The sequence below is a fragment of the Pecten maximus genome, chromosome 7, assembly GCF_902652985.1.
Source record: "Pecten maximus chromosome 7, xPecMax1.1, whole genome shotgun sequence".
Classification (NCBI taxonomy): domain Eukaryota; kingdom Metazoa; phylum Mollusca; class Bivalvia; order Pectinida; family Pectinidae; genus Pecten; species Pecten maximus.
The window spans coordinates 3,442,708-3,579,354 of record NC_047021.1 but is presented as its reverse complement, the minus strand read 5'-3'; the positions used below and the strand labels follow the sequence as shown (position 1 = coordinate 3,579,354).

At 36.5% G+C, this 136,647-nt stretch overlaps 10 protein-coding genes and 1 non-coding gene across 13 annotated transcripts; 3 read left to right on the top strand and 8 right to left on the bottom strand.

Moving 5' to 3' along the window:
* Window positions 1-2,771: 2,771 nt before the first annotated feature.
* On the bottom strand, window positions 2,772-4,329 carry LOC117331363 (caveolin-1-like). Its single transcript, XM_033890049.1, has 2 exons — window positions 4,219-4,329; window positions 2,772-3,515 (listed from the first exon to the last, which is right to left on the bottom strand). The coding sequence occupies exons 1-2, from the start codon at window positions 4,285-4,287 to the stop codon at window positions 3,183-3,185; spliced, it is 402 nt and encodes a 133-aa protein (XP_033745940.1). The 5' UTR covers window positions 4,288-4,329; the 3' UTR covers window positions 2,772-3,182.
* Window positions 4,330-5,949: 1,620 nt separating this feature from the next.
* On the bottom strand, window positions 5,950-7,091 carry LOC117331361 (caveolin-1-like). Its single transcript, XM_033890048.1, has 2 exons — window positions 7,013-7,091; window positions 5,950-6,571 (listed from the first exon to the last, which is right to left on the bottom strand). Exons 1-2 carry the CDS (start codon window positions 7,073-7,075, stop codon window positions 6,239-6,241), a joined length of 396 nt encoding a protein of 131 aa, XP_033745939.1. The 5' UTR covers window positions 7,076-7,091; the 3' UTR covers window positions 5,950-6,238.
* Window positions 7,092-10,538: 3,447 nt separating this feature from the next.
* On the bottom strand, window positions 10,539-11,629 carry LOC117331360 (caveolin-1-like). Its single transcript, XM_033890047.1, has 2 exons — window positions 11,537-11,629; window positions 10,539-11,093 (listed from the first exon to the last, which is right to left on the bottom strand). Exons 1-2 carry the CDS (start codon window positions 11,597-11,599, stop codon window positions 10,761-10,763), a joined length of 396 nt encoding a protein of 131 aa, XP_033745938.1. The 5' UTR covers window positions 11,600-11,629; the 3' UTR covers window positions 10,539-10,760.
* A 2,214-nt stretch (window positions 11,630-13,843) lies between these two features.
* On the bottom strand, window positions 13,844-15,107 carry LOC117331359 (caveolin-1-like). The gene is made up of 2 exons (XM_033890046.1): window positions 14,984-15,107; window positions 13,844-14,458 (listed from the first exon to the last, which is right to left on the bottom strand). The coding sequence occupies exons 1-2, from the start codon at window positions 15,050-15,052 to the stop codon at window positions 14,126-14,128; spliced, it is 402 nt and encodes a 133-aa protein (XP_033745937.1). The 5' UTR covers window positions 15,053-15,107; the 3' UTR covers window positions 13,844-14,125.
* Window positions 15,108-33,989: 18,882 nt separating this feature from the next.
* LOC117331358 (caveolin-1-like) lies at window positions 33,990-35,220 on the bottom strand. Its single transcript, XM_033890045.1, has 2 exons — window positions 35,059-35,220; window positions 33,990-34,624 (listed from the first exon to the last, which is right to left on the bottom strand). Exons 1-2 carry the CDS (start codon window positions 35,128-35,130, stop codon window positions 34,289-34,291), a joined length of 408 nt encoding a protein of 135 aa, XP_033745936.1. The 5' UTR covers window positions 35,131-35,220; the 3' UTR covers window positions 33,990-34,288.
* Window positions 35,221-58,465: 23,245 nt separating this feature from the next.
* Window positions 58,466-62,924, top strand: LOC117331357 (protein FAM185A-like). The gene is made up of 7 exons (XM_033890044.1): window positions 58,466-59,043; window positions 59,416-59,516; window positions 59,788-59,880; window positions 60,922-61,102; window positions 61,279-61,374; window positions 61,687-61,821; window positions 62,647-62,924. Exons 1-7 carry the CDS (start codon window positions 58,569-58,571, stop codon window positions 62,757-62,759), a joined length of 1,194 nt encoding a protein of 397 aa, XP_033745935.1. The 5' UTR covers window positions 58,466-58,568; the 3' UTR covers window positions 62,760-62,924.
* Window positions 62,925-63,194: 270 nt separating this feature from the next.
* Window positions 63,195-67,350, bottom strand: LOC117331356 (protein UXT homolog). Its single transcript, XM_033890043.1, has 5 exons — window positions 67,235-67,350; window positions 65,335-65,416; window positions 65,066-65,139; window positions 64,177-64,348; window positions 63,195-63,663 (listed from the first exon to the last, which is right to left on the bottom strand). The coding sequence occupies exons 1-5, from the start codon at window positions 67,306-67,308 to the stop codon at window positions 63,598-63,600; spliced, it is 468 nt and encodes a 155-aa protein (XP_033745934.1). The 5' UTR covers window positions 67,309-67,350; the 3' UTR covers window positions 63,195-63,597.
* Window positions 66,329-66,400, top strand: Trnas-aga. The gene has a single exon. It is a non-coding gene; the product is annotated as a tRNA-Ser (tRNA).
* A 144-nt stretch (window positions 67,351-67,494) lies between the features above and the next one.
* Window positions 67,495-80,334, top strand: LOC117331354 (ER membrane protein complex subunit 3-like). Its single transcript, XM_033890039.1, has 7 exons — window positions 67,495-67,676; window positions 72,977-73,034; window positions 73,239-73,332; window positions 76,405-76,509; window positions 76,968-77,049; window positions 77,895-77,974; window positions 78,529-80,334. Exons 1-7 carry the CDS (start codon window positions 67,528-67,530, stop codon window positions 78,729-78,731), a joined length of 771 nt encoding a protein of 256 aa, XP_033745930.1. The 5' UTR covers window positions 67,495-67,527; the 3' UTR covers window positions 78,732-80,334.
* A 1,019-nt stretch (window positions 80,335-81,353) lies between these two features.
* LOC117331355 lies at window positions 81,354-84,783 on the bottom strand. Of its 2 annotated transcripts, none has more exons than XM_033890040.1 (2): window positions 84,696-84,783; window positions 81,354-82,320 (listed from the first exon to the last, which is right to left on the bottom strand). In XM_033890040.1, exon 2 carries the CDS (start codon window positions 82,287-82,289, stop codon window positions 81,642-81,644), a length of 648 nt encoding a protein of 215 aa, XP_033745931.1. In that variant the 5' UTR covers window positions 82,290-82,320; window positions 84,696-84,783; the 3' UTR covers window positions 81,354-81,641. The 2 variants fall into 2 exon arrangements, with proteins under 2 accessions (XP_033745931.1, XP_033745933.1); XM_033890042.1 differs by having other exon boundaries at window positions 84,677-84,768.
* A 10,998-nt stretch (window positions 84,784-95,781) lies between these two features.
* Window positions 95,782-131,114, bottom strand: LOC117331353 (isoleucine--tRNA ligase, cytoplasmic-like). Of its 2 annotated transcripts, none has more exons than XM_033890038.1 (31): window positions 130,965-131,114; window positions 129,171-129,331; window positions 128,532-128,688; window positions 128,035-128,154; window positions 126,471-126,605; window positions 125,285-125,369; window positions 124,458-124,586; window positions 123,919-124,006; window positions 123,554-123,614; window positions 122,970-123,068; window positions 122,520-122,642; window positions 121,777-121,868; window positions 121,490-121,588; window positions 120,916-121,042; window positions 120,627-120,700; window positions 119,965-120,159; window positions 119,721-119,807; window positions 119,502-119,585; window positions 118,999-119,143; window positions 112,030-112,150; window positions 111,781-111,872; window positions 110,657-110,734; window positions 109,996-110,117; window positions 109,539-109,641; window positions 105,404-105,487; window positions 104,189-104,479; window positions 102,008-102,103; window positions 99,187-99,354; window positions 98,769-99,011; window positions 97,288-97,551; window positions 95,782-96,844 (listed from the first exon to the last, which is right to left on the bottom strand). In XM_033890038.1, the coding sequence occupies exons 2-31, from the start codon at window positions 129,299-129,301 to the stop codon at window positions 96,707-96,709; spliced, it is 3,831 nt and encodes a 1,276-aa protein (XP_033745929.1). In that variant the 5' UTR covers window positions 129,302-129,331; window positions 130,965-131,114; the 3' UTR covers window positions 95,782-96,706. The 2 variants fall into 2 exon arrangements, with proteins under 2 accessions (XP_033745929.1, XP_033745928.1); XM_033890037.1 differs by lacking the exon at window positions 102,008-102,103 and adding an exon at window positions 99,922-100,017.
* Between the last annotated feature and the right edge of the window lie 5,533 nt (window positions 131,115-136,647).

Sequence of the window (136,647 nt, the reverse complement as noted above, 5' to 3'; positions counted from 1 at the left end):
TATTGTATGTGTGTTGTCAGAGGATTGCAAATCCTGTACATATTGTATGTGTGTTGTCAGGGGATTATAAATCCTGCACATATTGTATGTGTGTTGTCAGAGGATTGTAAATCCTGTACATATTGTATGTGTGTTGTCAGAGGATTGCAAATCCTGTACATATTGTATGTGTGTTGTCAGAATAAATTGTCTTGCTGTGTCACAACTTTCCTATTTTGAATACACAGAGTTATTTACTATTCATTTAAGAATATCTTGCCTTTTTGTACAGATATTCAGCTGCTGCTGTATTAAATAACACATTGCAGATAAAAGTTTCAGTTATCGTAGGGTAATAACATGTGTATGCCGTTAATGAACGTATATTGTTTCGACACCGTTTTATGATGTATGTGTCTTCATGCGAAGACGTTGAGCACGAGGTAGGGCGTTCCATTCTTGTCTTCACTCTATCATTCTCATCATTATAACAACTTAATAACTGAATTTCTAAATAGAGTTTGATCAAGCTTCATGAATTCCTCCATTTTCTGTGCCAAGGTCAAGGTCACAATTGATAGAAAATTTATGTTATCCCTTTATTCCAAAAAATACAGGCAACCGCCATGGTTGGTAGTACTTTAATCTATAATGTCCGAATGTCCCGAATGTCAACCCAAGTTAGCCGCACAAATCATAAGCCCCTATAATATCAACATTTTCAATGTTTTTAACCCGATAACGATGGCACGTGCCATCACTTCATCTTTTCCCGTCATTTTCCACGCAATACTGGATATACATATGAGAAATGCGTTTTGATTTGCTGCAAAAATCCTGGCGGATGGTAAGCGTTGAGAAAATCTGAACATTACTACTTACTGGCCACCGCCAGCTTTAATCAGACTGCTTCGTTTTTAAACAAATTTGTTCCAATTGCACATAGCAGTTAAGTATTAAAATACCTCGATAAAATTCGTGCTTTTTGTTCTTAAGTATATATCAATATTTCCGTTGTTATTTATAAAAATGTTTGTCAATTTCAAACTGATTTTGATTAAACTCACATGTCGGTCAGGTAGGAGACTGTGTTTCTCGAATCAGTTAGTGTTGGCCTACGGGGACATTTGTATCGCTTGTTATGGTTTATACCGTAAATGTTCGTATTTTAGCGCACTGCAGTTTTAGCACAAAACTGCATTTAAACAGATTAACGAGTCGGCATGTGGACAATTCTTGCCTAAGAAAACAGTACATGGAAACTACTATTAGCAAAAGAGTGATTAAGAGGAATGCTGTCAGCTAAAATATATACGTTTACATTGGAGCCTTCTCTTTATCATACAATGTTTATATGCACGTGTTGCATCTTTAATCATAATAAATTCTTGATGCATGAAGATCTGTGTAACGCATGTTCAGTAAATCTATTTTTGTCGCTCCCTCATACTGCCAAGGTTAGCGCGCTCCTCTGTTTAGATTTGTATCAATTATTGTATACAGCGAAATTAGTTACCTGACAACATTAAGTTAGTAAATGTATCTAATTTGATTCTCGAATCCAATGGTAACAATCTTTCTATCGATGGCACATTCACCCTGTTCATGGTCCTATTAACATTTATTGTTGGTAATTCTATTGTATTAAAATATAAAGCTGATTCAGAAACCTAATATCGTGTGTATTTAACTTAACGGTAGGTGTCATTTTTAAATCAGATGTCTTAAAAATGAATGTGTATACTTCGGTAAATCGCGTGAGTTTTAATAATGAGGACAAACTATTTAACAAAAGAAATAAAAAAGGCGCAGAGTCTTCAAGTTGGGTCTTTCACATTTACAAATTTGAGTAATACATTTTACCATTCTATCATCACAAAAGAATTCAAATAGTATTTTCTATAAGTATTCATATGTTCCTTTAACTGAAACTATTTCCATTTCCGTAGTTTCAATTATAATTAAAAACGATTTTAACTTTACCGGAACAGTTTATGACACGAGTCCTTCACCTCTACGGCGGTATATACACAAGTGTTACAATCCCGCTGTTTATATCACTGGATATTCTGGCTCTCAAATTGAGCTTTTGACATGAACACCAAATAGATATATAGATGGACATTAATCGTAATATCCATCAAAACGATGCATACAAGAGAAAATGGGAGACAACAAAAATATTACATTATATAATACCATATAAATCCTTGAAAAAGACAAATTTAAATGATCAGGTGTTTGTATTTTACATCATTTACGACGTTCATCATATAAAACGCTTATAGTTCCATGTTCTCAAAATAAGAATCAGACGGATGAGGGTGAGGTGGCAACCAAGCCACCAGATATTCTAAAACATTCAGAGTATATACATGTATATACCAATGATGTATACCAGCCAAACTTCATAGCGTACTAAGTCATCACTTCCACATGGAAATAAAATGGCAAATTTGATGTTCTTTAAACTCATACTTTTTTGTTATATGAACCCTAGAATAAAGATAGCAATACAATGTTTTTTAAACGATAGGGACCTACCAGGAGGCACTATTAACCATTTATTATGTAGACCAATCCAAAATGTTGTACAGGTAACACACCGGTAACAAATGTTGAGTATGTTAGTTAGAGGAAACGTCGTTTGTTGTAGTCATATTGTGCATAATTTTTCGTGTTATTAAAGCGCTTAAGATATCAAGTAAAATATCCTTGATACAAATATCATACTCTACTCTACTCTATAAGGAACCGAAAAGTATTTTGTTTTAATAAAGATGATACTGCACTTTCTTGTTTTCATAAATTTTTATTGAGAAAATATACAGTTGCATTCTTTTTTTAATGTAGTACAAAATGATGCAATACAAAATTGACCAATATATGTATTTATATTAGAGATTTAACCGTAGAATAATTGGTGCCGACAGTCACGTGGATCCTACAGAATATGATATTTCATGTCATAGAGGAATGATCAGATATCCTTGCTTGCCTCAGGTGGTGTTGAAATGATGCACAATAAAACCAATCAATGAATAATTAAACGTTAGATCACTGGATCAGACCCTTTCTAATCTGTCTGATGTTGTGGGCCGTATTGGCATTGCAATCATTTAATAGCAAATTTAGTAAGATATCTTCATTATTTAATATCAATCTATATAATTGCTTTGATTGTTCAGCATCTTATCATGGAATCATTTCTTACTAATTGTAATGTTACTGAAGCATAATCCCATCGTCTCACAGAGAGGAGCCAGACAGCACTGGATACATGATCCGAGGAAACGTTGACAAATTCCGAGCATGATGGAATGGACTTTGAGAGCAGGTGTACAGCACCATACCATCTCGAACGTGATCATGGCGAACTCACATCCCCAGTACAGCGCAATACAAATCCCACACAGGGTACTCATGAGCTTGTAGCAACAGTTCTTCCCACAGGTGAAGCATTTGTAACTGTTGCTCCAGACACAGTCGATACTGTGTGTGCCGTCCGGTTCTGCCAACACATCCTCAAAAGCAACCTGTAGAAATAATGGAACCATTTAAGCCTAAGAGTTTGACGATACTTCACTTCAAGTAATGATGCTGTATAACTCGTCTACGGTTTTAAATTTGAATCGTAAAGCGGGAAACATTTTACCGAATTTGAGTTCGCTCTGACCACAAATTTATATTTGAGAGTTGGATATTTGTTTATGTCGGATTCGTAGCTTATGTTTTAAACAGCCTCATTTTCGAGAATATTAATAACAACATATAAAAATCAAAATAAATGAATGAAACATAAATATACTATCCGTTATGACGGTCTCAGCCCGAAAATTAGGCATACAATGAATATTGGTAATTTATTGAATAAATATAAACATAAAAAATAATATATTTTTAATATATCTATATATTATAATAATAAGATAAACGAAATACTGTTTGACAGAGCTCTTATCGTATAAAGAGGTTCCCTCATATAAGGTAGTGGTTTTATAATATAACTCTTGGTATCAGCAAACCCTTTTTATTCAGTGGGTATAAGAACACGTGAATAATATCACTTTTTCACTTTAATTTCTTACTCGTGAAAAGGCGTTTTGGCTAATTTGGAAACATGCATAAGTCTAGATATTTTTTATTATTGATTTATTATTTTGAATATAACGAACTTGATTTGTAAAAAAAAAAAAAAAAAAAAGAAAAGAAAAGTTGTAATAAGCAATAAAAACGTACCTGTGTTGTGGAATTAAGGGAATTGGGATCCCTGTTCAGAAGATCTACCTCTTGCTGTTGTTCCGCCATGCTGGTAGTCCAAGTGAGTGTCCCTCTCTAATAAATGTTTTTTTAATTTATAGTGAGTGGTTAATTACCTGACAACCTTTGGAGGTGTTTGATTTTTGGTGTCAGATGGTAACGTTTCTTCGATTGGTCAAATACTTGGCGTATCTTGTTACCTTGAATATTTAAAGGTACCTTTCAGCTACACTCATTTCGTTACGATATACCCAAATATAGAAAACAAAAATGACCGAATAGCAAATCATTGAACTCTGAAACCTAAAACCTATCTTCTATACAGGTAGTAGAAGTAGGGTGTTTTATTACATCAAGGCGCCACATATTAGAAACCGTTATAATAGTCTGTTAAGTGTTTTATGCTCTAGCTGTTTTGAATACCCTTATATGTAATCATTTCAATATATACTTTCTGTTGATATTACTATTGCGTTAAAGTACAAAGCTGAAAATATAACCATGTATGCCTTTAACTAAACAATGGGTGTCGAAAGCGACACATTCTATCTCAACAATCACAGCTATCTAATATGTAAACGCCTGAAAAAAACACAACCTTTGTTACCCAGTGACACATAATGATACCATGGACAGATTTTACCTTTCAATCTGCATACATTTTCTCTCCTGACAAGTCAAAAATTGAAGAGAGATTGATAAAGTAGCTAGAACCTTTCCAGTACAATCCGAAATCGATATGGTCTATCATAATTTGGGAAATCGACATTGTCTATCATAATTTGGGACACAAATCTCGGGCAAGTTTGCATCGCTTAGTGATTTCACAATATAGCTATTAACAACGTTCGGGACACAAGGATATGACGCAACCAATTTCTATGTAAATTTATATCTGTATGTTACACGTGCGTGGGCCCTTGGTTTGGAAGTGTTCATGTGTCTTGAGCCAGTGTTATTCTTCTGTGAGTGGGGGAAGGTTGTATTATTTCTATGTGTAGTTATTGACGTATTATCTGGTTTATGGGTGCCCTTTTCTCTGACACATAAAAAACGATAAGTGATCGCCACATGTTGGGACTTCAAATTGATATTGACCTCAATCATTATAGCTTTGATTTGACATCAAACTGGTGAAATAAAACATTTTATATCTCCACGCGGCGGTGTAATAATGACATACTTTTACAAAGATGTCTGCCTTAAGTGGATGATGTACAGTTACAAAGGGCGATATACATACTTGTATATATATTTCCGTCTCTCGAGCAGCTTGGAGGCGGAAGTGTGCAGAAGTTTGCATCTATATTTATTTAAATATGTACTTTTTTCGTTGATGATCCACGCTGGTACGACTTTCCCCAACCACTGGAATCCCGAATCTGTCATTAAAGATCCCATCTGATTGAACAAAACAATTTTACTTTTTGATTTTTCCAAATGTTGTTTTAAGATACTACAGGATTCTTTCTCGACATCATATTTCTAGTGAAACAGCAATGCATTGCTCCGTCTGAACTCAGTTTGTCAAAACATTCCCGAACAGCAAATCTTAATAACACCACACCCAATCATATGAGAGTAATAATGGCGATAAAAATGTGCAGTGTTACAATGTATCAGGCGGATGTATGAATGGCGAGAGAATCTTTTTTTTTCAATAAAATTATGTGGATTCGTAAACGGAGAACATTTAACACATTATTTAAATGAAAATAATTTATTACAAAATATAGAATTAAATTGTTCGGTATTAACAGATAATACAATACAAACTTGAGAAATAAATGTACTATATTACAGATTTCACGTTAGAAGTTTTGTTCCCGACAGTCATGTGCGTCCTCAAGAGTATGATTTCTCAGGACATCTCAAAGAATCAGAACATATCATTGAAGCTGTCTGATTTAGAGTGTCGTATCAGTATTACTTACTTTCATAAAGTCTACCAGTAAACCACTTCAATATACAATGTGGCATTTCAGCAACTATTGTGGAATCATTTTTTATTTATAGTAATGTTACTTAAACACAACCCGATAGTTTCACAGAGAGGAGCCAGACAACACTGGATGCATGATCCGAAGAAACGTTGACAAATTCCGAGCATGATGGAATGGACTTTGAGAGCAGGTGTACAGCACCATACCATCTCGAACGTGATCATGGCGAACTCACATCCCCAGTACAGCGCAATACAAATCCCACACAGGGTACTCATGAACTTGTAGCAACAGTTCTTCCCACAGGTGAAGCATTTGTAACTGTTGCTCCAGACACAGTCGATGCTATGGGCGCCCTCTGGTTCTCCCAAAACATCTTCAAATAGAACCTATTGGGAAATCGTCAAGAAAAGTTGTGAGCCAAGAAACCCTTATTGTGAACTTAAACATCTACACGTTGGAACTTATATAACATTTCTCTTGATTCATTACATTTTAAGATAATCTATATCCTATTTTGAAATGTCTTTGGCGATTCCCCATTTAGAACGTAAACAATATTTCCTGCTACCGCTTACGAAACAATTGGTATTGCGACCCTTGCACTTTTGACTATAGTTCTGTTATTCTATATTTTGCTCGTATTTTTGCCTCATTTAATACATTTTCAGAATTAGTACTTTGTGTCGGTATCATGTGTTATTTAAACAAATATATTTGTTATTCAATATATTTCATATAGAGAACATAACAAAACAGCATCATCAATAAAATATAATTAAGATAAAATTCATATACATTAAGCATTATCAAGCTACAACAAAATATACCTGTACATCGCCATTGAGGGAATTGGGATCCCTGGCACCAAGATCGACTGGGGAGTCGTCCATTGTTCTATGTAGTGTCGTCACATCCACACAGAAAACGAAGTACTGTACGGTAGAATCGTATTTATATGGCCATAATGTGTGTTGACCTTTTACTTGACAACGGACTCTGAATACGTGAGTCGAAAGGGGAGGGTCTTTGTCATTGGAATCTATGGGAAACACCTCTATGTTGTGCCATGGTATTTTGATCGACTGTATGTTTGACATAAATGCCTCTCCATATGGATTTTAATGATTGTTTGATGAAGACACTGCACTCATCTCAGTGAATTTATTTAAAGGCTTCAAAAGATTTGCTGCGCTGCCTTCTGATGTCCGCAGATTCAGTTTTACTATTGAAACAAAAATATAAAAAAAAAACTGCTCATATTATTAAATTTCCTAGGCTATTGTACATATTAAGTGACAGGGCTGCATTTTTAAATGTTGTTTATTGTTTTATGATGAAGTGACCGGTAGGTGTTGAGAGGAGAATTTAGTTTCCGGATCAGTAAGTCATTCATATGATAGCACATTTAATACGACTATATTGAGGAGCGTGTTGATATTTTAAAATATCGATTATATTTTACAATAGACATTATAAGGTCTTATATCGATGATAGAGGGTTTATCAGTTAGATTTTATATTGTACCTTATATTATAATGTAGTTCCTTATGTAATGTAGGTCAGGGTTCAACATTAGCATCTACATTAAGGAGATGCAGTTTTAACTTTTACTTTGAAAGGTATGAAATATTTAAGTAAAACAGATGTTACGACTCGATTGTCAATTGATTTTCAATTTTTCTGTGAGGCTGAATATATTGAAAAGCTTTTACCTTTGAGAGTCCTTTATTTTCTCAAATACATTATATTTATGGTGTTTGGTCTTTTGAAGAAAACAAAAAGCATCCTTATTTACCATATCGACCGGATTTACCAAGAAAAACTGAAAGTGAGGACACATCAGATTCTTTAACATCCGCCGCTTTCCTCTGTCGTAACCAGTAGGGATAGCTTACAGCTATCCTGTATGATGGGCGGAAAGATTTCAATATCCCTGTTTCCAATGTTTCATTTCTAGATAATAACATTCCGGCTTTCTCTAACTACGATATGTATTCAAGTACTTGGTCCTATCATCACGATAACCGCAACATATACCGACTACTGACGGGTACTGATGTGGCTGTTGGTTCCGCTCTCAACAATATGCTCTCGTCATGTTGAGAGCGGATTTGACATAGATTTTTTTCTTTTTCTGGCGGGTGACGTCTATGAACCGGAAGTCGCCTCCCCTCCTTAATACCAGGTATTATTCTCTCGTATTGGTCTCCAATCCAATCAATAGCTTTGATCGTACGTTATCCTTGGTGTACGATTATCTTTTCATGTTGAATTCTATCTGGTTTTATGTGTGAGGCAGTTCTGTAACAGTATATTTTATGTACTTGTCAGTCGTTTCTGTAACATTATATTTGATGTACTCGTCAGTAAAGCTCTGTGTTAGTACCTTTGATGTACTTGACAGTCGGCTCTGTATCAGTATATTTGATGTAGTTGTCAGTCGGTTCTGTATAAGTATATTTGATGTACTTGTCGGTCGGCTCTGTGTCAGTATATTTGATGTACGTGACAGTCGGCTCTTTATCAGTATGTTTGATATACTTGTCAGTCGGCCCTGTATCAGTATATTTGATGTACGTGACAGTCGACTCTGTATCAGTATATTTGATATACTTGTCAGTCGGCTCTATATCAGTTTACTTAATATACTTGTCGGACGGCCCTGTATCAGTATATTTGATATACTTGTCGGACGGCCCTGTGTCAGTATATGTGATGTACTTGTCAGTCGGCTCAGTATCAGTATATTTGATATACTTGTCGGACGGCCCTGTGTCAGTATATTTGATATACTTGTCAGTCGGCCCTGTATCAGTATATTTGATATACTTGTCGGTCGGCTCTGTATCAGTATATGTGATATACTTGTCAGTCGGCTCTGTATCAGTATATTTGATATACTTGTCGGACGGCTCTATATCAGTATATGTGATATACTTGTCGGACGGCCCTGTATCAGTATATTTGATACTCTTGTCGGACGGCCCTGTGTCAGTATATTTGATATACTTGTCAGTCGGCTCTGTATCAGTATATTTGATATACTTGTCGGACGGCTCTATATCAGTATATGTGATATACTTGTCGGACGGCCCTGTATCAGTATATTTGATATACTTGTCGGACGGCCCTGTATCAGTATATTTGATATACTTGTCAGTCGGCTCAGTATCAGTATATTTGATATACTTGTCGGACGGCCCTGTATCAGTATATTTGATATACTTGTCAGTCGGCTCAGTATCAGTATATTTGATATACTTGTCGGACGGCCCTGTGTCAGTATATTTGATATACTTGTCAGTCGACTCTGTTTACGTATATTTGATATACTTGTCAGTCGACTCTGTACTCTGTATCAGTATATTTGATATACTTGTCAGTCGGCTCTGTATCAGTTTACTTGATATACTTGTCGGAGGGCTCTGTATCAGTATATTTGATATACTTGTCGGACGGCCCTGTATCAGTACATTTCATATACTTGGTAGTCGACTCTGTGTCAGTATATTTGATATACTTGTCGGTCGGCTCTGTGTCAGTATATTTGATATACTTATCAGTCGGCTCTATATCAGTATATTTGATATACTTGTCGGTCGGCCCTGTATCAGTATATTTGATATACTTGTCGGTCGGCTCTGTGTCAGTATATTTGATATACTTGTCGGTCGGCTCTGTGTCAGTATATTTGATATACTTGTCGGTCGGCTCTGTGTCAGTATATTTGATGTACTTGGTAGTCGGCTCTGTGTCAGTATATTTGATATAATTGTCAGTCGGCTCTGTATCAGTATATTAGATATACTTGTCAGTTGGCTCTGTGTCAGTATATTTGATATACTTGTCAGTGGACTCTGTATCAGTATATTTAAGGTACTTTAGAATATTTTGTCAGGCGGTTTTGTGTCGATATATTGATAATGAATTTATCTTCAATTATGTAGACATTTTTATACTATTCATAGGCCGATAGTTGAGACTGCTGCCCAAGCTGGAGTTGAGTTGAAGAGGAAAAATACGGTTAACTCCATATAAAACGAAGTAGGTCTTTATTCCCAATGATGATATATTTTATGTCACAAACTAATGTCGTGACACGGAGTACTTTTGTATGATTATCTGACTGAAGAGTCTTTAATATTTTAACTTTTTATGTCAAAACTTAGTAAATGGCTCATCATCTAATCTATAGGGTTCCATATATAATACTATTCTTGAACAATACGGATACCCTCCCTCGGTCACCATGACAGCGCCAATAACAACATTGACGAATGATACTGGACGTTTGGAGCATGTTTCTTTACTTTGTTTCCATTTGATATTAGTTAACAACATACACAAACATGTTAAATAAATATTTTATTGTAAAAGAAATACATCAATGACAAGTAGAACATTAAACATTTGAGATGATAATCCACTCGATATTTAATGAAATAACAAGTGTATGTAAAATATCACTGACTCACTTCAAGGAAACCCAGCCAAAACTGGCTAGTATCACAGTTGTTGAGGGATGGCACAAAAATTGATTGATTTGTCTATCGAAAGTTTTGATAATCGTTTTATCATTTCTTAGTAATTGTAATGTTCCCGAAGCATAATCCCATCGTCTCACAGAGAGGAGCCAGACAACACTGGATACATGATCCGAAGAAACGTTGACAAATTCCGAGCATGATGGAATGGACTTTGAGAGCAGGTGTACAGCACCATACCATCTCGAACGTGATCATGGCGAACTCACATCCCCAGTACAGTGCAATACAAATCCCACACAAGGTACTCATGAACTTGTAGCAACAGTTCTTCCCACAGGTGAAGCATTTGTAACTGTTGGTCCAGACACAGTCGATGCTATGGGCTCCCTCTGGTTCTCCCAAAACATCTTCAAATAGAACCTATTGGGAAATCGTCAAGAAAAGTTGTGAGCCAAGAAACCCTTATTGTGAACTTAAACATCTACACGTTGGAACTTATATATAACATTTCTCTTGATTCATTACATTTTAAGATAATCTATATCCGATTTTGAAATGTCTTTGGCGATTCCCCATTTAGAACGTAAACAATATTTCCTGCTACCGCTTACGAAACAATTGGTATTGCGACCCTTGTACTTTTGTCTATAGTTCTGTTATTCTATATTTTGCTCGTATTTTTGCCTCATTTAATACATTTTCAGAATTAGTATTTTGTGTCGGTATCATGTGTTATTTAAACACATATATTGGTTATTCAATATATTTCATATAGAGAACATAACAAAACAGCATCATCAATAAAATATAATTAAGATAAAATTCATATACATTAAGCATTATCAAGCTACAACAAAATATACCTGTACATCGCCATTGAGGGAATTGGGATCCCTGGCACCAAGATCGACTGGGGAATCGTCCATTGTTCTATGTAGTGTCGTCACATCCACACAGAAAACGAAGTACTGTACGGTAGAATCGTATTTATATGGCCATAATGTGTGTTGACCTTTTACTTGACAACGGACTCTGAATACGTGAGTCGAAAGGGGAGGGTCTTACTTTGTCATTGGAATCTATGGGAAACACCTCTATGTTGTGCCATGGTATTTTGATCGAATTTATGTTTGACATAAATGCCTCTCCATATTGATTTTAATCGTTGTTTGATGAAGACACTGCAATCATCTCAGTGACTTTATTTAAAGGTTTCAAAAGATTTGCTGCACTGCCTTCTGATGTCCGCAGATTCAGTTTTACTATTGAAAGATATAAATAAATTTATAAAAACTGCGCATATAATTAAATTGCCTAGGCCATTGTACATATTAGGTGACAGGGCTGCATTTTAGATGTTGTTTATTGTTTTATGATAAAGTGACCGGTAGGTGTTGAGAGGAGAATTTAGTTTCCGGATCAGTAAGCCATTCATATGATAGTGTCATTTAATACGACTATATTGAGGAGCGTGCTGATATTTGAAAGTATTGATTACCTTTTACAATAGACACTATAAGGTCTTATATCGATGCTAGAGGGTTTATCAGTTGGGTTGTATATTGTACCTTATATTACAATGTAGTTCCTTATGTAATGTAGGTCAGGGTTCAACATTAGTATCTACATTAAGGAGATGCAGTTTTAACTTTTACTTTGAAATATATGAAATATTTAAGTAAAACAGATGTTACGACTCGATTGTCAATTGATTTTTAATGTGAGGCTGAATATATTGAAAAGCTTTTACCTTTGAGAGTCCTTTATTTTCTCAAATACATTATATTTATGGTGTTTGGTCTTTTGAAGAAAAACAATCATCCTTATTGACCATATCGACCGGATTTACCAAGAAAAACTGAAAGTGAGGACACATCAGATTCTGTAACATGCGCCGCTTACCTCTGCCATTGCTTACAACGTAACCAGCACGGATAGTTAATCTGTATGCTAAGCGAAATGATTTCAATATCCCTATTACCAATGTTCATTTCTAGATAGTAATATTCCTGCTTTCTCTACCTACGATATGTATTCAAGAAATTGGTCTTATCATCACGATAACCGTAACAGCTACCGACTACTGACGGGTACTGATGTGGCTGTTGGTTCCGCTCTCAACAATATGCTCCTTATGTTGAAAGCGGATTTGACATAGATTTTTCTTTTTCTGGCGGGTGACGTCTATGAACCGGAAGTCGCCTACCCTTCGTAATACCAGGTATTGGTCTCCAATTCAATCAATAGCTTTGATCGTACGTTATCCTCGGTGTACGATTATCTTTTCATGTTGAATTCTATCTGGTTTTATGTGTGAGGCGGTTCTGTATCAGTATATTTGATGTACTTGTCGGACGGCCCTGTATCAGTATATTTGATGCACATTGTACTTGTCAGTCGGCTTTGCATTAGTATATTTGATGTACGTGGCGGTTGCCTCTCTATCAGTATATTTGATGTACTCGTCAGACGGCCCGGTGTCAGTATATTTGATATACTTGTCAGTCGGCTTTGTATCAGTATATTTCATGTACATTGTACTTGTCAGTCGGCTTTGCATAAGTATATTTGATGTACGTGGCGGTTGGCTCTGTATCAGTATATTTGATATACTTGTCAGTCGGCTCTGTATCAGTATATTTGATATACTTGTCGGACGGCCCTGTGTCAGTATATTTGATATACTTGTCGGTCGGCTCTGTATCAGTATATTTGATATACTTGTCGGTCGGCCCTGTGTCAGTTTATTGGAGGTACTTTAGAATATTTTGTCAGGCGGTTTTGTGTCGATATATTGATAATGAATGTATCTTCAATGATGTAGACATTTTTATACTATTCATAGGCCGATAGTTGAGACTGCTACCCAAGCTGGTGTTGAGTTTAAGAAGAAAAATACGGTTAACTCCATATAACACGAAGTAGGTCTTTATTCCCAATGATGATATATTTTATGTCACAAACTAATGTCGTGACACGGAGTACTTTTGTATGATTATCTGACTGAAGAGTCTTTAATATTTTAACTTTTTATGTCAAAACTTAGTAAATGGTTCATCATCTAATCTATAGGGTTCCATATATAATACTATTCTTGAACAATACTGATACCCTCCCTCGGTCACCATGACAGCGCCAATAACAACATTGACGAATGATACTGGACGTTTGGAGCATGTTTCTTTACTTTGTTTCCATTTGATATTAGTTAACAACATACACAAACATGTTAAATAAATATTTTATTGTAAAAGAAATACATCAATGACAAGTAGAACATTAAACATTTGAGATGATAATCCACTCGATATCTTAATGAAATAGCAAGTGTATGTAAAATATCACTGACTCACTTCAAGGAAACCCAGCCAAAACTGGCTAGTATCACAGTTGTTGAGGGATGGCACAAAAATTGATTGATTTGTCTATCGAAAGTTTTGATAATCGTTTTATCATTTCTTAGTAATTGTAATGTTCCCGAAGCATAATCCCATCGTCTCACAGAGAGGAGCCAGACAACACTGGATGCATGATCCGAAGAAACGTTGACAAATTCCGAGCATGATGGAATGAACTTTGAGAGCAGGTGTACAGCACCATACCATCTCGAACGTGATCATGGCGAACTCACATCCCCAGTACAGTGCAATACAAATTCCACACAGGGTACTCATGAACTTGTAGCAACAGTTCTTCCCACAGGTGAAGCATTTGTAACTGTTGGTCCAGACACAGTCGATGCTATGGGCGCCCTCTGGTTCTCCCAACACATCCTCAAAGGCAACCTGTCAATTTAAAAGTACCGAGTATTAAAAAACCGGACGACAAATAATAAAAATAGGTAAAAACGATCATATAGCATGTTTGGTATCGTACTTATTCGTATCCGAGTTAAAAAGACATATCACACAGTATATGTTGTTTACTTATTGTAATATAAGTTCATATTCACCAGTAGTTTAGTATTCTATTCAATATTATATTATGTTCCATTGAATATGATTTTGAATTTTCCCAGTTACTAAGGATATAATGAAAATGTAATTAACTAAGCGGAGTTATTCCTAAGACTATACAAGTCAAGTGTATCTATGTATAGCAGTAAGCTGTTGTTTTATAAGAAACTGTAATCGAATCGAAAAATACATTCAAGTAGAGAAAAATATTTCTACCCTTCATGCTTTCCAGGCTATATATGGTGCTTTTAACCATATATAACGCAATTTAACAATTGTTCGCTAAGAAAAATACATAGAATCACATATATTTGTTCTTACAATGTTACTATAGTGATAAAATAATAAAAGTACCTGAATGGTGCTGTTGAGAGAGTTGGGGTCCCTGTTATTCAAGTCCACTTCCATGGCCTGTTCTGTCATTTTGACTGTTTGACTGTGGAGAAACTGAGGTGAATTACACAAGACCTTTCTATTGAGTGGTGGCCAATACTGTGGTTTCGAATTTATACCTCTCAGTTTTTTGTCGATTGATAATTGCTTGACGACTGTCACTGACGAAAGGGGTGGTTCTTTTTTGTTAAACGTCCGGCGTCATTGGCAACGACCTAACGAAAACTCTCTGTAGAAATACCGTCAGCTTTTGTCTCCTATGGAAGTATGTATTTAACTGGAGCATTGAGCTTTGTTAATCTGTATGAATGGAAATGTTAAAACCCTTCTATTTACGACAACAAACCGTGGTATTGATTTCCCCATTACAACTGTAGACTTATGTTTTGTGAGAAAGAAAATCTATAAATGCTACTTTATAACTTAAAAGTATTAAAATGCCATGATAGTTATTAGTTCAAAAGGTCAGCTTGGACACTAGGTTTAATTCATGAACATGGACATGCAATATGAACTGAGGTTAACTTGTGTACTTGGTGTAATACGGTAACTGGGGTTTATTTTGTGTACATAGTATAATATGGATACTGGAGTGAATTTGTGTTCATGGCGTAATATGTTAACTGTGGTTAATCTATGTACATTGTATATAGTTTAATATGTGTAATACGGTAAGTGTGGTACATGGTATACATTGGTAATCTAGGTTAAAGTTTTTGAATCAATTTCACTACATCTGTGACAGATATCGAATACTGACGAAACAGTTAACAGCACAAGGTTGGATGAGGACCATAGAAAGCTTTATGGTCCAAATCATGATTTGATTGGCAAATTTTCTATTTCATTTTCCGATATGAAGTCAGACGGGCTTGTTGCGTATTGAAATGTCTAGCGGAGTCCTTGTCACCAACATAACTCTTGAGATTGTGACTATACCTGGGTTTGACCTAGCTTTTGTATGGGATGTCGATGAAGCAGAATTCGATTTCACTTGAGGTACACCTGGTCTGGTCGTATTATTGTACTTAATTGTTTAATCGATTCGTTTGTTTCTAACTATATCTTCTGGTACGTCTTCGCTTAAAACCAAACCTCGATCGCCTTTAACACTTTCGTCCTCAGTTGGTCAGTTGTTCATAACCATCATTTCTTCTGAGTTCCAGAGTCAGTGGCATATTACCGATATTCTAAATAGACGTTTTACCACCTTTATTTTGAATCCGATTCTTCTGGCACTTCACTCACCTGTTATATTCCTGACGCAGGGACACAATGGGTTAGGTATCGTTTGCAATGACTTGTTCTTATCTTCAGAAGAAACATAATTGGTAATGATCATCTAATGATAATCTAATGAACATGAATCTTCATTATTTTAGTACATTGGTATTAGATAAGATGGTGTAGTAAAATAGCTATACATTATGTAAGTAAATTCTGGTTAATTTGTGTACATGGTTTACTATGGTCACTGGGTTATTTTGCACACATAGTATAACATGGACCTGTGGTTAATTTGTGTACATGGTGTTATGTGGTAAATAGGGTTAATTTGTGTATATGGTTTATGTGGTCAATTTGTTTACATGGTATGCTATGGTACTGCGATTGATTTGTGTACATGCTGTAATATGGCCACTGCGGTTAATTTATATACATGGTATACTATGGTACTACAGTTAATTTGTGAATATGATGTATTGGGGTTAATTTGTGTACATGAGTAATATGGTAACTGAAACGTTGTGTAGATTGAACATGGTGTAATATGGTAACTGGTTAATTATGTACATGTTGTAATATGGTAACTGTGGTTAATTGTGTAAATGTTGTAATATGGTAACTGGTTAATTGTGTACATGTTGTAATATGGTAACTTTGGTTTATTGTGTACATGTTGTAATATGGTAACTTTGGTTAATTGTGTACATGTTGTAATATGGTAACTTTGGTTAATTGTGTACATGTTGTAATATGGTAACTGTGGTTAATTGTGTACATGTTGTAATATGGTAACTGTGGTTAATTGTGTACATGTTGTAATATGGTAACTGTGGTTAATTGTGTACATGTTGTAATATGGTAACTGTGGTTAATTGTGTACATGTTGTAATATGGTAACTTTGGTTTATTGTGTACATATTGTAATATGGTAACTGGTTAATTATGTACATGTTGTAATATAGTAACTTTGGTTAATTATGTACATGTTGTAATAAGGTAACTGGTTAATTGTGTACATGTTGTAATAAGGTAACTGGTTAATTGTGTACATGTTGTAATATGGTAACTGGTTAATTGTGTACATGTTGTAATAAGGTAACTGGTTAATTGTGCACATGTTGTAATATGGCAACTGTGGAGATGCATGGTACAATGAGGTCATCATGGCATGTTGAAACAATAACAAACATGTCACAAATCGAGCATTTGACGTGACTGAATCCGTTCGACTAAGCGTTTAATAAAGACATACAACTTCGCCATTATAATGACCATGTAATCTCAATTATTTACGTTACCATATGATAAAGAATTTCATCAGCAAATATAAGACTCATATTTATGTGGTAATAAATCTGACCTTATTGATAGCTCCCGACTAATTCTTTACAAACCCGACCTATCGGTTACAGTATAGAGCAACGGTACTAGAAGTGCATTTCTTTAAAAAAAAGTATACGGAGCTCGCTCATGCCAAATCTACACGTTAACTAACAAAAGCGCTTTTTAAATGTTTAAAAGGCTGATCTGACAGATAAGGTATGTCTGGTATTCCGATCAGGAATATTTTCATAAGGTCAGTGCATCAGCTATATATTTGATATTCAACCTTTTAAAAAATAGCTGAAAAGAAACATATGATTATATATTTTCAATAAAGTAGTTTTAAACAATTAAATATCACGCCATGTCAGGTGAATCAAACTATTGAAGCATTATCACCATACGTTTTACATCTTCCTTATTTAAGTACATGTATTATCACCATACGTTTAACATCTTCCTTATTGAAGTATTATCACCAAACGTTTTACATCTTCCTTATTGAAGTATTATCACCAAACGTTTTACATCTTCCTTATTGAAGAATTATCACCATACGTTTTACATCTTCCTTATTGAAGTATTATCACCATACGTTTTACATCTTCCTTATTGAAGTATTATCACCATACGTTTTACATCTTCCTTATTTAAGTACATGTATTATCACCATACGTTATACATCTTCCTTATTGAAGTATTATCACCATACGTTATACATCTTCCTTATTGAGGTATTATCACCATACGTTTTACATCTTCCTTATTGAAGTATTATCACCATACGTTTTACATCTTCCTTATTGAAGTATTATCACTATACGTTTTACACCTTCCTTATTGAAGTATTATCACCATACGTTTTACATCTTCCTTATTGAAGTATTATCACCATACTTTTTTTTACCTCTTCCTTATTGAAGTATTATCACCATACTTTTACATCTTCCTTATTGAAGTATTATCACCATACGTTTTACATCTTCCTTATTGAGGTATTATCACTATACGTTTTACATCTTCCTTATTGAAGTATTATCACCATACGTTTTACATCTTCCTTATTGAAGTATTATCACCATACGTTTTACATCTTCCTTATTGAGGTATTATCACTATACGTTTTACATCTTCCGTATTGAAGTATTATCACCATACGTTTTACATCTTATTAATTGAAGTTATATCACCATACGTTTCACATCTTCCTTATTGAAGTATTATCACCATACGTTTTACATCTTCCTTATTGAAGTATTATCACCATACGTTTTACATCTTCCTTATTTAAGTACATGTATTATCACCATACGTTATACATCTTCCTTATTGAAGTTTTATCACCATACGTTTTACATCTTCCTTATTGAAGTATTATCACCATACGTTTTACATCTTCCTTATTGAAGTATTATCACCATACGTTTTACATCTTCCTTATTGAAGTATTATCACCATACGTTTTACATCTTCCTTATTGAGGTATTATCACTATACGTTTTACATCTTCCTTATTGAAGTATTATCACCATACGTTTTACATCTTATTAATTGAAGTAATATCAACATACGTTTCACATCTTCCTTATTGAAGTATTATCACCATACGTTTTACATCTTCCTTATTGAAGTATTATCACCATACGTTTTACATCTTCCTTATTTAAGTACATGTATTATCACCATACGTTTTACATCTTCCTTATTGAAGTATTATCGCCATACGTTTTACATCTTCCTTATTGAAGTATTATCACCATGCGTTTTAAATCTTTTGATAAAGTAACTAAAGTTAAAACTTCGTAAAATATTTAATGACGTTTGTTGTGAGATAACTCAAGGTGACTTTGAAAAAAAAAGATTGTGGTCTTCTATATTCTTTTATTTAAAATGAAATGGAATCCATGGGATTTATCCTGAAATATAAAACATCAAAAATCGTGTTTCATGCTGTAGGGAAGGCATTCAGGTTTGCTATGAATGTTATTATATGGCACCACAATTAGACAAGCAAAGGTTTGAAGTGATGTTTAGGATGTAGTTGCTACTACATGTATATGTCAATACCTTATATTGAAGTGTTTTTTCAATTATTCATTAATGATAGAAAACAAGCGGGACTTGATCAATTACTTCGAATGTCAGCATTATCTTTGTTCGTGTATAGAGCTGTTCTGTCTTTTTTCAATACGAAACTCTTTGTATCAACTTACAACGTTTTCAACTGTACGATAATCCTAGTGTTGATTACTAATTTCTAGAGAGTAACATCCCTGCCTCCCCTACCCATTGTGTCAAATTGATTCGATAAGAGCACGTTATGTTATGCATATCACAAAAAGTTGTTGAAAAATGCAGACAACGGGAAATCATTTTGGTCGACATCGTAATCTGATTAGAATTGTATACGTGCTTGATATGTGTATTGATATGGTGAGTGGTTCTGTCGTCAACATCCTATTTCTGATTTACACCATGCATGTCGTAGATGAAGCAGAAGACGCTTGTCCTTCCTGAACACATTGTCCTACTCTGCTAGTAAGTTTTCGAAATTCTCGCTATCAATGTATATAGATTATATTTTTTGATATTTTGTCCACAATGTATTTGAAACGATTTCTTTGTGTGAAATTCTCTGGTGAGAAGAGGCAAATAAATATAAATATATATATGTAACAGTGGTCCATACAATGTCCTAAGATCTACATCTGTTTAAACTAAACATCTACTTTGGGGAAATATATTTCCCCTGGGTAGACTGTGTCTCTAAAGTGTGCCATTATCATTTGATCTTGTCATATCATACAGGTATTGGCATAAAACACGACTCTTGCTACTTATATATTCCCTTTAAGCAATCAGCATGCATTTGAAGTGACAAAGATATTATAAGTGTTGCCTAATTTGTCAAACGATGTTTAGTTTAACAGTCTTCGAGTTCGTTCTATGTAACTAGTGTAACTATATTTGTTATTATTGAAAAAACTTGAACGACAATCTATAGGTGCTTGGAGTATTTAGACAGTAAACCCCTTTCTCTGGAATGATCATTTCATCATTTGAGTATTTAGTCAGTAAACCAATTATCTGATAGGATCACTACACCATTTGAGTATTGAGACAGTAAACCAATTATTTGGTAGGATCACTTGATTATTTGAGTATTTAGTCAGTAAACAACTTGTCTGGTAGGATCACTTGAGTATATAGACAGTAAACCAATTGTTTGGTAGGATCACTTCACCATTTGAGTTTTTAGACAGTAAACCATTTGTCTGGTATGATCACTAGACCATTTGAGTATTTACACAGTAAACCACTCGTCTGGTATGATCACTAGACCATTTGAGTATTTATACAGTAAACCACTTGTCTGGTAAGATCACTAGACCTTTTGAGTATTTACACAGTAAACCACTTGTCTGGTATGATCACTAGACCTTTTGAGTATATAGACAGTAAACCACTTGTCTGGTATGATCACTAGACCATTTGAGTATTTACACAGTAAACCACTTGTCTGGTATGATCACTAGACCTTTTGAGTATTTACACAGTAAACCACTTGTCTGGTATGATCACTAGACCTTTTGAGTATTTACACAGTAAACCACTTGTCTGGTATGATCACTAGACCTTTTAAGTATTTACACAGTAAACCACTTGTCTGGTATGATCACTAGACCTTTTGAGTATTTCAACAGTAAACCACTTGTCTGGTATGATCACTAGACCTTTTGAGTATTTACACAGTAAACCACTTGTCTGGTAAGATCACTAGACCTTTTGAGTATTTACACAGTAAACCACTTGTCTGGTATGATCACTAGACCTTTTGAGTATTTACACAGTAACCACTTGTCTGGTATGATCACTAGACCTTTTGAGTATTTACACAGTAAACCCACTTGTCTGGTATGATCACTAGACCTTTTGAGTATTTACACAGTAAACCACTTGTCTGGTAAGATCACTAGACCTTTTGAGTATTTACACAGTAAACCACTTGTCTGGTATGATCACTAGACCTTTTGAGTATTTACACAGTAAACCACTTGTCTGGTATGATCACTAGACCTTTTGAGTATTTACACAGTAAACCACTTGTCTGGTATGATCACTAGACCTTTTGAGTATTTACACAGTAAACCACTTGTCTGGTATGATCACTAGACCTTTTGAGTATTTACACAGTAAACCACTTGTCTGGTATGATCACTAGACCTTTTGAGTATTTACACAGTAAACCACTTGTCTGGTATGATCACTAGACCTTTTGAGTATTTACACAGTAAACCACTTGTCTGGTATGATCACTAGACCTTTTGAGTATTTACACAGTAAACCACTTGTCTGGTAAGATCACTAGACCTTTTGAGTATTTACACAGTAAACCACTTGTCTGGTATGATCACTAGACGATTTGAGTATTTACACAGTAAACCACTTGTCTGGTATGATCACTAGACCATTTGAGTATTTACACAGTAAATCACTTGTCTGGTATGATCACTAGACCTTTTGAGTATTTACACAGTAAACCACTTGTCTGGTATGATCACTAGACCTTTTGAGTATTTGCACAGTAAACCACTTGTCTGGTATGCTCACTAGACCTTTTGAGTATTTACACAGTAAACCACTTGTCTGGTATGATCACTAGACCTTTTGGGTATTTACACAGTAAACCACTTGTCTGGTATGATCACTAGACCTTTTGAGTATTTACACAGTAAACCACTTGTCTGGTATGATCACTAGACCTTTTGAGTATTTACACAGTAAACCACTTGTCTGGTATGATCACTAGACCTTTTGAGTATTTACACAGTAAACCACTTGTCTGGTATGATCACTAGACCTTTTGAGTATTTCAACAGTAAACCCACTTGTCTGGTATGATCACTAGACCTTTTGAATATTTACACAGTAAACCACTTGTCTGGTAAGATCACTAGACCTTTTGAGTATTTACACAGTAAACCACTTGTCTGGTATGATCACTAGACGATTTGAGTATTTACACAGTAAACCACTTGTCTGGTATGATCACTAGACCATTTGAGTATTTACACAGTAAATCACTTGTCTGGTATGATCACTAGACCTTTTGAGTATTTACACAGTAAACCACTTGTCTGGTATGATCACTAGACCTTTTGAGTATTTGCACAGTAAACCACTTGTCTGGTATGCTCACTAGACCTTTTGAGTATTTACACAGTAAACCACTTGTCTGGTATGATCACTAGACCTTTTGGGTATTTACACAGTAAACCACTTGTCTGGTATGATCACTAGACCTTTTGAGTATTTACACAGTAAACCACCTGTCTGGTATGATCACTAGACCTTTTGAGTATTTACACAGTAAACCACTTGTCTGGTATGATCACTAGACCTTTTGAGTATTTACACAGTAAACCACTTGTCTGGTATGATCACTAGACCATTTGAGTATTTACACAGTAAACCACTTGTCTGGTATGATCACTAGACCTTTTGAGTATTTACACAGTACTAAATGTGTCATGATGATTTAACATTAAACTGTCTTCTTTGGAACGTGAGTACCTTGTAATTCTAACAGGATTTCAGATAAACTGGAATAATGCGCTAACGTATCAATCTGTAACAATGCTATCAAATTTCAAACTCTTTTTTGCTATCAAATGGAACCTGTTCTTGTGAGTAGATGTGACGTTCCTGGCACAAATAAATAGTTCGTGATAATAAGCACAAAATCATCAGTAACAGTTTTATCAATATATCCCATCTTTTTTAATACATTTCTTGTTGCAAGATACACTGATTAATCTTATTTTAAAGTCCGGAAGCGAACATTTCGTGACTTAAAAATTACACTTGATATAGTGACGTCATGCAAAACGACGTCATGACAATTGTTCTTCACATCACTACATTAGTGGGAATTGAAAACTTTCTATTTTGTGCTTTACGTTTATTTAGTGAAAATGCAGATTTGGAATAAAAATGTGTACTTGAATTGTGCGTATAAGGTAAAACTTATATCTATAAATGCCATTTCCGATATTGAATATGAATTCTATCTCACTGTAATTTAGCATTGTTTATATAATATTCGTATCCCTATCTCGGGCTTTATGCTTTTATTTAACACATAACAGTTGGTCTCACATGTGTTCCCTCCGGCATTCACATTTTCTTCATTGTTATATTAGTGAAGCATAATCCAAATGTTTCACAGATCGGAGCTAAGCAGCAGCTAATGCATGTCCCGAAGAAGCGCTGAAGAATCCCCATGATCAGTTGGTAGGCTTTGAGACCCGGTGTACAAAACCATACTATTTCAAATGTGATAATGGCGAACTCACAACCCCAGGCAAGAGCGATACAGAGGCCGCACAGAGTGGTGACAAACTTGTAACAACAGTTCTTGGAGCAGGTGAAGCACGTGTGGGCGACAGTCCATACACAATCGATGCTATGAGTTCCGTCCGGCTCTCCTAACACGTCATGAAATGCTACCTGTTCAACGCAGACGAATTTACAATATGAACATCTTTTTAATATAGAGTTTATGAAACTAATACCCCGGAAATTATACCTTACATGGCTTCATAAATATGTGAACAAAACTGTCATATAAGATTACGACAATTATCTTTCTTTAGTTACGTCACAATGCATATGGATCCAAGTAAGTAAGGTGTAATTATTAAAACAATGATAACTAAGGTAGCACAAGTGTTAAACGTACCTTTAAAACTTAATTAAGGAATAAATACAACTTATGTAATAGATACAGCTTTTATAGTAAATAATTATTTAAAACTTTTAATCCATTTAAATTTGCTTTGTTCTGTCTGTTCACCGTCAAAAAAGGTTATATTGATAGAAATGTAAGCCAGACCCATATTACTCCTTACCCTTAAGTAAAAATGTTAGCATTACATAAACGTTACAATACTACGTTTAACAACGTAATGTGAATAGAAATTAAGCAATCAATTATAATCAACATTCTCGTTAAATTATTCACATAGTGGTCATAATACCTCAACAAAAGAGGATTTGGGAGTTCAGAAATAAAGCCTAAAATGATAGTAAAAAAATCCTACTTTTTCCAAATTATGAGAAAAGAAAAAAACAAACACTACATTACATATCAAAAACTCACCTGAACGTTTCCATGAAGAGAGTTGGGGTCTCTTGAATTCAAATCGATTTCTGCATATTGTTCAGTCATATTTATATAGGTAAGACAACCTCCTTCATTAACGCAGTAATGAAGATTTGCAGACGTTTACAGGCATTAAATAGTGGACGAGGTACCCAATCATGTAGGTAATTCTGTAAATAGCTGTCAGGGTAAAGTTTGACAACCGTTGAACAATGTGATCTACCATCTATTGTTAGGCAAGCTCTTTGTCTTTTGGTATCAAAACTATTCGCTTCATTCCGTGCATTATCCTTCTCTAACACTGTATACTAAAGCATTCAAAATATTCAATTTTAGGTCAGATACCAACTCTATGAAATCTTCCCGACTGTAAACTGCTACCTGTTGCGGCCAGTCAGTTATGAAATACTTCACTGACTTGACATATTTATCAGAGGAGGAACTAATCTGTACGTCTCCATGAAGGTAATTCGGATCCCTTGATGTGAGGTCAATTCTTCCATCAGTCATATCTTTCAGAACACGTAGACTTTATAAACGTGTTGTAGTAAACTTTTCCAAGCAGACTCAACTTAGGTACATAGACGGCTTAGCAACTGGCAATTCTTATAGTCAATACACAGGTATACATATATGTGTTTATGTATTGTAGACAATGCACAGGTACATATAGATGTCTTAATGTATTATAGACAATACACAGGTACACATACATGTGTATAGACATTACACAGGTACATATAGATGTGTTTATGTATTATAGACATTACACAGGTACATATAGATGTCGTCATGTATTATAGACAATACACAGGTACACATACATGTGTATAGACATTACACAGGTACATATAGATGTGTTTATGTATTATAGACATTACACAGGTACACACATATCTGTTTATATATTATAGACAATACACATAGATGTGTTTATGTATTATAGACAATGCACAGGTACATATAGATGTATTTATGTATTATAGACAATACACAGGTACACATAGATGTGTTTATGCATTATAGACAATACACAGGTACATATAGATGTGTTTATGCATTATAGACAATACACAGGTACACATACATGTGTATAGACATTACACAGGTACACACAGACGTCTTTATGTATTATAGACAATACACAGGTACACATAGATGTGTTTATGTATTATAGACAATACACAGGTACATATTGATGTGTTTATATATTATAGAAAATACACAGGTACACATAGATGTGTATAGACAATACACAGGTACACATAGATGTGTTTATATATTATAGATAATACACAGGTACACATAGATGTGTTTATGTATTATAGACAATACACAGGTACATATTGATGTGTTTATATATTATAGACAATACACGGGTACACATAGATGTGTTTATATATTATAGACAATACACAGGTACACACAGATGTGTTTATATATTATAGACAATACACAGGTACACATAGGTGTGTTTATATATCATAGACAAGCCCGCTTTATTACCAGATTGATCTAGAATACAACAACGTTTATTGTAACGCAATCCTGCATGCCCGCTCCTTGTTTTAGTGTCAATAAGAGTCACCGTTCATTCAATGTGTCAGGTATGTAGGTCTATTGTTTTAAACTACTATGTTCCTTTTATGGGCATTGTCGTACCCTTTAAATACCATCCACTTGACCACGTGATTAGATGTGATCAATTCAGTCAACACTACAAAACTCCCGTCTAAATAGCACAACCAGTCATGTAGTACTGTATAGTTGCTTTTATTCACGGGGGATTTAATTTCGCTATATTCGCGGTCAAGGTAATGTCCGCGAAATTAAATACCCGTGAATATTGTTCATCTTGTGATGAGTGACCACTATGACAATGAATAATAAACAATCTTTATTTAAAGCATATTGTTAAGCAGAACATGTACATCGTAAGTATACATGTAGTTTCTACTGTTTCACGATATCATATTAGAGTCGCATAAAATGTGTTCATCGTAAGTATAATTTCTACTATTTCCCTATATAATTCATTTTTGTAAGAAATTGAAAATGCGCGAAATTTTCTCCCCGCGAAATAGTCCTGAACAGAAAAACGCGAAATTTTCACCCCGCAAAATCTCCCGTGTAACACAAATAATGGTATATAAACCTCTATATAAAGGCCACATTCATACAGAGCCTACTATGTTTTCTTGATTAGTCTTTAGAAAGGTTTTACAGTTTATAATGATAAAATTTCAGACATATATAATCTATCCGTAGCACATCATCGTTTTATATCATCCGATCTTTTGAAAGCTCATGCTTACTTCAACATGTTTGGTAACATACCATCCTTCAGAATAAATTTTACCCAACGGCAATTCGGTCTCTCTTGCAACGGTAGCCGGCGGGGTAATCATCAAATTTGCCCTTCATGTATGCCAGGTTATATCTAAATAATAAGTCTGCTCTAGATGTGATGTTAATTTGGAAACAATCCGCTTATATTGAAGATGTGGTACTTTGTTTTGAGTCCAGATTAGGACCTGGTGTATTGAGGATGTGGTACTTTTTAGTCCGGATAAGGGCGTGGTGTATTGAGGATGTGGTACCTTTTAGTCCGGATAATGGCGTGGTGTATTGAGGATGTAGTACTATTAGTCCGGATAAGGCCCTGATAACGGTTTCACTAAAACTAATGAAAAGCTGCCTAGCGACAGTATTTCTAGTCGCTATACAGGATCAAGATTTCACAGACAAATGTAAATATGAAAGGAAGTCGAGCTCATTCTGCTTTGTCTTTATTTCGACAACTGTACATTGCATGTATACTATTTAACATGAAATTACTGGAAAATCTCCTACCAACCATTTTAGCTATACCTATACGTGGGAGAACTTAAGGTCATTATTATGTGAAAGGTTTGTTTCATTTCACTAGCTCCAATGGACATTGAAAAAGATATAGAAGAAATATGTCAAATATGTTAAAACTTCCCAAAATACAACAACATAATAAATATATACAACAGCGTAAACCCGATCGCCGATAATATCCATATTCTTCATTGCAATATTAATAACGCATAACTATCTAGTGACATTTCAGTTGGTTCCATATGATAATCTCTCCGGTAACACAAACAGCGTCATATCTGTTAAAATGTGTTCACACATGACAATCATGTTCATAATTTCTTCATTGTTATATTAGTGAAGCATAATCCAAATGTTTCACAGATCGGAGCTAAGCAGCAGCTAATACATGTCCCGAAGAAGCGCTGAAGAACCCCCATGATCAGTTGGTAGGCTTTGAGACCCGGTGTACAGAACCATACTATTTCAAATGTGATAATGGCGAACTCACAACCCCAGGCAAGAGCGATACAGAGGCCGCACAGAGTGGTGACAAACTTGTAACAACAGTTCTTGGAGCAGGTGAAGCACGTGTGGGCAAGAGTCCATACACAGTCGACGCTATGGGTTCCGTCCGGCTCTCCTAACACGTCATGAAATGCTACCTGATAACAGACACGTAAACATTGTACAACTTGTTATATTCATTTATATTTGCTTTGTTCTGTCTGTTCACCGTCAAAAAGGTTATATTGATAGAAATGTAATCCGCACCCATGTTAACCCTAACCCTTAAGTAGAAATAATAGCAATAACATAAAAGTTACAATACAACGCTTAAAATATTATGTGAATAGAAATTAATTAATCACTTATAATCAATATTCTCGTAGAATCATTCACATAGTGGTCATAATACCCACAACAAATGAGGATTTGGGAGTTCACAAATATAGCCTTAAAATGATGATAAAAAAAGCCTACTGGTATCATACTCTGGAAAAAAACAAAAACAAACAGTGCATTGCATATCAAAAGCTCACCTGAACGTTTCCATGAAGAGAGTTGGGATCTCTTGAATTCAAATCGAATTCTGCATATTGTTCAGTCATATTTATATAGGTAAGACAACCTCTTACATCAACGCAGTAATGAAGATTTGCAGACGTTTACAGGCATTAAATAGTGGACGACGTACCCAATCATGTAGGTATTTCTGTAAATAGCTGTCAGGGTAAAGATTTGATAAACTTCGAACAATGTGATCTACCATCTATTGTTAGGCAAGCTCTTTGTCTTTTGGTATCAAACCTAATCGCTCCATTCCGTGTATTCTCTGACATGGTGAATACCTTATATGTTCCAGTAAAGACAATATCTAAATAACATTTCTTAATCGTCCTATCAGATGTTACTTTGACATTGTCTTAGATGTTAATGATTAAGCCAACGAAACATTAAACAATGGTGTCATTATCGTGGATCTGACGTAGAATAATGCGTACATAGGCATGTCTTCTGGTAAGTAATTCAACGATGCGGAACACTGCAAAAAGTTTTAAACTTTTAAGTATTGCCTTATACTTAAAACTTATCCGAGATGATAATATGGATTGTTCATTAAATAAAACTTTCCTCTAAGTGGAACGTAGTTTGTTCGGAACCAATGTCCGTTCTACGTCATACTGCCCCTGACAACGAAACTGTGTGGTTTAACCTAACATATGTGTGGAGACATTAAGTATACGTCCAGAAGTATTGAGTATATCCGGAAGTACTGTGTATATCCGGAAGTACTGTGTATATCCGGAAGTACTGTGTACGTCCGGAAGTCATACTATCATGGCTTAATGACAAACTAATTGCATTGCAATGTATATACGTATACCTTGGAAATACAAAACAACAAATTTTACCGTCATAATAACGCAACGATAATTCCAACTCAAAATCAATAAACCAAGTGCAAGATATGAACAAAATTGAAGATTTTCACGAAGAAACCTAAAAAGGTAATAGGAGAGTAAGGCTTAAATATGTTCCGACAGAATAGCGTCTTCTGCTTCATCGACGACGCCCGCCATACTTATCTAGATCAAAATCGGGTTAGGCCATATTCAAGAAATGAAAGCCATCAGCTTTATCAACAAGCATGGAACACGTCTGACTTAGTATCACATAAGGAAATACAATGTTTCCGAATGAGATCATGAAGTCGTCAATAAACTTTCCTATTGTTTTCATCAACCTGCCACTCTTGAAACCTTGTATGGTTAATTTCTAAGTGAGTTTTCGAAATCCGCCACGGAAATCGCGATAATGGCAGCAAACCCAATGCAATATTGAATCAACAGGGTTATGTAAACACCACAGGTAGGAGTAGACTATTTCTCGTCTTACTCATTTTTTGGCGTATTCTGGCGGAATTTATAATATCTTAATGATTAAAATTCCTATTCCAATTAATAGAAGGAATCTCGTAGCTTATCATTAGGAATATAAAGCGAAGATCGCCGGTTACAACGTGTCCTACTGGACCGTAGACTGTAGAACAGGAACACGTGGATTTATTACCTGTCATTATTAGCATTTCGTTCTATGCTTGGTGTTTTTATTTAAGGAATAATTCTTGTTTGTTATCGCTTATTGGAATCATAAACAGCATTTTTTACAGATATTTCAATATGACGCACGCTATGTTGAAATATCTGTAAAAAAAAACCCACAAAAAACAAAAAACAAAAAACCGCAGTTTACACACCCGTTAGCGATAAAAAGCAATAACTATTCCTTATATTTACATTTTAATCTGATTAATAAGCTACGAGATTCCTTCCATGAATTGGAATAAGAATTTTAATCATTATGTTTTTCTGCGTTATACGAATAGACGTGAAAGCCGGACAATTAATGGAATCGCTAAACAGATGATTCCAATGTGGCCGGAAAGATTGTCAAATACAGAAAGAAACAAAATATAGTTACACAGTAATATTGTTGTTGATGTTTTTATTCGATTCCTGTAAAATATTTCAAACATTTCATTTTTTTATTGTTATGTTTTAGTTGGTACAACCACATTCCATTATATTTTACTAGAAAAAAAGTAAAAACAGAAACGAAAATAGTCATTGCGCATTCAAATTACCGCTATCTTCACTTACAACTAGCAGGGACAGCTTACAACTAAGCCGCATGATAAGCATGATAATTTCAGATTCCCTATTGTTAATATATCCATTTCTGTATAGTAACATCCCTCCCTTCCGTACCTTTAGTGCTTAATGACCGGATTTTGGAAATGCAGACTTGATTTATCCCGCAAAAATTGCGAAACAATTTATCACAATAAATTGGTTTTTCAACTTCCAAAGCATCAAGTAACGAATTACAGCTGTTTATAACATAATTTATACCACACGTATAACCAACTGTAAGCGCGTTCTGAATGACTGACATGGTGAAATTTGACCAGGAAGGTAGCTGCACGCGGTTGCGGAAATGATAACATAATTGAAGTATTATGGTATTTTACTACAGGTCGTACCCTTATAACCAAACTCTCTCGCTAAAGCTCGTTGTTTGTGTACACTTTGAAAAATAACTCGAATACCATATACAACGACCACAACGTTTTGTAATCTCTATATATTAAGTTTTATTTGAGTATTTTATACGGTTGAGTCCCGCATCCTCCAGAAACACACATGTGCATGGCCACGATCACGCTGAGCAGTCGGAACACCTCGGATGTCATTCTATGACAACACATCCAAGGAGTTCTGAGCGCACGCCGAGGTAGTGACTAATAATCTACACAATTCCTTTCTTTACGGAAATAAATAAATCCGGATTATTATTGTTATGTATATAAATTTCTATATCATTTATTTGATAAAAAAAAAAAATAAAAAGAATGAAAATATCCATAAAACGATGAGAAAGAATGTATGAATGACTAGCGAAATATTGGAAAAAAAATCATGAGAAAAAGGAAAATATGATGATTGTAAGGATGACGAGTGAAAGACTGAACAAACTAAGTAGAACAATATGAATGAATGAGTGAGTGAAAGCCCTCCTGCGAGAGGACACCTATTGTATTGTATATATTATGTGTAATATGAATAAAATGTGTTTTTATCAAAAAAAAAAAAAAAAAAAGTTTTATTTGAGTCAATTACTTGTTCCCGTTATAATGATTTCTGAAGATATCGACAATTTATACGGAAAACAAACCAGAACGGGATTTGTGAGATGCGGGTTGATGTAAACCATTTACCTTTATTGTCGACACCATGATTCCATTGGGACATTTTATATTTCCATGTACGACATATAAAGCCAGGCGAGCTCGAGGTGTGTTGATATACCAAATGGTTCAGCTGTCGCCACTCTAGCTCTTAATTTAGAATAAAACACTTCCCCTCCCGGAACACTTGGTCCTGTTCCTCTTGTGCTCTTTCAATAATCTCTTTGCAGCTGTATGTTTTATTAGTAGTTTACTTTGTTTGATCGATTTGGAGTAGAATTACTTTGTTCGAATGTCGAAACTCTCTGTTGTGTTTAGGTATGGTAACATATTACAATACTTCCCAATGTCGGATTTATCTGTTACTTTTTTTTTTAGATATGGTAACAGTCGCTCCGATTGCAATAAATCCCAATGTAGGTACTAGCTGTTATTTGTTTAGATATCGTAACGGTCGTTCCGATTAAAATGAGTATATATTATTGTATTATTTCTGATATTTCACTGGCATTTTAACGATTAAATACAATAAGTTTTTAATATTAAACTCATTGCAAATAATGTTGAAAAATAATTAATACCTAAAAGCAAACTCATTTAAATGGATGACATTCAAAAGATTGTTATGTATACCATAGTTGCTATGATCGAACCTATATCCGGCTGGTTGCTACAAACAAATCTATTTCCGGTTGGTTACTATTAACAAGTCTGTCAACACATCTTAATAAATCTTGCTAACTTGGTAATGAAAATGTTTTCAAACAAACAATCCTATGTTTAGAGCAGTAAGCCATTTTACATGAATATATATATATATGTTACTGTAAGCAGACATAGGTATCAGGTTAAGAATACTTTTATGACAATGTACTCCCTAACATCCATGTCAAACACATACAATGTGTTATACCTATTAACGCAGTCTGATTACAATCCTCTTTTCGTTTACAATGTGCTTCGTCTCGTCCTACGTGCTAAACAAAGTCACAAACACTGTTAAAACGAAGGTTGTCATAGCTGTTATGCTTAAACAACTTGATTATCCATGAAATTTGTTGTACTCTGAACAAAATCATAACAAGCATAAAATTTATAAAGTAAAAAAAAATGTATATTATGCATACAATTGTAAATAAAAACTTTAATATCACAGTTTAGGATAAGGTTATCGTCTCTTGAGCTTTGAAATTTTGGTAATGTCCTCCTTTTAACGTTAGTTGATAAGGAAAGTATCCAATTTTAGGAACATTTTTAACCACGTTATATAAAAATCCATTTGGAGAAAGTTAGTTTTGAATGCCAAGATTAAAGCAGGAACGTTGTTGGTCAAAACTGTCATATTCCGACGTTACACTGGTAATAGGTTCACTCTATGGACACCGAATCAAGACTTGTTGGTAACTGCTATTCGGCTGAAACAAAGACCACAGGTCTCGCATATCGGCGCCACGAAGCATTGGATGATGGTTGCGAAGAACTTCTGCCAACATCGGTACTATCTGCTATTTTGTAGATATGGTAACACTCGTTCCGATTAAAATGAGTATATATCATTGTATTATTTCTGATATTTCACTGGCATTTTAACGATTGAAATACAATAAGTTTTAATAACAAACTTATTGCATAGAACAAATAATGTTGAAAAACGATTAATACTAAAAGCAAACTCATTTAATTGGATAATATTCAAAAGATTATGTATACCATAGTTGCTATGAACGAAGCTATATCCGGCTGGTTGCTACAAACAAATCTATTTCCGGTTGGTTACTATCAACAAGTCTATCAACACATCTTAATATATCTTGCTAACTTGGCAATGCAAATGTTTTCAAACAAACAATCCTATGTTTAGAGCAGTAAGCCATTTTGCACGAATAAATATATATATTACTATAAGCAGACATACGTATCAGGTTAAGAATATTTTTATGACAATATACTCCCTAACATCCATGTCAAACACATACAATATGTTATACCTATTAACGCAATCCTCTTTTCGTTTACTATGTGCTTCGTCTCGTCCTACGTGCTAAACAAAGTCACAAACACTGTTAAAACGAAGGTTGTCATAACTGTTATGCTTAAACAACTTGATTATCCATGAGTTGTTGTACTCTGAACAAATTCATAACAAACATCAAATCTATAAAGTAAAAAATTTATTTGAATTTTATGTACATTACAATTGTAAATAAAAACTTTAATATCACAGATTAGAATAAGGTTATCGTCTCTTGAGCTTTGACATTTTGGTAATGCCCTCCTTTTAACGTTAGTTGATAAGGAAAGTATCCAATTTTGGGAACAATTTTAACCACGTTATGTAAAAATCCATTCGGAGAAATTTCGTTTTGAATGCAAAGATTAAAGCAGGAAAGTTGCCAGTCAAAACTGTCATATTCCACAGTTACACTGGTAAAAGGTTCACACTATGGACACCAAATCAAGAATTGTTGGTAACTGTTATTCGACTGAAACAAAGACCACAGGTCTCGCATATCGGCGCCAGGAAGCATTGGATGATGGTACCGAAGAACTTCTGGCAACATCCGCAGTAGATGGCGAAGATTCTCAGAGATGGAGTTATGCACCAGATCTGATCGAAAGCAATCAAAGCAAACTCACAACCCCAGTAAAGAGCGATGCAAATTCCGCAAAGAAAGGTCATAAACTTGTAGCAGCAGTTTTTTCCACAGGTGAAACACCAATGGCTATTCTTCCACACGCAGTCAGCGCTATGGGCACCATCTGGTTCTCCGATAACATCGTCAAAGGCAACCTAATTCCATAAAGAATAGAAAACTAATGATTCATGTTGATGTATTCTTTTAACCAACTTTATCCCTCGCCGTCGACCAAAGTTTTAAGTTTACGACAAATAACAAGTATTGGATGTGAAGTTGGCTAAAGTATTATTAACAGCACTTTGATCGAAAAGCGTTCGGGATCGCATCTCTATGACGAAGATATTTCATGAAAAATAATAAAAATAGTAATATTCCTTTGTAAACCACTTTAAATATAAAAAGTCACAAGCAAATCCGTGATTAAACATTTATTTGAACCGTTATTTCTTTTAAAATGCGTACGAATGGACTACACCGGAAGGATTGAAATATTGGTATAGATGTATCAGATAAAATCAGATAAAACATACTGTAAATAGAAATTTGCGATCTTCGCTTTTTCACTATGGATATAATTGTCTCTTACCTTAACATGGTCGTTAAGATTATTGGGATCCCTATTAACCATATCGCAATATTCTTCCGCTTCCTGTGCCATTCTGCAACTTGCCTGTTGGTCGTTTTACTTGTGAGTGATGCACACAGGCAGATCTCTAGTCGCAACTGGTCGGTATGCTGTCCCGGCCTTATATATGACAAACACAAAGCATAACCAGGGAGACGAACTGTACACAAACAAGATTATTGATGTTCTCTTCATTTCCCATTAACTGTTATCTTGAAAGGATTTTTAATGACATTCAAAATGGGATAGATTTGGAGTTTCCCCTACAAAAGCGATCCACATGAAAGCATATGTAAATGAGAAGGATGTCTTAGCCAGACTCGGAAAAGTAATCTCCCGGGCAATCATGCATGCCTCCCAACGGGATTCCATATAAAAAACGTTGGCTTATTATGTTTGTTATATGTATCCATTGAATCCGTCAATGAAACCCGACGGATTCACGCCGAGGAAATCTGTATGAGGAACTTCATATAGGCTAATTAACTCTGGATTGACTTTTATTTTTGACCAATAGCAATCCTTGATTGTATTTTATGTGGTCGAATAGTTCATTTCTACCTTTTGCATCCAGATACAACATAAAGATAGATGATTCTGTATTGAAGTAACCGGAATAATATTCAAGAAATACCTACGACACCGAAAATGCATGTGTGACATCAGCTTTTGATACCAGTGTCTGCTGGAAACATAAAGGTGTGCTCGATACGGACTCGTAATAAGGGTAAAGTGACCGGTGGATGACTGCGTGGCTTGTATATAAATGGAATATCGATATCATTAATGACATAGTATTATAGATAAAAAACTGATGTTGTTCCTGTCCTCGTGTTTCATCAGAAAGGATATACCCAGCAGCAATACAAGTCATGTGACAAGGGCAGTGCAAGTGGGTTTCTCAAAGATATTTTGAGTTATTCAATTGATCACATTTGATTCATAAACGTACATTGTAGAAACTCCACTATAGAATACATTGCTAAAACGTAGAAATTATTATAGATTATTTCAAACTATCGAGAATATACATCATATATAAACTCAGTTAGCTTTATTCAATTCCACATGTGTTATGATGTGTAATACCTTTTTACTGACATCAATGTTCATCAGAATCTATCCGCTTTTGATCTCAGTCAGGATTTACGCGAGATGTCGATTTTATTAAACCTTTTTTCTCATACACGTACGTATACTTCTTTAAGGTTTACACGTATCGACTAATCAATGGAGTAACAAACATTTACCCTAGGTCTACCGGGCTTTGTACCACGCGTAACAACCTTCTGTATCTTATGGTGGCATATTTCTGCCATCGTGTTATTTTAGGTCGCGTTACGGTAACACGACTTGTCGAGATAATTATGTCGACAAGTCGTGTTATTAAAACGGCAAGTCGTGTTATTATGACGACCTGTCGCGATAATTTATCACGACCGGTCAAGTTAGGTTATCGCGGATCTCGACCTAAAATGTGCTTTTGCCCAGATATGCCATCTACTTATGTTGTCGAGATAGGTTATAAATGGACACCCAGCCGTCTCGGGCTTAAGATATTTTAAATATAACCGACACAAACAAATTTGTGTGATTGATTTGCAGATACTCCGTATATATTTTAATGGTTAAAATAGCTTTGAATTGATACTGATGACTTTCAGGTGTTTTCAAAACTATTAACAAGTTATTGATTTCCACAGGCATTTAACTATATATATATATATATATATATATAGGTTGGTATGCAACATTTGATCATTGATAACATTCCTTTGTAGAACACATTATATGGTTCATTTTTGGGTTTAAATTCTGTTTCTTCAGATTTTGATTGGAATTAAAATTTTATTGAACATTAACTTTTGTTTTAATTTTATTCCCATGTGTTTTGTAATTTCTTTCCATACCTTTTAGATTTGCTTTAAAAAAAATGAAATCATACAGGTCACCATTTTGGATAAATAATCAGACTGTGAATATATTATTGAGGTACTGTACAGTAAGGAAATAAAATTGATGGATAATTTAGTTATGATTGAATACGTTTTAGAATTTTTAATATTTATTAAACATAATGTGTGCTCTGTCCAATGTTGTTTTTGACAATATTCAGATCTGAAGTATTATTATTAATACTTTTAAACCAAATAATTGAGCTGATATACCCATGTCTCAGTGTAAAGCCCGAGACGTTCCGAAACGGTTGGGTGTCCATTTATAACCTAACTCGACAACGTAAGTAGATGGCATATCTGGGCAAAAGCACATTTTAGGTCGAGATCCGCGATAACCTAACTTGACCGGTCGTGATAAATTATCGCGACAGGTCGTCATAATAACACGACTTGCCGTGTTAGTAACACGACTTGTCCACGTAATTATCTCGACAAGTCGTGTTACCGTAACGCGACCTAAAATAACACGATGGCAGAAATATGCCACCATAGTATCTCATAAACGGTGGCTTCTGGTGTGAATCTTTGGTTAATTTAACGTTATAGGTACAAATACATAATGACGACTTATTAAGAAGGTTAATCTATTTTTCATCTCATTTTACTTATTTTGCAGGTTGTTCAGGCTTTTTTAAAGTATGTATTCATATGTCTGTTCTCACTAAAATCAAGGTGGTATTTAAACTGATACAACATAAACATATCGAAACATGCCTAGCAATTCATGAATATCATTCGGGAATATTTAACACGTAGCATGTGTCCAGTTATCTCTGCACGTAGAGGATCTTATCAGATGCTGAATATAAACCTATAACATGTGTCAAGTTTTATTCCACACATGTCGACACCCTACTCAATCATTCGATATATAATCTAATAAGTGCAGTTTACATTGATTTTATGCAGGAATCATTACATATATATATTTCATGTTACCGAAACCGGGGGAAAAATCGAAATAAGCAATGTAAGTTGATATTACGAATTCCTTATATTAAAAAGCCGATTTGATTTTTTTTAAGAAATACGATCAACACTACTAACATTTGCCAGCTTTCGATAAAATACACGAGTATGTGACAAATATAACAGTGTAATAAAGGTGAGATAGTTTAAATTATTGCAAGTATAATAAATGAGAGTTTATGCGGCGTAGACTGAATATTGATCTATTGATCACCGAGGCGATCATAACACCTTAAGTAATATAATTCACTGGTAGGACAAAATACACTAGTACCAGTATTTTATCATGTGCTTCGCACTCGTGGTCTGTTACATCGAACAAGAAACCATTGAATTTTCTATTTATTTCATTAATATATATATATATATATATATGCGTCGAAAAGGCATGGAATAGTAGCATAATATATGAAGTCGTGTCCTTATGACGATACGCTTGACAACAAAAAAAGTGCAATTTTGAATGGCTGCTCAACGCGATTGCAGTTTTTTCTGTCCTTGCCTGGTATGGTTTACCTGTATAATTGATGTCAAATGAATACTTCATTAAACATTACTATGTATATCGCGAAGTTGCAGCTAAATAACACATGATTCTACCCTCGCTTCAACAGAAAAATCAGTTTCAATGCGGAGAATAGAAAGCATCGTTCGGATTGGTCAAAACAAAAAATTATGTCATCACTAGCGATAATGTAAGCATTTAGGATATATTTTTTATCGGCTTGCTAATTTCTTATATTTCACTGTTAAAAATGCAATAAGTTTGTATAGTTCACTGTGATTTCTTCTTATTATTATTGTTCATTACCGCTTACTCCACCAAAAATGAAACATAATCAAGACTGTTATTCATAAAGTAACCAGGAGTAGTAATATTTGTCCAGAAAAAAAAGATTTCTAATAAGAAAACGTCGGAGTCATTATAATGTCATATTTTATTAAGTCCATTTTTTGTAGTTTTATCCAAATAAAGTCGACACCGTGAAAAGGAGGCGTGGAAATAAAAAGCGAATTTTCAGAGTAGAACAATTTCAACTTAATTTCGATCTTATACCTTCGACATCCAGCAATAGACACCCCATTACTACACCGTGGTATCGGATAGTGGCCCCATTACACCGTGGTATCGGATAGTGGCCCCATTACTACACCGTGGTATCGGATAGTGGCCCCATTACTACACCGTGGTATCGGATAGTGGCCCCATTACTACACCGTGGTATCGGATAGTGGCCCCATTACTACACAGTGGTATCGGATAGTGGCCCCATTACTACACCGTGGTATCGGATAGTGGCCCCATTACTACACAGTGGTATCGGATAGTGGCCCCATTACTACACCGTGGTATCGGATAGTCGCCCCATTACTACACCGTGGTATCGGATAGTGGCCCCATTACTACACCGTGGTATCGGATAGTGGCCCCATTACTACACCGTGGTATCGGATAGTCGCCCCATTACTACACCGTGGTATCGGATAGTGGCCCCATTACTACACCGTGGTATCGGATAGTGGCCCCATTACTACACCGTGGTATCGGATAGTGGCCCCATTACTACACCGTGGTATCGGATAGTCGCCCCATTACTACACCGTGGTATCGGATAGTGGCCCCCATTACTACACCGTGGTATCGGATAGTCGCCCCATTACTACACCGTGGTATCGGATAGTCGGCCCCATTACTACACCGTGGTATCGGATAGTGGCCCCATCTACTACACGTGGTATCGGATAGTGGCCCATTACTACACCGTGGTATCGGATAGTGGCCCCATTACTACACCGTGGTATCGGATAGTCGCCCCATTACTACACCGTGGTATCGGATAGTCGCCCCATTACTACACCGTGGTATCGGATAGTGGCCCCATTACTACACCGTGGTATCGGATAGTCGCCCCCATTACTACACCGTGGTATCGGATAGTCGCCCCATTACTACACCGTGGTATCGGATAGTCGCCCCATTACTACACCGTGGTAGCGGATAGTGGCCCCATTACTACACCGTGGTATCGGACAGTGGCCCCATTACTACACCGTGGTATCGGATAGTGGTCCCATTACTACACCGTGTATCGGATAGTCGCCCCATTACTACACCGTGGTATCGGATAGTGGCCCCATTACTACACCGTGGTATCGGATAGTGGCCCCATTACTACACCGTGGTATCGGATAGTGGCCCCATTACTACACCGTGGTATCGGATAGTGGCCCCATTACTACACCGTGGTATCGGATAGTCGCCCCATTACTACACCGTGGTATCGGATAGTGGCCCCATTACTACACCGTGGGATCGGATAGTGGCCCCTTATACTACACCGTGGTATCGGATAGTGGCCCCATTACTACACCGTGGTATCGGATAGTGGCCCCATTACTACACCGTGGTATCGGATAGTGGCCCCATTACTACACCGTGGTATCGGATAGTGGCCCCATTACTCACCCGTGGTATCGGATAGTGGCCCCATTACTACACCGTGGTATCGGATAGTGGCCCCATTACTACACCGTGGTATCGGATAGTGGCCCCATTACTACACCGTGGTATCGGATAGTGGCCCCATTACTACACCGTGGTATCGGATAGTGGCCCCATTACTACACCGTGGTATCGGAATATGTTGTGGCAACATATACGTATAATTAAATAAATCAGTCTATACGTGGACATTTAAATACCTTGAATATAACAAGTCAACAAACAGTAACAGTTAAGAATTTGTTGACAAGGGAAGTAAATGTTTAATTAATAAAAACGTACATGGTACTTTAACACGCTAGGTGTATGTTGTTAAAACACAATCTACCTGGAGTCAGGGATTGAAGTTAAGGACTTAAAGGCAAACGTAAGTTAATTACGTGTGTGTGTGCGTCAAGGTATGCCGAGAAGTAATTTCAAATATTTAGTTTAAACAGATTATGATATACATCATGCTATTTCACTGTTTCTGTCACATGGAATCAAATAAATAACACATCCATAATTAGTATTCAGTTAAGATAATATTTCCTCTGATTTATAATCTTAAATGAGGGACTCGTCATCAGTTAAATGTCCACGGATAAAATATTTCTCTACACATCCATATATACTTTATAATATTGTATCAATCATATCCTTGTCTTACTACCAGTAAATCATCATAGCATTGTCTTACTACCTGTAAATCATCATACCCTTGTCTAACTGCTATAGCTGGTATGTACTTCTAGGTCTCATCAGTGATACTAGGGACATCATACAGCTGATATGAACTTCTAGGTCTCGTCAGTGATATTAGGGATATTATACAGCTGGTATGTTCTTCTAGGTCTATTCAGTGATGCTAGGGACATCATACAGCTGGTATGTACTTCTAGGTCTCGACAGTGATACTAGGGACATCATACAGCTGATATGTACTTCTAGGTCTCGTCAGTGATGCTAGGGATATCATACAGCTGATATGTATTTCTAGGTCTCATCAGTGATACTAGGGACATCATACAGCTGGTATGTACTTCTAGGTCTATTCAGTGATACTAGGGACATCATACAGCTGATATGTACTTCTAGGTCTCATCAGTGATGCTAGGGACATCATACAGCTGATATGTACTTCTAGGTCTCATCAGTGATACTAGGGACATAATACAGCTGATATGAACTTCTAGGTCTCGTCAGTGACATTAGGGACATCATACAGCTGATATGAACTTGTAGGTCTCGTCAGTGATATAAGGGACATTATACAGCTGATATGTACTTCTAGGTCTCGTCAGTGATACTACAGCTGGTATGTACGTCTAGGTCTCGACAGTGATACTAGGGACATCATACAGCTGATATGTACTTCTAGGTCTCGTCAGTGATGCTAGGGTCATCATACAGCTAGTATGTACTTCTAGGTGTCGTAAGTGATGCTAGGGTCATCATACAGCTAGTATGTACTTCTAGGTCTCGTCAGTGATGCTAGGGTCATCATACAGCTAGTATGTACTTCTAGGTCTCGTCAGTGATGCTAGGGTCATCATACAGCTGATATGTACTTCTAGGTCTCGTAAGTGATACTACAGCTGGTATGTACTTCTAGGTCTCGTCAGTGATGCTAGGGTCATCATACAGCTAGTATGTACTTCTAGGTGTCGTAAGTGATCATTGGTCCTGAAGTAGTGATACCTAGGAGGGGACTGATAAAAGTTAAAGAAGTTCGAATGAAAGTGAAAATCTTGACGAGGACCAAGGATTCAAATTTAAAAGAACATTAAGTACGTGTGTATATTCTGTGTCGCTATCCTCACCATTCTTCGTTCAAATTTACATTGTAGAACTACCATATTTTAAATACAGCCTTTTACATGATTTCAATATTCAAACCAATTTTTCGAACAATGGATATCAGATTTAGAATATGATGTTATCTAACTCTTAATCATTTAGGATGCAGCATGCCGAGCATTATGAATATACATTATAATTTCATGAAAATCGTTTTCAGAATTGCTCCGGATCAAAATTTCCCATCTGTAGATAAACATTTCTAAACTATATTTATGTTATCTATCAATGTATAGGTATGAAGTACACTTTAAACCTCGTCTACTAAATTACCACATACATTGTGTTTGTATATCAGTAGGTCTAGCTTAGCAACCAGGGACTACTGTCTTGCCCAGTAGTACTGTAAAACCTTATGAATATGGCATGGTAAAGAACGCCGTTATAATGGAATATTATCAGTATCTGTACATTATTAGGTATAGCTCTTGCATGAACAATCCAAATATTGCGAATTGAAGGAAAAAACTAACTGAACATAAAATGAAATTCCGTGATATGGGTATAGTAACCAGTTAACCTCCTGATTGACTCCGCCAATATCTAGGTTTCGTCTCACCGACTTTGGTCAATGTTCTATCGGCGTTGATAGGGCATTATGACTACAATATATCTATGACAGATATGCCCGATATCATAGGCAAAGCTTCGTGGTTTTGTTTTACAAGGTCACGGTCATATAATTACGTAGAACATTTGCCGATTACAAGCTGACTCTCCTACCACACAACGATAATGGAATATGTATTGATATTGAATTTCTACCGTCAAGACGACCATCAAAATAAACAAACCGAATTTAGTTCAAGGTAAATGAGTTTGTTAAGATCAACTGATGCATACTCCTCATGAATAGTTCTGAGCAACATACATAATACACGCTGTTTTATATCGATCTAAAGTCCTTTTTCTGAATGCCATGTGACAGAGTTTATTGTGTGGTGAAAGGGAAAGAAGTAGTGGTTAGCTAGCAAAACACACTCTACCCATAGGTAAGGCAATAATTGATAATGTAGGGCATGCTACCATAACGTTCACAAATTCATCAGCAAGACGATATAGCTAGCATTTATAGACAGTGCAATCGGTTATAATTGCTGGCTAGTGTTTAAAGACAAGACGACCGTTTGCGATTGCTAATTAGCATTTATTGATAGGAGGTCCGGTTATGATTGCTAATTAGCTTTAACAAACAATGCTACTAATGATAAAGTCACTGGAGGTAATATAGTACAACTAGTGACAAATAATAGTTTCACTGGAGGTAATATAATACAACTAGTGACAAATAATAAAGTCACTGGTGGTAATATAATACAACTAGTGACACATAATAAAGTCACTGGAGGTAATATAGTACAACTAGTGACAAATAATAAAGTCACTGGAGGTAATATAGTACAACTAGTGACAAATAATAAAGTTACTGGAGGTAATATAATACAACTAGTGACAAATAATAAAGTCACTGGAGGTAATATAGTACAACTAGTGACAAATAATAAAGTCACTGGAGGTAATATAGTACAACTAGTGACAAATAATAAAGTCACTGGATGTAATATAGTACAACTAGTGACAAATAATAAAGTCACTGGAGGTAATATAGTACAACTAGTGACAAATAATAAAGTCACTGGAGGTAATATAATACAACTAGTGACAAATAATAAAGTCACTGGAGGTAATATAGTACAACTAGTGACAAATAATAAAGTTACTGGAGGTAATATAATACAACTAGTGACAAATAATAAAGTCATTGGAGGTAATATAGTACAACTAGTGACAAATAATAAAGTCACTGGAGGTAATATAGTACAACTAGTGACAAATAATAAAGTCACTGGAGGTAATACAATACAACTAGTGACAAATAATAAAGTCATTGTAGGTAATATAGTACAACTAGTGACAAATAATACAGTCATTGGAGGTAATATAATACAACAACGAGTGACAAATAATACAGTCATTGGAGGTAATATAGTACAACTAGTGACAAATAATAAAGTCACTGGAGGTAATATAATACAACTAGTGACAAATAATAAAGTCACTGGAGGTAATATGGTACAACTAGTGACAAATAGTAAAGTCACTGGAGGTAATATACTTAGTAGTACATAATAAAGTCACTGGAGATAATATAGTACAACTAGTGACAAATAGTAAAGTCATTGGAGGTAATAAAGTACATAATAAAGTCACTGGAGGTAATATGGTACAACTAGTGACAAATAATAAAGTCACTGGAGGTAATAAGGTACAACTAGTGACAAATAGTAAAGTCATTGGAGGTAATAAAGTACATAATAAAGTCACTGGAGGTAATATAGTACAACTAGTGACAAGTCACTGTAGATACTATATTAGTATTTAAATAATCCATAGTGTCAATTCAACATAGATATGATACATACCGGGTAGTGAAAGATGTAGAATTTGGATCAGAACCAAGGTTTTGTTAAGGACTTGTCGATATTCTTCATTCTGACATGATATTTTTCTCTTTATTTCCAGCCTCTTATCTGGGACTACGGTCCATACACATTTGATCCTATAGTAAACCTAAACATTGGATGGAACAGGAAAAATTATGGTATACTGACTATTGTCTCTTAACTTAAGTAGTTTCACATTCTAACAGCTCGGGGTTAGACACATTTGAGTGTGTTTATAAAATCATCGGCAAAAAAAGAAAAATCAACTGAAAGTAACCTTAACACGCGACATGTAGCGGATAGAAGTAGTGTCTAGGAGAGTGTCAGTACAGGATAATATGTAACAGTCACTATTGTAGCACCACATTCTCCATTATAGCTTTTGTCGTATCGCCTTCTGGGTTCTGATTCCGCCATGGTGCTATCTAACTTTTGAAAAAGTATTTTTATTTCATAAACACTGGCCGAATTAATTGATTATGCAAATTATCATTTAACGAACAAACACTATATACTTAAAGTAATTTAAATAGCTATCACATATAATTAAAATTCATCACGAAACGAACCGGAACGGTTATTAATTTAACGTTTAACATTTCACGTTGGCTACACATTGGATGATATAGTTAAAGCTATTTATACTTTTTGCTGTTGACGAATATTACAGAAAGACTAATCATAATGTTCTATTTTAACTCTGGTTCACTATGGTACCCGGAAAACAAACGAGAAGTTAGAGTGGAGGGCTATTGATCGCCGCACCTATTAAATCTGGGGCGGGTAATTAACTTTGAAATATTCTATACCTACGGCAGTATGAATAACCGTTTTATCAAGACGTCGTCGTTCACGCGTAGTTAATGAGAACCGGGGTATATTGACATATCCCTAAGTTAAAGGTTTTCCCACTAGGTCACGTGTGATTGGGACAGGTTGCATCAGGTTTCTTAAAAAAAACTTTTAACAGGTAAACATGAAATATACAATAATCTAAATTAAAAGAATAGAGATATAATCGGTGAATGTATCTTAACATGAATTCATAGCATTACGTAGAAATGATGCAATGATATTAGTAAAAGCTGTTCCGCAACTATGATAACATGCATGTGCCCAGGATTGTAATCTGATTACTACTAAATAGTATATATAGTAAAATAAAGACAATGAATACAAATATAGTTACAAAATTACACCTTGTTGGTGAAAACTTTTTATACCAAATAACACTTAGATAGGACTGTCAAGCCGCTCAAGATACTGAACAATAACACTCAGATCACAGTGTCAAGTCGGTCAAGATACTGGCCAATAGCACTCAGATTGGAGTGTCAAGCCGCTCAAGATACTGACCAATAACACTCAGATCGGAGTGTCAAGTCGGTCAAGATACTGACCAATAACACTCAGATCGGAGTGTCAAGCCGCTCAAGATACTGACCAATAACACTCAGATCGGAGTGTCCAGTCGGTCAAGACACTGACCAATAACACTCAGATCGGAGTGTCAAGCCGCTCAAGACACTGACCAATAGCACTCAGATCGGAGTATCAAGCCGCTCAAGACACTGACCAATAACACTATGGTAGGAGTGTCAAGCCGCTCAAGTTGGTAACTAAGAACTACAAAACACTCGATCGTTTCCTCTTATTCACCGTTACTATACTTAGTAATGATCCGCTCGAGATGAATATGATAATATTATGTATGTTTATTACACTTAAAATCGAACACAACAATATTTCATTATACGCTGAAGATTCCCTATGTCTAAAAATACTATTGGCAGCTACAGTTGTTTTGTTTGTAAAGAACAAACAACCTGCAAGACATTTTGTTAATCAAATAGTTATATAGACAAAACGAGGCATACCTATCAACGGCCGCATTGTGTGAGGTACTCATTTACATAACAATACAGAACAATTACTCGTAACGATCGTAAATATAATGCTAATGTCCGTATGTATCTTCCTCTACATCTGATATAAAGTTAGTGAGATATTATATCTTTTGTAATATATTGTACACAATATATAGATCTTATAAAAAGATAAAAAGTATTTAGAAACCTTTTCTGTATAGGATATCTTATCTTTTATATAACATATCTATTATAATATTGTGTGATTTGGCTAATTACTGGATCAGCATTGCTCTGGACGAATAAATATCTACATGGCTTGTCCTTGTAGAACGTATATAGTGTATAAAAAAATCGGAATATTTGATAATATTTTAGTCAAAATGACAATACATTCCATTGATCGTGTGACAAGCATTTATTAGGATTGAAGTCTATGGTAACAAAAAGTGCTATATATGTGACATTTATATACATATTTTATCGCGTATGAAAACGACAGAAAATGATAATACATTGTGTATATCATTATTTATTTCAGATTCATAAAAAAGATATAAGAGGGTTGTATAGAAAGAAATGTATGAACAATGACTGAAATGTTTCATTAAAATAGAATCAGTAACGTCATCTTAAAAATATCAATAATAAAGCCTGGATCTTTTATGGTATTTAACAATTGAAATGGTTCTTTGTTTTAAAAGATATTGATAATCATAAAGAAATGTTACCAAATGCTAAAATGGCAGTCCACCCCAGAATTTATCAATGAAAGCACCAGTCCCCTCCCAGCACACCAAATATTACAGAGATCCTTTACATATACAGTAGAACTGCTAACCGTTCGGTAAATTGTATATTATGATGTTTTTCCCTGTAAAAGTATGTTTTATGTGTATATGTAAAACATGTGTACATATATACACGTATATATATCTCATAACCTCTTTAACTTGCTGAAAATATTTTAATGTAAATTATATATCTACGTTACTTTCAGTGGAGAAACGCTGTGTAGGCGAGTAAAGAGGCCCACAGTTTTTATAAATGAATATACACGTATCTATCACAGTAGTCATGTAGGTTTTCACTACGACAAAGCCCTTTAAACACTTTATCGGGTTCAATACAAACCAGAAAAAATGTCTGTTAGTTGTACTGGGTGAAGATGTCACCTATCCATACACAGACTGAAGTACGTACTTTCATGTGTATGTATTGGGAGTAAATGAAGGTTATCCAATGTATAGGTAGGGGTCAGAGATTCATGAAACGAAAGAGGGCCCCAGTCTGATAAATCCTTATCAAATTAGTGACTACTCACCATCTCTTTATTCTGACACTTGGCAATAAGTATATCTTTTGATGAACTTTAATCTTTCCATCTCTCCTTTCAGTGTTCGTAAAAGCTTTACTTGAACAATTCGTCTTCGAAATTGAGGATATGTTTGAGTTTACCCATCACAATAATATTTTATGTCCGTATTTCATAGGTATATTCTGTCTACTTTAGACTTTGTTTATACTGACACAAGCTATGGATAATTTTATGTCAGTACTTCTTATGTATATTCTGTCTAAATAAGAATTTGTTTCTATTGACAGAGTTATTGAGTTTTTATGTCCGTATTTCATATGTATATTCTGTCTACTTTAGACTATGTTTCTACTAACAGAGTTATTGAGGGTTTTTTATGTCCGTAATTCATATGTATCTACTGACAGAGCTATGTAATTATCTATTCCGTCCCTCCTGTCCCATGGCACAATGTCAGCTGACAAGAATATGAACTAATTAAAATTACCTTTTGTTCGTTCGTCTGTTCAGTTATGCATCAGCCATGATTAGCTATTCATCTTCCCCCGGGAACTCTTGTTTTGAGGTTGAGAAAAACTGCTAGTAAGACAAGTTTTGAAAGGTTCTTTATATGATAATCTCTTTCCAGTCACAATGGTAGGAATACAGTCTCTAGGAATGACTTACTCTAACAATGGTAGGAATACAATATGAATGACTTACTCTAACAATGGTAGGAATACAATCTCTAGGAATGACTTACTCTAACAATGGTAGGAATACAGTCTCTAGGAATGACTTACTCTAACAATGGTAGGAATACAGTCTCTAGGAATGACTTACTCTAACAATGGTAGGAATACAGTCTCTAGGAATGGCCTACTCAAACATTGGTAGGAATACAGTCTCTAGGAATGACTTACTCTAACAATGGTAGGAATACAATCTCTAGGAACGACTTACTCTAACAATGGTAGGAATACAGTCTCTAGGAATGTCTTACTCTAACAATGGTAGGAATACAATCTCTAGGAATGACTTACTCTAACAATGGTAGGAATACAGTATCTAGGAATAACTTACTCGAACAATGGTAGGAATACAGTCTCTAGGAATGTCTTACTCTAACAATGGTAGGAATACAGTCCCTAGGAATGACTTACTCTAACAATGGTAGGAATACAGTCTCTAGGAATGGCTTATTCTAACAATGGTAGGAATACAGTCTCTAGGAATGACTTACTCTAACAATGGTAGGAATAGTCTCTAGGAATGACTTACTCTAACAATGGTAGGAATACAGTCTCTAGGAATGACTTACTCTCACAATGGTAGGAATACAATCTCTAGGAATGACTTACTCTAACAATGGTAGGAATACAGTCTCTAGGAATGACTTACTCTAACAATGGTAGGAATACAATCTCTAGGAATCTCTTACTCTAACAATGGTAGGAATACAGTCTCTAGGAATGGCTTACTCTAACAATGGTGGGAATACAATCTCTAGGAATGACTTACTCTAACAATGGTAGGAATACTGTCTCTAGGAATGTCTTACTCTAACAATGGTAGGAATACAGTCTCTAGGAATGACTTACTCTAACAATGGTAGGAATACTGTCTCTAGGAATGACTTACTCTAACAATGGTAGGAATACAGTCTCTAGGAATGACTTACTCTAACAATGGTAGGAATACAGTCTCTAGGAATGGCTTACTCTAACAATGGTAGGAATACAGTCTCTAGGAATGACTTACTCTAACAATGGTAGGAATACAGTCTCTAGGAATGACTTACTCTAACAATGGTAGGAATACAGTCTCTAGGAATGACTTACTCTAACAATGGTAGGAATACGGTCTCTAGGAATGACTTACTCTAACAATGGTAGGAATACAGTCTCTAGGAATGACTTACTCTAACAATGGTAGGAATACAGTCTCTAGGAATGACTTACTCTAACAATGGTAGGAATACAGTCTCTAGGAATGTCTTACTCTAACAATGGTAGGAATACAGTCTCTAGGAATGTCTTACTCTAACAATGGTAGGAATACAATCTCTAGGAATGACTTACTCTAACAATGGTAGGAATACAGTATCTAGGAATAACTTACTCGAACAATGGTAGGAATACAGTCTCTAGGAATGTCTTACTCTAACAATGGTAGGAATACAGTCCCTAGGAATGACTTACTCTAACAATGGTAGGAATACAGTCTCTAGGAATGGCTTATTCTAACAATGGTAGGAATACAGTCAATAGGAATGACTTACTCTAACAATGGTAGGAATACAGTCTCTAGGAATGACTTACTCTAACAATGGTAGGAATACAGTCTCTAGGAATGACTTACTCTAACAATGGTAGGAATACAGTCTATAGGAATGACTTACTCTAACAATGGTAGGAATACAGTCTCTAGGAATGACTTACTCTAACAATGGTAGGAATACAGTCTCTAGGAATGTCTTACTCTAACAATGGTAGGAATACAGTCTCTAGGAATGACTTACTCTAACAATGGTAGGAATACAGTCTCTAGGAATGTCTTACTCTAACAATGGTAGGAATACAGTCTCTATGAATGACTTACTCTAACAATGGTAGGAATACAGTCTCTAGGAATGACTTACTCTAACAATGGTAGGAATACAGTCTCTAGGAATGACTTACTCTAACAATGGTAGGAATACAGTCTCTAGAAATGTCTTACTCTAACAATGGTAGGAATACAGTCTCTAGGAATGTCTTACTGTAACAATGGTAGGAATACAGTCTCTAGGAATGTCTTACTGTAACAATGGTAGGAATACAGTATCTAGGAATGTCTTACTGTAACAATGGTAGGAATACAGTCTCTAGGAATGTCTTACTGTAACAATGGTAGGAATACAGTCTCTAGGAATGGCTTACTCTAACAATGGTAGGTATACAGTCTCTAGGAATGGCCTACTCTAACAAGTACCGCCACAACAGTTACACAGATCATAAGGTTAGTACCATTATCCCATCGTTATATTGACAAGGACATCGTTTTTTTTTTTTTTTTATCAAAGTCAGTTATTGTGCTAGTGTATAGAAGTAAACTATTGGCATTACACTGTAGAACCATATTCATGGGGTTTTGTGTCCAATACAATAACATTTCTCTTTTATTTAAAGTGTATATTGTGATTTAACGACATAAAGATACGTGGACTGGTGTACTGTAAGTGGATGCTATAGTTTTACCTCTGACTTTGTGATACATCCATATGTACAAATTCTGAGAGTAAAGCGATAAGTTTCTTATAGCAATTATGTTACATTTGCCATATCTAATTTACATATGGTTACTAAAGGAAAGTTGTAGCTGTGGCTGAAGTAGATCATTTATTGCACAAATGTAGATTGATTACACTGTTAATAACTATCCTGTGTATAGGCTACAAGTGTTGGCTCGCGGTGAATGTACAGTGCATACCACATCAACAATTAATTGGAATTCTAGTGGGAATAGGTATCAGAAAGTAATTAATTTCTTGGCATGTGGCATTAGTACACGTTTAAAACATAATTACGTAGACCATGGTATAAGAGCTTATTTAATAACTATGGTTATAATGAGAAATTTTGGGACAAATTTCTTTTTTGTATAAAAGTTTAAAATATACGTCATTGCAACAGCCATATGGTTATATTAGGACGAATGTTCAGAGTCACAACGACAGCCAGGGTCATATGAGGACGAATATCCAGGGCACATCAACAATTCCGGCATATTAGAGTGAATGTTCAGGGGCGCACCAACAGTCAGGGTCATACGAGTACAGATGTCCGGGGACACACCAACAGTCATACGAGGACAGATGTCCGGGGACACACCAACAGTCATACGAGGACAGATGTCCGGGGACACACCAACAGTCATACGAGGACAGATGTCCGGGGACACACCAACAGTCATACGAGGACAGATGTCCGGGGACACACCAACAGTCATACGAGGACAGATGTCCAGGGACAGCCCAACAGTCATACGTGGACAGATGTCCGGGGACACATCAACAGTCATACGAGGACAGATGTCCGGGGACACACCAACAGTCTTACGAGGACAGATGTCCGGGGACACACCAACAGTCATACGAGGACAGATGTCCGGGGACACACCAACAGTCATACGAGGACAGATGTCCGGGGACACACCAACAGTCAGGGTCATACGAGGACAGATGTCCAGGGACACACCAACAGTCATACGAGGACAGATGTCCAGGGACACACCAACAGTCATACGAGGACAGATGTCCGGTGACACACCAACAACCATACGAGGACAGATGTCCAGGGACACACCAACAGTCATACGAGGACAGATGTCCAGGGACACACCAACAGCCATACGAGGACAGATGTCCGGGGACACCCCAACAGTCATACGAGGACAAATGTCCGGGGACACACCAACAGTCATACGAGGACATGTGTCCAGGGACACACCAATAGTCATACGAGTACAGATGTCCGGGGACACACCAACAGTCATATGAGGACAGGTGTCCAGGGACACACCAACAGTCATACGAGGACAGATGTCCCGGACACACCAACAGTCATACGAGGACAGGTGTCCGGGGACACACCAACAGCCATACGAGGACAGATGTCCGGGGACACACCAACAGTCATACGAGGACAGATGTCCGGGGACACACCAACAGTCTTACGAGGACAGGTGTCCGGGGACACATCAACAGTCATACGAGGACAGATGTCCGGGGACACACCAACAGTCATACGAGGACAGACGTCCGGGGACACACCAACAGTCATACGAGGACAGATGTCCCGGACACACCAACAGTCATACGAGGACAGGTGTCCGGGGACACACCAACAGCCATACGAGGACAGATGTCCCGGACACACCAACAGTCATACGAGGACAGATGTCCGGGGACACACCAACAGTCATACGAGGACAGATGTCCAGGGACACACCAACAGTCATACGAGGACAGATGTCCGGGGACACACCAACAGTCATACGAGGACAGATGTCTGGGGACACACCAACAGTCATACGAGGACAGATGTCCGGGGACACACCAACAGTCATATGAGGACAGATGTCCGGGGACACACCAACAGTCATACGAGGACAGATGTCCGGGGACACACCAACAGTCATACGAGGACATATGTCCCGGGACACACCAACAGTCATATGAGGACAGGTGTCCGGGGACACACCAACAGTCATATGAGGACAGATGTCCGGGGACACACCAACAGTCATATGAGGACAGATGTGCGGGGACACACCAACAGTCATACGAGGACAGATGTCCGGGGACACACCAACAGTCATATGAGGACAGGTGTCCGGGGACACACCAACAGTCATATGAGGACAAATGTCCGGGGACACACCAACAGTCATATGAGGACAGGTGTCCAGGGACACACCAACAGTCATATGAGGACAGGTGTCCGGGGACACACCAACAGTCAGGGTCATATGAGGACAGGTGTCCGGGGACACACCAACAGTCAGGGTCATATGAGGACAGGTGTCTGGGGACACACCAACAGTCATACGAGGACAGATGTCCGGGGACACACCAATAGTCATACGAGGACAGATGTCCAGGGACACACCAACAGTCATACGAGGACAGATGTCCGGGGACACACCAACAGTCATACGAGGACAGATGTCCAGGGACACACCAACAATCATACGAGGACAGATGTCCGGGGACACACCAACAGTCATACGAGGACAGATGTCCCGGGACACACCAACAGTCATACGAGGACAGATGTCCAGGGACACACCAACAGTCATACGAGGACAGATGTCCGGGGACACACCAACAGTCAGGGTCATACGAGGACAGATGTCCAGGGACACACCAACAGTCATACGAGGACAGATGTCCGGGGACACACCAACAGTCAGGGTCATACGAGGACAGATGTCCAGGGAAACACCAACAGTCATACGAGGACAGATGTCCGGGGACACACCAACAGTCATGCCAGGACAGATGTCCAGGGACACACCAACAGTCATACGAGGACAGATGTCCAGGGACACACCAACAGTCATGCGAGGACAGATGTCCAGGGACACACCAACAGTCATACGAGGACATATGTCCGGGGACACATCAACAGTCATACGAGTACAGATGTCCAGGGACACACCAACAGTCAGGGTCATACGAGGACAGATGTCCGGGGACACACCAACAGTCATACGAGGACAAATGTCCGGGGACACACCAACAGTCATACGAGGACAGGTGTCGGGGACACCCCAACAGTCATACGAGGACAGGTGTCCGGGGACACACCAACAGTCATACGAGGACAGATGTCCAGGGACACCCCAACAGTCAGGGTCATACGAGGACAGATGTCCCGGGACACACCAACAGTCATATGAGGACAGATGTCCAGGGAGGACACACCAACAGGCATACGAGGACAGATGTCCGGGGACACATCAACAGTCATACGAGGACAGATGTCCAGGGACACACCAACAGTCATACGAGGACAGATGTCCCGGGACACACCAACAGTCATACGAGGACAGATGTCCGGGGACACACCAACAGTCATACGAGGACAGATGTCCAGGGACACACCAACAGTCATACGAGGACAGATGTCCCGGGACACACCAACAGTCATACGAGGACAGATGTCCCGGGACACACCAACAGTCATACGAGGACAGATGTCCGGGGACACACCAACAGTCATACGAGGACAGATGTCCAGGGACACCCCAACAGTCAGGGTCATACGAGGACAGATGTCCGGGGACACACCAACAGTCATACGAGGACAGATGTCCGGGGACACACCAACAGTCAGGGTCATACGAGGACAGATGTCCGGGGACACACCAACAGTCATACGAGGACAGATGTCCGGGGACACACCAACAGTCATACGAGGACAGATGTCCGGGGACACACCAACAGTCATACGAGGACAGATGTCCAGGGACACACCAACAGTCAGGGTCATACGAGGACAGATGTCCGGGGACACACCAACAGTCATACGAGGACAGATGTCCGGGGACACACCAACAGTCATACGAGGACAGAAAGAGAGGGAATTTACCGGATGTTGCAATGGCGGCAGGAGATTATAATCCAACATTAAAATAAACGATATCTATGTATCTGCTACCTTTAGAAATGAAGTGATATTCGGCACAAGGATTGCGAGACGTGGTGAAATACATCGCCCAAGTTATCCAAGGGAGACTACTCGTTTACACTAGCAGGACTTCGCTCTAACTGTCTGAGAGTACTCATTTGATTTATCTGTATTTACCGACATACTATTATTTGTCATGTATTAGGGTTAATGAAAAACAAAGCTGAAGAGACATTCCGGGAACTTCTTCCCTTTTTTAACAACACGACATCCTAATTGCGATTGCGGCCATCCAAATACCACCTCCATATTAAGTATCTACCTCGACCGCCCATCCAAATACCACCTCCATATTCAGTATCTACCTCGACCGCCCATCCAAATACCACCTCCATATTTAGTATCAACCCCGGCCGTCCATCCAAATACCACCTCCATATTAAGTATCTACCTCGACCGCCCATCCAAATACCACCTCCATATTCAGTATCTACCTCGACCGCCCATCCAAATACCACCTCCATATTTAGTATCTCCCCCGGCCGTCCATCCAAATACCACCTCCATATTAAGTATCTACCTCGACCGCCCATCCAAATACCACCTCCATATTAAGTATCTACCTCGACCGTCCATCCAAATACCAACTCCATATTCAGTATCTACCTCGACCGCCCATCCAAATACCACCTCCATATTAAGTATCTACTTCGGCTGTCCATCCAAATACCACCTCCATATTTAGTATCTACCTCGACCGTCCATCTAAATACCACCTCCATATTTAGTATCTCCCCCGGCCGTCCATCCAAATACCACTTCCATATTTAGTATCTACCTCGACCGTCCATCCAAATACCACTTCCATATTTAGTATCTACCTCGACCGTTCATCCAAATACCACTTCCATATTCAGTATCTACCTCGACCGTCCATCCAAATACCACCTCCATATTCAGTATCTACCTCTGCCGTCCATCCAAATACCACCTCCATATTTAGTATCTCCCCCGGCCGTCCATCCAAATACCAACTCCATATTCAGTATCTACCTCTGCCGTCCATCCAAATACCACCTCCATATTTAGTATCTCCCCCGGCCGTCCATCTAAATACCACCTCCATATTAAGTATCTTCCCCGGCCGTCCATCCAAATACCGCCTCTATATTTAATATCTACCTCGGCCGTCCATCCAAATACCACCTCCATATTTAGTATCTACCTCGACCGTCTATCCAAATACCACCTCCATATTTAGTATCTCTCCCGGCCGTCCATCCAAATACCACCTCCATATTTAGTATCTACCTCGACCGTCCATCCAAATACCACCTCCATATTTAGTATCTACCCCGGCCGTCCATCCAAATACCACCTCCATATTAAGTATCTTCCCCGGCCGTCCATCCAAATACCGCCTCCATATTTAATATCTACCTCGGCCGTCCATCCAAATACCACCTCCATATTTAGTATCTACCTCGACCGTCTATCCAAATACCACCTCCATATTTAGTATCTACCTCGACCGTCTATCCAAATACCACCTCCATATTTAGTATCTACCTCGACCGTCCATCCAAATACCACCTCCATATTCAGTATCTACCTCGACCGTCCATCCAAATACCACCTCCATATTTAGTATCTACCTCGACCGTCCATCCAAATACCACCTCCATATTTAGTATCTTCCCCGTCCGTCCATCCAAATACCGCCTCCATATTTAATATCTACCTCGGCCGTCCATCTAAATACCACCTCCATATTTAATTTAATATTGAATAGTTGGTGACTACCTCACCGAACAGCATACGGTTGGCTCGCCGCATGCCACCGTGCACGTGTAGAGCGATTAGGATATATCACCTCGAGGTTACGTGGCCGGCGATCTTACAGACTGTGCTATCATCACTGTGGAATCTAGCTTCAAACTACACTATTCCATTTCCGCAGAAATCCCGGGTACAGAAAGTTGGCCTTTTCTCCAAATCTCTAACTTTACTGTGTGTAAGAATAAACTGAAAAGGGGAATGTTCATATATATTAAATGTTCAACTCTCAAAACCCAATCTTCTGCAAATAAAAACATGGCATCTAACTACCCTTTAACTCTCAATAGATACTTTTCGGGGTCATTGTTGCTACAGATTCGATCACGATATTCTATTGTTTCTCTAGATCTTGAAGCTTTTCTTTATCATGAGCAAAGGGAGACTATTCCGACGGATAAATCATATTATCCGAATTTAAGAATAAACAAGAGGCCCAGAGGGCCTGTATCGCTCACCTGGTTTCATGATATATGAAACAAGAATGATGCTATGTCAATATATATCATAAGCATTTTATATGGGTACATGTACATTGGTTTTATTTTAATACTAAAAATGCCAAAAAGTGCATTAATCCATATAAGTTATACCCATTGCTTAGTTTCAGAGAAGAAGTTGTTTAAACAAATTGACCAATTTTGGCCCCGCCCCTCAGGCCCCTGGGGGGTCAGTCCCACCATTTGTACAATTTTTAATCCCCACCCCATAGGGATGCTACCAGGCAAATATGAGCGAAAACCATTGCTTGGTTTCAGAGAAGAAGTCGTTTGTATCAATATAGCCGGATTGATCACATTTGGCCCCGCCCCTCAGGCCCCTGGGGGGGGGGGGGGGGGGGGGGGGGGGGTCAGTCATATCATTTGTACAATTTTGAATCCCCACCCCATAATGATGCTACCAGGCAAATATGAGCGAAAACCATTGCTTGGTTTCAGAGAAGAAGTCGTTTATATCAATAGCACCAAATTGACCCCTTTTGGCCCCGCCCCAGAGGCCCCCAGGGGGTCAGCCCCATAATTTGTACAATTTTGAGTCCCTACCCATAGGGATGCTTTTGACCAAATGTGTTCAAATTCCGATCAGCGGTTATGAAGAAGAAGTCAAATAAGTCAATTGTTGACGGACGGACGGACGACGGACGCCACGGTATGGCATAAAGGACGTAAATTTGTACGGGACAACATATCAAAAATGGAACTTTGTTGTTAAAATAATGAATTAGAAGATGAATATTAATTTACCCTATATACAAACTTTGACTATATATCTACTTTAATTCATATTTTAATGTCATTTTCGAAGCGCTGTACAGTATTCTTAGTGTATTTTGGATGTATGTATAAACTTCAGCTCTCAAAATCTCAGATATCTGTCTGTCGGCCATCAAAATCTGCATAATATCATATATTCAGAAGGTCCACGACACGGTCCATTATAAGATATGCACAAATCTGACACGACACCGGTAGTCAACCTTTCATTGTAAACTTCCGGTCTATCCAACGTGAAGCCGGTTACAAGGTTAAAAGAGTTACAATATTGACTCCTCAGGTGCATATAGGCCTAGTGCTCGGACACAATGAGTCTCTGCATAAGAAAAACTGTGCATTTTCTTGGTGCATTTGTCAAACTGTCTAGAACGGTAGCATTATCGAAAACAAGCAATAAGCATGTGTCATACGTTTTCAGCAAAAGTGTCCATACCGGGGACAATGCTGATGCTGATCTGGAGAACAGATTACTGGAACAGTGGTGCTGTGGTGTTGGACACTTTGGGAAACTGAAACTGAATATCCCGTTTGATACACACGTGTCCTGTCTAGATCCCCAGCTGTATCCTGAAATGAATAAAGTTATTATAAAAATGGTGTATACTGGTGCAGAAATCCCATCGAAAGATGATCGACATGAGTTTTTATCGGGCTTAACAAAGATGTACGAATTGAAATTTGACACCCACCACAGTATGTGTCCAGAAGAAATCACTGTTGACGGGCGATTCAAGGCAGCAAGACTACCAATTCTGTGTCAATGTAATATACCAGTTAAATTTGGTAAGAAATGCATTTAAGTACGCCTCTTCCTATTGTATGCTTCTTTCATAGTGGCATCACAAGGACATCATTAATAATTAGTAATTAGACAACCATGAATCACAAATGGATCATATACAGTTGTCTCCTGACATACACATTCGTTTATACCCAGCATTTTCAGATAATAAAGAGAGCTTGTTTTTTTTATTTGAATTGTCTCCCCTTTTACTATAAAACCTATCGGTTTTTACAAAGAAAATGTAAGACATCAAGAAAAATGTTTATATAATTGCACTTTAAGTTTTTAACAAAATTTGAATAAGCATACTGTTATACTACGTAATCTATATACATAATAATTTATAAAATACATGGACTTCTGTGTTTCAGATTTGGATGTAAACTGCAGCACGGGTAAAGCTGTTATACAGGGGATGGAGAGCGACAGTATCAATGTGAAGGCTAGGTCATGTACCTTTATTAGTACCAAGGTATAATATAATTCCTGTTCATGAGGGTGGTGGGTAGGGGACAATATGACCCTACATACTGTGCTTGTAAAAATAGAGTAAGTAAAGTGAAATCCTACCTTGACAGAAAAAGAAATAAATATTTTCTAAGTTTCATTAGAAATGGTGCCTTGTACATGTACATAATTGCACAAGTACACAATGGAAAACAACAATGCTACTTTCATCAAGTTTTCAATTAAGCCCTTTGTACAACTGTCATATTAATTAACATTCTTGATTTCTGTTTCAGAGTGGTTCTGTTTCAGCTGAGTGTGATGATGGCGACCTTGTCTGTCAGAATCTTCTCCAAGGAAACATCAACCTCAATGCTAAAGGCAATTCAGTGTGTATAAAAATCATAGCATTTGCATAGAAAAACCAATAATGGAGTCCATAAAGTACTGAATAGATTTTAACCAAATATGGTCAGAAACATCCATGGTGGAAGGGGAACAGATTTTGCATAAGTGGTGGCTTTGACCCCCCTGGGGCTAGAGGGGCAGAGCCCAATAGGAGAAATAGAAGGAAATCCTTGAAATTGCTACTTGTCACAAAGTACTAAATGGATTGGAACCAAATTTGCCCAGAAACATTTTTAGGAGAAGGGGAAGAGATTTTGCATTAATGGTGACACTGACCTCCCTTTGGCCAGAGGAGGCGGATCCAATAGGGTAAATAGAACAAATCTTTAAATTGCTACTCATCACAAAGTACTGAATGGATTTGAACCAAATTTGGTCAGAAACATTCCGAGGGGAAAGGAAACAGATTTTGCATAAACGGTGACACTGAACCCACTGGGGCCAGAGGGTTGGGGCGTAAAAGAGGAAATTGAGGTAAATCCTTTAAATCACTACTTGTCACAAAGTCCTGAATGGATTTGAACCAAATTTGGTCAGAAACTTCCTTGGGGAAAGGGGAACAGATCTTGCATAAATGGTGACTGACCACCCTGGGGCAAGATGAGTGGGGCCCAATAGGGTAAATAGAGGTAAATCCTTTCAATACCTACTTGTCCTGAATGACTTAATGGATTTTGAAGAGATTTAGGCAGAAGCATTAATGGGCAAAGGAGATCTTATGTTATATAAATGGATGATATGGGTACCTTGGGACTGGAGTGAGAGGGAGTAAGAAGGGAAATGTTGCAAACAAAAACAAAAAAAACTCTAAATTCCATCTCCTTGATGAATGACTAGATTTGGTCCATATTTGGTTTAAACCATAGTTGATAGATTCATAAAAAAGGTCGAAAAATAGTTGTACATTTTGTAATGTAACTTGAAAAATGTTACGTTCATTGCTGAAATATCCAGGTGAGCTATGCAGGTCATCTGGGCCTCTTGTTTACAGAGCTGTAACAGTGTTTACTTTTTATTTTCAGAGCATATTAACAGATAGACTTCAGGGAACCAAGATCATGTGTTTAACAGAGAAAGGCAGTATCACCTGCTCATCTGTGTACTGTAGTAGGGCAGAATTTACCAGTCACCATGGAAACATTAAACTAACTAACTGTCACGCAGATACACACGTTACAGTTCCAGAGGGAAACTTAACAATAGGTTTGTATAGGGATTTGATATTAACCCAATATGTAACTTAAATCATATTTTTGTTTTTATATCTATAGGTGTGGAAAACATATTCATAGAACTATGATAATCTTTTTAAATTGCCTGAAATGATTGATTATGAGGAAATTTTGTGGTACATGCACTCTAGCTGTCATCTTTTACAGATTCATTAGAAGGGAATTTGAATGCTGATGTTCAGAAAGGATCATCTGATATATTTATAACGAGGCCAGAGAAAGTTATGGTGAAATCTGAAACAGGTAAATAATTCCAGCAAAAAGCAAGTCAAGAAATTATTATCTATCTAGCTAAAGTAGGGAAAGCACAAAACCCAAACCATTCAGGTAATAAGTGACACAGAGAACTTGCTATTCCATGTTCACATTTGTCTAAAAATTATGATCACATTAATCATGCTGTGTCGGAGTTCATGAACTTAAAACATGATGGATGTGAAGATTCCATTACCATGTACTGCAATAAGAAAGGCTTATGTTTACCAGTTATCATCTGCATCATCACAGACAATTTCAGTCATCACAGCAAAATAAAGTAAAATATGTTTGTTTCAGGTAATGTAAGTATAAGAGTAGACAAGACCATAAACTCTGAATTTGAGCTACAAGGTAAAACAGTAGAAGTTGATGACACACTGGAATTCAAAGAGGAGAGCACAACAGAAAGAAATCAAAAGAAACTTGTAAAAGGTAAGTGGGAAATTCAGGTCGGTCATTCCATGTCACTGACATCACATTACTACTAAAACTTTTGAATATCACAATTTTTCTCGGGATTAATATACATGCATGTACATGTATTGCGGGTCATTTTCCTGCTCGCGAAGAAGTTTGGGGTATACTGACTGTTGAATCGAGTTGTTTGTCAGGATTTTCATGTTAACTTTTCAAATCTGATGGTGGATGTAATCATATACACTAAAGTTATTTTTGGATATAGCATTTATGCCATATTCAGTAATTATCGTAGTTTGGACAACTCAGTTTTTTTACATTTTGTGAAATATCACTGATGTGTATAGTCATCACACCCAGAAGTTCTTCTGTGTCCATTTTGTTTTTAGATCCACATATTTCTGTTGCAGTTTGCCTCTTTAACAATGATAGTAAACTTGTTCGGACAACTCCTTCTACAATAGATTTTATCCAAACATTTCCTAATTTCACTGATATACTTTCTTTTGATCTGTGTATTTTTGCTTGTCCAGTCTACTCTTTCAACCATTTTCATCCAAACTGAACTTATGTAGTCAGTACACTTGCACTAAAATTCCATAGTAGTGCTTACTGCTTTGTATCAGTAAGTGTCTTGTGTAATCAATTGGAATCAGCGTGGATTGAGGGATAGGAGTGTTGTCCAGCCATCCTAGCTAGTCACAGTTCAAGTCTTAATCAACAAGTGTTAAGGGTATAGATTGGGAATTAGGGTGGATTGTGTAGCAGGGGTATTATAGTCAGACAGTTCTAGTTTCAAACTTATCATACAATTTTTATATGAGTCCCGTCTGTTTGCAGGTTGTATGAATGGAAGCCAGGCTATGATATCTGTGGAAACCTCAGAAGGATGTGTACAGGTTAAACAACAGGACTGGTTCCAGTCCCTTAATCTCAAGTTCCAGTCTGGATAATGTATCGGACAATTAACAGTATTAAATCATGTTAAATTAGAATAAAACTTTTCTTATTTGTTTGAAATTTAAGAATGTGCTATTTCATGCTATCTCTATACTGGTACTGACATTTGTGATTTTGTGTATCTTAAAAGTTTGGTTCCTCAAATATGGTGTTCTGATGTTTTATATTCCCACTTAAAAAGTTTAATAGCATTGTCTGTCCACTCTCATATAGATATGATCATTTTCGGGCAATGTGTAACACTCTCAATAGGGTCACCATGACTTTTTTGATTGACATAAAAACTAAATTTCACATAAATACAGGTTTTCAATGCATAGCTAAGCCAATTTGTAAATTTGTAATGCTCTTTATAACATAACCAATGCCTCCCTACCCCCCCCCCCCCCCCCCCCCCCCCCCCAATATATAAAACTTCTGAGAGAGCCTTCACAAAATAACACATTTATTGTATAACAAAGCATTAACTCATATCCTGATGAAATATGCAACGATAGCTTCTGTGCTGATTGAGTTGTGTCACATGGTCAACAGGGTACATGCCTGTGAGCTCAAATCTCTCTGTGAAACTCAACTGTCACTTTTGATCAAATCCTATCTTAATGTGATGATGATACATTTCAGGTAATTTTCTTCATATAGAATGAACATGGATTTTTCAAGATAGTTTCCATGAAACAGGAATATATCTATGCCCATTATTACCCCCTCTCATGTGCACTATAGCCATAGTGATACATGACCAGTTTGATAAAGACAGACACTTTGTACACAGGTTTCTGTCCAATATGGATGGAATATTAAATCCAATTGAAGCTGTAACTTCCTGGGTCAACTAAAGATATCCCTGAATGGCGTTGGAGTTTCTGAACCGATTCCCTGCATTTCCCGGAGTCCCTGAAAATCAGTGATGTTCATTTAGTTTCAAAATGTACATAACATGCTTGAAGACTCAAACACTGTAATTCACTTTGAAGATTATTATAGATTCTTCTTTTGAATTACATCATCATAACTACATTAAAACATTTTATAAATGAAATTCAGATATTTTTCTTATCTTAAGGCAAAAGGTGCAGGATTATCCCTATTTCCTATCTTGATAATTAGGTTCTTCAACTTCAAATTTGTGATAAAATCCCAGGGCCCGTACATGCCACCTTGTGGATAATAAGATGACAGTTATAAATCCTGATCCTTACCAGATAAAAGGATTTGTGCAACAGTAGAGCAGTAAAACTAACTGATTTAGATGTTATCCCTCTAGACACATACCTGTCTAAAAGTTGGTGATTTAATGTGTCCTGAACCAAGCAGCTTACTATGAGCATTTTATTTTAATTCACAGCTCAAGATAATGTATATTTGTAGCAGAACCCTTGTGTCTTAAATGTGGGATAGATAACTTACTTCCAGGACAAGTTTAATGTGAGCTTTCACTTTGGCAACATCCTTGCTCGTCTTTTCAACTTGATCATTTAGTCTGGCTGTCTTTTTACCAATGAATCTGAGAGCTTCATCCATTTTAAACTCCACAAAAAATCCAAAGCCGACACTGACATATATTCTGGAAGCATCTGGTCTGCAGTTCAGAAAACTGTGTCATAGTTAACGAGCGTTCACACATGATGACAAAAGTGTAAGAATTCCAATTTCTAGAGATTTACTCTGTCAATCAATTACTGCAGAGTAATAACTTTATAATCATGTACGTATCACGCAGGAATACATGTGACATGTCCATATTTATAAAGTTGAAAACAAAATTTGCACGTGTACAAAAGTTAATAAACAAACATGCAAGCAAATGATTTCAATTCTTAAAGTATACTTACTTATCTGTATGTCTAGAATATTAAAATTATAATGAATTTGAGCTTTTTGGTGTCTAGGATATATGTCTTATTCTAGATTTAAACTAGAACTTAGCACTAACTGATTTGGATGTTGTTCCTCTAGACCCATATCAGTTAGTGATTGAATGTGTCCTGAACAAGTAGATTCTTGATTCTATATTTCAATCAAGGGGGAGATAATCTAGTAATCAATTTAACTAAGCAATTCTAAACAAAAAAATTCGGGTCTAGTGGCCAGCCTAGTCACAGTATGGCATTCTGCTCTACAATCTACCAGAGTTATTTCCCTTTGGTACACACTACATTTGTATTTACAGTACAGGGATAAGCTTGATAGATGACGGAGGTCAACAATGACTATGGATACTAACATACATTTCTTGGAAAAAAGACCGTAACATTTAACAGAATAAATGAAACCTTTTTAAACACGTTATACTTACACATTTGCTTGTACATAAAAGTTACAGCCAATATCAACTTTTGTCTTCAGTTCATCTTTTGTATAATCTGTATCCTGTAGATAAACAGGTAAATAAGATCAGTATATGTACTGCTGCAATAATTGAATAAACCAACAAAAGATTAAAAAAAACAGTAATTTACATTAATAATTATTACTATTGAATAAGTCATTTCTGTATGTCACTGTTGTTACAATCTACAGGTATATGTTAAGTTGACCACCAAGACAATCATGATCAGATCTTACCTGAATTCTTTCTATAACTGTCTTCAACTGCAGATATTCTGCAATCTGTCCATAGAGTTTATCTTGTTCTTCTAATAATTTCCTGAAGGTAACAATTTAACAAATGTTTAAGTTAATGTCTTTTACAAAAGGCAAAAGTGTGTTAACCCTTTTTTTTGTGAGGATAAGATTTCCATGAAGGTGTCATTATTGAACATTTCCTAGCTAAAAATAGGCCCCACAATTCCATGCCAAATCAGACTTGGCAGAACTAAAAAAAAAGTTCAGGCCCCTGTACATCAAATGTAGGTGCAAGTTCAATTAGACATTCAGAATAAATGACATCCATACATTGCTTGATAAATGGATCATTTATGAATCAAACATATACATCTCACCAAACTTCATAAGACAGCACTAAAACAGAATGGAAAGACGTGTAGCAGAAGTTGATAGGGCTGAGTAATGGCCAGGTAGCTCAGATGGTTAGAATGTCCATCCAATATATGAAAGTTCTGGATTTTGAGGTTGTTACATTTTCACTCTCCTGTTACATTTGGCTCCCATCTGAATGCCGACGGAAGGTGGTATAGGGTCTTGTATGTGTCTTGGTGATGGAAGACTTTATTGAATAAGGGAGGAATGTTGCGGAACTGGACTGGGCTGCAAGTGAACGCTAATATGGTTGCTCATCTAGAGTTCGGGTTAGGGATAGATTCCTTGACCTCTGGCTTACTAGTATTGTAGCAGAACTGGAATGGGTCTATCATCAGCGAACAGATAGCTCAGTGGTAGAGTGTCCGTCTAGAGTTCGGAGGGTCCCTGGTTCGAACCCGGGTCTGGCTGCTACATTTTCTCCTTCTCCTGTTACATAATTGGCGAGCTTGCCTATCCTTGTTTAAAGCATTGGAAGTTTGCTTAGCAAGGGGATATCCGAACTTGTGGTCTTGGGGGGTGAAGACTTGAAAAAAAGGAGGGAGGAATGTAGCGGAACTGGACTGGGTCGATCATCGGTGACCAGGTAGCTTAGTGGTAGAGTGTCCGTCTAGAGTTCGGAGGGTCCCGGGTTCAAACCCCGGTCTGGCTGCCACATTTTCTCCTTTTCCTGTTACAGTTTTACCCTCAATCAGGGGCCGCGGTGGCCGAGTGGTTAAGGTGTCCCGACATTTTAACACTAGCCCTCCACCTCTGGGTTGCGAGTTCGAAACCTACGTGGGGCAGTTGCCAGGTACTGACCGTAGGCCGGTGGTTTTTCTCCGGGTACTCTGGCTTTCCTCCACCTCCAAAACCTGGCACGTCCTTAAATGACCCTGGCTGTTAATAGGACGTTAAACAAAAACAAACAAACCAAAAACCCTCAATCAATTCAGCTGAAGATTAGGGGTGTATTGGCATTATTGCGGCTAGTATGTTACCGGTGTTAGTATCAGAGTCTAGTCTCATGTTATAAAAATTAGCCAGAAATAATCAACATATATCTTTTATATTATGAGACTAGAACATACACAATATTTAGTCATACATATATATCAGTGTGTCCCCACCTTCGGGATCACAGTCGTTAGGCAATCAATAATCTGGACATGCCTAGTACAAGTTTCCACTCTGGACACAAGACTTGGATGAGAACTGACCAGTTCATCAGTTTGCTCTGTCAGATTCTCGCAGGTGATCGGGTCCCAGTGTCTGCGCGCACAGGGGCTTGGCACGATTTTATAAATGATAGTCCATACATATGTATTATACTCACTATAATACATATATTTATATGGACTATCATTTATAATATCGTGCCAAGCCCCTGTGTCTGCGCGGGTGCATTTAAATCATTTTGGCGCAATGAATGTGCAATTATTTTCAAAAACAAAATCTATGAAATAGATTAACGGTAGTAATTCAATGTCCTGCATTATTTTTCTACCTCAAATCTTCTCGAAGAGTTTCATTCAGAAAGGTTTCATACGCTAGCACTTTCTCCGGAATGGTGCTGCTCATGTTTCACGTTTGTTTATTAGAACACGCGCACTTGTTCCGGTAAACTTTCACGACATTGAACTTTGTACTGATTTTGTTATAAAAATGTATGATTATTTAATCACAATATCTCTTTCTATTCATATTTGTTACGACTTCAATTTGAATTCGAAATTCGAATATTAAAAAATATATAATGTCGCTACGAACCGTTCACCACTTTCCGGCAAAGCCGCAGCAATGGCAGAACTGCTACTCGACTCCAACATCAGATTTTGGGTTTTCCTACCCATTGTAGTGATCACCTTCTTAACTGGAATAATCCGGCACTATGTAACAATACTTTTATCATCGGAGAAAAAGACAGAACTACAACAAGTATCAGATAGGTTGGTATAATGGTCTAATTAGATACCATCCACATCACGTTGCACCTTTCAGCTAGCCAGAAATTGTTTGGTTCTGACGCCAAGTGACACGGCGTTATCCTCTAACATAGTTGGAGTAGCTTCGCCTTAGTCCGAATTTTCTGATGATTTTTCTATGAAGATACATTATATAGACATGTAACAGGAAAGAGAGTAGTGTGCCTCCACCGGGGATCGAACCACAGGGGCATGTCTAGTCTTTTATTAAAAATAGCCAAAAATACAGTACCTATATTGTCAATATATAGGTATTTATGGCTATTTTTTAATATAAGACTAGACATGTCCCTGTGATCGAACCAGCGATCCTCGACTTACTGGTCCGCCATTCTACCGACTGAGCTAAAGGAAAATCCCCCCCAACCGCAAAGCTAGAAATCGAAGGCGACCTTATCATGTGCATTAAAAACCAGCCACAGACACAAGGCAGCTTTAAAAGAGATATTTCATTACATCAGAACCCTTCGGATTATTTAGACCTAAAGCAAAGTATGTCTAGCCCTATATTAAAAAAATAGCCAGAAATACTGATACATGTATATAGTAAGATATTTCTGGCTATTTGATTTTTAGCCCACCATCATCAGATGGTGGGCTATTCAAATCGCCCTGCGTCCGTGGTCCGTCCGTCCGTCCCTCCGTCCGTCCGTCCGTAAACAATTTTTGTTATCGCTAATCCTCAGAGAGTACTGAAGGGATCTTTCCCAAATTTCATATGTGGGTTCCCCTTGGTGCCTAGTTATGCATATAGCATTTTGAGACCAATCGGAAAACAACATGGCCGACAGGCAGCCATCTTGGATTTTGACAATTGAAGTTTGTTATCGCTATTTCTGAGAAAGTACTGAAGGGATCTTTCTCAAATTTCATATGTAGGCTTCCCTTGGTGCCTAGTTATGCATATTGCATTTTGAGACCAATCGGAAAACAACATGGCCGACAGGCAGCCATCTTGGATTTTGATAATTGAAGTTTGTTATCGCTATTTCTGAGAAAGTACTGAAGAGATCTTTCTCAAATTTCATATGTAGGCTTCCCTTGGTGCCTAGTTATGCATATTGCATTTTGAGACCAATCGGAAAACAACATGGCCGACAGGCAGCCATCTTGGATTTTGACAATTGAAGTTTGTTATCACTATTTCTGAAAAAGTACTGAAGGGATCTTTCTCAAATTTCATATGTAGATTCCCCTTGGTGCCTAGTTATGCATACGCATGTGGGTTAATGTTGCATTTATAATTAAAAAGAACAAAAATCGTCATGTTTTTATATAAATTCAATATTTAATGATTTCCCGGTAAGTTCTGTTTGTTTTCTTGATCGGATTTTAATGTTAGGTGTCCAACGTCTTTATCGGGATGTTTTTGTCGGTCCTCCACTTCTCGCGTGGTCACGTGACCGGCACGAAGGACTACATTAACACTTGGTCGGTAAATATGGCCAGAGCACCCGACCAACGTATTTTGTCGTACAAACAAATATGATGCACTTATTCATCGTGCTAAGAAACCGAGAAAAAGTGCTGTACATTCTTCTATTTATTCAAGTATGGTTACATAACGGCGTTATAAACTGGTGTTAATTGAAGAAGTGCCGATTAATTGACTACTTTTTAAGTAATTTTGACGATGTTTGTCATTTTCGTAAGAATGTACAGCACTTTTCGTTGTTCTCATACAATTACCTTCACGCTCTTACCTGTTTCATAAGTATTGATTTAGGGTAGTCGGGTGCTCTAGGACGATTTATAGAGCAAGTGTTAATGTTCATTCTCCAATATTGGAACTCTTCAGTGTTTTAAGTATCGAAATCGGCGTATAGAAAAGAACAAACGTTAATAAACGAATGCAATGGATCGTAATTAATTCAAATAATTATTTACAGATGATTTCCAAAGCCATAAGGTACAGTTAGACGTTTTCGGCTGTACATGCAAGTTTGTAAATTCGACACTGTGATAAAACCACCGTCCTCGTCGTTGCCATGACAGCCGATCGAAGCTCCGATCACGAATGCACTGTCAAAGTGAAAGTTGAAGTATTTTTCGCAACATGCCGTTTAAACTTAAAATTACATTCACACCTCATATTGATTGGGGTTGTTTAATCATACCTGATCAATTGAATTGTAAGAAAACTAACAAAAACACTAAAAAACACAGAATGAAGCCTTCGTGTCAGGCAGTGCAGACACAACGCGGGATCTGTAAACAATGTGACGTCACTGGAATGTACAAGTTGCAACAATGTACAACAATGTATTTTTACATGAATACACTAATGAGCAACAAAACGGGACGCAACATTAACCCACATGCGTATTGCATTTTGAGACCAATCGAAAAACAACATGGCCGACAGGCAGCCATCTTGGATTTTGACAATTGAAGTTTGTTATCGCTATTTCTGAGAAAGTACTGAAGGGATCTTTCTCAAATTTCATATGTAGATTCCCCTTGGTGCCTAGTTATGCATATTGCATTTTGAGACCAATCGGAAAACAACATGGCCGATAGGCAGCCATCTTGGATTTTGACAATTGAAGTTTGTTATCGCTATTTCTCAGAAACTTATGAAGGGATCTTTCTGAAATTTCATATATAGGTTCCTCTTGGTGCCTAGTTATGCATATTGCGTTTTGAGACCAATTGGAAAACAACATGGCCGACAGGCAGCCATCTTGGATTTTGACAATTGAAGTTTGTTATCGCTATTTCTCAGATACTTATGAAGGGATCTTTCTGAAATTTCATATGTAGGTTTCCCTCGGTGCCTAGTTATGCATATTGCATTTTGAGACTAATCTGAAAACAACATGGCCGACAGGCAGCCATCTTGGATTTTGACAATTGAAGTTTGTTATCGCTATTTCTCAGAAAGTACTGAAGGGATCTTTCTGAAATTTCATATGTAGGTTCCCCTCTGTGCCTAGTTATGCATATTGCATTTTGAGACTATTCGGAAAACAACATGGCCGACAGGCAGTCATCTTGGATTTTGACAATTGAAGTTTGTTATCGCTATTTCTCAGAAAGTACTGAAGGGATCTTTCTCAAATTTCATATGTAGGTTCCTCTTGGTGCCTAGTTATGCATATTGCATTTTGAGATTAATAGAAAAACAACATGGCCGACAGGCAGCCATCTTGGATTTTGACAATTGAAGATTGTTATCGCTATTTATCAGAAATTGCTGAAAGGATCTTTCTGAATTTCATTTGTAGGTTGCCCTCTGTGTCTAGTTATACATATTGGATTTTGAGACCAGTCAGAAAACAACCTGGCTGACAGGCAGCCATCTTGTATTTTGACAATTGAAGTTTGTTATCGCTATTTCTCAGAAAGTACTGAAGGGATCTTTCTCAAATTTCATATGTAGGTTCCTCTTGGTGCCTAGTTATGCATATTGCATTTTGAGATTAATAGAAAAACAACATGGCCGACAGGCAGCCATCTTGGATTTTGACAATTGAAGATTGTTATCGCTATTTATCAGAAATTGCTGAAAGGATCTTTCTGAATTTCATTTGTAGGTTGCCCTCTGTGTCTAGTTATACATATTGGATTTTGAGACCAGTCAGAAAACAACCTGGCTGACAGGCAGCCATCTTGTATTTTGAAAATTGAAGTTTGTTATCGCTATTGTACAGAAGGTACTGAAGGGATCTTTCTCAAATTTCATATGTAGGTTCCCCTTGGTCCCTGGTATTGCATTTTGGGACCAATCGGAAAACAACATGGCCGACAGACAGCCATTATCGCTAAATCTTAAATTTTATATATAGGTTCCCCTTGTTTGAAAAGTACTAGATCTAGAGGGCTGTTTCTGAATTTACACAGATTAGTAAGACTTAGAAGAAGGGAAAAGTAGAGAAAAGATCAATCTGACATGGAACCTATAAAGATCATTCAATGGTGGGCGCCAAGATCCCTCTGGGATCTCTTGTTTAATATAAGTGTAACCCTGGTAAATACTAGCTGCAATATAACCGCTCGCCGAGTCGGCTAGGGAGATCTTCTCTTTAGCTCAATCGGTTGAGCGTAAGTCTAGTAAGTAAGAGGTCCTGGGTTCGATCCCTAGCGGAGGCAGTGATTTGAATTTGAAAAATCATGCTTTCTGTTACATTGGCGCCCATGTAGGGACTCAGGAATGATACTCATCACTGCTTGCGAAAGCAAACTCGAGGATGAGTTCTTTCCTGGAGGGGGAGTATGTAACCCTGGTAAATACCAGCCACAATATACACCGCTCGGCTAGGGTGATCTTCTCTTTAGCTCGATCTGTTGAGCGTAAGACTATTAAGCCAGAGGCCCAGGGTTCGATCCCTAGCGGAGGCAGTGATTTGAATTTAATCAATCATGCGCTCTGTTACATAAGACTAGACATGCCCATGTGACTTGACTTTTCTACCGCATTCCAAGGTGCGAGGTACCAATGTAATGTTTCTGCGACATTTTGTTGCATATACAGCTCCGGGCTGGACATTTCGGCCCATAGATAGTACAGTTTACATGCATGTACTGGGTGACAAAGATCCTGTTTTGACCGGACCAGGAAATTGAACCAGAGACCTCTCGCTTGGTAGGAGAGCGTTCTAACCATTGAGCCAAAAGTCGAGAGCCTAACGCTGCCTAATTTTACCACAGGCTGATTAGCTTATGCCACAGCGCCTGTTGTCTGTCAACTTCAAAGTACTAGTCATGAACCACTGAGCAAATTTCAACCAGATTTGTTGTAGAACATCCTTAGGTGAAGAAGATACAGTTTTGTATTAATGGTGGGTCTGCCCTAGAATTTGCCGTTGTTGTAAATTTGTAGCTAGAGAGGATAAAGGGGGAAAAATGATCTGTTACCCAGATAAATGTAATGTACATTATAAAAGCGACTTACTTGGGAGTCACCATGCACTTAGATCTCAAATGGAAGTCAGACATCATTAACATTACTGTTAAAGCACAGAAGACCTAATTAGGCATACTGAGAAGAAATTTTGAAATAAGTTTCAGTAGAATGGAAGCACATGGATGCTTACAATTTATTCCACAATACTCGTTGAAACTCTCATCAGAATCTCCATACTAATGATTACTCTAAAAGAGGCTGCCGCCTGCTAATTTGGAAGGTTTTCCATGGCTGGTGAAATAGGTTTAGTAGTTGTATTTTTCTTTCAGAGTAGCATTGCTCTATCTAATTAGTGATAGACACAATTGCTTTTGCAGGCTGATTAAACTTATTTTTTTTTTTTTTTTTTTATTTGCAGTCATGCGCTTATTCGCAGCAGGATGTTGAGAGAAAATGGGAAGTACATTCCAAAACAGGTATTTGTAATATGTTACTAGTATACATCATACACCAAATGCATATTCTGTGAATGATTCATGATAACTAAATGAATATTTTTATTTACCGGTATTTAATTCAGAGGACCCAGGTTCAAGTCCCAGTCTGGCCTGTATGTTTTCCTCTCTTGTTACAGAGATAAATCATTTGTATACATATTTGTCATCTTTAACATATTGCAGAGTTTTCTGATGCGCAAACATTTTTTCAACCATGAAAATGATGGATTTTTCAAAAAGGAGAAACGTGAAGGTGTTGCCAAGAATCCAATGACAGGTTGGTTTTACATTTTTGATTTCTCATGAATGCTTTATTAAAACACACAGCTGGTATGCTATAGTTAATACATTTTTACATTGATAATCGATTATATTAATGATGATGAGATGTCAACATCGATGATTGTTTTCAAATGTTCTACTTTCATTTTTCACTAAAGAGAGAATAGTGTAATAGAAAATAGAGATACGTGATTACTCGGAGGAACACTAGTATAAAATCAAAATGGCTGCAAACATTGCTTTGTAGAAAATAGACCTATTCAATTCAGCAGAAAAGAAAAAGTAATATTTTTCAACGATTATGTAGGAGTAGGCTGACCCATTTTATAATGGAAAATTGATAAGTTGACACTTAACCAATTTTATCCAATCATCGATGTTGAAATCTCCGCTGATTCTCATCACTATAGGCAAAATGAGTGATAGGAATTGGTCAGCCTACCATTGCATAAAAAATATCAATTTTTTTCTTTACTCCGGGATTGAATAGGTATATTTTCTCCAAAGCAGACTTTACAGCCATTTTTATTTTACACTAGCTTTATTCCGAGTAGTTTTGTTTAAAAGATCTTTATATAGTTTATTTTCTATCATACCAGTTCAACATAATAATCTTTATTGATAAACAGTTATCATATTTATATATTTCTGCAAATTATTATTATAGTTAAATAGCATGATTAATAAGTTGTAGTTAAGAATAAAATGACATAGAACTTCCGTTCTCTCTTTTTAGCCCACCATCATCAGATGGTGGGCTATTCAAATCGCCCTGCGTCCGTGGTCCGTCGTCCGTCCGTCCGTCCGTAAACAATTCTTGTTATCGCGAATCCTCAGAAAGTACTGAAGGGATCTTTCTCAAATTTCATATGTAGGTTCCCCTTGGTGCCTAGTTATGCATATTGCATTTTGAGACAAATCGGAAAACAACATGGCCGACAGGCAGCCATCTTGGATTTTGACAATTGAGTTTGTTATCGCGAATCCTCAGAATGTACTGAAGGGATCTTTCTCAAATTTCATATGTAGGTTCCCCTTGGTGCCTAGTTATGCATATTGAAATTTTGAGACAAATCGGAAAACAACATGGCCGACAGGCAGCCATCTTGGATTTTGACAATTGAAGTTTGTTATCGCGAATCCTCAGAAAGTACTGAAGGGATCTTTCTCAAATTTCATATGTAGGTTCCTCTTGGTGCCTTGTTATGCATATTGCATTTTGAGACCAATCAGAAAACAACATGGCCGACAGGCAGCCATCTTGGACTTTGACAATTGAAGTTTGTTATCGCTATTTCTCAGAAAGTACTGAAGGGATCTCTCTCAAATTTCATATTTAGGTTCCACTTGGTGCCTAGTTATGTATATTGCATTTTGAGACAAATCGGAAAACAACATGGCCGACAGACAGCCATCTTGGATTTTGACAATTGAAGTTTGTTATCGCTATTTCTCAGAAAGCACTGCTATTTCTCAGAAAGCACTGAAGGGATCTTTCTCAAATTTCATATGTAGGTTCCCCTTGGTGCCTAGTTATGCATATTGCATTTTGAGACCAATCGAAAAACAACATGGCCGACAGGCAGCCATCTTGGATTTTGACAATTGAAGTTTGTTATCGCTATTTCTCAGAAAGTACTGAAGGGATCTTTCTCAAATTTCATACGTAGGTTCCTCTTGTTGCCTAGTTATGCATATTGCATGTTGAGACCAATCGGAAAACAACCTGGCCGACAGGCAGCCATCTTGGATTTTGACAATTGAAGTTTGTTATCGCTATTTCTCAGAAAGTACTGAAGGGATCTTTCTCAAATTTCATACATAGGTTCCTCTTGTTGCCTAGTTATGCATATTGCATTTTGAGACCAATCGGAAAACAACCTGGCTGACAGGCAGCCATCTTGGATTTTGACAATTGAAGTTTGTTATCGCTATTTCTCAGAAAGTAATGAAGGGATCTTTCTCAAATTTCATACATACGTTCCCCTCAGTGCCTTGTTATGCATATTGCATTTTGAGACCAATCAGAAAACAACATGGCTGACAGGTAGCCATCTTGGATATTGACAATTGAAGTTTGTTATCGCTATTTCTCAGAAAGTACTGAAGGGATCTTTCTCAAATTTCATATGTAGGTTCCCCTTGGTGCCTAGTTATGTATATTGCATTTTGAAACTAATCAGAAAACAACATGGCCGACAGGCAGCCATCTTGGATTTTGACAATTGAAGTTTGTTATCGCTATTTCTCAGAAAGCACTCAAGGGATCTTTCTCAAATTTCATATGTAGGTTCCCCTCAGTGCCTAGTTTTGCATATTGGGACCAATCCAAAAACAACATGGTCGACAGACAGCCATTATCGCTAAATCTTAAATTTTATATATAGCTTCCCCTTGTTTGAAAAGTACTAGCTATAGAGGGCTGTTTCTGAATTTACACAAATTAGTAAGACTTAGAAGAAGGGAAAAGTAGAGAAAAGATCAATCTGACATGGAACCTATGAAGATCATTCAATGGTGGGCGCCAAGATCCCTCTGGGATCTCTTGTTTAAATTAGTGAAAATGAAAGTAGAACTTGCACTTCCAGTTTTGAAAACAATCATCGATGTTGACATCTCAAACGATCATCGGAAATCGGTTGCCTTTCCTATTAGATATAAATTATAATTGAACACTAGACAATATCCAAGTAATTAATGTGATATATATCACATATATATACATCAGAACACTTCTTTCTTATGATATATAAATTGTATTATTATTGATGTTACTCATTATGATTCAATGATCATATCTGAAGTGTGATTGTTCTGGTTGAATTTTTTTTAACTTTCGCATTAGTTCATTGAAATATTAATTCTTTTTTTTTTTTTTTGCATTCTTCAAAGACTTTTAATTGTTACAGCTAAGCTCTGACCATTGTCATACAAAACTGGTACTTGTAGCTGGTTATAATCAGAGTTTTCTAAATTGTTGAACCCAATGAACAATGTCACAACCTGATGTATCTCATCACCTTTGGTCCATTGATATCAATCAAAAGTTTAAATGATTCTGTTACAGATCCAAACATGATGACAGACATGTTGAAGGGTAATGTTACCAATGTATTACCTATGATTGTCATTGGAGGATGGATCAACTGGGCATTCTCTGGCTTTTTAACAAGTACGTAAAATAATGTAGGAAAAGCTTCTTATGGTAATACGTGCACAGATTATATGTATATAAATGTGTAGTTATCAACCTCACCGCCCTATAACAAAGTCAACTGATTATTGCTTAAAGTTCTCAAAAGCGTCTGTATTTTTATCAGAAAAAAAGATTCTTGTGCAAAACTGTTCTTTGTAGTGTCCAACCGTCATTCTGCTGAGACTAACAATAAAATGCTGTACATTCTATCAGTAGGTAGCTACATCGTAGTATGTACTCAGTAACTTGTGTCTTCATTTTGTTTGAGTAATATGATTACGTAATAGATATACTTGTACTGGAAATACTCATCTCATAGTGAAGTCCAAGAACATTTCTTATACATTTGGTAGATTCATGTGAATAACAAATGGCATGTATGAAATACTTTTAATCAGATGGAGGTTCAACACAAAGCTTCTTTGTATTTTCAGCTAAAGTGCCATTTCCACTGACTCTAAGGTTCAAACCTATGTTACAAAGAGGAATAGAGTTACAGTCATTGGATGCCTCGTGGTGAGTGTCAGCATTTAGACAGTACAAGAACCAGTCAATGAACATGTAGTTTTCATTTCCAAACATGTAATCCTTGATATGGGGCTTTAATTCCTACCAGTAATATTACTGAAGATAAAACATTTTCACTCCCTTACTAAGCACTTGCTATACATGCCAAATTGGCTCTCCTATCCCACAGTATGGAGAGTTATGCCCTTTCGTTTGATAGTGTGTCGTATTTCTAGAGCACATTGTTTGAGATGGCACACCAGTGCACAACTGAAATTATGGCACATGCTGTAGTATATGAACAGAGTTATAGCCCTTTGTTCAAAATTTGTTCAAGTAATGTGTTGTGTACACAAATTGTATCAAAATACCAGCGCATTTAGCCTTCTCATAATCTGTGATAAATGTAGTATATTGAAACTAGGTCACATGTCTGATTGTAGTCTGTCATGTCACCAAACTAGGTCACATGTCTGATTGTAGTCCGTCATGTCACCAAACGTGGGATATTTCTGTAATATGGATTTTCTTTTTTATTGTCAAGTCCGAGTATGATAATAATACCATAATAGCTACATCCCACTGCACAGGGAACTGTGACAAACTTTTCTTACCTACAGTCCATATATCTGTTATACATATATGGACTTTGGGATTGGAATTAACATATAGGTTAGGGACTATGCACTGCCAGCAATGCTTTTGTCTATATAACCAAATAGCAATGATCACTTGAATTTCTTAATACATTCTGAAAGTGTGTCTAAACTGATAGAGATATAATTGAGATATATTTTACCAAAGTTTAATACCTGTACTGTAATTCATTGACAAGTGATTTGTTTTGTTTACAGGGTTAGTTCAGCATCTTGGTATTTCCTGAATGTATTTGGTCTGCGAAGTATGTACACTCTTATACTCGGACAGGATAATGGTAAGTGGGATTGAATCTGTGAAGTATGTACACTCTTATACTAGGACAGGATAATGGTGAGTGATTGATACTGTGAAGTATGTACACTCTTACTAGGACAGGATAATGGTGAGTGGGATTTTGGTTGTTAGCTGTTTGTTCTCGGTATTAGTGACAGGTAGATGGTTTAACAGAAATACATACAGCTGTACTCTCTAATTTGAAATGTAGAGTGATATAGATTTTTTATTCATCAACCAAAGACACCAATATATAATTTTCCTCTTGGAGTACCTGTATGTATGCAGGATCATGCCTTGCAGTTGAAATCTGAATTTTGCAGTTACCATGGTTTCTTCAGTGATAAAGTTATCTGAAATAATGTCTTTGTAATGATTTTTTGGAAAATGCTAATCTCTTTTCTAGCACAATAAAGTAAAATTTCTGAAATATGTAATGCTTTGTATCCCACAGCAACTGAACTTGATCAACATTATTTTAGAATGTTTATAAATGGTGAAACATGTCTCAAGCATTTGGTTTTCATTTTAATTGATGATACTGTGTTTTCACAGCTGCTGACCAAACAAAAGCAATGCAGGAACAGATGTCAGGGGCGGGGATGATGACTCCCCAGGACCCCATGAAGGCCTTTAAATCTGAGTGGGAGTCGCTGGAGGTGAGCACACACAACTGGTGTTTGAACGGGGTAGAAGAGGAACTCATTGATGGACACATACAACCAGAGACCATTTACATCAAAAACAAATACTCATAACTAGTGGACAGTTACAGTCGTATCTCTTCAGCCTCATTATCCTTCATCTATATTTATTCCCGATCACAGGTTGGACCTGACATTGCTTGATTTTGGTATGGTCATGTTCAGTTGATGTTAATGGGTTTTGAATTTCTGCCAGTGAATGCATACCCCAGGAAGTACTTCGATATACAGACATATGTATTTATATAATATTAAAACTTGTACTTGTGTGTACAAAACATGAATGAATACAGTTATGTAAAATATTAACTTAAACATCGGTTAAATTTCATTCCAATTCGGGATTTCGACAATCCTTTTTTCAATTTAGCAAACCATCTTTTCATTACGAAGTACTGGTACATGAATGGATGTACAAATAAAAGCAGTATGGAATGTGGGATCTTGTATACCTAATATTGTGGGTTTACATAACGCTCAAATTAAAAATATGCCTGTGAAGATTGAAGTTTTTTGTTTGTCAGGTCAATGCTATATTGCATTTAATGAGTATTTTTTTTATTTTATCATTGCATTTAAATTTCAAAATTTGTATTGAATGTCGTTTTGTGAAAGTTCTATATATATCTGTAATGCTTAAGGTAGGAAAAATCACATTAGTCAGAATTTTAGTAGACCTTATGCTTTAGCAGAGACGTGTTCAAATACACAGTTGACCTACATGTGTTGGAGAATTTTGTGAGTGAACAATTGAGTATTCTCAAGTCATAATATATTTAAACTTGTATATCAACTTATCAAGTAAAATGACATCTTGTAATTGATGAAGCTCTATTTAAAAGGATGTTTATCTTTAACACAGACATGTTCAAAAACAGTGAAAACAGTTAACTTTTGTCAGAGAGTAAAAATGATATGATAGTTCACTACAATTTTATGTATTTGGCGATGAGATGAAAAACATAGTCATCTGTCAAATTGTCAAGATGCATTTTCATCCAAATAGCTCTAATACTGCAGGCAGTCTGAGGTTACATCTTTTAGTCTATTATAAGACCATGTTAAAAGATCCATGTTAAATTGGGGTCAAAAAGATGACTGCACTGGTATACGTGCCTCCCACTCTTGTTCTTCAATTCACCTTCCCTACTTATCCAGATGGATCCTGCGATCTTCTGTTCTCGTTGCCCTCCCTTACAAGGTACTTTGATGTTGATTAAGTCTATGATGCCGACATGACCTTTGATGGCCGACTAAGCTCAATACTAAACATGATAATTAAATAATGAGTTGCTCTATTTAGTACCAACAGGTAATAAAACATCTATACGTTAATAATGACCGATTTTGACATCTGTGACCTTGACCAACAGTTGCAAAATGTGTTTTTTATTTTGATTTTAGACCTAGTGATCATGACCTTAATTTAGTCCTATGGTTTCTTGTTCCATCTATGAACAACTTTGTAACTTTGTAACTAAAATAAGTACTAGTTAAATGTAAAACTTGTAACCATGTGGTCATATGTCCAAAGCAGGAACTTCTCCATATCTACATTATATACATATTTAATCAGTGTTGTCTTTGACCTTGAGATCATTGTCAGTCTTTGACCTTGAGATCATCATCGACTTGTGTTAATAAAAATCAGAAGTTACATCATTTCTGTCAGTCAATGTCTCAGTTCCATCATTGTTTAATTTTTTTTTGTAAAGCGTTGGTTTGTTACATGGTTTGCTGGCTATTGGCTTTGAGCCATTATTGGGGATGTTGTTTTCGCTGTTCAACTTGTGCACAGCTACTTACTGCAACAAGGAAGTCCTGGTGGTGTCACTTCCTCAGATATCTTAAGTCTTTGCTCTATGAATTTAATCAGCATGTTCCTTGGCAAGATATGCCAAATAAAAAATAAATCTTGTTCAGTCTCGAAAGTTTAAAGACTTCAGTGTACATGTATATCTATTGTGATAGAAAATTTAAGATATACATTTAATTCAAGTTTAAAAATTACAAGGTTAGTAACATATTCTTCTGGAAGACTTTTACATGGTTCTACAGATGTCTTTCTCTTTCAAACAACCTCTTGTTATGTCCTCTCATCCATGATATGGGATACCAAATAAACAATAGGTGGATGTACCTGTACCATTGACAATTATACATGTTGCTGAAGAGACCTTATCACTTCCATTTCCTTATTTTGCATTATTTCTTCAAGTACTAGTTACATTGTAAGGATATTGATTCCTCATAGTCTTTAGTTCTTACAAGTCATATCAGGATTTAAGGAAAGTGAGTTGTGATTTTGAAAAGTATTTGAATAAAGAGTGTAGAAATGTAAACGGGTTCTGTGCAATAATTAAGCTAAGTAATAGTAAACACATTGTTTAGGTTAACAGAAAATATTTGGTTAAATAAATATATTCTGTAAATAAACTTATCATGTTTTACTTTTCTTACAGATCAACAAATTTCATTGTTCTTTAATTGGTTTTTAAGATTGAATCTCTTTATTTAATTGGTTTGTATGATTGAATCTCTTTATTTAATTGGTTTGTAAGATTGAATCTATTTATTTAATTGGTTTGTAAGATTGAATTAGACTAAATTGTTATTGTCATACAGTCATTGATTCATGTCCACTTCAAGCATAAAATATAAACTTCAATGGGAGAATTTCAGCAGCATACTGTAATTAACAGTTCCAAAAGGTTTTCTTTATTTGGTTACAATTATTTGTTAAGCACCATACATGTCCACATTTATTTGTAATCACATAGTAATTAACAGTGTAACTGTAAGTTTGTAACATTGATTTAAATTTATCTAATTCACAATTTAAATTCAATAAATCTTTTAGAAACAAAATTCTTCATTCAAATGAAAGCCAGATCTCACATTAATTTTAACTCTGAATACATAGTTCTATTAGACTTCACTTGTAATCAAACTAAGAGTAAAGCTTTAGACAGAGTGTGATGACCAATCAAATTGTTCCTTTACAATGACTCCAGCATTTGACATACATTCCACTGCCAAATCCACAGGTGAAGTCAAACCAGAAGAACTTACACAAAGGTCACAGTTTCTGGTTTCTCCTGTATTCATGTATAACTGCATACAGGCCTTGCACCTTTTAATATAATTGCTGTCTCTTGCCCCACACAAGCTTAAGTCTACAATAAACTGGACTGGATCATGTTTAAAGTTTTGACACAAAGCCATCGATGAAACTCGTACACAGCTGGTGGTTGTACACCCTCCAATGACAATTGTATCAACTTGTCTCTCAAGCATACTTCTAACCCAGAACTCGGCCCCATCAGCCTCTAATATGTTAGTATTATATTTGTTCACAACAGGATAATTCCTCTCCTCAAACAGTTCCTTCACACTGCTGTGGAAGGCTCGATCCTTTGGGTTGATGAAGGGACACTGAGTAAGCAGCACAGGAATAGCAGGTGACAGGGATTGAACCAGTTTCTTGCACTTCTCAAAGGACTCTTCGATGTGATTTATAGCTCGTCCTTCAGACCAGGAACCCAGTACAAAGGCATGCTGGACATCTATAAGTATAACCGCTAACTTGCCTATAGGTTTACAGGTGCTCATTTTCACGATACACTCCACTCCTCAATAATTTCTGCAAAACAAAGCAGGGATAAATTCAGAAAAAATAATGGCCTTGTGCTTTGTTATTCATATGTAATACTTTAACGGTTCAAACATGTTTGACCCACGTGACCTTTATAGAGGGACAAGGTAATTAATTTTAAACTATACTCGGTCTACTATATAAGTAAATTAAGTTTTTATATAGGCCTAATTGACGTTATGTACAGTATAAAGTATATACAGCATATTAATAAAAATATTATTCCACATGGAAATCCACTGAAGTTTAATGTATGATTATACATAGAGAATCATACAGTATGCCCACAGGGTCTAATGTATGATTATACATAGAGAATCATACAGTATGCCCACAGGGTCTCAGTTTCAGGATTGTAACATATGACATCAGTTAACAACCAAAACTTAATACATTTTATAAAAGTATTTGAAATATATATTCTGAAACCTTATAAAGATTTTTATAAGCCAACATTTTCCAATGTCGGTGAATAATTATAATTTATTGTCATTATTCCAATAAATTACGTTTTCTAGGTAACAGTGGTATATAATAGAGTTGCGGGACCTTGCACTACAGGGGAGTTCCAGGGAGTTAGTGGTATAATAGGGTTGTGGGACCTTACACTACAGGGGAGTTCCAGGGAGTTAGTGGTATAATAGGGTTGTGGGACCTTACACTACAGGGGAGTTCCAGGGAGTTAGTGATATAATAGGGTTGTGGGACCTTACACTACAGGGGAGTTCCAGGGAGTTAGTGGTATAATACGGTTGTGGGACCTTGTACTACAGGTGAGTTCCAGGGAGTTAGTGGTATAATAGGGTTGTGGGACCTTACACTACAGGGGAGTTCCAGGGAGTTAGTGGTATAATAGGGTTGTGGGACCTTGTACTACAGGGGAGTTCCAGGGAGTTAGTGGTATAATAGGTTGTGGGACCTTGTACTACAGGGGAGTTCCAGGGAGTTAGTGGTATAATAGGGTTGTGGGACCTTGTACTACAGGGGAGTTCCAGGGAGTTAGTGGTATAATAGGGTTGTGGGACCTTGTACTACAGGGGAGTTCCAGGGAGTTAGTGGTATAATAGGGTTGTGGGACCTTGTACTACAGGGGAGTTCCAGGGAGTTAGTGATATAATAGGGTTGTGGGACCTTGTACTACAGGGGAGTTCCAGGGAGTTAGTGGTATAATAGGGTTGTGTGACCTTGTACTACAGGGGAGTTCCAGGGAGTTAGTGGTATAATAGGGTTGTGTGACCTTACACTACAGGGGAGTTCCAGGGAGTTAGTGGTATAATAGGGTTGTGGGACCTTACACTACAGGGGAGTTCCAGGGAGTTAGTGGTATAATAGGGTTGTGGGACCTTACACTACAGGGGAGTTCCAGGGAGTTAGTGGTATAATAGGGTTGTGGGACCTTACACTACAGGGGAGTTCCAGGGAGTTAGTGGTATAATAGGGTTGTGGAACCTTACTGTGTAGTTTCAAGGAGTAGTTGTGAAAACGTTAGACATGTTTTCTGAACAACCTTTCCAAAAGAAAGCAGCCAGTTTCATCACTAGGGACTATAGATGGCTGCATTACAAATGCTGAAAGATCTGGAACTACCAACTCTACAAGGTCGCAGGAAACATCGAAGACTGACGTTCCTTTTCAAGGTGGTTGAGAGGTTGGTGCCAGCAATACCAGCTGACCAATATATTGTCCCTAGTAGAAACAAACGCAGAATCCGTGCAAAAGCATCAGTACTGACAGCAGACTTTATTTGTACAAACGTTGTATCTGATCATCAACAGCAAATGTTTCAAAGTTCCAACAACAAAAAAGGACAGATCAATAAGAGACTGGAACCAGCTTGATGAGGGTACTACCATCTCCGAGCAACATCTTCGAGGCTCGACTTAGGAGTAGGGTCGACTCTGTCGGACATCCCATGCTCTCTCTCCTCGTGAATGGTCATTTGACGAGATACAAGACCCTAGCTGCGATAACGTAGCTCTCGGACAACGGACGGACAATTTCTGACAGATGGTCGTCGTCAGAGAGAGAGAGAGAGCAGTGTACTTAAGGCAGGGTATGAATATTCGTTCTAACAAGCTACCCGTGTCAACCTAACGGTGTCGGTCATCCCCCTTAACTCATGTCACATGTTAGCCAACTCAAAATCCGGAAACCGAGCCCCTGTTAACAGGCCAAGTCCACTGAAAATGTCATTATATGAACCCGTACGGACGTCGGTCGTGCAAATCGACATGTGTCCATGCATAAAGCCTTGATCTTTACCACAGGGGGCATATCTAACTAGTCTTATAGTTAAAAAGATAACCAGAAATATCTATACATAAAAAATTAATATAAGACTAACCATGTCCCTGTGATCTTACCAGCACATTGATCAATATGGGACATGAGCAGATTCCCTTGCATCGAACATAACATTTGCGGAAGTAGAATATTACGTTTTTCGTTTTGCGGTCCAAACGGTTGGAACAGTTAGACCGGTGTTGTTCGTTTATGAAATAAAAACGGACCTAGTAATTTCATATTGTTTTCAGACGAGCCTTGACAAAGACTTAGAAGGCCTTTATTACTATTTGTAGGTCCATCAAGATATATGTTTGAAATACATGTACTACATTTACAAACTGACGAACCGGTTTGTCCGCATAAACGAACAGGCTCATGGTGACTTGCTTTAGTCCCATTTTACGAGCGGGATTGGCGTACAGACGTAGTACAGACGTAGTCCAGTCATTTTATGCTTCCTCAAAATAGGACCAGGAAAGTAAGTATCGTAGGTAAACTACTGGAAACTACAGACCAGTCAGCTTAATAAGTATCGTAGGTAAACTACTGGAAACTACAGACCAGTCAGCTTAATAAGTATCGTAGGTAAACTACTGGAAACTACAGACCAGTCAGCCTAATAAGTATCGTAGGTAAACTACTGGAAATTACAGACCAGTCAGCCTAATAAGTATCGTAGGTAAACTAGAGACCAGTCAGCTTAATAAGTATCGTAGGTAAACTACTGGAAACTACAGACCAGTCAGCCTAATAAGTATCGTAGGTAAACTACTGGAAACTACAGACCAGTCAGCCTAATAAGTATCGTAGGTAAACTAGAGACCAGTCAGCTTAATAAGTATCGTAGGTAAACTACTGGAAACTACAGACCAGTCAGCCTAATAAGTATCGTAGGTAAACTACTGACCAGTCAGCCTAATAAGTATCGTAGGTAAACTACTGGAAACTACAGACCAGTCAGCTTAATAAGTATCATAGGTAAACTACAGACCAGTCAGCTTAATAAGTATCGTAGGTAAACTACTAGGAACTACAGACCAGTCAGTCTAATAAGTATCGTAGGTAAACTACAAACCAGTCAGTCTAATAAGTATCGTAGGTAAACTACAGACCAGTCAGCCTAATAAGTATCGTAGGTAAACTACTGGAAACTACAGACCAGTCAGCTTAATAAGTATCGTAGGTAAACTACTGGAAACTACAGACCAGTCAGCCTAATAAGTATCGTAGGTAAACTACTGACCAGTCAGCCTAATAAGTATCGTAGGTAAACTACTGGGAACTACAGACCAGTCAGCCTAATAAATATCGTAGGTAAACTACTGGAAACTACAGACCAGTCAGCCTAATAAGTATCGTAGGTAAACTACTGGAAACTACAGACCAGTCAGCCTAATAAGTATCGTAGGTAAACTAGAGACCAGTCAGCTTAATAAGTATCGTAGGTAAACTACTGGAAACTACAGACCAGTCAGCCTAATAAGTATCGTAGGTAAACTACTGACCAGTCAGCCTAATAAGTATCGTAGGTAAACTACTGGAAACTACAGACCAGTCAGCTTAATAAGTATCATAGGTAAACTACAGACCAGTCAGCTTAATAAGTATCGTAGGTAAACTACTAGGAACTACAGACCAGTCAGTCTAATAAGTATCGTAGGTAAACTACAAACCAGTCAGCCTAATAAGTATCGTAGGTAAACTACTGGAAACTACAGACCAGTCAGCTTAATAAGTATCGTAGGTAAACTACTGGAAACTACAGACCAGTCAGCCTAATAAGTATCGTAGGTAAACTACTGACCAGTCAGCCTAATAAGTATCGTAGGTAAACTACAAACCAGTCAGCCTAATAAGTATCGTAGGTAAACTACTGGAAACTACAGACCAGTCAGCTTAATAAGTATCGTAGGTAAACTACTGGAAACTACAGACCAGTCAGCCTAATAAGTATCGTAGGTAAACTACAGACCAGTCAGCTTAATAAGTATCGTAGGTAAACTACAAACCAGTCAGCCTAATAAGTATCGTAGGTAAACTACTGGAAACTACAGACCAGTCAGCTAAATAAGTATCGTAGGTAAACTACTGGAAACTACAGACCAGTCAGCCTAATAAGTATCGTAGGTAAACTACAGACCAGTCAGCCTAATAAGTATCGTCGGTAAACTACAGACCAGTCAGCCTAATAGGTATCGTAGGTAAACTACTGGAAACTACAGACCAGTCAGCTTACTAAGTATCATAGGTAAACTACAGACCAGTCAGCTTAATAAGTATCGTAGGTAAACTACTGGAAACTACAGACCAGTCAGCCTAATAAATATCGTAGGTAAACTACTGGAAACTACAGACCAGTCAGCCTAATAAGTATCGTAGGTAAACTACTGGAAACTACAGACCAGTCAGCCTAATAAGTATCGTAGGTAAACTACTGGAAACTACAGACCAGTCAGCCTAATAAGTATCGTAGGTAAACTACAGACCAGTCAGCTTAATAAGTATCGTAGGTAAACTACAGACCAGTCAGCCTAATAAGTATCGTAGGTAAACTACAGACCAGTCAGCTTAATAAGTATCGTAGGTAAACTACAAACCAGTCAGCCTAATAAGTATCGTAGGTAAACTACTGGAAACTACAGACCAGTCAGCTTAATAAGTATCGTAGGTAAACTACAAACCAGTCAGCCTAATAAGTATCGTAGGTAAACTACTGGAAACTACAGACCAGTCAGCTAAATAAGTATCGTAGGTAAACTACTGGAAACTACAGACCAGTCAGCCTAATAAGTATCGTAGGTAAACTACAGACCAGTCAGCCTAATAAGTATCGTCGGTAAACTACAGACCAGTCAGCCTAATAGGTATCGTAGGTAAACTACTGGAAACTACAGACCAGTCAGCTTACTAAGTATCATAGGTAAACTACAGACCAGTCAGCTTAATAAGTATCGTAGGTAAACTACTGGAAACTACAGACCAGTCAGCCTAATAAGTATCGTAGGTAAACTACTGGAAACTACAGACCAGTCAGCCTAATAAGTATCGTAGGTAAACTACTGGAAACTACAGACCAGTCAGCCTAATAAGTATCGTAGGTAAACTACTGGAAACTACAGACCAGTCAGCCTAATAAGTATCGTAGGTAAACTACAGACCAGTCAGCTTAATAAGTATCGTAGGTAAACTACAGACCAGTCAGCCTAATAAGTATCGTAGGTAAACTACAGACCAGTCAGCTTAATAAGTATCGTAGGTAAACTACAAACCAGTCAGCCTAATAAGTATCGTAGGTAAACTACTGGAAACTACAGACCAGTCAGCTTAATAAGTATCGTAGGTAAACTACTGGAAACTCGGACCAGTCAGCCTAATAAGTATCGTAGGTAAACTACAGACCAGTCAGCCTAATAAGTATCGTCGGTAAACTACAGACCAGTCAGCCTAATAGGTATCGTAGGTAAACTACTGGAAACTACAGACCAGTCAGCTTACTAAGTATCAAAGGTAAACTACAGACCAGTCAGCTTAATAAGTATCGTAGGTAAACTACTGGAAACTACAGACCAGTCAGCCTAATAAATATCGTAGGTAAACTACTGGAAACTACAGACCAGTCAGCCTAATAAGTATCGTAGGTAAACTACTGGAAACTACAGACCAGTCAGCCTAATAAGTATCGTAGGTAAACTACTGACCAGTCAGCCTAATAAGTATCGTAGGTAAACTACAAACCAGTCAGCCTAATAAGTATCGTAGGTAAACTACTGGAAACTACAGACCAGTCAGCTTAATAAGTATCGTAGGTAAACTACTGGAAACTACAGACCAGTCAGCCTAATAAGTATCGTAGGTAAACTACAGACCAGTCAGCTTAATAAGTATCGTAGGTAAACTACAAACCAGTCAGCCTAATAAGTATCGTAGGTAAACTACTGGAAACTACAGACCAGTCAGCTAAATAAGTATCGTAGGTAAACTACTGGAAACTACAGACCAGTCAGCCTAATAAGTATCGTAGGTAAACTACAGACCAGTCAGCCTAATAAGTATCGTCGGTAAACTACAGACCAGTCAGCCTAATAGGTATCGTAGGTAAACTACTGGAAACTACAGACCAGTCAGCTTACTAAGTATCATAGGTAAACTACAGACCAGTCAGCTTAATAAGTATCGTAGGTAAACTACTGGAAACTACAGACCAGTCAGCCTAATAAGTATCGTAGGTAAACTACTGGAAACTACAGACCAGTCAGCCTAATAAGTATCGTAGGTAAACTACTGGAAACTACAGACCAGTCAGCCTAATAAGTATCGTAGGTAAACTACAGACCAGTCAGCTTAATAAGTATCGTAGGTAAACTACAGACCAGTCAGCCTAATAAGTATCGTAGGTAAACTACAGACCAGTCAGCTTAATAAGTATCGTAGGTAAACTACAAACCAGTCAGCCTAATAAGTATCGTAGGTAAACTACTGGAAACTACAGACCAGTCAGCTTAATAAGTATCGTAGGTAAACTACTGGAAACTACAGACCAGTCAGCCTAATAAGTATCGTAGGTAAACTACAGACCAGTCAGCCTAATAAGTATCGTCGGTAAACTACAGACCAGTCAGCCTAATAGGTATCGTAGGTAAACTACTGGAAACTACAGACCAGTTAGCTTACTAAGTATCATAGGTAAACTACAGACCAGTCAGCTTAATCAGTATCGTAGGTAAACTACTGGAAACTACAGACCAGTCAGCCTAATAAATATCGTAGGTAAACTACTGGAAACTACAGACCAGTCAGCCTAATAAGTATCGTAGGTAAACTACTGGAAACTACAGACCAGTCAGCCTAATAAGTATCGTAGGTAAACTACTGGAAACTACAGACCAGTCAGCTTAATAAGTATCGTAGGTAAACTACAGACCAGTCAGCCTAATGAGTATCGTAGGTAAACTACTGGAAACTAAGACCAGTCAGTCTAATAAATATCGTAGGTAAACTACTGGAAACTACAGACCAGTCAGCTTAATAAGTATCATAGGTAAACTACTTGAAACTACAGACCAGTCAGCTTAATAAGTATTGTAGGTAAACTACTGGAAACTACAGACCAGTCAGCTTAATAAGTATCGTAGGTAAACTACTGGAAACTACAGACCAGTCAGCTTAATAAGTATCATAGGTAAACTACAGACCAGTCAGCTTAATAAGTATCGTAGGTAAACTACTAGGAACTACAGACCAGTCAGTCTAATAAGTATCGTAGGTAAACTACAAACCAGTCAGCCTAATAAGTATCGTAGGTAAACTACTGGAAACTACAGACCAGTCAGCTTAATAAGTATCGTAGGTAAACTACTGGAAACTACAGACCAGTCAGCCTAATAAGTATCGTAGGTAAACTACAGACCAGTCAGCCTAATAAGTATCGTCGGTAAACTACAGACCAGTCAGCCTAATAGGTATCGTAGGTAAACTACTGGAAACTACAGACCAGTCAGCTTACTAAGTATCATAGGTAAACTACAGACCAGTCAGCTTAATAAGTATCGTAGGTAAACTACTGGAAACTACAGACCAGTCAGCCTAATAAATATCGTAGGTAAACTACTGGAAACTACAGACCAGTCAGCCTAATAAGTATCGTAGGTAAACTACTGGAAACTACAGACCAGTCAGCTTAATAAGTATCGTAGGTAAACTACAGACCAGTCAGCCTAATGAGTATCGTAGGTAAACTACTGGAAACTAAGACCAGTCAGTCTAATAAATATCGTAGGTAAACTACTGGAAACTACAGACCAGTCAGCTTAATAAGTATCATAGGTAAACTACTGGAAACTACAGACCAGTCAGCTTAATAAGTATCATAGGTAAACTACTGGAAACTACAGACCAGTCAGCCTAATAAGTATCGTAGGTAAACTACTGGAAACTACAGACCAGTCAGCTTAATAAGTATCGTAGGTAAACTACTGGAAACTACAGACCAGTCAGCTTAATAGGTATCGTAGGTAAACTACAGACCAGTCAGCTTAATAAGTATCGTAGGTAAACTACAGACCAGTCAGCTTAATAAGTATCGTAGGTAAACTACAGACCAGTCAGCCTAAAAAGTATCGCAGGTAAGCTACTGGAAACTACAGACCAGTCAGCTTAATAAGTATCGTAGGTAAACTACTGGAAACTACAGACCAGTCAGCCTAATAAGTATCGTAGGTAAACTACTGGAAACTACAGACCAGTCAGCTTAATAAGTATCGTAGGTAAACTACTGGAAACTACAGACCAGTCAGCTTAATAAGTATCGTAGGTAAACTACTGGAAACTACAGACCAGTCAGCCTAATAGGTATCGTAGGTAAACTACTGACCAGTCAGCTTAATAAGTATCGTAGGTAAACTACAGACCAGTCAGCTTAATAAGTATCGTAGGTAAACTACTGGAAACTACAGACTAGTCAGCTTAATAGGTATCGTAGGTAAACTACAGACCAGTCAGCTTAATAAGTATCGTAGGTAAACTACAGACCAGTCAGCTTAATAAGTATCGTAGGTAAACTACAGACCAGTCAGCCTAAAAAGTATCGCAGGTAAGCTACTGGAAACTACAGACCAGTCAGCTTAATAAGTATCGTAGGTAAACTACTGGAAACTACAGACCAGTCAGCCTAATAAGTATCGTAGGTAAACTACTGGAAACTACAGACCAGTCAGCTTAATAAGTATCGTAGGTAAACTACTGGAAACTACAGACCAGTCAGCTTAATAAGTATCGTAGGTAAACTACTGGAAACTACAGACCAGTCAGCCTAATAGGTATCGTAGGTAAACTACTGACCAGTCAGCTTAATAAGTATCGTAGGTAAACTACAGACCAGTCAGCTTAATAAGTATCGTAGGTAAACTACAGACCAGTCAGCCTAATAAGTATCGTAGGTAAACTACTGGAAACTACAGACCAGTCAGCCTAATAAGTATCGTAGGTAAACTACTGGAAACTACAGACCAGTCCGTCTAATAGGTATCGTAGGTAAACTACTGGAAACTACAGACCAGTCAGCTTAATAAGTATCGTAGGTAAACTACAGACCAGTCAGCCTAATAAGTATCGTAGGTAAACTACTGGAAACCACAGACCAGTCAGCTTAATAAGTATCGTAGGTAAACTACTGGAAACTACAGACCAGTCAGCCTAATAAGTATCGTAGGTAAACTACAGACCAGTCAGCCTAATAAGTATCACCTGGTTCACCTGGCTTCGGTCTGTGCTAGACGTTATCGTCTCTTGACCACCTTAATAGATTTCAATTCATCAATACATCTTGTTGCGCCTTGTCCTTGATTAAAAGTTTTTCATCAATATATCATTGTTGTGGTTCTGAGGATTTCTTTATGCTTATATACAACTTTCTCCACCTCTTAAAGTTTATGTACAGTTTCCACCGGTTCCTCGACTAAAAATATCACTTTTAAAGTTGTAAAAATTGTCTCACAGTCCTCTTTTTCCTTTTATATACTGGCTTGTAGATCTTTGGTTAAACACAAGTTGGGTGAAATTTTATTAGCAGGTCTTTCCAATGCTTGTTGAGTCTATTTTTGAATTGGTTAATTGTCTCGCTTTCTACCACTTCCTCTGACAAGTTATTCCAGTCATTGATTACTCTAATACTAAAGGAGTTTGTTCTGATGTTCAGTTTGGTTTGGGGCTTCATACTTTTGTATTTGTGTCCTCTGGTCCTCCTGTTTGTCTCCATTTCAAAGAAATCTTCTTTTTCGAGGTTGTCTATTCCCTTGATTATTCTGAATTTTTGAATCATATCCGTTCTTTTTCTTCTGTATTGTAGGGACGGAATGCCAAGTTGTTTAAGTCGTTGCGGATAAGATTGGTTTTTAATATCTTTCACTAGTTTTGTAGCCCTCCGTTGTACTTTCTCAATCATTTTTGTGTCTCTTTGATTCATAGGATTCCGTACACTCACTGCGTATTCCAAATGGGGTCTGATTATGATTCCGTACACTCACTGCGTATTCCAAATGGGGTCTGATTAGGAATTTATAAAGTGGTAGGAAAATTTCCTTGTCTATATGACTAAAGGTTCTTTTCACTAATCCAGTTATTTGATTTGCTTTTTTCACCGCCTTCTCCACATGTTTACTGAATTTTAGGGTTTGTCCACTACTAAACCAAGATCTTTTTCTTCCTCAGATTGCTCAATGTCTTCTTGTCCTAGTTTGTACACATGGTTTGGGTTGTTGTGGCCAAAATGTAAACTTTTACATTTACTGTAATTGAAGTGTAATTGCCAAATATTTGACCAGTCCTCCAGTTTCATCAAATCAGATTGTAGTGTGTCTCTTTCCCTTACTGATCCACTTTTGTGTAGAATTTTGCTGTCATCTGCAAATAATTTTATCACTGCATTTACTACTTCCGATAGGTCGTTGATATATATATATCAGAAATAGTACTAGCCCTAACACACGTCCTTGGGGGACTCCGCTAACCACTGGTGTCCATGAAGAGGTCTGTCCGTTGATCACCACTCTTTGTTTTCTATTCACGAGAAAGTTATTGATCCATTTTATAATCTTGCCTTTAATTCCAATTGCCTCTAGTTTTTTGAGTAATTTTTGATGTGGTACCGTATCGAATGCCTTTTGGAAATCCAAATAAATTATATCTGCAGGCTCTCCGTTGTCTAATATCCTGGTTATTTCGTCAATCATATCAATTAATTGGAGAACTGTAGATGTTTTGCTTCTGAAGCCATATTGGTGTGGACTTAGTAGTTGGTTATTTTCCATAAACTCCATGATATTGTCTCTAATGATGGACTCCATAATTTTGCATATTGTACTTGTGAGGCTTATTGGTCTGTAATTCTTTGGTGAATTTTTGCCTCCTTTTTTGTGAATGGGTATTATATTGGCGGTGTATATTGTCCGGCCCTGGCGATTTACTGGAGTTCACTTTTTGCAGTTTTTTGGTTACCAATTCCCTGGTGATGTTAAGATTTTCAATATTATTTTGTGGTGTGTCCAGTCGCCATAGACTCCCGTTGTTAGTATATCGACGTAATAAGAACGACATGATTGAAGTTTTCAAAATGTTGAAGGGTGGCTATGATCACGGATTTTTGCCACTAAAGCAAGAAAGAAGGACCCGGGGACATTCACTCAGCCTATCAAGAAGTAGACTGGACACGAGGAAATGTACGTTCCGTGAAAGAATTGTTGAAAGCTGGAACTCTTTACCAGAAAACATGGTCCAAGCCCCAAATCTAATCAGTTTTGAAAACCGTCTGGACAAATTTTGAAGTAACGTCACAACATAAACATTAATATATCTTTGTTTGACTATTATATGGTGTACGAACTGAATAAAGAGGCAAGTATGCCCGCGTTCAGAATATATACGAAGTTATATTAAGTTATGTCTGACTGACAGCCATTTTGTCTCTCCAATCAGTCTCAAAATTGACAGTCGCTTTTTTACGTTTTACCTACACTGTATGCTTTCTCTTCGTGTTTTCTTCATTTGATAACTGTGACCTTGAACTTTGATGGTCAAGGTAAACAATTTGTATAGCTATTGCAGCCAGCATCTCATACTGTTGATATGCAAATTATCAAGTGTATACGTGTCACGGTTATGAAGGAATAACATTTGAATTGCAATTTTTTTTAATAATTTTGAACTTTGGTGGGAAAACATTTTTTGCTAAATATGCACCATTTTTGATGATTTGGCTTTGAACCGTTGAACACACCCTTCATATGTGCAGGTTCTTCAAAATATAATCCAAATAAACCATTTTGAAAGAATTCTGGATTTTTTCATCTTTTGACTCCTGTGACCTTTAATGAAGGTCAAGGTCAACGATAAGTATAATATTCACATGCTATCAATGTGCCAAAAATCAAGCCTTTATGTGTATATATAAAGGAGCAGATGCTTTTTATATGGACATGGTGAAAATTGAAAATTCATTCAGAGGACATTATGGAAATGGTTAACTCAACTAGAGGACATGGTTGAAATGGATAATTTAATCAGAGGACAGGGGAAAATCGTAATGGAAACGTTAGAAAATACACTACCCGGTATGTCAATGAATCAATGGAAGTGCCGTCCAAGAATAATGACCGAGCATTCATATCCAGCTGTCTGGTTAGAACTTGATCGAACTTGAGAATCAAAAGCTACTCTCTGTCCATCTTGAATTTTGAGCTAAAAGCAAAGTAAATTGTTCACAGGCAGTAGTCTCTTTAGAATATTTACTATTTGGACTTGCCACTAGAATATTTACTATTTGGACTTGCCACTAGAATATTTACTATTTGGACTTGTCACTAGAATATTTACTATTTGGACTCGTCACTAGAATATTTACTATTTGGACTTGCCACTAGAATATTTACTATTTGGACTTGCCACTAGAATATTTACTATTTGGACTCGTCACTAGAATATTTACTATTTGGACTCGTCACTAGAATATTTACTATTTCGACTTGCCACTAGAATATTTACTATTTCGACTTGCCACTAGAATATTTACTATTTCGACTTGCCACTAGAATATTTACTATTTAGACTTGTCACTAGAATATTTACTATTTCGACTTGCCACTAGAATATTTACTATTTAGACTTGCCACTAGAATATTTACTATTTAGACTTGTCACTAGAATATTTACTATTTGGACTTGCCACTAGAATATTTACTATTTAGACTTGTCACTAGAATATTTACTATTTGGACTTGCCACTAGAATATTTACTATTTGGACTTGTCACTAGAATATTTACTATTTGGACTTGCCACTAGAATATTTACTATTTGGACTTGTCACTAGAATATTTACTATTTGGACTTGTCACTAGAATATTTACTATTAGGACTTGCCACTCATCCAAGGAATAGGAATCACACCTTTTACATTAATATATAAACTGATTAAAGATGATGACACACATCTGATCTAGCCAATACTATTTTTTTCCAAACGAGTAAATCAAGTCTAAAGACAGTCTGGCTTAATTGTTACAATTACATTTTGTGTGATCTTCCACTGAAATGATGATTTTCAATTAATTCGAAACTCATCTCCTTACAACAAACTCATATTGGAAGTAAAAAATAAGACACAAAACTAGAACTAGTTCAATGCATTCCAAACGATCAATTGGAAAAATCATTTTATTTGTAACATTTTATTAAAATTCTGCCATCACATCAAATTGTAATTTTGCACCAGCCTTGTTTATAAATAAGTGACAATGATTGTATATAAATTAATGGTGGATAATTCAGGTTGTTCCTGGCAGATCTGTCTGTTGATACAAATTGTACAATAAAACCTTATAAGGGCTGCCTTCCAACTGTATCCACATTAAATGTAGAGATACCAGGGAAGTGTCATTTCAAAATTACTTGTGTATCTGAACAACTACAAAATATCACAGAAAATGGGCTAATGTAAAATTCTGTGATTTTTTTTTTTTTTTTTTTGAAAATCAACATTCTGTAATTCATATTAGATCTAATGTTTTGTATATGCTACCACAAAGTAACTACATCTGGTGTTTTGTATATTAACACATAGTGAATATGTCATTCATGTCTACATAAATGTTATGGTTGGCTGATTCACTCATGTGACAACAAAATATCAAAACAACCTGATTTTAACTTATCACAATTACAATGCAATCAGGTTTATAGCATTTAATATCTTATGACAAGTAATTTTTCACAGAAATAAATTAGAAGTCCTGATTCCGTTGTCTATCAAGATCTTGAGGGATCACATTACCTATTCAGGCATTACATATGAAATAAAAGATTTTTAATCTGGTATTTCAGTTAACCAATGTACGCATTAGAGGGATTCACACTTTCATTAAATATGATGTTACCTGTTACACTATATACAATGTATCAGCCATATTTCAGAAACTAAGCATCCACATCAAAATCAGTTTCTCAACAAACACATTCATTATCCTTTTTTCAAAACTGAAAAAAAACTGTTCAGAATTACCATGGAGATTGCCTTATATCATCAAACTATAGATATGACTTTATAGTTTGACAGCGTACACCGTACTCGAGTGAAGGGACAGAGAGTCTTTACAATTTTCACTTGTTAACTTTTTCTTTCCATCTTTTGTTGAAGAAAGTTCAATTTTCTGTCCATCAAGGCCAAACACTGCTGATACCTAAAAGATAGAAAAAACAGCCAAGAGATAATTAGTGGTATACATGTAGTTACAGAGATGAGATTTAACACACCAAGTCCATAAATGATCAAGAGTTCAGTTACTGTGTATTATGGAATGTTTGGGTGTACTTTCTTTCATGGTTTGGAGCTTTCAAATCATTGCGTGGATACTGGTAGCCCATGTAACAATGATATAACAATAATACACACAATAATGTTTATTGTATTTATATTTATGCATGGAAACAACAAAAGTTAAGGTGCACAACGAATATTTCATGATATGCAGTATTGCTTAATAATATTGGTATGTGCTGAGTTTTAACAATGACTAATTGGAAGTATAAAGATCTGCTACTTTATACCTAGTTGTACCTGTTATTTACCAATAGTTCATTAAACATGATCTCTAAGGTTTCGGTATGTAGTGGATGTCTTTACCTGAGATTTTAACTGATCCACTGACAACGTAACCCCTTTAGGATTCTCTAGAAGTAAGGTCCCTTTTACACCATTCATTTCCACATTAGCAAAATGGCACATTGGTGAAGACACTGGTGAGGATCCTGTCTGACACTTGGCCGCAACAAAAAGGGTCTGACCAGCTAGTGAAGAAACATCACCAGTCACCGGGAGTTCCTCGGACATATTGCAGTTCTTATAAACGACCAATTTCACGCCACGTACACCAAACACAGACTTCACCTTAAAAAGACAAAAAGACAATGTTTATAGATGATTTTATTAACACAAACATGAAATAAACTATTCATCTTTGCCAGTGAATCTGATATTGAAATCAGTTACATTTGGGATCAGAACATTGAATTTCCTTAAAATCATTGAAAGCCAATTAATTCTATATTGATATTGGATACATCCGTTGAAACAAACATCATGACAGCACCATTATGGGATAGGATTAAGTATTACACAGAATGCAGTATTTATAAACCCTGTGAGCCTTAACAGTCACCTGAGTTTTAAAATATTTCAGTTAACTTGACCCTTTTTTGTCCTGCCCATAAGCCCCTTAGGGTCAATCAGGCCAATATGTGCATACCTCAACTTTTCATCCCATGCAAAGTAAGAATGAATTCCAATCGAAATCAAATAAATGGTAGTCAAAAATGTGATTTTCCTATATAAACTAAAGTAAAGTTTACCCCCTCCCCAGGGGCAAATGTGAGACACGAGGTTCATTAAATACACAATTTTGGTAGAACCCCTTATAAGGTCCTTCCATCAATGAAAGCTATTTGATTCTATCTTATTTGGGTCTTGAGGAGAAATTTTTTGAAATTTCTGTTAGTTTGAGCCTTTTTGGGCCTGCCCCTCAACCCCCTGGTGGTCAGTCAGTGCAAATATGAACATAACATTCAACAGACATCCAATACTGATAATTCTAACTAAGTTTGTAATATTTCCAATGGCAATTGGAACAAACTGCTCCAAAATGTGTTTCCCTCCATAAACTATTGTAAACTTTACCTCCTGTCCAGGGGGAAACCCGAGACCCCAGGGTCATGAAATTCACAATTTTGGTAAAGCGTTTTTGAAATTCTAGTCAATTTGACCCTTTTTGGCTCAGTCCCTCAGGCCCCTCGGGGTTGAGGACCATATAATTGACAATCTTGGTTGGCCATGGAAGCTTCCTGTCAAAGTTAGTTCAGTGGCACAACGGACGACGAACGACAACGGACGTAAGGTGATTAGAAAAGGCCATTTGAGATTCTCCTCAGGTGACCTAAAAATATGTTCTGAAATAACATTATATTAAATCACAATAGACTTTATTTTTTCATTGTACCCAAATCACTAACACTGCAGCGTAAAGAAAAATCATTTTGCTATATTTGAATGCTGAGAGCAATACATACATAAACCATGATAAGTTGTAGATGTAGAAATTCTGTACATACCTCGTTGACCAGAACTTGTCTACTGCTCATTGTCTTGCCCTTTGGATTTTCTAGAAGGACTGTAGCGTGATTTCCTGACAAACCCTCCTGAGGGGCTAGTCCACACAGCTGTACATTGACGTAGCTACATGTGGGTGAGACTCCTTTCACCACTGGTGCTGGCTGTACTGTGGGGGAGGCCACACTCTTAGGGCTATCTCCTGATCTAGACACAATGGTCAGCATCAACTCATCTTTCTTCACCTACGATAAAAATTACTATTTAACACACCACACATGTAATATTGTACAAGAGCATTACAAATGTATTTGCCATGACTGTAACATTACAAACATTTACATATTTTAACTCTAGTCACCAAATAAAGGACAAAAGATGTGCATTGTCTCTAGGACAACATACACATCAACCACTCACTGATGTTTTTTCTTCTACGACGACCTTTGACCCTGATGGGATAGGAAAGGGTAAAACAGGCTGTTTGATGGTACTGAAGATGAAGTCCGAGAAGTTGTTAATGATGGCGGTGAGGCTGTCTGTTGTCTTGTAGTAAACTGAGATTTCATCCGAAGGCACTAGTCCACCCTGTCAAAACAATTGTTATTAGTTATTAATCTTAATATAAAGTTGTATATGGCATTAAAACAGTATAATGTTTCATCATAAACATAAACAACAGGTATACAATTTTCCGCCATGTTGTTTTGGAAAATTATACAAAGAGTTAAATTTTTTGTTGTGTACAATCATTAAATATGCGAAACAGAATAAAGATGTTTCACATATATTAATTACTTTTAAAATATTGTGGTTTGTGGAGAATTTTAAACAAGGAAGCTTAAGGTAAAAGGAGAAAACAGGTCTACCCTGATGTAAGATCTACATAAATATTAAACCAGAAGGCTATACCAGTAAAATATCTACGCAATGGGAAGACTGCAGGTTTGTCAAACAAGGACGCCCTTAGAAGTGACTTAATTCAAACAGTACCATATAAGAAGCTGAATTTCTTTATTTGTGGATTTCTCTCATTGGATATGTATATAGTCCTGAAATGAATTACATTCCTAGTTGATATTTTATAGAGGAAATAGCCTATGGTCTGTAGAACTTCAGATATACGACACCAGATTCCAATACAGTAATACAAACCTTTTTACGGAGCCTCTGCATCCTGTTAATGACTTCACGAGCTATGCCTTCATCCAACATACTTTGGTCTGGTGTCACATCTAGTAACACCAACACCTGTAATAAATATCATGGACTAGTATAAGATTAAACATCTCATCCTTAACAAGAGATCCCAGAGGGATCTTGGCGCCCACCATTGAATGATCTTCATAGGTTCCATGTCAGATTGATCTTTTCTCTACTTTTCCCTTCATTTTACTAATCTGTGCAAATTGAGACATCCCTCCAGTACTTTTCAAACAAGGGAATCCTAGCTATATAAGAAATTTGAGATTTAACGATAATGGCTGTTTGTTTGCCAGGTTGTTTTCAGGACAGACTGGTCCAAAAATGCAATACAAGGGACCAAGGGGAACCTACTTATGAAATTTGAGAAAGATCCATTCAGTACTATGAGAAAAAAAGATAACAAACTTCAATTGTCAAAATCCAAGATGGCGGCCTGTCGGCCATATTGTTTTCCAATTGATCTCAAAATGCAATAAGCATAACGATGCACCAAGGGGAACCTCCATATGAAATTTGAGAAAGATCCATTCAGTACTTTCTCAGAAATAGTGATAACAAACTTCAATTGTCAAAATCCAAGATGGCTGCCTGTCGGCCATGTTGTTTTCTGATTGGTCTCAAAATGCAATATGCATAACTAGGCACCAAGGGAAACCTACATATGAAATTTCAGAAAGATCCATTCAGTACTTTCTCAGAAATAGTGATAACAAACCTCAATTGCCAAAATCCAAGATGGCTGCCTGTCGGCCATGTTGTTTTCCGATTGGTCTCAAAACGCAATATGCATAACTAGGCACCAAGGGGAACCTACATATGAAATTTGAGAAAGATCCCTTCAGTACTTTCTCAGAAATAGCGATAACAAACTTCAATTGTCAAAATCCAAGATGGCTGCCTGTCGGCCATGTTGTTTTCCGATTGGTCTCAAAACGCAATATGCATAACTAGGCACCAAGGGGAACCTACATATGAAATTTGAGAAAGATCCCTTCAGTACTTTCTCAGAAATAGCGATAACAAACTTCAATTGTCAAAATCCAAGATGGCTGCCTGTCGGCCATGTTGTTTTCCGATTGGTCTCAAAACGCAATATGCATAACTAGGCACCAAGGGGAAGCTACATATGAAATTTGAGAAAGATCCCTTCAGTACTTTCTCAGAAATAGCGATAACAAACTTCAATTGTCAAAATCCAAGATGGCTGCCTGTCGGCCATGTTGTTTTCCGATTGGTCTCAAACGCAATATGCATAACTAGGCACCAAGGGGAACCTACATATGAAATTTGAGAAAGATCCCTTCAGTACTTTCTCAGAAATAGCGATAACAAACTTCAATTGTCAAAATCCAAGATGGCTGCCTGTCGGCCATGTTGTTTTCCGATTGGTCTCAAAACGCAATATGCATAACTAGGCACCAAGGGGAACCTACATATGAAATTTGAGAAAGATCCCTTCAGTACTTTCTCAGAAATAGCGATAACAAACTTCAATTGTCAAAATCCAAGATGGCTGCCTGTCGGCCATATTGTTTTCCGATTGGTCTCAAAACGCAATATGCATAACTAGGCACCAAGGGGAACCTACATATGAAATTTGAGAAAGATCCCTTCAGTACTTTCTCAGAAATAGCGATAACAAGAATTGTTTACGGACGGAGGGACGGAGGGACGGAGGGACGGAGGGACGGAGGGAGGGACGGACGGACGACGGACCACGGACGCAGGGCGATTTGAATAGCCCACCATCTGATGATGGTGGGCTAATAAATATTAAACCAGAAGGCTATACCAGTAAAATATCTACGCAATGGGAAGACTGCAGGTTTGTCAAACAAGGACGCCCTTAGAAGTGACTTAATTCAAACAGTACCATATAAGAAGCTGAATTTCTCTATTTGTGGATTCCTCTCATTGGATATGTATATAGTCCTGATATGAATTACATTCCTAGTTGATCTTTTACAGAGGAAATAGCCTATGGACCGTAGAACTTCAGATATACGACACCAGATTCCAATACAGTAATACAAACCTTTTTACGGAGCCTCTGCATCCTGTTAATGACTTCACGAGCTATGCCTTCATCCAACATACTTTGGTCTGGTGTGACATCTAGTAACACCAACACCTGTAATAAATATCATGGGACTAGTATAAGATTAAACATCTCATCCTTAATACAAGAGGCCCAGAGGGCCTGTATCGCTCACCTGGATTTCATGAGATATGAAACAAGAATGATGATTAAGTATATTGTCACTGGTATTGCTATGTCAATATATCATAGGCATTTTATATGGGTACGTGAGGTTTTTATGCCAAAAATGCATTAATCCATGAAATGAAATTGACTTTTGGCGCAACCCCTGATGCTACCACACAAATGTGAGCGATATCCATTGCTTAGTTTCAGAAAAGAAGTTGTTTAAACCAATTGACCCCTTTTGACCCCGCCCTCTGCACCCTGGGGTCAGTTCCTTCCGTTATAAAATTTTGAATCCCTAACCAAAAGGATGCTACCAGTCAAATATGAGCTGTTTCATAGAAGTTGTTCATATCAATTTAGCCAAATTGACCCTTTTTGGCCCCACCCCTAAGTCCCCTGGGGGGGGGGGGGGGTCAACCCCAAAATTTGTACAATTTTGAATCCCCACCCCATGACCATGCTATCATACAAATGTGAGTGATATATCCATTGCTTAGTTTCAGAGAAGAAGTTGTTTATATCAATTCTGCCAAAATGACCCCTTTTGGCCCCGCCTCTTAGCTCCCCGGGGGTCAGCTCTGTCATTTATACAGTTTTGAATCCCTACCCCGGGGGTTGAAGCAGGCAAATATGAGCGATATCCATAGCTTAGTTTCAGAGAAGAAGTTGTTTATATCAATTTAGCCAAATTGACCCCTTTTGGCCCCGCCCCTCAGGCCCCAGGTAGGTTGGCCCCACCATTTGTACAATTTTGAATCCTGGCCCCAAAGGGATGCTCACAGTCAAATACGAGCAATATCTATTGCTTGATTTCAGAGGAGAAGTTGTTCATATCAATATAGCCAAATTGACCCTTCTTGGCCCCGCCCCTCAGGCCCCCGTGGGGTCAGCCTTACCATTTGTACAATTTTGAATCCCCACCCCATACTGATGCTACCAGGCAAATATGAGCAATATCCATTGCTCGGTTTCAGAGGAGAAGTCGTTTATATCAATATAGCCCAATTGACCACATTTGGCCCCGCCCCTCAGGCCCCCGTGGGGTCAGCCTCACCATTTGTACAATTTTGAATCCCCATCTCATAGTGATGCTACCAGGCAAATATGAGCAATATCCATTGCTTGGTTTCAGAGAAGTCGCTGATATAAATATAGGTATATTGACCCATTTTGGCCCCGCCCTCAGGCCCCCAGGGGGTCAGCCCCACCATTTGTACAATTTTGAATCCTCACCCCATAGTGATGCTACCAGGCAAATAGGAGCGATATCCTTTGCTTGGTTTCAGAGAAGAAGTCGTTTATATTAATATAGCCAAATTGACCCCTTTTGGCCCCGCCCCTCAGACCCCTGGGGGGTCAGCCCCACCATTTGTACAATTTTGAGTCCACACCCCATAGGGATGCTTCTGACAAAATTTCGTCAAATTCTGATCAGTGGTTATGAAGAAGAAGTCAATTGTTGACGGACGGACGGACGACGGACGACAGACGACGGACGACAGACGACGGACGGACGGACGACGGACGACGGACGCAGGGCGATTTGAATAGCCCACCATCTGATGATGGTGGGCTAATAAAACCAATATCTAATAAAAACATATTACGAAATATCATTAAGCAACCTAATCAATGATTTATAAAATTTACAATTAAATAAAAGAGCTGTGTATCAGTAGTATACATCTCAAATACAGAAGTTTCCAGCAGGTTCAGCTGAAAAATCAATACAATCCAGCAGAAAATGTAAGAGAGCTTTTTTTTTTACAATTACAACTCAAAAATCCAAACTTATGAAGGATAACAAAATTCTACAAACTAACCAAGTAAAATATTAAATTTACCAACCAAGTAAAATATCAAATTTACCAACCAAGTAAAATATCAAATTTACCAACCAAGTAAAATATCAAATTTACCAACACAATAAAATATTAAATTTCAATTTTTGCACTTCAATGCATTTCACCTGTGTACATATACAATAACATGTAAGATATATCATACATCTTTATTTCCATGTGCATCATAGCAGTTTGGAGTTGAGCTATCCTTTGCATCAAATTTGTAGCGGAGCCGCATATCTCCTTCCTCTAGTACATTGCCCTCCACTGTGATCTGACCGCTCGCCTGAAAGTTTTCCAGCTGAGCATTGCTAAGTGATTTGATGGCACTATAGACTTTCTTGACCTCTCCTTTGATTTTGCCAGCGAGAGATTTGAAATCCGGTTCAGCCACTAGCTGTGCTCCATATTTATCCTTGTTGTTAGTTGTTGTGATATTTTTCACATTTAACTCCTGCATAATAAACAGATGGAATTTCTTTTAAAAGTCTAAACATAAATTCATTAAGCAAATACTTTGATCACTTCACTGATGGAAAACATAGCACATACCCCGCTTTTGAATGTCTTATACGTAATGAAAAAAGATTTTCTGTAAAAAAAACCAATCATTTCTATGAGAAAAAACTTTTCTTTTTACCTAAACTCTACTGTATGAATTTTTTTTTCTCGATGAAAACATCATTTTAGAGTGATCACTGACTCAGATAATCTATTTTATTCTGGATAAATAAAAGACATTCTCAACTGAATATATCTCTTTTTTATATTTTGAACATTTATTTTTTACTGAAATGCCCCATACATTAATTAAGTCTGAATATTATATATCGACTTTTTCAAAATGGGGCTACTATGAGAAAAGTAAACAATTAGATTGATACGGCAATTCTTATTCTAAAGTGTATTATTCTAACACGCCGGAGTAACATATGTGAATGAATCAATACCAGCACCCACATCATCCAATCAACTGCCCACATTTGTCTTATTATCACAAGTATGTCATAATATGCTATTATGAGTTTATGTATCTACAACAACTTATTCTAGCAAGTTAAAGTTTGCACTTTGTAATGGTGTAATTATAAACAGTATAAAGGTGACTAAGGGCTTAACATATTAAAAGTTTGTTCTTTGTAATGGTGTCTTTGTAATGGTGTAATCATAAAAGTAATTTGGGGGCGTACACATGTTAAAGTTTGTTCTTTGTGGTGTGTAATTATAAATAGTATAAAGGTGACTAAGGGCTTAACATATTAAAAGTTTGTTCTTTGTAATGGTGTAATTATAAAAGTAATTTGGGGGCGTACACATGTTAAAGTTTGTACTTTGTGGTGTGTAATTATAAACAGCATGAAGTAATTTGGGGGCGTACCTCCTTGATGTATTCGCTGAGGAAGGAGATGTCGCGTAATGCCTCCTCATCACCATTGATAGCCACAACCTCCTTCAGTGGGTACTGAAACACAGTAAGCACACAGTCATATTAGGTCAAACACAGTAAGCACACAGTAATATTAGGTCAAACACAGTAAGCACACAGTAATATTAGGTCAAACACAGTAAGCACACAGTAATATTAGGTCAAACACAGTAAGCACACAGTAATATTAGGTCAAACACAGTAAGCACACAGTAATACTAGAAATTGTTTCGGAACAATTTGACGGGCTTTTCACTATTTAGCATAAATGACCTAAAGGCTTGGTATTTCCAAACATAAAAAACTATTTTAGAACACTTGATAGGTCATTCACATTCTAGTTTTGATTAATCTGGCATCTGAGATATTACATTTCAACAAAGGAGTGGACGAAGGGAAATAACTCGTACAGCCTTGTACGAGTTATCTCCCCTCGTCCAACTAACGTTATATCTCAGATGCCGTTATATATCAGATGCCAAATTAATTCAAAATGGCGTTCCGCGTTAATGGTAAACATTACCGAAACACCAAAAACATGAAAATCATCAGAATAACATTTTGAATCATACATAAATTTCTTTTTTTGGAAAAAGATTAAAAAATGAAGATTTTCTAAAAATAGACTTATTTGACCCCATAGCGAACGCTTTTATTTGACCTCTGACCCTAAAACTTTTGGTGAGTAAAAGCTAGAGCCAGCCATTAACTACAAATAACATAATTACATGACCCCTGTAAAATGAATACTTTTTTTATTATGGGCTTTTTAAGCTTTTTAATACATGACGTCATGGCGGCCATCTTGGATTTCAAATCAACTTAAAAAATAACATAACTTGGCCAGGACAATGCAAGGATTATTTCACCTAAGATTGAGCTGAATCCCATTGGTGGAACTTGAGAAGAAGTTTAAAATGTAAAACTATTTTTAATATAGAATATATAGTGGAAATTCAAAATGACGTATACCGGAAACTGTATGTGTCACAGAAAAACTGAAAACGTCAAATTCATCAGAATGACATTCTACATCATACTAAGAATTATTTTTAGGGAAAAGATTGAAAAATGAAGATTTTCTAAAAATAGACTAATTTGACCCCATAGTGAACTCTTTTATTTGACCTCTGACCCTAACACTTTTAGTCAGTAAAAGCTAGAGCCAGGCGTTATCTAAAAATAAGATAATTACATGACCCCTGTAAAATGAATACTTTTCGAATTATGGGCATTTTAATCTTTTTAGTACATGACGTCATGGCGGCCATCTTGGATTTTCAATCAACTTAAAAAATAACATAACTTGGCCAGGACAATGCAAGGATTATTTCAGCTAAGATTGAGCTGAATGCCACTTATGGAACTTGAGAAGAAGTTTAAAATGTAACACTATTTTTAATATAGAATATATTGTGGAAATTCAAAATGGCGTATACCGGAAACCGTATGTGTCACAGAAAAACTGAAAACGTCAAATTTATCAGAATAACATTCTACATCATACTACGAATTTTTTTTGGAAAAAGATTGAAAAATGAAGATTTTCTAAAAATAGACTAATTTGACCCCATAGTGAACTCTTTTATTTGACCTCTGACCTTAAAACTTTTGGTGAGTAAAAGTTAGCGCTAGTCATAATCTACAAATCACATTATTACATGACCTTTGTAAAATGAATACTTTTAGAGTTATGGCCATTTTAAATTTTTCAATACATGACGTCATGGCGGCCATCTTGAATTTCAAACCAACTTAAAAAATAACATAACTTGGCCAGAATAGTCCAAGGATTATTTCAGCTAAGATTGAGCTGAATGCCACCTGTTGAACTTGAGAAGAAGTTTGAAATGTAACACACTTTTCTATTGAAATATATAGGGGGAAATTCAAAATGGCGTACAACAGAAACCGTATGTGTCACAGAAAAACTGAAAACGTCAAATTCATTAGAATAACGTTCTGCATCATATTTCGAAAGATTTTTTGAAAAAGAAGGAAAAATGAAGATTTTCTAAAAATAGACTAACTTGACCCTCAGGCGAGCTTTTTCATTTGACCTCTGACCTCAAAACAATGCATTATTAAAAGTTGGCCCCAGATAAGTCCTACAATAATATATCTTTGAAATTATTTTAACTGTTACTGTTTTGGAGCTATGGCCACTTAAGCAAAATGAGATATGACGTCATGGCGGCCATCTTGGATTTTTTGACGTACTTGGAAATGTTGCTGTTACCCCTTTGGCTTATACCATACAATATAATAGAAAGATCATTGGTATACCTCTTAAACTTTTAGGAGATGTATTGCTTACAAACTAAAGTGTAGAAGAAGAATAATAATAATAATAATAATAATAATAATAATAAGAAACAGAACAAAAACAATAGGTCTTTTCACCTTTTGGTGAAAAGCCCTAATTAGGTCAAACACAGTAAGCACACAGTCATATTAGGTCAAACACAGTAAGCACACAGTCATATTAGGTCAAACATAGTAAGCACACAGTAATATTAGGTCAAACACAGTAAGCACACAGTCATATTAGGTCAAACACAGTAAGCACACAGTCATATTAGGTCAAACACAGTAAGCACACAGTAATATTAGGTCAAACACAGTAAGCACACAGTAATATTAGGTCAAACACAGTAAGCACACAGTAATATTAGGTCAAACACAGTAAGCACACAGTAATATTAGTCAACCATCTTATATGATTTCTTTTCTAAAAGTGAACTTTATTGCCCGGATGGTAGCGTGTAAGGTGTCTTACTGTGGGAGGAAGACAGAGAACCTGGGGAAAACCCAAGTCTATGGACATTATAATACATATTTCAAAGTAAATTTTCAAACATGTACATGACAATTTCTAAAACTTTGTTGAACAACTGAAATGTTAAAATATGGACTATTCATATACAATTTATAGAACAGGATGTTCACATTAGCAAAGCTGTAAAAGTTGCAGTATCTATCATTACTAGTTTATAATCATATACATTGTATTTACATATATAAACTGTTCATAAAATGTCGGTATTTTCATGTAGGTGTGTTTTATATAATGTTATTTTAAGAAAGATTCCACTGCCATAAATGGTACCATTTCATATTCTCAGTTAAAATAAAAACAGATTTGATGTGAAATCTTATAGGTGCATATATGTACCTATAAATTAGTACTCAAAAATTGTATTTCCGTCATGCAATCATCAAAAAATAAACTTGACCCAGAAAAGCCCTTACTGGTTATATGCCCATACTGAAAATATGCCCTACCCAGTAATAAGCCCATGCCTGGTAATAAACCCTACCTTGTGTTAAGTCCTATCTGGCATTACCTGCCCATTACCTGATGAAAAGCCATAAGGTGTACCGTAATAATACATACCTGGTAATAAGCCCATACCTGGTATTAAGTCAATACCTGGTAATAAGCCCATACCTGGTATTAAGCCCATACCTGGTATTAAGTCAATACCTGGTAATAAGCCCGTACATGGTTATAAATCAATACTTGGTAATAAGTCAATACCTGGTAATAAGTCAATACCTGGTAATAAGCCCGTACATGGTTATAAGTCCTAACTCGTAATAAGCCCTACAAGAAGGCCTACCTGGTGATAAGACCATGCCTGATAATAAGTTCATGCCTGACAATAAGCCAACGTCTGGTAATAAACCCATGTCTGGTAGTAAGTCTATCCATGTTATTTGCAATTCAGTAAGAATGCTAACAAATGCCATTTCATTGCCCTAAAAAATGCAGACTCCCAAGGCCTGGGCTTATTGGTTTATTTGTTGGCCCCAATGACTGGGCTTGTTAGTTTATTTGTTGGCCCCAATGACTGGGCTTGTTAGTTTATTTGTTGGCCCCAATGACTGGGCTTGTTAGTTTATTTGTTGGCCCCAATGACTGGGCTTGTTAGTTTATTTGTTGGCCCCAATGACTGGGCTTGTTAGTTTATTTGTTGGCCCCAATGACTGGGCTAATTAGTTTATTTGTTAGCTCCTTGGCTTAGACTTGTTACAGGATAAATACAGTAATGTAATATCTTTACAATAAAGTTTGATGTTTTACCTTCATCGGGAGAGTATTTCTATCACGGATGAGACGTCCGATCTCTATAACGGACTGCATGCGTGACACTGCCATCTCCATCTGTGTATCTATCAGATCCTCTCTACAACACCAAATACATATACACATATATACATATATACATATACCATTAACATCCAAAACATCAGATCCTCTCTACAACACCAAATACATACATCATATACACATATATACATATACCATTAACATCCAAAACATCAGATCCTCTCTACAACACCAAATACATATATCATATACACATATATACATATACCATTAACAACACCAAGTACATATATCATATACACATATATACATATACCATTAACATCCTAAACAAACTCCACAAGAGTTACCAGAAGTACAAAGACAATAATTTATAAGATTTGGAAGTCTCTGTTCCTATTAAATTGATTTACAGCTGTTTGAGGTATACCTGGGGTCGGGGATCATCAGGAAGTGGATACTGCGGGTGTCCAGCTTGTTTGTGTAGGCCGGGTCCAGCAAATGCTGTAGATTCTGGTACATGTGTTCTGTGATGAATGGGATCAGAGGAGACTGGAACAAACAGGAACGGCTAATTGTGGATTTTTCAGGCAAAACAACAGTATATGAGAAAATTTTAACTTAAAATCACTCTTAAAATCACTCTAACTTAAAATCACAGCATAGAAACTAAAATAAATACTGTTTCTAATTCAGAAGAATAAACTTAAATTGAATAGATAATGGATGTTCATAAATAATACTCATAGAAAAATATTTTCTGCAGTATCAAATGAGTTAATATGTACATTTGTATTAGATATAAGAATATTTCACCCTTACCTCTATTAAATATGTGACCTGTTTGACGTAAGAATATTTCACCCTTACCTCTATTAAATGAGTGACCTTTTAGATGTAACAGTATTTCACCCTTACCTCTATTAAATAAGTGACCTTTAAGATATAAGAATATTTCACCCTTACCTCTATTAAATGAGTGACCTTTTAGATGTAATATTTCACCCTTACCTCTATTAAAAGTTATAAGATGTCTAAACAGCAGTTCCTCTAAACCAAGATCTAGATTAAATTGTTAGTAGTGAACCTACCATGACCCTGATCATTGAGTGTAGAACTCCAAACAGTGTCTCCAGTGCCATCCGACAGTCGACAGCTCCCCCATCTCCCTGTAACAGATAAATAAAAATTCAACACACCCTTCATCTCCCTAACACCAATATTTAATAGGATAATTGTGAAACATTCGTGTTACCATGCTCAACAGAAATGGAGCTAAATGTAAATTTCAATCTGAACTTCTATCTGTCATCTGACATCTGAATTCACACAAATAGGGCACCACAAGGGAACCTACACATGAAGTTTAATGAAGATCTCTCAAGTACTTTTCAAGAAATCGCAAATACAAATTTCAATTCTCAAAATTCAAGATGGCCACCTGTCGGCCATTTTGTTTTTCTGATCAAAAATCTAAATTGATATTAGCACAAATAGGGGCCAAGGGGGAACCTACACATGAAGTTTAAGGAATATACCTGCAGTACTTTTCAAGAAAAAGCGATAACAAGGATTGTTTAAGGGCAGATGGCTGGAAGTCAGAAGGACCACATATACAGACCACAGACACAGGGTGATTTGAATAGCTAACAAGGAACATATCACACCAGCTCAATTTAAACTATGTGGGAAGCTGACAACTGCTGTAGACTAGATTCTCAGCTGAAGATTTTTTTTACACTTTGTGATCCGATCATTCATACTCACATATATTAACAATTTTCTTTCATACTTCAATTTGAGATTACCATCTGATATTCTAATTTTCTGTCACCAGTAACAGTTATATTTTATGCTCTTACATTACTGATGCATTACAACATCTGCAAGTTTAATAAACGTTCCATAACTTAAGGAATCCCTTTAATTCTGATATCAAACTAAACATTTTCTACAGGAAACAGTTATTTAATACTAACAAAATTTTATTAAGAATTTTTCACACCTCCAATAATGCTTTAGAATATATATTCTAAAGATACAGGAATTTCCTTCAGGAATACTGATGAAACTGGGGCCAGATTTGTTGTATTTCAAAGGATTACACTGACAGTATCATATAGATTACATAGTATTATAGATTACATAGTATTATAGATTATATAGTATTATATAGATTACATAGTATTATTGATTACATAAAAATGTACGAGACCTTTAGTCGCTTCCTGTTCATCCTCACATACCAGTTGGTCAGCTGACCCACAAACTTAACCATCACTGGCATCACAGTGTACAGATGGTACTCTGAAAATATAAAAATCCTCCTTATGTTTCATACATTTCAGAATTTTTTGACATATATGTTCTAATGTAATGCATTAAATACAGGTATATATGTAGCAGTTTCATCTTACTTCAACAAGCTTCAAACTCCAACCTAGGAACTTTGTAAAAGACTTACCTGACATTTCTTTTTTAACAAATTTGAGTAGAGACTGAGTTGAGGACAGCATCCAGCGATCCATATAGTTTGTTGGGCGGGTTACCTTGTTGGGGTTGTATAAAAACACACCACCCTCTTCCTGAAAACAATAGTCCAGTCAAGATGAAAAAAACACCTAAAAATCAAGTTCCCTTTATTTTTTTTACTTAGGAAGAATGCTTCCTAGATGACAAATTGAATTTTTTCTTAAAAAAATTCTGTTGAAAAATTAAAATGAGGTTTTTTGAACACTGCATAAACAAACAATTATTACTGCCGTGATTGCCTAACCGTTGACGAAACTTCTGGTGTATTACCCCGGCAAGTTGACCGACCGATCTTGTCAGTCGTCTGGAGGGGCGGGGTTATGCACAGCAATGCTATCACGTAGGCGGGGTTTATTCGATAACGACAAGCGCGTTAATCGGCGAGACTTCGATAGTAAATATGGCTGCGCCCTATCAGAAAAACGTGTGTGGGAGGTTTTACGCTAACGGGGTACAGACGGAGGACAATCTACGCCATGAAATACTTGATCTACATTGCAAAGGATTATCTTTTCAGGAAATCAGCCAAAAAACAGGTGTAACGAAGGGTGGTTGTCACAAGATCGTAAAGAATTTTACTGCAAGAGGGACTTTTGACCCGTCACTTGTTCAACGGAACCCTAGTAAAATTACCGATGAAGTCTTACAGTTTATAGAGTATGAGAAATTTAAACAAACTTCAATTAACAGTCATGAAATTAGGGCCAAATTATTAGAGAGGAACGTATGTACCCTTCAGACCGTTCCATCTGCCAGTCGAATAAGACATACAGTCAGACACAAATTAGGGATGACACGGAAAGTTATCCAGTCTATACCAGCTGAAACACAGACAGCAGCCCATGAAAATCGTGTAACTGCATTTATTGCTAGAGCTATGGACTTCATTCCACAACAGCTACATTTCTTTGATGAAGCATCTGTCGTAAAAACTGCAGGTAATAGAAAGTATGGACACAGCACCAAAGGCACCCGAGCAGTTGAAGTACAAAGGTATGCAAGCAATGCAACATTTACTGTCAATCTAGCTTGTGGATACTTTGGAATCGAACATTATGATATACTTAATGGTCCATCAAATGCTATGGAAATGATACATTTTTTCGATGATTATATGCAAGAAACAAACATGGTTGGTAATCCAGTATTATCAAATGGTGATTGCGTTATATTAGATAATTGTGGTTTCCACCATCACAACCAAGGAGAACGAATGCTTAGGAACATGCTTGGTACCAGAAACATTACACTTTTATTTCAGCCTCCTTATAGTCCAGAATACAATGTTGCCGAGTACATCTTCAATTTAATGCGTAATGGTCTTCAGAAAAACAAAGACTTTACATATGAATTCACAGAACTTTCAATTGTCAACTCGTTAAATGCCATTCCTAATTCATGTCTTCCTAGATTGTTGGAAATGTGTGGCTATGTGTGAAAAAAAAAGTATCAAGGAACAATTTATTTTTAGTTCATGAAAGTAAACACGGTTTGAGAATTTTAATTATGTCTGCATGTAACTGCAGCTGATCATAATATTATACAAACCGACATATACCGGTAGTATATGTAGTCTTCATCATACACAAAGTGGCTTTAAATTACCATTTACAGTATGTATTACATGTACAGAATGTCATTATTTGATTTGCAATACTTTCAGACCTGCACATGTACATTGTATACATGTCACTGTGATCTTTCTAGAATACTCATTATTCTAATGAAATAGATTTGAAGCATACATGTGTTTACAATTTCCAAAAAAAATCAAAAGCTACTACTTCATGTATATCAATGTTCAGTTGATATGGCATTGATAATATTAAATAAAATGAAAATCAAGTATATATTGAAATTCTAGTTATTATTTAATAGCTATTAATGTCCATAAGTCGCATTTTAACCTCAGCCCTATTAAAATATTGTTATTTTTTTTGTCATGAGCACAATCAATTATAATATTTATAATTTATAATATTATAACAATTTAGTTGACCAACATTTTTCAGTCAGTAGAATACGGTTACCGGTAGAGTTTTTCGATACTCAAATCGAAAATATATATAACAATAATATCCAGATAAAAACTAGTTCATATAATAACTTATCTGCCAATCCCCATTAAGTTTTGGAAAATCCCATAATTTAATAACATTTGGTGACATATGATAGGAAATTAACTATTTCAACTAACAGAAGACTGAGTGAACTGTATTACAGCAGTTTCACAGTTTTTTTTTGTGTCTTTGTGTTAATAATTCATTATCATGTGGTGATGACCTATCTGCAATCATGCATTTTGACAGCTAGATGTCTTACATGCAGCTCAAGTTTCCTTTGTGACACAGACTTAAGTCAGAGTTTCCTCTGGCCCTGATGACAGACTTGGACATTCTGACAGACAACTTATTTGAGTTTCCTTTACAATACCAGAATCGGTACACTCAAAATGACCGATATACAAAAATGTATGTCTTTTAATCAAACTCTTCTTGCCTTGAATGTGTTTAGGATAGCTATGGAAAATTTGTCGACCAAAGAACATTCGATCAGATGAAATGTCTTAATATCAGTTGTAAGATAGGTTATAATTATACAGTTATACTACTATGTATCTATGTAATGAAAGATTTACAAAGACAACTCAATAGTATATTTATATTTTTAATCCTTTTCCTGGAGCCTGGACCCTCATCGAGTCGTCATTCATTAGCTGGAATTTTTCTGGAATTCTTTCCTTGTACATGTACATAATTAATATACATTTGTGCCACGTACATTAAAAAAATCTTTTCTTAGTATGAGCACTTTCGGTCAAACTCTTCAGATGCTTATATAGGAGTCGAATCTCGTGATCTCCAACTCGGGATATCAAAAAAAAAAACCTGCTCAAAGAATTCCAAGTAAAATTTATTTGATTTAATACCGTAGTATGAATATTTGGAACATCAATATATATAAATTTCCATGACCCACTGATCTTCAAGATAACAAGGTTTGACTTAAGAATCTATATTTGGTGACTGTCAAATGCAAGTTCAGCAGGTCCTTCAGCCTGAAGTATACACTGGACATATAAAAAAATAATTATTTCATGCACTAGAAAGGTTTATTTTGAATGAAGCTAATTCTTTACAGTGCGACATTTAATAGTTGTAAAATAAAAATAGTCTGATCACCAGTTCTCTGAATCAGGTGAGCTATAAAAAGCAACACAGTTACCAAATATATTATAATACAATGAATGTTTAAAGAAAATAAATTCAAGTTTTCAACATTTGAGTTTCATCATCAAAAAATACCTAATCCAAACTTTAGAAAACAAATAAATAAAATAAAATATTGGACTTAACTACTACATGGATAAAGGTACATTGTACATGTACACATATGTAAATGAAAAGGACCCAGAGGTCAATGTTACATCATAACAAAGCATACAACTACAAGTGTAAGAACCACGAAAGTCATTATCATTTGTTTTGAGCATAGTACATATTTATATTAATTGTACTTGCTACCAAGTATATAAAAAATATTCAGATTCTAATGCAATCAACAAATTTCTCATTATTTTAATTCCTCCTTGGATAAATGAAAAAATATCTTTGAGTTATAATTGCTAAGGAATGAGCAAATGATTTATATGAAGTAAAACAATCATGATCAATTGTCACATTTTTCTTGAGGCAGAGGGGGGAGGGGTGGATATTCTTCAGGTGGGAGTGGTGGGAAAATCTCATTTTCGGTCTCTGGAGCTTTGGAAACCGTAGCTGTACATGCTGATGGCTGGCTGGCAGGAGTTCCATACCACACCCCAGGGTTATATGCAGTGTACCAATATGGATATAATTGAGATGGCTGCTGCTGAGGAGAGTTGTAGCTGTAGATACCCAGATTTGCCGGAGACAATAAACTTGGTGAACCATAAGAATACAATCTTGAATCACTTTCATTGACCTGAATGACCTCATTTGTTTCTTGTGAATCTCTTCCACTGGTTTCAGAGAAACAAACTGGCTTCTCATAATTGTCAAGTTTGAATTTTGCAGAAACTGTTTTCTTTCCATTTTTAATCAAATTTTCCAATTCTTCTGGGCTAATTGAAGTTATGTTGCTAGGGATTTTCCCCTGTGTAGCAAGTTTGATGTAACGAAGATCTCTTTGTAGTAGTTGGTTACCATCTTTCCCCTTGTATTTGGCAAGAAATGCTAATTGTAATCTGGGCTTTACCATCTTCACAAAATTTGTTGTGTTTGTCTGAAGGAAAGTCTGCAGGCCGTTGATTTTATCTTCGTTTATTCTGACATCCTTCTCTAAAGCAGCGACTTCTTTCTCGGCCTGAAATATGAAATTATGTAAATACATTTATCAGCAGTGTTTTTGTGACAATTTGTTTGTGAAAAGATTTATTAGGAATTCCACACAAATTATATCAAGCAGACATGAAAGATTTACAAGCTACATTGCAATAGTCTATCAACAAATCAGTTTTTAAATAAAAAGATGTTTATTAGGCCAAAAAAATATTGTTTGTTTAGGGTCATCCGACCCTACCTAGACTTTACCCCCCCCCCCCCCCCCCCCCCGACCCTAAACTTTTTATTGACTTCTAGAAAAAAAAAATCTGAAAATCTTGAAATTTCTGAAATTTTGCTAACCTTTTCAAAGTAAGAATCACATATCCATTCACCATTGTAATTGTTTTAGCAGTCCCTGGCTAATTTGGCAAATCTCAAGCATAGATAACTGCATATCTACTGCATATAAATGATTTTAAGAAATATTTTATAGAAATTTAAACAACAAAATCGTGTCAATTTACATTTATAAGAAAAAAAAAATCAATAAAAAAAATCCCTACCTACCTACCCTAATTTTTTGGGCTCCTCTGACCCTAAACAAACATTTTTTTTTGGCCTTACTTCAGAAACCAAAAACTACGGAGTAATGTAGACATGATGTGTATATATGACGTATATAGCTTCATTGGCTGTATCAGAGACATATATACAGTATATATGTCTCTGGCTGTATGTAGCCTACATGTGTTGAAGTACTAAGTCTAAAAGATTACTTTTGTAAATGTATAAATAACATGGATGGAATTTGAAAATGGAGAACAAATTGTGATCCACACTTTGATCCCCTGGTAATGCACCCACACTTTCTTTCTCAGTTTTTTCTTACCCCATTTTTTTCTCCCTTATTACTTACCTCTTGGATCATGGCCTTGTAATCTTTGTGTTTAGCCAAAATGCCACAGTAGTTGTAACCAAGGCATTTGTCAAATGGGCACGCCCTTCCGCCCCTATTTCCCGTGGCCTTGTGTCCCCTATGATGGCACTTGTCGCACACTGTTTTGGTAAGCACTCCCCCCGGGATCGCCACTGGATGTAACGAATCCGGTACGACATGTAAGTCTTTGAGACTGTTCTTTCTATGGACGAGAAGAATGTGAAGAGAGTCCCGTTCATCCCTAAGTTTATCTAACTCGTTGTCGAGATAATTCTTATCATTGACATTAGGAGTGTCAGGTCGTCGGGTACTGCTATCAAACCTATCGCTGTCTCCAACTTTCTTTTGGTTTTTATCGACTTCGTGTGTTTCAAAGTCAAGTCGTTTTGGTTGCTTCGCCATGGTTGGAGCACCATCGGGGCTACCTGCCTCCGACTTCATTTTGATTTTGCTTTCTGGTGTTTGTAATTTGACGATGCGATCGATTAACATTCTCTTGTAGACTTCGGGGATAGCCATCTCCCTAACCTCACGTGGGCGCAAAAATCTCAATGTCTCTTCGCTACTAACCGCATGGCGGTATATTTCCTCTTTATAAGGAAGGAGGCCGGGGTCAATCGACTCGATAAAGTTATCACTTGCAATTCGAGCAGCCATGTTTATCACAATCACAATACCTTGCCATCCGGAACTCGTCGGGGAATCACGTATTAATTTCGGGAGACAATACCCGATGAGTTCAGGATGGAGGCCTTGTCACATATCACGCGAGATTAGCCAGGCCTACATAACCAATCAGATCGCGCCTTGTCATTCTACTGCAACCAATGCCCACACCACTATCTCGAGTTGCGCGACAAGTACATCACCGTCACCGTCAACGGTTAGGCAATCACGGCAGTAAAAGTGTTTAGAAACAAATTTTCTGTGTTAAACATAATATGTTAAAAGTCTTCAAATCTTTCCAGCTAAATATGAAATTCTGAGAGAACATGTATACAATTTGAAGACTGATGACTGTTATATAAATCACACAATACATAAGTTACTTTCCAAATAGCTACTTACATTCTAGTTCAGTTAAATCTTATCCATCGTAGCTTTCTGTATTCTGGGAGAGTTAAATCTTACCCTCTCATATCTTTCTGTATTCTCGGCGAGTTAAATCCTACCCTCTCATAACTTTCTGTATTCTGGGAGAGTTAAATCTTACCCTCTCATATCTTTCTGTATTCTGGGAGAGTTAAATCTTACCCTCTCATATCTTTCTGTATTCTGGGAGAGTTAAATCTTACCCTCTCATATCTTCTGTATTCTGGGGGAGTTAAATCTTACCCTCTCATATCTTTCTGTATTCTTGGAGAGTTAAATCTTACCCTCTCATATCTTTCTGTATTCTGTGAGAGTTAAATCTTACCCTCTCATATCTTTCTGTATTCTGGGCGAGTTAAATCTTACCCTCTCATATCTTTCTGTATTCTTGGCAAGTTCAACCTTACCCTCTCATATCTTCTGTTCTGGAAGAGTTCAATCTTACCCTCTCATATCTTTCTGTGTTCTGGGATAGTTAAATCTTACCCTCTCATATCTTTCTGTGTTCTGGGATAGTTAAATCTTACCCTCTCATATCTTTCTGTGTTCTGGAAGAGTTCAATCTTACCCTCTCATATCTTTCTGCATTCTGCATGAAAAATCTGTAGGCATTGTACCAAGGCAAGAAAACATCCTTGAGGACTCGCTCTACCCCTTCTTCACGGAAACACAGGTTCTCCGCACGCACAGCTGGCGAGTTACACAAGTACAACCTTAAAGCAAGACATTACACAATATAAATCACTCCTGCTTCAAGACACATGTATTCTCTGTAGTTCATGTTTAGCCAATGGTAAATGCTAACATTACTGAGCCTACAAATTACATGTTACACTCATACATATTTATTACGCTATTTTCTTAGTGTTTGGTACCTTCTTGAGAACATCAGCTCCAATATTAACAACTGTTGTAGTCTGTACTCACCTGAGGGCATCAGCTCCAATATTAACAACTGCTAGAACCTGTACTCACTTGAGGGCATCAGTTCCAATATTAACAACTGCTAGAGTCTGTACTCACCTGAGGGCATCAGCTCCAATATTAACAACTGTTGTAGTCTGTACTCACCTGAGGGCATCAGCTCCATATTTATTAACAACTTCTATGGGATCTGGGTAGTTCTTCTTTCTCTTACTCATCTTTTGTTTGTCTCTGTAACACAAATTTAAACATCAAACTTCTCTTTCAATATCAAGAATCTTTATGAATCGTAGATGGGTATTAAACAACTGTGTAGTTGAAAACAGCCAATGATTAACACAGAAGTAATGTTCTAGTACAACTTACGCAGCCAACACAAGGCCATTCACGATCAGATTCTTGAATGGAGGTTTGTCGAACAGCAGAGTCGATAGGACAAGGAGCGTGTAAAACCTGTAAATACAAGATGGACAGGTCAGACAGTGTTTGTGTAAAACATCTAAATTTAACATGAATGATTCTGTCTATACTTAACTAGCCACTCTGAAATCTGTGGGCCAGAAAAATGGTGGCATTTAAGTTTTTTTATAAACATGGTAAATGTACTAACCAACCCCTGGTCTGATCCACTCCTTCTGCGATGAAATCAGCTGGGAAATTATCATCAAAGTCTTTCTTCCGCTCAAAAGGGTAGTGAACCTGTGCATAGGGCATACTACCACTTTCAAACCAGCAATCAAACACCTCTGGAGTCCTCTTCAATTGTCCTTTCCCAAATTTGGATGGAATTGTGATTTTATCCACACTGGAAACCCAAGTTTTAACATTATACTAAAAAATCTACTACTGTACATTAAATCATACTGATGAAGTGTTGTGTGTCCACTAAACTCCAACAATAACATTACTAGGGAATGTGTGAGTGTATTTGTCTGTGATATCAATGTAATGACTCATTTTTACACCGTCCCATTGTGATATATTTTCTGTTGTATTGTGCTTCACTTTGATCATATCTGAGTTTTCTCACTGACAAATAATTAATTCAGGAGTGTTTGTGGATTGTGTTCTGTATGATATACAACTTTATACAATAGAGTTTCTAATTGTTCATTAACTAATATGAGGTGCTCTTCTTTAGCATCAACATCTTCATAACAAATGTAAGGATATGTTAAATCATTAAGGACAAATAAATAAGCAGTGATTTGTGTTGAGTTAGAAACATCAAGAAGTCAGGTTTCTGTAAATATATCATTCATGTCCACTTACGTTTCCCTGTGTAGATCATCCACTTTTACACCACTAAGCTGATGAAGCTCCTCTATAGATCCAACACAGACAACCTGTAAAATATGTCAATACGTAACTCTATAAAGTCTTGTTAGCTTCATAAACATATTACCAACAACTGTCACAGTGAAGTAGTACCATCAAGGATAGAGTTGGGCTTGAATATCAAAATACTGGAGCTACAATTTTAGTGAACTTCCGTTTTAAATTGTTCTATGTCTTTAGGATATAATTCTTGTTAAATCTAGTACATAAAGTTGACTCCTACCTCCTCTCCATCATCACTAACCCACAATGGTATGGGCGTGCCCCAGTAACGGTTCCTGGAGATGGCCCAGTCTCGTGCATCTCTCAGCCAGTTAGCGAACCTCTTTTCTTTTACAAAATCTGGCACCCTAGCCAAACCAAACCAGGAGTATTATCAGATATTATAATCAGCGTAGACAAAAATCAGGGTAAAAAGTTATATATGACCAAAGAAAAGAAACACAATTATCATGTTGACTGGTGATTGCAAATAACCTTTTCATAACAAAAGATCGAAAAAATAAGCAGGCGTAGAACAAACCATCACGTATATCTGTCAATCACAACATATTGCTGACAAATTTGTTAGAATTATTTTGAGAAGGTTTATAATTATGCATGATACACATGTAGTCTTAAAAAAGTTTTTATTTGTAATGTTGAAACCTTCAGTATATAATTCAGACGTGTGCAGCAAGAAATGTTTTGGAAAATGTTAATCAGTAAGTCAAGATTTTTAATATAAAAAAATGAAGACTATAGCAGTATAGAGAATTTGTAAAGGAAGATAAAAGAGATTTATCTGTGTCACATACCAATAAGTTTTAGAATTATTGTTCAGCAGTCTTTGCGTTGCCTGCTCAACACGAACAAACCAGCTCGGAACAGCCTTGTAGATCAGAGGTGTCTCAGATCTGCAAACAAAGAAAACAAAGACTATCTTATACACAGGAAATACTCTATTTTAAATAAATGATTTATTCTTAAAACAGTTGTTGGATGTAAAGATCCCTTTTCTTTTTTTATTCTCAAACTAAAATGTAAAGATTTATCTCCCTTAGATCACCATGAAGAGCGATATCAAATGGACTGTGTGCTTTACCTCCAACAGAATGGATAGCTATGGGTGATAGTTCCCTGGTGGACTAGGCGTTTGTTGGACTTCAACATCTTCATGATGTGTTTATCAGCTTCCTGTAACAAATCACAATAGAACCCCCATTAACTTATACACCAAAAGCACACATAGTGGGTATTGCTAAAATAACTATGGCAGACAATATTCTGCTGGTATCACCAGCTTACATCGCTCTAAACACAAAATGACAATTGTTTGTTCTATACTATTTTAACTAGCATAAATGGTATGTACAATAGTATTAAATATTTCACAAGTATGTACCTCAAAGTCAAAGTATTATATAGCGAACGTTGCATTATGTACCCTTGACCTTGAACACGACATGGTTTTGAACTATTTGTTTAGGTTGATTAATGAATGAATCATTAATTAAAACAAAATGTTGCCATTGGAAAATGCTAGGTATACATCAATCATCAAATGTAATTGTCCAATTCCAACAACAAAAACTACCAACCAACTAAATTTTCTACAAACTGTATGTCTCTGAAACTCTAAACATAGTGTAATCCAAAGTATGTTTAGTTTGAATTATGAAAATAACAGCTTTGATATAATGATACAATACTTTTTGTGTAGATTGACAGTGCTTGTGTACTCTAAGGTAATAAATATATATATATCTCAGTATTTTTTAATTAACCTTAAATAATCAACACCTAAAATACGTTTAACAACAACTAATATTGTTTATAGTCTTTTACCTTGACATGCATTCCTTTGAAATCAACAACTTCATCTGTAAATCTGCCACTGGCATCAACAGGACAGATCATGGCACTGTCTTTACTGATTATACCATTGGTCAAACACACACGGTAATCATCCTGTAATGAATGGTCTTAATTAAAGGGAGCCCAAACACACAGTAATCATCCTGTAATCAATGGTCTAAATTAAAGGGAGCCCAAACACTAGAAATCTTCCTATTAAATCAACGTATGTATACATGTAATTATTTACATTAGAATGCTCATATCTCAAAACATTATTGAGTGACAATTTGGAAAAAATCTTCCTCCACATTGATGTAGTGATTTTCTAATTGGTCTTGTAGCCATCAATAAATATACCATGACTTGTATTAAGTGGTCAAAAATAATTTGAAGTTCAAGAATCGAGGAGATATTTATGTATAATTTGAGAATGGATACCTCTCCGAAGTAAGGTGCTTGATGTACAATTCCTGTACCACTTTCAGCACTGACATAATCATCACAAAGGATTCGAAATGCACCTTTCTCCTCCCCCATCTACAAATCATAAAACACAAAATCAGTTATAATACACATCAGTAAAATATTAAACTTTCATCAAAATGCTGTGTGCAAAATGCTATATTTTGACTTGTGTTTTTGCTTGATGTATTTCTCATCAACACCCAGGGTTATTTTGATGCGACTATCTCACTGAACAACATACTAGAAAGGCCCATTACGATCCAGAGCAACTAGAGTAAAGTGTCTAGCCCATGGACACAACCATCACAGCAGAGACTGGCCCATTTCTCAGCTTCCCAAGAAACACAAACACACCCCCCCCCCCCCCCCCCCCCCCCTTACTTCATTGATAATATAACAATATTATCTTTATATTTTCAAATGTAAAAATTTTGCTTTTGGTATTGAAAATGGATCAACTTGATTTGCAGCTTTCTTGTCAGCCTAATAAACAATAATAAATGAGAAGTTATAAGATATAACAAAGTTATGTGCATCAGTATTACCTCTATACTTACATATTCAAAATAATTAAACAGGGGTTTGTATTTCTTCCCGACCAATGCCTTGCCTTTGAATCTGAAATGGAAATGAACGCCTACTTGTTAATACTGCTACATAAAGTATGACAAAACCTGCCAAAACCACTTTACCAAAGGAATGGATTACTGTGGTACAGAGGTGTATGGAAGACATTGCAGGCTGGTAAGACTTCTGAATATTCTTTATGGTGCTTATTATAATGAGCATCGATCAAAAATAAATTTGTCTCTTATAAAGAAACTGATCGAAAATACTGTGAAGTATATAATCATAACCCACTGCTACACAAATGCAAAATTTAAAAGTCCATTATAATGGTTTCTTCTTTAGTGAGACTTACTTCTCCAACAAAGTGTATTCCTCTTCTGATTTGTACAACGCCTGTACTCGCGCCTCCATCAAGATATAGATGTTGTTTGTTGCCTTATCTGTAAATCAACAAATCAAGTTTTAATTCATTAGTTAAGCATCACAATGATAATCTTGTAATTAAGTCGGGTGAAACTTTATCTAACTGTACAGATCTGATCATTAAATCTGTGTTTTTCTTGTCACTATATCTAGGCCTACACCCCACAGTACTATGTGTTGTTTATTTTCTGCTGAAGTCATCAAAATTTGTATCTTCATCTTTATCATTGTTTTGTGAGAACACAAAACTCAGCAATCACTGTTCATTTCATGTTCCCCATTTCTCTCTAAAGATAACATTTCTACTGAAAAAAAAATTGCTGGATGGGAATTCCCTAAATGGCCAGGAATAACACAAAAGATATTATTCTTTATGAAATGAACAATATTTGAAATATATATATCTTGATGGGTTTGTTTTTAAAATACTTCATCTTGTTATTGTACTGAATAACTGGTACAACCTACCTTTGACCTTAATGTAGTCCATATTAGCATTGACACAGAGAGACATGTTGCTGGGTAGTGTCCAGGGTGTGGTTGTCCAGGCTAGAGCACTCACCTCCGGGGACTCGAGAAGTGGAAAACTCACAATCACTGTTACAAAGAATATTACATTTCTTCTATCAGGACAGACAACCAAAGATATGTACAAAAACTTAAATATCTTCTATCAGGACAGACAATCAAAGGTACATACGAAAACTTAAATATCTTCTATCAGGACAGACAATCAAAGGTATGTACGAAAACTTATATATCTATCAGGACAGACAATCAAAGGTATGTACGAAAACTTAAATATCTTCTATCAGGACAGACAACCAAAGGTACGCACGAAAACTTAAATATCTATCAGGACAGACAATCAAAGGTACATACGAAAACTTAAATATCTTCTATCAGGACCGACAACCAAAGGTACGCACGAAAACTTAAATATCTCCTATCAGGACAGACAACCAAAGATACGCACGAAAACTTAAATATCTATCAGGACAGACAATCAAAGGTACATACGAAAACTTAAATATCTTCTATCAGGACCGACAACCAAAGGTAAGCACGAAAACTTAAATATCTCCTATCAGGACAGACAACCAAAGATACGTACGAAAACTTAAATATCTTTTATCCGGACAGACAACAAAAGATCCTTAGGAAAATTGATAAGGTCATGGATACAAAAGCTTGAAACCATTTCAGAGGAAAATCTATTGGAACTTTATTTCTGATAAGGTATAAAACCATATAGATACAATCATCAGTGATGTGGGAGACAAGGAGCTACAAACCAGCAGGATCTGTGACATCCTTGTAGTTCTGGCCACTCTCAAAGTTGCTGAGGGGAGTGTTACACGTCGTTGAGTAAGGCATCACCTGCCAAACAATACATTACATATTGACTTAATATATTACAATATTCACAAGTTTGAGTAGTAACAATACATTACATATTGACTTAATATATTACAATAGTCACAAGTTTGAGTAGTAACAATACATTACATATTGACTTAATATATTACAATATTCACAAGTTTGAGTAGTAACAATACATTACATATTGACTTAATATATTACAATATTCACAAGTTTGAGTAGTAACAATACATTACATATTGACTTAATATATTACAATATTCACAAGTTTGAGTAGTAACAATACATTACGTATTGACTTAATATATTACAATATTCACAAGTTTGAGTAGTAACAATACATTACGTATTGACTTAATATATTACAATATTCACAAGTTTGAGTAGTAACAATACATTACATATTGACTTAATATATTACAATATTCACAAGTTTGAGTAGTAACAATACATTACATATTGACTGAATATATTACAATAGTCACAAGTTTGAGTAGTGACAACACATCTTCGTGTTTTGTTTTATTCTATTTTTGAAAATAAATGTCTGTGACAGAAGTTAAAGAGAATTGCTATCAAGCTATATACACTCTGATAAAAACCTCCTATTTCTATCATTAGATAAGGGCTATTCCAGGGTTATCCATGTGGGAGGGCTGGGAGGCACTTGTATTAAAATCTAATGGGTGGTTGGGTAAAACTCAATTTTTCTAGTATTCCTAAACTAAAATGTTTGAACATTTGATAGGTGGTGGCGTTGAAAAAATGCCTCTCATCTGTCCCACATGGATAATTTTATTACGGCCCTAAGGATTTAACACTGGAAAAAAATCACTTGAGTAACAATTTACACACAAGACGTGAAAACTATACAGCATAAAATCATTGTATACAAACAACAACATATCAAATAATTCTATTGAAGATCAATCATTTCTCTACTTTTACCATCTCTTACTCTCTTTTGACATTTGACCCTACATATAATATTTGTGATATATCATTCCAGTGCTAAGTTTAATAACCATCAGCAAAAGAAGAATCATAAGAATTAGAAAATCTGGAATTCAAATATCTCTGCCACAGATAAAAGGCTACCTTTGCTCCCTTGTAGACAAAACCTTTGTTGTAGAGTTCCTTGAACACAAACCAGATAGACTCCATAAACCAGGGGTACATAGTCTTGTAGTCATTTTCAAAGTCTATCCACCTTCCCAGTCTGGTCACTATGTCCTACAATGTAAACATGGTTTAATTAATAACACTGGCTTTACAAAATACATTTCAGGCATTTTCCTCACAATTATTAGCATTGTGACAGATTACTAAGGCAAAAAGGAGCTAATTTTACTGGCTTAATCAAGTATTGTCCTGGACTAGAAAATGAAGTAGGACTATAAGTATCTCTTTTCTCATATAACGACACATGTTTGGATAAAGCTGTAATGATCCTTTTCGAGTAATGGATCTAAACACAAAACTTTTAAAGAGGAATATTGATGCTGATGTCAACAGCAGCGCCAGAATAAAAACACAACTGTCTTGCTTTTATAATTTTTTGTTGGAGGTGATCATGAGACAAAAACAAGTGCAATCAATGATTGTGAAAGCTCACCAGTGGCAGCAATCACACTATGCATTCATTTTTTATGTATGTATAAGCATGTCATTTTGAAATTGTATGTCACATAATATCACTCCTAGACCTCTAATGGATGTATAAACCAAATAAGAATGGTGTGGACTTACAAGCTTTTCAAAACTAACCCCCAAAATCTTTAAAGTGAGTTTTGTGTCAAAAAAAGTAGGTCCACTAAACGGTAAAATGCCAAAATGCCAATTTTTTCCTGCATGATTTTGCCACATCATCACTCCTGGATCTCTAATGAATGTATAAACCAAATCAGAAAGGCATGAGGTGTATACTTTTGGACTTACCCCCAAAACTTTAAAGTGAGTTTTGGTGCCATAAAAGTTAAGTCCACAAAATGGTAAAATGCGAAAAACTCACGATTTTTTTCTGCATGATTTTGCCATAACATCACTCCTAGACCTCTAATGAATTTATAAACCAATTTAGAAGGGTATGAGGTGTATGCTTTTGGACTTACAAACTTTCCAAAAACTTACTCCAAAAACTTTAAAGTGGGTTTTGGTGCCAAAAAAAAAAATCACAATCATTTTCTGCATAATTTTGCCATAACGTCATTCCTAGACCTCTAATGAATGTATAAACCAAATCAGTACGATATGAGGTGTATGCTTTTGGACTTACAAGCTTTCCAAAAACTTACTCCAAAAACTTTAAAGTTTTGGGGTGGGACGCCGACGTGGACGCGGATGCCGGGGTGACAGCATTATCTCTCGGTTACTCGTAACCGGTGAGCTAATGAACTAGAACTGAAAGATATGAACAGCCTTGCTTCAATACCAATCATTGTCATTTCTAGACAATTGTCTATAAAACAGGATGAAAATGCATTATGTCTTTGGTTCCAGAAATAAGTGATATTCGTCATATTTGAAACTTTGAATGAAGTAGATGGCAAGTCAGACATTGAATTGAGATGATTTTGTTTATTTTCTCAAACAGGCAGGGATCTCCGGACTGATTCATTGTATTAGTTTTGTCATACATATTTACTCCTCACTGTAGATTTACCTGCCAGTCCTGGGAGTACCTCATGACGATCTTGCGACACTCTGCGTTATACTTGTCTATGCCCATCTTCATGACATCATCTGGGCCTGTGATACCCAGAGTCTTATCTATCTCGTATTCCTGTATTAGACACATCATCATACAAAGAAGGTACCAATTAGGTAGCCAGTAGCAACGTTTATATGTTTGTAAATGACAAAACTCAGTGTGATAGACTAAAGACCCCTTATTCAGTCATTACAGTTCATTTAGACTAAACTCTGGGTTTGAGAAATGATGAATGTAGGTTCAAAATATAAATCATTTCTTTTGAAATAAAATTCATGAAGATAGATTTTAAACTTCACAGTTGCGAAGATTTTAAAACAAATCATGACAAGCAGATGAGAAAAATGCTAACAAAAAAGGAATATATCAGCTGATATGAGACAGCTTGATCTGATTTACAATTTCAATAATATATAGTTTACATTTATCATTGTTCTTTATCTACATACCACAGGAAGGCCGTGGCAATCCCAGCCAAATCTCCTCTCTACATGGTACCCTGTCTGGTGGGCGTAACGTGTCACCACATCCTTGATAGTCCCGGCCAGGATGTGACCGTAATGGGGTAGGCCTGTGGCAAACGGCGGACCATCATAGAATGTATACCTGTATAAATCATATAAGATGAATTTCATCATCACGTCACAAAAATGAGCAACTTTTATTTCAGTTAATCCCCAAAACTACATTGAAATTTGTTAACCCCAAAAACTACAAATGTACATTGAAATTTAGAAAAATACTCAAACTAACCAAACAATGCTATAATTCTCAGACTGTTTTAACAAAACATTTTAATGAATTCTGAAGCTACGATGTCATCTCTGTCATCTCACACAAACAAATCAAAGGGAATTAAAAGTAGTGATCAAAAATTAGCTACATAGGTAAACACCAACGACAACATTCTAAAATGAGTGAAGTGTAATGGACAGACAGCTAGCTATGTGAACAGTATCTGATCTTCCAGTCTGATACATGGCTGAGCAATACAAATTAATGTCATGAATCACCATGGTACTCTAGTGACGTCTACAGAAATTGAATTTCAGAGACAATATGACTCCTTTTTTTTTTTAAATACTGACCTTGGTTTTTTTGCTGACTGTTTCAGGGAGGTTTTAAAAGCATCTATGTCTTTCCAATGCTGCAGCACAGATTCCTCCATCTTGGGGAAATTGATGTGCTCAGCCACTGGCTGACATTTGGACATCGACATGATGACCCTCTTTAATCAGTTTCTTGTTCTCTGTAATACAAATGAAAAGAATATACATACCACTGTATACATCTTCCTACTTTCCAATCACTGACTGTGAGTATTTAACATGTTTTTTGTCTGCTATGACAGCTTACGGCCTTTCAGCAAAGTTCACCTTGGTTTAATGTCAACCCAGATTGCCAAGTCTGGGTAGAGTGACATGTTACAAAGGCCTATAATCATGATTATGTGTACAGTTTGTTTTCAGCAAATACTCTCAATAATGATGAACACTGAACAAAGGGACACAACAACTCTGTATGCAATCGGGTAGAGTTGTATATATATACACATGAACAATATCCAACCAATCAGAAGCATGTGTATGGTTGTTACAGCAACAAACCCATGCAATTGTATTATATACAGCTCCCTAATACCATTAAATACCAATTTTCATCGATATTAAACAATATCATTCAACCAAAAAGAAGTCTTCGACTCTTGGCATGCTTGCCTTGACAACGAAACCCATGCACAGTCCACTAATTACCCCTACCCCTCATTATTTTTTTTTAATTGGACAATATCTAAATTTCAACAAATCAGAGGCTGTGACAGTACCATGATGTACGTATACCAACACTCCAAATTTCATCGAAATATCGAACAATTCTGAAATTTCAGCCAATCAGAGGCCATACGACAATTTCATACATAAATTCCATCAAGATATACTAAATATCGACCAATCAAAGGTCTCTGGCCAACTGATTGCTTGACCAAATTGAAAAAAAAAGTTTTTGCACAGGTATGGTCATACACAAACACTTATGTAAAGTTTCAGTTTGAAGAAGAAGAATTGGATCCTGGAGGACATAATAAAATCATTATTATTAATGATAATTAACAACTAAATGCCTTTTTTCATGATCAAAATTATAAAAGAAACATTCAGAGCAGCCCTAGTTTGATTCCCAGAAACTCACACCAGTAGTTTTCTGTAACCAGAAACTGTTTTGAAATCAAGTTAGGGAATTCTACTTTCAGTTTTATAATAGATCTGTATACATGAGATTCTATGACTAGTGGCCATGGTATTACCATATTTCATTTGTTATATTTATAACCACCAAATTCTGAGTAATAATAATTGAGTCATGCATGATGTACATGTAGTAAGCTTAAGCTTTATGACATGCAAATGTTGCAATCAGAAAGAAGAAGAAAAAAATTTTGGACCGGTAGATTTACCATTTTAAGAGTTTAAGTATTCCCCAATTAATCATATTATTATCAAAACTATCACACAAACAACTGCTTCAAGACTACATGATAACCTACCGATCAACATATACACTTACATTCTACCACAGGTGCCTGACTCGTTTTATAAAATAATTATTATATATATAATAACATGTATGTAAGAGTACATGTTATTATTTTATAAAACGAGTCGGGCACCTGTGATTCTACAAAGACCTGAGTGACTTATGATCAAGATTATCTGAAATGTTTAAATCGATATATCAAAGATTTAAAGAAAACGAGTTGAGCAATATGTCTCTGGGTCAATAAGAAATTAAAGTATAAAATGACACAATTCAATAGCAAACTTATGGAGCATCAACATGAAACTAGAAAACTACTTAACCAATGTTACAAGTTTTGTACTCACGCTTTGAAGAAGTTACTGATTTCACAACAGATGATGCAGAGATAAATACAGGCTATCCTCGAGCTACGATTACTTTTATATAGTTGTGGAATTATCTGTTTTTAACTGAAAGTTGCATCATTTCGGACCGGTTTGCATGTGGACCGGAAAGCGAGAATACTTTTAGAGCATGCGCAGCTTTAGGGTAAAATACAATAATAAAACCAACCTCGTGTTTGTAATTCCCGGACGAGTGGAAACGCAAATCTATGGAACGCCAAATAAACATATATATTCAATTAATTGAACCTATCTTCAATTATTTGAAGATAGGTTCAATCAATTGAAGATAGGTTCAATTTAATTGACGATAGGTTCAATTCAATTGAAGATAGGTCCAATTATTTGTACCTATCTTTAATTATTTAAAGATAGGTACAATTGAATTGAACCTTTCTTTAATTAAATTGAACCTATCTTCAATTGAATTGAACCTATCTCTAATTGAATTGAACCTATCTCTAATTGAAATAAACCTATCTTCAAATACAACATATCCTTAATTAAATTAAACCTATATTCAATTCAATTGGGCCTATCTTTAAATCAATTGCACCTATATCTAATTCAATTGAACCTATCTTTAATTCGTCCCTTTTCCCTACTAGTTCGTAATTGAAGATAGGTTCAATTCAATTAGAGATAGTTTCAATTCAACTGAAGATAGGTTCAATTAGTCTTATTTAAACCTATCTTTAATAGAATTGCACCTATCTTCAATTGAATTGAACCTATCTTTAATTCAATTGTACTTATCTTTGATTATTTGAAGATAGGTTCAATTAATTGAATATATGTTAATTTGGCGTTCCATAGAAATCTTGTGCTGTACCGGTTAAATGTAAACTATTTACATATCCTTTAACAAAGAAAAGTGCAAAAAATAGAAAACCTGACAGACTACAACTTCTACCTCATAAGTTAACAACGCACGTATACTGAAACAGATAAAACACTAAAGAGGAGGGGGGGGGGGGGGGGGGGGGGGCGTAATACCGTAATCCTTTGAACCCGAGACATCTTCAATTGATACTCGTTGTTTCCCGCCAAAAAAGATAAAAATTTTGAACCAACATCAAAACTTTCTCCCTCATACCATTAGAATGAAACAGAATTCATCTTCTATTAATATATTTTGTACATAAAGGACAAAGCCTTAAATAACAAAGAATATGTCTATGCCTGCCAGTTTCTATCGAAATATTGTGTGAAGACAGTCGTGTCTTGACAATTACTTTTTTTGTACTTTTCTGGAAAAGGTTTACTTAAGTAAGGTAAGGTTCAAGGCAGACATGATCAATATTACCACTTAGATGGCTAGCTAACACATTGGATTGATATTGCCCTTATCCTGTAAACATTTCGCCTCTGAATGTCAACTGAATAAAATTTACTGCATAAGATGAACAGACGATGGCACAGAATTTATTTCACATATGATTACATATATCCTGTAGTTTTCAACAAACACATCAATTCAATTTCAACCATAATTACGTATACATATAATTATGAGCCACGGATTAACGTAAGCTATATCAACACTGGTTTTGTATTCAAGTTCATCTAACATTGCCTGACGTAGGAATATAGATATTTTACAATTAATAATTCATGTGATATCATGATATTCGAAAGGTTCAGTTCTCTTATTTACATTGCAAGAAATAAAATCTGACATAAAATTGTACTTTGTCTTCGCTAATCTAGCTGCCACAAGAAATGAATTTAAAAAAGAATGAGTATCGAGTTGGCGTAGTGGTACCCTGTCGTTCAGACCGAGGCCCTCCCGACAGGAGTTGATCTAACTGCTTTAGTCTCAGTAGAGGTAAGATTACGTTCCACTACGCTACGGCTCAACCCGTAAACCACATGTCATTAAAATTTATATATATTTACGATAGGTTGATTGTGCAACTTCCGGTGGGGAAAAAATCAATGCTGAAAAAAGCCTAGATATGTAGAAAAAAAATGGAGCTATTACAAGGCAACTACATTATTTCGATGTACAGAAACCACCATTAAGATGAAGCGAAATCATTCACATATAAAGCATTGATAATTCATGCGTAACATATAGTGCGGATATTGCACCACAACCCGGGTATGTTTATATGTGTTTAGACATGAGTAGTAGGCAGTGAGCCACGGCGTGTTGTGTTTATATACCTGAGACTAAAGCACTTATATGTACTCCTTCTGGAGGACGCAACAGTGCCAGTTCGATACTCACTTGATTTTTTTCAGCATTTTTCCTCATTTCCTCCCACTTTTCCCCTACAAATGGTAATAATTTTGTCTTGTTTTATTGATTTATCAAATCCCAATCGCAACCATCATATTTATAATACCAATAAAAACCAATAAAGCGGTATATATTGTGAAATCATTCATAAAAAATGAGATTTGCAATCATGATTTAACTTTCAGCAAGCGTGACAAATTCAATACACATAATTATAGCCGATTGTTGATTTTAAACATGTTTTGTTTTTACTTTCCACACATGTTCAGTAACGTGTAGGTTTTCGAGTAAATACGTGTATAAGATACCCTCACAAAATAATGATAATTTAAAGTGCTAAAGAGGAGCGCACTAACATTCATTGTTATATGGTATTTTACAAAATTATTTATTCTTCGAAGTATAAAATGGTGAAAACAGTTTAATATGTACCGTTTATTTAGCACCACAGGCACTCGTCTGCAAAAACATCCTATTCATGTGGTTTCATCATCGTACATAATTTACCGTTACGATCACGGAACAGGATATTGCACAACAAACATAGCGTATATTTATCAGTAGTGAGATGTAGGTTGTATGGCGGAGTGAGCCGCAGCGTGGTGGTCAGATTTGTTCTTCTGAGCCTAAAGCAGCTAGGATCTACTCCTGTCGGAACGACCTCGGTCTGACCGGTGGGTCTCCACTACGCCAAATCGATACTCACTCTTTTTTTTTTTTTTTTTTTAGAAAACAAATTTATAAAAGACAAAATTCCTGGTGTAATCGTACATCTTTTAAATAAATATTCACAAGTTACTTTTTCATATACATGATGTATGTTTAATTATTGTTGATATGGCAGAACTTTTATCGAAAAATGATGACATCCTTGTTGTGGGGTGAACCTAAGTTTGTCTGTCCCTTCGTATAACTACTGTTTGACATTATTCAGTATATCCTTACCAACATTATAGATCATTCGTATTCCCTACTGTTGACGACATAATAAATTTGGCATTAAAGTTACATATCACTTACCAGTACTGGACGATTTTTATCGATGGAATCCGCATGGACTTTTAACTTACACTTAATACCGAATGTTAAGAAATTTGTTTTCTATATAATCCAAATATTTCATAAACGATAATTGTTACGCGCGAATTAAAGAGTTTTCGTTAGAAACATATATACTAAATAGATGCCAACAAAAAGACAACTTCATGATAATTTGCCAAAGCACTGCTTCCAAACTTTTTATTTACAGGAAAATGCTTCAAATGTTGAATACGTTTTTCTCATAAATAACTCCTCGTGAGCATTTTCCACATTTGTATCTTTTGTAAAATCCTGTGAGATTGCAGGTTGTACACACTGCTGTCGGATGTTGTAGTCGCAGGGGTTTATCTTAAGCTACTTGTTTCGCTTTAATTCATTCGAACATAGACACGGTTTCGAATATTAAAACTCTATCAAAATAGTTAGAAGCAAACATAGTAGAACGCAGTAACAAAGTCTGATATATAAACTTTGCCCTGGTTAATGACTTCTTTGATATTACCAGTTGAAAATAATTTAACTAAATAGACAGAGGAATGTACACGGATGGTATATGATATAATTACTTCTTAGTCCGTTTAAAGAAGGACATTTTAAAACAAATCTTCAATTTCAACAAACTTTAATGGACTTTCAATTTGTCAAATGTATTGGACATCAGGCTAGGCCTATGTAAGTCCTTTCGAAATTATTACAAGCATACATTTATATTTACATGTATTATTCTGGTTCACTAGAATAAGTAAAGGAAGAGAATGCCAAGTTCTTTTAGAATGTAAATTATATATATAGATTTATATTGCATTATATTTATTATATTCATACCGTTGATGCGGATTTAATGATGAACTATCATGCACGAATTCTGTGGGAAACCGAACGTATAGTCCCTGTGCTCAAACACATCGACCATTCACCCAACGGAATTGCAAGGCAAGCCATCTGTAACTCTGCATTTTATTGGTATTTCATATTATACGAGCTTTTAAATATGTAGGCTAAATTTTACTCAGTGTTTGGAGTTCATTCATATCATATACTAAATAATACCATGGTGTACTCCACTTTTGTCATTATCCATCCAGTCCAGTCAGCAAAACGTTAATATTGATGTTGCTTTTAATTCACATTGATTCCATAGTTTCACTCAAGAAATAGTTGAGTGCCAATTATGATATTGAAGTTGTGAGGGATATTACATATCAAATCTTTAAGTTTAGTATATACACAAATACTTTCACAATGATCATGTCAGGGTATCGGGCCGACCATCACTGCGCCATTGAAGCGTTATTTTTTAAGAACGCCGATGTGGCGCAGCAGGTATAAGCTGGGGGTACTTCTGGCTAGGTGATTAGGTGCCGTAGATCGTGAGTTCGAGGCCCGGTCAGGGCACGAGTCAAAACGTTGTCTTCCTTCGTCATTTCTGTTACTATGTTATATATCTATGTATTAGCACAATGCATCATATACACTATGTGTTGGTGATCCGAAGATATAGATTTGAAATTCCTGTCGTTAATTGTGGAAGAGAGTTGGTAATTCTTATATGAAATGGGAGTAGATTAATTATCTGACTCTTGACGGGGAAAGAACTGTTTGCATAATATCAGTTATATCATAAAAGAAGTATCATCAGCAAAGAGTTTTATTTTACATGTTACACAGTCAGTTATATCATTTATATATATTAAAAGTAAAATGGGCCCAGGACCGAGCTTTGTGGGATTCCTTCTTTTAAGTTCTAGAATATCAAATAAAATCCTCTTTTGATACTCGCTGTTTGCCGTCAAAAAGATAATATTTTAACGAATGTAAAAACCTTCCCCTTCATACCATTAGAATGAAATAGAATTCCTCTTATTAATATCATTTGTACAGAAAGGACAAAGCCTTGAATTACAAAGAATTTGTCTATGCCCGCCAGTTTCTATTAACAGATTGTGAGTAGACAGTCGTATCTTAATTGACAATTGCTTTTTTTTTTGTACTTTTATGGAATAGGTTTACTTTAGTAAGGTAAGGTTCAAGGCAGACATGATCAATATTTCCACTTAAGATGGCTAGCTAACACATTTGATTGATATTGCTCTTATCCAGTTAGAATTTCGTCTCTGAATTTCAGCTGAATACAATTTACTGCATAAGATGAACAGACGATGGCACAGAATTTATTTCACATAATATGATTACATATATCCTGTAGTTTTCAACAAACACATCAATTCAATTTCAACCATAATTACGTATACATATAATTATGAGCCACGGATTAACGTAAGCTATATCAACACTGGTTTTGTATTCAAGTTCATCTAACATTGCCTGACATAGAAATATAGATATTTTACAATTAAT

Excerpts from the sequence above, each read along its gene's own strand:
- LOC117331363 (XM_033890049.1), bottom strand. The coding sequence starts at position 4,287 with ATGGCGGAACAACAGCAAGAGGTAGATCTTCTGAACAGGGATCCCAAT. Across the intron at positions 3,516-4,218 it reads CCCTTAATTCCACAACACAG|GTTGCTTTTGAGGATGTGTT; the intron begins GTACGTTTTTAT and ends TTATTTCTACAG.
- LOC117331361 (XM_033890048.1), bottom strand. The coding sequence starts at position 7,075 with ATGGACGACTCCCCAGTCGATCTTGGTGCCAGGGATCCCAATTCCCTC. Across the intron at positions 6,572-7,012 it reads CCCTCAATGGCGATGTACAG|GTTCTATTTGAAGATGTTTT; the intron begins GTATATTTTGTT and ends ATTTCCCAATAG.
- LOC117331360 (XM_033890047.1), bottom strand. The coding sequence starts at position 11,599 with ATGGACGATTCCCCAGTCGATCTTGGTGCCAGGGATCCCAATTCCCTC. Across the intron at positions 11,094-11,536 it reads CCCTCAATGGCGATGTACAG|GTTCTATTTGAAGATGTTTT; the intron begins GTATATTTTGTT and ends ATTTCCCAATAG.
- LOC117331359 (XM_033890046.1), bottom strand. The coding sequence starts at position 15,052 with ATGACAGAACAGGCCATGGAAGTGGACTTGAATAACAGGGACCCCAAC. Across the intron at positions 14,459-14,983 it reads CTCTCAACAGCACCATTCAG|GTTGCCTTTGAGGATGTGTT; the intron begins GTACTTTTATTA and ends TTAAATTGACAG.
- LOC117331358 (XM_033890045.1), bottom strand. The coding sequence starts at position 35,130 with ATGGCACAGGAAGCGGAAGAATATTGCGATATGGTTAATAGGGATCCC. Across the intron at positions 34,625-35,058 it reads ATCTTAACGACCATGTTAAG|GTTGCCTTTGACGATGTTAT; the intron begins GTAAGAGACAAT and ends TTATGGAATTAG.
- LOC117331357 (XM_033890044.1), top strand. The coding sequence starts at position 58,569 with ATGAGTCTCTGCATAAGAAAAACTGTGCATTTTCTTGGTGCATTTGTC. Across the intron at positions 59,881-60,921 it reads TCAATGCTAAAGGCAATTCA|AGCATATTAACAGATAGACT; the intron begins GTGTGTATAAAA and ends TTTTATTTTCAG. Across the intron at positions 61,375-61,686 it reads TATGGTGAAATCTGAAACAG|GTAATGTAAGTATAAGAGTA; the intron begins GTAAATAATTCC and ends TGTTTGTTTCAG.
- LOC117331356 (XM_033890043.1), bottom strand. The coding sequence starts at position 67,308 with ATGAGCAGCACCATTCCGGAGAAAGTGCTAGCGTATGAAACCTTTCTG. Across the intron at positions 65,417-67,234 it reads ACTCTTCGAGAAGATTTGAG|GAAATTATTAGAAGAACAAG; the intron begins GTAGAAAAATAA and ends TGTTACCTTCAG. Across the intron at positions 64,349-65,065 it reads TTTTATGTACAAGCAAATGT|ACCAGATGCTTCCAGAATAT; the intron begins GTAAGTATAACG and ends TCTGAACTGCAG.
- LOC117331354 (XM_033890039.1), top strand. The coding sequence starts at position 67,528 with ATGGCAGAACTGCTACTCGACTCCAACATCAGATTTTGGGTTTTCCTA. Across the intron at positions 76,510-76,967 it reads ATTCTCTGGCTTTTTAACAA|CTAAAGTGCCATTTCCACTG; the intron begins GTACGTAAAATA and ends TTGTATTTTCAG. Across the intron at positions 77,975-78,528 it reads TATACTCGGACAGGATAATG|CTGCTGACCAAACAAAAGCA; the intron begins GTAAGTGGGATT and ends GTGTTTTCACAG.
- LOC117331355 (XM_033890040.1), bottom strand. The coding sequence starts at position 82,289 with ATGAGCACCTGTAAACCTATAGGCAAGTTAGCGGTTATACTTATAGAT.
- LOC117331353 (XM_033890038.1), bottom strand. The coding sequence starts at position 129,301 with ATGTCGATGTCCAAATGTCAGCCAGTGGCTGAGCACATCAATTTCCCC. Across the intron at positions 120,160-120,626 it reads GATGATCTACACAGGGAAAC|TGTGGATAAAATCACAATTC; the intron begins GTAAGTGGACAT and ends TTGGGTTTCCAG. Across the intron at positions 110,735-111,780 it reads TGAACAGGAAGCGACTAAAG|GGAGATGGGGGAGCTGTCGA; the intron begins GTCTCGTACATT and ends TATCTGTTACAG.